The following is a 114,951-nucleotide window of genomic DNA, read 5'->3' on the forward strand; positions in this document are numbered from 1 at the left end:
TGTTTACGTTATTCTTAAACGTGCCTCATCTTCATAAACAAATTCCGGACCCACAACAGCGGCAAGTTTGCGAGGTGATATAGCTCCGGCTAGCGGGCGGACAGACAGACAGACAGACAGAAAGTCGCGCGCGCGAGGGGCGTAGGGGGGGGGGGAGAAGAGGTGGTCGGCGCGTGCGCGGTCTTAGTTTCTCCTTAAAAACGGGAAGAGAGGCCTCCGAATCGCTCCGCGGGAGAAAGTAACGGCTATAATTTAGGGTGCTCTAACGAAACTCGCGCGTTTTCTAAAAGCCCTCGTCAGAAAGGAAACTTATACGTTGTAGGTTCTTCCTTTCGGGAGTCTCAACCCTACAAGGACGAGTCCCCCCCTGATTAAACCCTTATCGATACAGCCCCTCGCGAAAGGAAGCGGATGGTGCGGCTAACGGCATTCGGGAGGTGACAGCGAAACGAGCCAGACCCGCGAATGCGATACGACGGAGAGCCGAATAACGGCGGCTCAAATCGTCAGTGGTACGGCGAGCCTGTGGAAGATCTCCCGGTACGTCGCTAAGCCTTTGACGACGGGATCTTTATAATTAAAAAGACGTCGCGAGAGGAGAGAGAGAGACACACACGCAGGGACGAGAGAGAGAGGAAAGAAAAGATGGGGAGGCTGAAAGCGTTCGAGATAGTTTTCGATACGAACAAAAGCGTCTTCTACCCCAGCCAGCAAGTGAGTGGCAAGTGTATCGTGGACCTTCGCGGGGACATCAAGATGAAAGCGTTGAGGATTTACATGCGCGGAGTGGCCAAAGTTCACTGGACAGAGTCGAGGAGTACCGGGAACAGACTCGGCGCTTATACGGAGCATTACAACGCCGAAATTGAGTATTTCTTCAAACGTCAAATCCTCTTCGGAATGGGTAAGTTGAGAGACGAAAATAAAAGAGCGTCGCGGTTCTATTCTTAACCCGACGCGCGCCGCCCAACGCCGCTTCTAAATAGGCCGCCGCATTTCACTCGCTATCGTCGACATCCGACAAAATTCAGGACGCCAAAGATAAATCCTCCGCCCCAACGAATGCACGCGCTGCCAACTGATTTCTACTTCGCCTTCTTGATATTATTGACCTCGGAAATGTCCGCTCACGCAACGGCTTGTTTTGTTTCGGTTTTAATACGCCTATCAACGAAATAAAAACGTTTGGGTGCGTATCAGTGGTCCCGTGGCAAAACCTAGTAAACGCCATTTTCTTAAAATTTTCGATATTTCATTATTTGATTAACACTATTTCTTATACTAGTAACATTACCATGATTCACCCAGGAATATTTTCGGTGGCCTTTTTAGTAGGTGTACAATTCACATATGTACTTAAATTTACAACTTACTTGAAATTTCCAAAATTGGCGTATACTAACAAGGAGACGACCCGAGGTGTAACGCACCGATTTTGTTCAAATTCGGGGGGTTTGGTAGACCTTCGAGTTACTTGAAAAACCCTATAAGGGAAATGTTTCCATAGGCCACCGTTTGGCCATGGCAACCAAAAATGTTTTTGACAACACGAAATGGAAATTTTCCCATTGAAAATAACATGGGAATCTGACCAATAAAATATAAATTTTGGAAAATGCTAAAAATAGAAAAAAAAATTAAAAAATAATGAAAAACGTTCGAAATTTATTAAAAGTTTTTCAGGGCCCTTAAAATTGGTTCCCATGTTTTATTCAATGAGAAAATTTCCATTTCGTGTTGTCAAAAACATTTTTGGTAGCCATGGCCAAACGGTTGCCTATGGAGACATTTCCCTTTAGGGTTTTTCAAGTTACATGAGGGTCTACCAAACCCCCAAGTTGAACAAAATCGGTGCGTTACACCTTGGGTCGCCTCCTCGTAAGTTTTGCCATAAGGCAGAAGATATATTTGACAAAAATGTATCGACTAAATGACGAAACCAAGTATCTAAAAAAAAATCATTAAAAACGTATTTAAAGTATTACACGATGCTTTTTAAAAATGGTAAAAAAAAACCGATAACTTTTAAGTTCTACTTTCCTTAATATTAGCGTAAAAGAATTTTGAAATTGTCTATCGAAAAACGCCAAAAACAATTCGGATAAGTCGAGTTACCTGGTTTTGGAACTAAGTTAGCGGATTTATTCAAGTACCAATAATAACTTCAACACGGTTTATTATTAAAATAAATTATTTGATTTGTAAATTAAATTAATATAAATAATAACTTACAAGGGGAGTACCCGAGATTTGTATTGCCGATTTTGTTCAAAGTCGGCCGTAATGTAGATCTATATGAGATTTTGAAATTTCCCTAAAGGAGACGTTGTACTACCCATTCGATTTGCCATGGCAACCGAAAATGTTTTTGATCACTTAAAACAAAAAATCTCCATTTTAAAAGCATGGGATTTTCTCGGTTTCACCTACGAAAATTTAAAAAAAAAAATTTAAATCACGAAATGGGTAATTTGGATCACATTTACGTAAATTTCATTAAGTTAGGGTAAATTGGAATTTTTTGGGTAAAATAAGGAAAAAATCTTATATTTATTTTAGGTGGTCAAAAACATTTTCGGTTGCCATGACAAATCGAATGGGTAGTGCAACGTCTCCTTTTGGGAAATTTCATATCTCATATAGATCTACATTACGGCCGACTTTGAACAAAATCGGCAATAAACACCTCGGGTACTCTCCTTGTTAGTCTTCCCAATAATCTTGAGCTTCAACAGAAATCATCCTATCGCGACGACTGGTTTCTTTAATAGCTGTTTAAAACAATTCAAGATGTTGGTCCCCATTAGTGCTCGGCATTCGATTAATTTTTATCCATGAATAAAATTAGCTCGGCGATATTTAAATAAATTTATTTAAATAACCAATAGTTGAATCAAAATTGTAAAACGTTTAAATAATCGAAAGTGAATATGCCTATTATTTAAATAAAACAAACAATTATTCAAATAAATACCACTTTTATTCAAATAAATACCACTTTTATTCAAATAAATACCACTTTTATTCAAATAAATACCACTTTTATTCAAATAAATACCACTTTTATTCAAATAAATACCACTTTTATTCAAATAAATACCACTTTTATTCAAATAAATGCTTGGTTGCGTAAAAAACATAATTAAATAAGTTAAAATGATATTCTTTTTACCAATGTTTTTTAAATAAATTCGGAAATTTGTGGATAATGAATAAACAATTCCGAGCACTAGTCCCGATCTATAAATATATTAAATATAGGCTTTCCACAAATATAACGGCCATATAAAAAGCGTAATAAACCAATTAAGCGCGTTACACAATCTCACGATAAAAGAGCGGTAAATACTGGCAAACATTCTATTATTAACGCGATAGAGGTTATTATTTATAGTCACTCGTGAAATTGGGACTATACGATAATAAAGCTCTCGGATTAACGGATGAATTTTTACCTGTACAGATTAAATGGTGTCACGAGTTCTTAGCAAGATCACGGCCTCGCACAGGTATTTTGCTTTATTTCCAAAGGAAATATTGTCAGTAATCAAAAAGTAATTATTCGTAAAATATCCCGGTTTTCGTTACTTTTAAGTATTGCCAAATCACGAATTTGTCATTAATATTTTCTGTAAACTTGACACTACAAAGACGTCAATGGAAAAATACCGCGAGACATCATCTCCCAGTGTTCCAAGGTGAAACATCCAGCTGGCAAATAGTACGGCAAACAGTTGTAATTTCCAGTCTCGGCTGTAATTAGTTTACTGGCAAATACTGGGTTGTTAGTATATTTGCAGATTCATTGAATTTTCCGAGTTTTCTTGGCATATATTTTCAAATTTAAATTCCCCGAATTTTCCCAGTTTTCTTGGCAAATACAGGGTTACCACTATATTTGCAGATTCCCTGGATTTTCCCAATTTTTCTTAGCAAATACAGGGTTTCCACCATATTTTTAGATTTAAATTCCCTGAATTTTCCCAGTTTTCTTTTCAAATATAGGGTTGCCACTATATTTGCAGATTCCCCAACGTTTCCCAGTTTTCTTGGAAAATTCAAGGTTGCCACCATATTTTCAGATTTAAATTCCCCGACTTTCCCCAGTTTTAGGAAGGGACGTTTAGACCTATTTCCAATTTCTCAGACTTTTCCCTGACCTATGGCAACTCCGAAGTATATTTTTTTACTGAAAAATGAGTAATAATTATTTATTGGAGATGCTATCACAAGATTGAATTCCAACATTTTTATATTGTTATTACTCTAATATTGTCCGCGATTGGTTATTGACCTAATCTTTTAATTTACAAAAATTACCTTTCGGTACTATTTGAACCTAGCCCTCCTAAGTTACGTATGCAAATTTTTTTCTCCAAAAACCGTTGCTATTTTAAATTAATTTAAAATTTTTTACTTTATTTATATTTGCAACTGTCTCCTTATTTTAACTAGATTTTCGATCAATAATCACTTTTCAACCACGGTTTTCCAACCGTCGATAATCAACATTTCAACAACAATTTTGGCTAAAGATTTTACCAGCCCTTCAGTTTGAAAAAGCGAGCAAAACACTTCTATTAAAGAATTGCAAAATGTTTTCGGTAGGTTCCCGCGACAATTAACAGATCATTTGTTAATGACGAATTTAGTTTAGTTTTTATTTAGGAGCTCCTCTAAACTGTTTTGGTGTAAAAACGAAATGTTGATTTTGGCGCGAAGTAAAGAAAGCTAATTCAAGTGGAAAACACAAAGTTTTTTTTTCAGGTTTACTGTCAAAGAAAAATGTATTTGCATTTTGGAAAAATTATTCTTTATAAACGCAAAAGGCGGTTTTAAAATTCGTCGACCTTGTATGTGCCTTTCCCCGAGGTTGTCGGGTTTTACTTTAACGGCAATTATCATTTCACGATACTCAATTATTGCTACGACTCGCTGGAGACAAGACTTTTTGCCACTAATTATTGAAAACGATGCGTTTAAACGGTACCTTCAACCCGGTTTAAATAAAATCATAAGTAACATATCACTGATAAGTAAACGCTTTTGACTTTTCCTAAAAAATCTGTGCACCAATTACAGGTGTATGAAATTGAGTACAAATCTTAAACATTTTTATAGGTAAAATAGGATTATATTTCTAAAATTAAAAATACAGGACGATTTTTTCAAATTATATCTTATTTACTAACTTTATGCATTTAAAAACAAAATCTATATTTCTGGAGATAAATCTTTCAATTTCAATTAAAAAATAGAAATTATTTAACCATTTTAATCCAAAAATATACTAGTAGCTAACCATGTTAACAATAAAAAAAGTATAAACTAGAGTGACTTTGTATAGGAATTTGTCTTATAGCTAAATCTAGGAATTTAACTGAGTGGCAGGATTCGAAATGGGCAAAATATCAAAATTATAGGTTTTTTATTTTTATAGGTTTTGGGGATTTTGCTAAAAATATAGGATTTTGTAGGACATTTTTGAGAATATAGGATTTTGTAGGAATTGTAGGACCTCTAGGGGCCCTGGTACACCTTTTGTCGTGCTAAATCTGTAAATTCAGGGTTTTGTTTTTTATTTTTTAAATAGAAAAAAACAATTTATTTGATTTAAATAGGATTTTAACGGATTTTATAGATTTTTAAAAGATGTTATGCCGGTTTTTATTGACAAATTCATTAATAATTTCAATAACAATAATTAAAAATTAAATTTTATTGAATTGACATTGCTAGAGAAAATAGGTTCGTACATTTTCATAAATACGTCGAAGTATTAAAGGTGATTTAAATCAATGATTTTAGTTAAAAAATAAGAAGCTGCACATTGTGCATTTTTGACTTTCGTCATTATAGTGTTCAGAGTTATCAAAATTTTCCCAGATATTTGGATTTTCCTTGACAGATATTTAAAGTATTCTTTTTGATAAAAAAATAATTTCCTGGTATTCGGTTTGTACGAACCGTGCAACAAATGGTATCCGTTATTGATATCGATTGGTCACCAAGCGATTGCGTTAAAAAAATGTGGTAATTCTGTTATCAAAATTACTAGGTAAATACGATCCAAAACGCAGTTAGATCTCGATTTGTAAGATAATCACCGTCATAATAACTTTTATTTAGCTAGTCAATAACTCACCATTATTTTGGTGAAAGGGTTATTTTAACTAAGAAAAAACGTTTGGCCTTTGCTGATATAAAAACAAATTTATCAAAGAAAATTTTATAGGAAAAATAGGAATATATTTCTAAAAATATAGGACTTTATGGGACTATTTTTACAAAATGATAGGATTTTTTTGCTATTTAATTTACTAACTTTATGCATTTAAAAACAAAATCTATATTTAGATAAATAAATCTTTGATTTTCACTTAAAAATAGATACTATTTAACCATTTTATCACAAAAATATACTAGTAGCTAACCATAACAAAAGTATAGACTAGAATGACTTTTTATAGGAATTTATCCTATAGCAAAATCTAGCAATTTAAATGAGTGGCCCTGAATTTGACATCGGGGGAATAGGACGTGTAATACCATAAGTCTATTATATTGTACCATAAGTTTGTCACTTTGGGGAATATTTTACTAACAAGGAGAGTACCCGAGGTGTTTATTGCCGATTTTGTTCAAAGTAGGGCGTAATGTAGACCTATATGAAATATGAAATTTCCCAAAAGGAGACGTTGCACTACCCATTCGATTTGCTATGGCAACCGAAAATGTGTTTGATCACTTAAAACAATAAAATCTCCATTTAAAAAAGCATGGGATTTTCTCGGTTTCACAGGGTCCTAGCTACGAAAATTTAGAAAAATTTTCAAAATCACGAAATGTGTAATTTGGACCACATTTAGGTAAATTTCATCCAGTTTGGGTAAATTGAAACATTTCTAGGGTAAATTTGTAACAAATTTTGGGTAAAATAAGGAAAAAATCTTATTTTGGTTGTAAGTGGTCAAAAACATTTTCGGTTGCCATGGCAAATCGAATGGGTAGTGCAACGTCTCCTTTTGGGAAATTTCATATCTCATATAGGTCTACATTACGGCCGACTTTGAACTAAATCGGCAATAAACACCTCGGGTACTCTCCTTGTAAGAGCTAGTAACGGAGTGACGTCATCACAAGAATAAAATATCCCCCTAGCGAGGCGCTGTCAAAGACTACGTGTGACGAAGCCCGTAATGCAGTCTGTCTTGCGAATAGCTCTCAGTAAAATTTTTGCTTGTGTAAAATAGGAAGTGTCACACTTATATAACAATATTACTTATGGTAATACTTATGTCTAAAATGTTACTTATGATATTTCAGCGTGGATTGGTCCGTTATTCAATTTCTTTGTCCTTATAACAATGGAAATAATATTATTCAGGGGCCCCTATAAGTGTTATCGTTAAATATGGCACCACAAAGTTCTACAGGCTAAATGAAACTTACTTAAGAGGTGACGAATTAGAAAAGTTGGGCAGAAAAATATGAGGCCCTCAGAAGAAAGACAACCTAAAAGGAAATATTAAATAATTATTTTCTTGTTATTACTGGATGACAGGTCACTTTTGCAATAGCCGCGCTACAACTTAGAACGTGAAAAGAAAGTTATTTCAATTGAGCGGCCTCATTGCGGAATGCAAACCGGAAATTACGTTATGAAATGCCATTAATTATATCAGGTTCTTTTACAATTAAATAGACGATTTTTCTTCAACATCCTGCATTAACGGCATTACTTAACGTTATGAAGTGTAAATACCAAAATCTTCAAAGTACATGGTAATAAAATAATTAAGTGTACATGAATCGTTAAATTAAAATTTTCATTGTAATAATATTTATTTTTGATTTACAAAGGTCCTACAAACGGATTTCTCATAACCTATCTGTGAATTTCACATATATCTGATTTCCACTGATTTCTCATAATCTATCTGTGAATTCCACTGATTTTTCATAATATATCTGTGATTTCCACCGATTTTACATAATATATCTGTGATTTCCAACGATTTTACATAATATATCTGTGAATTCCACTGATTTTACATAATATATCTGTGAATTCCACTGATTTTACATAATATATCTGTGAATTCCACTGATTTATCATAATATAATTGTGCTTTCCACTGATTAATCATAATATAATTGTGCTTTCCACTGATTTATCATAATATAATTGTGCTTTCCACTGATTTATCATATAATTGTGCTTTCCACTGATTAATCATAATATAATTGTGCTTTCCACTGATTTATCATAATATAATTGTGCTTTCCACTGATTTATCATAATATAATTGGGCTTTCCACTGATTTCTTATAATATATTTGTGAATTCCACTGATTTTACAAAATATATCTGTGAATTCCACTCATTTCTCATTATATGTGATTTCCACTGATTTATCGTAATATATCTGTGATTTCCAATAATTTATCGTAATATACCTGTGATTTCCACTAATTTATCGTAATATACCTGTGATTTCCACTAATTTATCGTAATATACCTGTGATTTCCACTAAATTATCGTAATATACCTGTGATTTCCACTAAATTATCGTAATATATCTGTGATTTCCATCAAATTATCGTAATATATCGGTGATTTCCATCAAATTATCGTAATATATCGGTGATTTCCAGTGACTTTCTTAAGTTATATCAAGTAATTACTTACAATTTGTACACCTGATTAGTAAAGTTAGAACACCCACGCTACAAACCGAAAGCTCTAGTAAACAGTCCATTTTACACTCGAGTTTCTTAAATAAAAATTTTAATTTGACAATCCACTTCTTTTAAAGTATTTAATTATAATTAACGTAATTATATTTTATCTGAAAAATTGAGCCTTATTTAAAAACGTGCTCTTCAAAAGATGGATCCAGGACCTGCTTCTCGAGCGCCTTCGCGGCGCGTTCGTACGAAAGACGAGCAACTAAGGCTTAAAAATGATCTCACCTCCAGCCTCTCTTACTACGCGGAGAAGAGTCATTTCCACTTCCGCGAGTCTCCCTTTCCAAGCTCAAACCCGAATCTACTCGAAGCCAGACGCGGAATTTGCCAGATATTTAATTTTCACTGTTTTATCCTAATTACGATTTCAATAATTTCGTAAGATTAGACTCTCCATTTCGGTTTCAGAGAGCGAAACTAAGTTTCCGAGAAAATGGGGCGCGTTCGTTCCTTCGACATTATCTTGGACGGCGACGTGTACCTCGTGGGTCAAAGGGTCAAAGGTCGTTGTTCGGTAGTCATAAAGGGTAACTTTCAAGCCGACGCCGTTCGCGTGTACATGTTCGGGAAGGCCACGGTCAGGCTGAAAAACGACTTTAGCGGAGAATACGATTCTGAAGATTACATACACTACGTTATCGCCAAGCAGGATCTCTTTTTGCCAACTGGTAAGCGAATCCCTTCCGTACCGATGTTATCGCTGTTATTAGAAATTTTACTTTTATTATATTAATCGAAGCTGGAAAATAATGTATTTTTTATTAAACCAAAACAACGGGTTTTTGTGAATTCTTCTTGAGCTTTATATACGTAACTAAAATTTAATTTGAGCTAATAATGACTATTTTCTGACTATACTTAAAGGGCTAAAGCCCCGTTTTCAATTACGATAAATTTCAGGCTTTTCGCTTTTGCTTTTTGGACGCGCTTTTATTTCAAAAGAAGCCTATATCAAATCAAATTAATTATCTGCTTCTCGTGACAACAAAGCAGATAGAGAAGGTTCTCCCGGTTGGTTTTGACGCAAAAGTGTGATTTTTGTTCGGAAAAATCGTGATTGAAAATGGGGCTTTACACCTTTTTTAAACTCTTTTAAAGACTTTAAACAAAAACTAAAGTTTAGATTGCTTCTAACAGAGCCCCCACTCAAATATTCAATTTTTTTTATAGGAAAAATAGGATTACTTTTCAAAATATATAGGACTTTATAGGACTATTTTTACAAAATTATAGGATTTTATAGGACTATACAGGGTGTTTCAAAAAGGGTGGTTTGAGCGATCACCTACGGGTTCTACAGATTATTTTAAGACGAAAATGTTCTATGACATTGTTTCGATTTGGACCGCCGTTTAGAAGTTACGAAATACTTGATGTATGGATGACCCCTAATTTTAACGCTAGTTTTAATAAAATTATCAATGTAAATAAATAGTTTCATTCGTGGCTCTCCGAACGCGCTCAAAAAATATTTCGCTGTGATTAGCGCGCAAACGTAAAGTTTGAAGATTAATGAAAAATTCAGGCGTGGGCTCGCGCTGTTCAAAACAGTTTCCGAAGCGCGTGAATTTTTCATTCGTCTTCAAAACTTTACGTTTGCGCGCTACTCACAGCGAAATATTATTTTGGGCTATGAATGAAACAATTTATTTACATTGATAATTTTATTAAAACTAGCGTTAAAATTAGGGGTCATCCATACATCAAGTGTTTCGTAACTTTTAAACGGCGGCCCAAATCCAAAAAATGTAATATAACATTTTCGTCTTAAAATAATCTGTAGAACCCGTATATGCTATTTAATTAACTAACTTTATGCATTTAAAAACAAACTCTATATTTAGAGAAATAAATCTTTGATTTTCACTTCAAAAATAGAAAATATTTAACCATTTTATCACAAAAATATACTATTAGCTAACCATGTTAACAATAACAAAAGTATAAATTAGAATGACTTGGTATAGGAATTTATCCTATAGCTAAATCTAGAAATTTAACTGAGTGGCGGGATTTGAAATGAGCAAAATATCAAAATTATAGGATTTTTTTAGGACTTTTGGGGGATTTTGCTAAAAATATAGGATGTTATCGGACATTTTTGAAAATATAGGATTTTATAGGAATTATAGCACCTCTGGGGGCCCTGTTCTCAGTGCCTTGTCGATTTCGAAGTTTTATTAAAAACCTGAACCCTACAATCTACCAGTGCCATTAAATAACAAAAGATAGTAATATAGCTGTAAACCTTTTAGCTGAACATTTAGTTCCAGTTTTGATACTGGATAAATATGGTTTTGATTATTACATTCGTCTTGTTTTGGCAAGAAAATGTACAAATTTATAATTGTAAATAATTTAGAGTAAATCGTAACAAAGTTAAAAAAACCAAAGTATTAATCCGGATATTAATTATTTAAATGAAACAATATGACTGTTAACGGTAGTGTATGCCTCTTTTGAAGCTACTGATTATTTTGGTAGATCAAAACAGACCAGGTCCCATAGAAAGGTTTTAAACCTTAGTGATGCAATATTTACAAACTAATTACAAAAAAAAACAATTTAGAAAACAGAATGAATGAATGAATGACTTTAATACCGTCCATAAATTACAATTAACAGGGAGGAGTCAATGACTCTACCGGTACAATATGATAAAATACACTGAAACAATAAAAATAAATCAAGAAAACAGTAAAATGTAAACAAAGATACAGAAACACTGACGTTGAAGGTGAAGCAAACCACCAGGGATAATTATAATACAATTTTTCTACATAGCATAACCTAATTGGCACTAAAAAATTGTATCTTCAAGCTGCAATTCTACGCCCCAAAAAATAGAAAATGTAACGTAATCTTAATTTATTTACTACATATATTTTGATCAATTGATTCTCTAAAATATTTATCTTAATATTATAAAATCCGAGATACTATAGTTTGGAAATCGGGTAAATTAATTGTATTGGAATAAAAATATACCTTTAAATCTAAAATGTAAAAACAATACAAAAGAAATCCTTAATTCTACGGCCAGTTATACGGTTGCTACGCCATTAAGACCCAAAAATCCGTTTTATTTGTTTAAACCAGTTTTTTTTGGTTTAAATCAGATTTTTTTAAACACTGCTTTATTTTACTTTTAATCTATTTTTCGCTTTTGTTCACCCGTGCATACATATTACCAATCAACTAAAAATTAATAAGAGTAATTAAAAATATGGCTAGACCAGAACAAAGTTTTAGTTTTAGTTTCGATTATTAAAAATCTCACCAGCACGAAGTTTTAGTTTCATTTTTGATTATGTATAAATGCAGGGGGACCAAGAAAATGCCTCGAAAATGTTATCGAACAAAATAGGAAATTTTCAAGCTAATTAAAGGAAAATATATAAGAAATCATAAGCAAAAAAAGGGATTCTTACCGAAAAACAGCAAATAAAATAAAGTTAAATATAGGATGAAGAAGCGTACACGACGACGGAATGTTTTCGGGTTACATACTACACGAGAAAACCTAAGGTATTGAAAATATAGGAAATGTGGTCACCTTGTAAATGATTTAGAAATATAATCATTTCGGTAAGAAAATGTACAAACATTTTCGAATAATTTTTATCCATGAATAAAATAAGCTCGGCGATATCTAAACAATATTTATTTAAATAACCAATAGTTGAATAAAAATTGTAAAATGTTTAAATAATCGAAAGTGAATAAGCCTATTATTTAAATAAAACAAACAATTATTTAAATAAATTCCACTTTTATTCAAATAAATGCTTGGTTGCGTAAAAAAAATAATTAAATAAGTTAAAATGATACTCTTTTTACCAACGTTTTTTAAATAAATCGGAAAATTTGTGGATAATGAATAAACAATTCCGAGCACTATTTCAGAGTAGGAATTAGCGATAGAAAATCCTGTACACGAAGCTTAGTAATGACGTCAATTGATAAGAGTGCGCTGCAAAAAAGAAGCTTGGGCGCGTGCTATAATCTGAGCTACCGATGTCTCGCTGGAAGAAGTCAGCTGCGGTGGGGGAAGCGAGGGGGGGAGGACGGCGACGATCGATGGGCCGTGTCGTGCAGGTATTGAGGGAAAAGGCACCGAAAATGACTGCTAGCAGCGAGTGGAATGTTACCTGGCGATCCTCAAGGCCCGATTCCGCGCCGAGGAAAATCGAGAACGGAACTTAGTGGCAAAAATTGAATAAAATCGTGTTATAAATGCGGATAGTAGTCGTTGCCGCGTCGCCGAAATTCCGAGCTGTCTTCGCGGCGCGCGGAGAACGCGTCCGAGGCTTAGCGACCGAGGCTAGTCCCACTACTACGCGGAGATTTGTAATATTCATCGGCGGCTATTTAAATCCAAGCAGAGCGGAAGCGGTTCTCGTAGCGCGTCGGGAGGAGCGGGTGGCGGACATGAGGCGGTGAGCGATGCTGGGACGGGTTCGCTCGCTGGACATAGTCCTGGATGGCGGCAAAAGCGTCTATTTCCTGGGACAGCGCGTCAAAGGAAAGTGCGCGCTGGATATCAAGGGGAGTGTGAAAGTACGGGCCGTCCGCGTCTACATGTTCGGGGTGGCCAAAGTGCACTGGACGGACACTGACCGACGGACCGGAAATCGATTCGGTGCCTACACTAAAAACTATCGAGCGGAAATTCAATATTTATTCAAGAGGCAGGTCCTCTTCCTGGGTGGTAAGCCCTCCTTTTTCATTCTCAACATTGTATCGAAATCCAATTTATCGATTTTACGGAATTAATAAAAGACCGAAATGGTAATTTCAGGAATCCATACCTCTACTTGGAATGCTTATCCCGCCGTATCGCGTATGGTAAGATCACTCTGATTGACCCCGCCTACGAAAGAGGAAATCCCCTTTGCGCCCGCTCCCCTCTCACGTTGTTGTTTGTTAAGTTAACATAGTGACGTCAAAAAAACCGTCAGCCACATCGAGACGAAAATCTGCCGCGATAAGCATTCCAAGTAGAGGTATGGATTCCTGGTGATTTGTAATTGTAATTTTTAATACGATAATTTTTCGCGGTATCGCGATTATTTACGCGTTCGTAGATCAAAAATAGATCAAAACGCCTGTAGAAGTATTCCAACCGCGAAACACCCGTGTCCAGGGTTAAGCGAGCTACCAGGGGCAATAAGCTAAGGTCCAAAATCGTATGATCGCGCTTTTATGATAATACGACATTTAATCTAGACGCAAGTATCGGTTAATTAAAGAATAGACCAAGAAAGAGCATTTTGTTTAAAGCAAATGGTGGATCCTAATAAAACACTAAGATGAGCTTCCCCGTATTCTTCAATCGAATCATCAGTCCCATTACACTCTAAGAAACGCACGCGTAAGAATCAACAGCACTCCTAGTGGCAAAACATGAAATTTGCTGATCTACTTCATACAGCGATAGATTTCTCAATTTGACCATCGAGGAAAATATAATTGTTTATAGGATGCTTAAAATTCTACCATCCATGTTGTTATACGTAATATTTTAATTTATTTTTGTTTAATCGAAAAGATATTTATTGCAATTAACGATTTAAAATCAAACTAACAATTGCCAGTGGGTATAGTTTCCAATATACCCCAATTTTTTAGTCCCTGTACATAGCCGTTGTAAATTCCAACCAATCGGATATAACGCGCTAGGTCTGATTTGTAAGTTACTGTCGACAACGACATCTATTGAGCAATCGACGTACTAACACTAGAACCGTCACTTGTGTCAAAAGGCAGTGGCGTAACTAGAAAAATTGGGCCCCAATGCAAAATGGGCCCCGCTATAATTACGCCAGTGACAGTAGACGGGCCCCGATGCATCGCATTGGGTGCATTGGCCTAGTTAAGCCACGGTTAAAAACTTGTTGAGGTTAACGGTAATAGTGAGTGTAGGGAGCTCTTGGCTCGCGTGGCGTGAAGGACTTGCCCCCACCCTCCTCTGCAATTTAGCCAAGCCCCTAGAATTAACGATTTGGGTACATTTGTTCGAATTTCATTCGTCCGAACGGTGGTACAAATGTCCGAATGATCATTTGTCCGAATGCTGGAAAACAGGATCGTATGTCCGAAAACGTATTTCATTTGCCCGAAAAATGTATCACAACTTTTGTTGGTGATTTAGTAGTTCAATTTATGTTAACTTAACTGGCGAATTTCATTTGTTCGAATAATCGCTTGTCCGTTTTTTCGAACATTAGGAATTGGTTGTTTTTTTTTTAAATATTGTTAATATATGAAAATAGTAACATTAACGTGAACCTAACCTAACCTAACCTAAAATATCCACAACATTCAACACAATAGATGCTTAAATAAAACCTGTTCAGTTATTTGCCTAGAAGTAGTAATACATACTGGCAAAAATCTTTATATTTTAAAGCGCGCGCTACTTAATATTTCAATACAGAAGGGCTCGTTCAATTTCGCACGCGCCTCTTGAAAGACAATGAGCGCGCGCGCCATCAACTTTAGCCTTAGAAATAAAACTAACATAAACACGTGACTATTTTATTCAGTGACTCGCGCATGCGCGTAGGAGAGGAAAAGAAAAAGAGAGCGGCATTTATCGAAGCGCCTATTCCCACTTACTATATCGGCCAAAAAAAAATCCGGACCAAAAAAAACAGCAATAAGAAATATTAATTTAGCGACCGAATTCGGACAAGTGATGCTACCGATTCGGACGAATGAAACAAACAAGTTGTCCAATTCGAACAATTGAAACATTTGTTATTTCGGCGGTTCGGACGAATGAAATTCGAACATTTGTTCCACCTTCGGACGATTGAAATTGGAACAAAAGTACCTACCCCGAATTAATGGCATTAAAAGTCTCTCGATGACTTGAACCTAAGGCTGATTATTATTAAATAGGCCAATCCGGTTGTAGAATTGCCCATCTATCGGTTCAAATACAACATTTCGCCACTTCCTGCAAGACGTATTTAAATCAGCGTTGTAAATTCGATAATGACACGAATGACACACGCGAAGGAGCATTGAGAAATCACCTTCCCAAAAGAATGAGCGCGAAATTGGTGCAGTCTTTGAGGCGGCTTTAAAAATAAAACTGACAACGCGAAGTACCGACAGAGATTAGAACAACGAGAAATCCCGACCCGTCCATTTGGCGTCAATGAAGCAATTTCGAGGGAAAACGAGAATCGCGGTGTTTGTCTTTTGACTAAGCAAACAGGAACTACATTTTACGTAACATTATGGATCCGTACATAAAATATTGGGCGGAAATATGAAACAAGAAAAGGCGTTACAAAAATAGTTTCACGCTTAAAGACTGTCTTATACCGTTCTTGTTTTTGGTCCGTCCAAATATCGTTAGTCAGTTTCTCGACTTATGTACAGCTAGGAGCAACAAACACGCAAGGAGAACGCAACCCGTCAAAAGTCGTGCATTCGGAAATTGTCTTAAAAATCGAAATAAATCTGTAAAATTAACACGCGGCAACGTTAGACCTCAAATCGGGTAATGGGTAAAATGAGGGTATTTTGAACATTTCATGGGAAATTTAAGGGTATTTAAAAATAATCTATCATGAAACATAATTTCCCTTTTTGACAAAGTGTAACTAAGTTGGCCGTAAGTGGAAAACTGTTTTTGCTTATGTCGAGACCTTTTTCGGTTCTTTCTCTGTTGTCAGCTTTGCCGATTGGAGCAGACAAAAACATTGTTTACGTCCCTAATATAGCGAATTGCATACCTACCATTAATATGATTGTCTTTTTCTTTGTAAAAATTAAAAAAAACTGTGATAATTTAACTACATTTTTTAAATCGTTGTTTTTTATGGTAATTTTCAGGGTATTTTTAAATTTAAAATGGGTAAAAGTGAGTATTTTATTGTTTGTTTCTTGTGGGAATTTTAAGGGTATTTTTGAAATTTGGAATGGGTAAAAGTGGGTATTTTATTGTTTGTTTCTTGTGGGAATTTTAAGGGTATTTTTGAAATTTGGAATGGGTAAAAGTGGGTATTTTATTGTTTGTTTCTTGTGGGAATTTTAAGGGTATTTTTGAAATTTGGAATGGGTAAAAGTGGGTATTTTATTGTTTGTTTCTTGTGGGAATTTTAAGGGTATTTTTGAAATTTGGAATGGGTAAAAGTGGGTATTTTATTGTTTGTTTCTTGTGGGAATTTTAAGGGTATTTTTGAAATTTGGAATGGGTAAAAGTGGGTATTTTATTGTTTGTTTCTTGTGGGAATTTTAAGGGTATTTTTGAAATTTGGAATGGGTAAAAGTGGGTATTTTTCAGCTTATGTCTGGGTAAAATGATCTTTTGAAAGTGGAAGTAATTATTTGCGAAACAAGTTGGTGTGGTGTTTTGCCTCGTGACCTGTGACGTAGAAAGCCTAAGAAACTTTTATGTACTATAAAAAATCGGCATGAATTGTTAAAATTGTTTTCGAGATTGGCTATCATGAACATAAAAAAATTGAGTTTAAAAGTGCAGTTTACACTTTGGGCCAGAAGATGTCTCTGACGTCAATTGATACATTTCACGAATACTCGTATTCGTATTAACATATTAATAAGTTAAGTTAGAAGAGACCACTGTGAGAAGGATGATAAAATACGCGAAAAAGTAGATTAGTCCATATTTAAAAGGGATAATATAGCTAAATCCTAAACAAATTTGAAGAAATTAAAAAACTTACTAATAACTCGTACCGATAGGTCTTCGAGCGAATCTCGGATCAAATAGATCTTCGAGTAATAAACTACATAAAAACTAAATAAAATAGCCAGAAATTCCAACGGTAGACCGGTTTCGTTCTATTTGGAACTCATCAGTACCGTGCGGGAAATCTGGCTGGCGACTGTTATATCGAAAAGAGAAACTAAGCCTAAACATTAAAAATTTCAAAGATGTATCGGTACGAGTTATTAGTAAGTTTTTTAATTTCTTCAAATTTGTTTAGGATTTAGATATATTATCCCTTTTAAATATGGACTAATCTACTTTTTCGCGTATTTTATCATCATTAACATATTAATGTTTACTAGTAGTACTCGTAAAACCAAACCAGATATGTAAATTAATGGGCGTTATTTATATGAAAGTCAAACCATCCCAAAACAGCGTAAAAATAAAATCAAACTTGAATTCCCGGCCATCTTTTTTATAAAAAGCCGGGACTAAAAATAGAATACATTTTTTCCCTCTTCATCCTGGTTAGTTGGCATTACGTACTAGGCGCAAATGGGAGGGTAAGGTTTACATCATCCGTACGTCCAACGTGAAGTCACCTTAGTCCCGGTTTAAACTATAGAGGATTTCCCCGAAGATAAGTTTCAAAAAGCGAATCTTGGAATGTGTTGAAAAGGAATTTTTCCTCCAATTTAAAAAAGTAACCTCGAGCCGCGCGCGCGTTTTTAAAAAGTTTAATAAAAGTATTAAAGAAAAATGTTTGTAAAAGGAAACCTACTATTTTGGGAGTAATTCGAAGCCCTTTTTAGATGGAAGATATCACCGCTATTTTTAAAATGCAACGCGCCTACCTCTTTCTCCAGCTACTTATGGCGTTACGAGCATTCGACGGAAATATTAAATAAATGCTTCTAAATAAGAAAATATTTCTCGAATCGGGGGCTTTCCCCTCTACCTACCTCGCCTTTGAACCATGGGCTTACATCTTTTCCAAATTCACTTATAAACATTAAATGGAAACAATAATATGAAATAGAAATGGACGAAATATATTTGAAACAGAATGACGGTTATAGCGATATTTGAAACGGTGTGGCGTTGTTAACGATATTTTAAACAGTGTGACGTTCTTAGTAATATTTGGAAACGGTGCACATGCCGTTGTTAGCGATATTAGAAATGGTGTGGCTGGTGTGGCGTTGTTAGCGATATTTGAAACGGTGTGGCGTTGTTAGCGATAGTTGAAACGGTGTGACTTTTTTCGATATTGAAACGGTGTGACGTTTTTAGCAACATTTGGAAATCGTTCACATGGCGTTGTTAGCGATATTAGTGTGGCGTTGTTAGCGATATTAGAAACGGTGTGGCGTTGTTAGCGATATTTAATTGAAACGGTGTGTTTCTTTTGTGATATTTGAAACGACGTGACGTTGATAGCAATATTTGAAACGGTGTGACTTTTTTGTGATATTTGAAACGGTGTGGCGTTGTTAGCGATATTTGAAACGGTGTGACGTTGTTAGCAATATTTGGAAACGGTGCACATGGCGTTGTTAGCGATATTAGAAATGGTGTGGCTGGTGTGGCGTTGTTAGCGATATTTGAAACGGTGTGGCGTTGTTAGCGATATTTGAAACGGTGTGGCGTTGTTAGCGATATTTGAAACAGTGTGGCGTTGTTAGCAATATTTCGAAACGGTGCACATGGCGTTGTTAGCGATATTAGAAATGGTGTGGCTGGTGTGACGTTGTTAGCAATATTTGGAAACGGTGCACATGGCGTTGTTAGCGATATTAGAAATGGTGTGGCGTTGTTAGCGATATTTGAAACGGTGTGGCGTTGTTAGCGATAGTTGAAACGGTGTGACTTTTTTGTGATATTTGAAACGGTGTAGCCTTGTTAGCGATATTGGAAACGGTGTGACGTTGTTAGCAATATTTGGAAACGGTGTAACGTTGTTAGCAATATTTGGAATCGGTGTGACGTTGTTAGCAATATTTGGAAACGGTGCACATGGCGTTGTTAGCGATATTAGAAATGGTGTGGATGGTGCGGCGTTGTTAGCGATATTTGAAACGGTGTAGCGTTGTTAGCGATATTGGAAACGGTGTAGCGTTGTTAGCGATATTGGAAACGGTGTGACGTTGTTAGCAATATTTGGAAACGGTGCACATGGCGTTGTTAGCGATATTAGAAATGGTGTGGATGGTGCGGCGTTGTTAGCGATATTTGAAACGGTGTGACTTTTTTGTGATATTTGAAACGGTGTGGCGTTGTTAGCGATATTAGAAATGGTGTGGCGTTGTTAGCGATATTAGAAACGGTGTGGCGTTGTTAGCGATATTTAATTGAAACGGTGTGTTTCTTTTGTGATATTTGAAACGACGTGACGTTGATAGCAATATTTGAAACGGTGTGACGTTGTTAGCAACATTTGGAAACCGTGCACATGGCGGTGTTAGAGATATTAGAAATGGTGTAGCGTTGTTAGCGATATTAGAAATGGTGTGGCGTTGTTAGCGATATTTGAAACGGTGCACATGGCGTTGTTAGCGATATTTGAAACGACGTAACGTATTTTGCGATATTTGAAACGGTGTGGCGTTGTTAGTGATATTTGAAACGACGTAACGTATTTTGCGATATTTGAAACGGTGTGGCGTTGTTAGCGATATTTAAAACGACACGACTTTTTAACAGTACGCCAGAATAATTGCCTCGGAAGGGCCCTTCATATCGGCTTTGGCCCAACCCCAATTTCAAATGGAGCGCCACTGTGTTTTAGTAAACTCCCAGAAAACGGGTCGTAATTAAAAGCGGTGAGAATGGAGGCACTCCGTTCACGAGAGCCATTTCAAGGTCCTGAACGCCAGCCCTCCCCCGCTGTTATCGCTTGTTTCAACCGTTAGAAATTTTAATGACGAGCCATCGCGATGCCTTCGAAACAGATTTTCCGCATTCACTTCCGACAATTACGGATCACTTTTTCCATCTCGCCTCTTTCCGCGAGGAACGTCGGGATCAAAACATTCGAGGATGCTTTTGGGGGATCATTATTTCCACCGAAGTCAGGTGGCCCTTAAAACTCGCGCATCCACTTAGGATCGGGGCGGGGCGCGCTTTGAATTGGGACCCAGTTTATTTAGCGCGTTGACGAGACAAGCGTGGCTTTCATTTGCGCGATTCCCCATTTATTTATATATATTTATCCCCTGTTGTATTTTCGCCATTTCACCCATTAGTCGGCGAGGCGGGTTGTTTCATAGGGTAGCTGAAGTTACAGGGGTGAGCGCGAATTCAGGAATTTTTGGGATACGGCCAGCGCGTACAGGGAGATGCCGCTCACGCCCTACAGTCCTTTATATTTTTCATTAAATCAAATCTACAATTATTATTAATTTTTTTTTGTATTTTTCAACGATTTTGATATTTGTATCCTAAATGAGGGTTTAATATAATGAATTATGATCCAAAATATTAAATTAAATTGAATTATGATCCAGAAGATTAAATTGAATTATGATCCAAAATATTAAATTAAATTGAATTACGATCCAAAATATTAAATTAAATTGAATTATGATCCAAAATAATATTAAATTAAATTGAATTATGTTCCAAAATATTAAATTAAATTGAATTATGATACAAAATATTAAATTAAATTGAATTATGATACAAAATATTAAATAAAATTGAATTATGATCCAAAATATTTAATTAAATTGAATTATGATCCAAAATAATTAAATTGAATTATCTTAAGTTATGATCCAAAATATTAAATTAAATTGAATTATCTTAAATTATGATCAAAAATATTTAATTAAATTATCTTAAATTATGATCAAAAATATTTAATTAAATTATCTTAAATTATAATCCCAAATATGAAATTAAATTATTTTAAATTATGATCCAAAATAATTAAATTGAATTATCTTAAGTTATGATCCAAAATATTAAATTAAATTGAATTATCTTAAATTATGATCAAAAATATTTAATTAAATTATCTTAAATTATGATCAAAAATATTTTATTAAATTATCTTAAATTATAATCCCAAATATGAAATTAAATTATTTTAAATTATGATCCAAAATATTAAATTCGATTAAATTGAATTATCTGAAATTATTATATTATCTAAAATATTAAATTCGATTAAATTGAATTATCTTAAATTATTATATTATCTAAAATATTAAATTCGATTAAATTGAATTATCTTAAATTATTCCCTAAAATTTTAAATTCGATTAAATTGAATTATCGGAAATTATTATATTATTATCTAAAATATTAAATTCGATTAAATTGAATTATCTGAAATTATCTAAAATACTAAATTCGATTAAATAATTTGAATGATCTTAAATTATTATCTAAAATACTAAATTCGATTAAATAATTAATTATCTTAAATTATTATCTAAAATTTAGAAAGCGTTAATTATAAATTTAAAATATCACTTTAATAAAGCAGTTTAAATATAATTGTCTTATGAATTTAAATGATCTTACTTGCCCAACGAATTAAAAAAAAAAAATTTGGAAATAAAAATAAAATTATGTGTAAATGACGTCAACGATGAAATACAAATCGTAGCTATTTCTACGGAGCATGAAGCTTTCGCCTTGCATACATTTTAATATCTGTAGTAATAATGGGTTGGCAAAAAATCGGAGTTTTTCGGAAAAAATAAAAAAATCCGATTTATACGATAATTATCGTTTTTTTTTATAATTATCCGATTATTTGATAATAATCCGATTATTTGGATAATTATCGGATTATTTGGATAAATATCGGATTTTTTTGATAATTATGAATATTTGTAATTTAAGTTGTAAAATTTAACGATGATTCCGATGAATTAACAACATTGCCTTTTCAAGTTTCAAAACAATTTCAAATTTTAAAGTTTAAAATTTGATAAAATTCATTTTGGATAGTTGTAAACATTACATAAATGCGAGCATAAATGTCATAAGTACTTAATACTGCTGGATATTGCTTTCAAAATTATTAAATTTAACATTAAAAACTGTTTTCATATATTTTAATTTAATTCGATAATTATCATGATTTTTTCATCGGATAAATATCGATAATTCTCGTGATAATTATCATTGATAATTATCCATCGATAATTATCGACCAGCCTGTAATTGGAGTAATTTTATCAAATGTTTCAGAGCATAACCGTAAATAGGCCTTGGTAAACGAGTTTACAAAATAGCTTTTAACGGTTTAAGGCAAAATTTACTAAATTTAGACCACTTTTTAAAGCATTATTTAGATCAAAGTTTAAAGCAAACCTTAGATAACGATTAAATCTATCATTATTTCGATCTAACTAACTGTAAGTAATGAAATAAAATTAATTTGGAAATTCTGGATTAAAATTGTTTTTTTTTATTAAAATCCCAAATTAGTATCAATAATGGGGATCCAAATTATGTACCTAAACGATTCTCGAAAATAAAAACACAAATTATGTGCCAATATTAAAAACACAAATTATGTGCCAATATTAAAAACACAAATTATTTCCATAAATTAAAAACACAAATTATGTGCCAAAATTAAAAACACAAATGTGCCAAAATTAAAAACACAAATGTGCCAAAATTAAAAACACAAATTATTTCCCTAAATTAAAAACACAAATTATTTCCCTAAATTAAAAACACAAATTATTTCCCTAAAGTAAAAACAAATTATTTCCCTATATTAAAAACACAAATTATTTCCCTAAATTAAAAAAACCAAATTATTTCCCTAAATTAAAAACACAAATTAGGTGCCAAAATTAAAAACACAAATTATGTGCCAAAATTAAAAACACAAATTATGTGCCAAAATTAAAAACACAAATTATGTGCCAAAATTAAAAACACAAATTATGTGCCAAAATTAAAAACACAAATTAATTAATACATTGTGGATCCAAATTTGGTAACTAAATTAAAAAACCCAAATTGATGTCGAAATTGTGATTGAAAACTTTTCGATTCAAATGACGGCGGCAACAACTTTTAATTTGGAAGCTCTTTCATCATGAGTAGGTCTTTTTCGGTTCCGTCTCTCGCTGGCACGTTGGAGACAAACTCCAAGCCACTAATTAGTTCGCCACCGAAAACAATCGCGCCGCTTTCTTCGCTGCCGCAGAGGTGCTACTTATCAGATGGGACACGACCAATGACGTAAATTGCCTATACCTGAGCAGCACCGTGTTTCATCTGAATCATTCCGATTATATTACTTTCTCGTCTCCAATTTAAAAAAAATTGGAGGGGATATTTAAAACGATATCTTAAAGGGGAACGGTCAAGCTTTAAACAGTTAGATAACCCTATAGCCCATTAAAAACTAAAATTTATGGCGAAAATCGCATCAAAAAATATCGAGTGGTTAATTTTTAATAAAATAAAGAAATTTCACGAAATGATAAATCGAAAAGCGCGCGTCCGCCACGACACCTGGTGAGAAGTCGGTGAGACAGAAAAACTACGTAAAAGCGCGCGCTGCTGAAGACGCAAAAAATTTGTTTCGAAGCGCGGCGCGTTCCAGTTATAAGAGACCTAAGCCTAAATTGCGCGATTTTAAAAGTTAGGATAGTTCGCATTATTCGCAAATCGCTCATACGGAGTTAGGGGCGCTGGCGGCAGCCCCTAAGATGGCGGCGAAAATTCAAACTCCCCTGGCGTTATTTTGCGTTTCAACTTTTTGGGCCAAAAGCTATTTTTTCAAGACAAAAAAGGTACGTGTTAGTATATTGAACGTCTTGTTAATCTTTTAATACGGAAATAACGCCATAATTGGAAAAGCTTGGCCGTTCCCCTTTAAGAAAGTATAATTTCAGCGAAATCTGATAAAAAATTAGGGGAAAATAAGACAAAATAAGTCAGGGTTTCCCACAATATTCACAGATTCAAATTCCCTGACCATTTTAAGTAATTTTCCCTTGACTTTTTAACTCGCTTTTTAAGGCCAAAATTAGACAGAAGTTAATGAATTTAATCCAGTTTTTTTCAACGTTAAAAAAACCTTTCAAGAATTGAAATAATAATTTGCCATAGATCTGGAGTAAAATTTCCTTAAAAAGTGTCAAGATAAAATTGAATTCCCTGACCTTTACCGACTTTTTAGGCCCATTTTTAAATTCCCTGACGTGTGGTAACCCTGGAAGTACCAAAAATGGACGATTGTTAAACAAAATGAAATCTTTATTTAAATCATGAAGGTATTTATTTAACCTTAGGGATAATGAAAATGTGGAGATGATTTTCAGAGTTGTTGTAATCGACGAGTATTATCCAATTACTTATTCGAGGGTCGAGTTCGAGTATTTAAAAAAGGTCGAGTACTCGCACAGCCCTAATCGTGGAAGTCTTTTTTTCTATCATATAATTTTACACTAATTCGGAGTTACATATTTTATACTTTTTAATTATTACAAACACTGGCTTGCGTACTAAGTAATAATTATTATGTATCGATACGTTTTAGTTTTGACCATTTTGAAAAACTGCCCTTTGAATAAAAGTCTAAAAATATTTTAAACGGGTATTGCTTTTCCACGGTTTTATGGAAAACAGGGCACTTTAGGTTAGATTTGGGACTTTTTGGTATTCTAGGGACCTGTTGGCAGCCCTGCCATTTATTCACGCGAAAACTTACAACCACTTTTAATTGCTTTTAAACTCCGAAGTAGTTACCTTGGCGTGGCCAGAATGACCTATATGCTTCGCGATAAATCAAATTGAGATTAAATTAAAATCGTACGTTGTCTAGCCTTCGATTTTAGTATCAATTAAGGTTATTTCTATCGAGGTATGTAGGTCTATTTCCATGGTGGGTTCATTAAAATTAAAAGCGTCAGTATCATTGTTATTTTTACCTCCCGACGCGCTCCATTTGTTCGAGATCTATTATTAGAGTGTAGTACTTTAAGACGCTTTTTTGATCAAATAGCATGAAAAGACAAAAACAAAAGTTTGTTTTTGTCCTTATTTTTTAATTAGCAGCTCCGATTGCCTCCCAATTCGAAATATTCCTTCCCTTATAGACCAATTTCATTATATAATGGAACGTGGTAATGAGCATTTGTCAGCGTTGGCTCTACAGCCAAATTTCGTAACATTTCGATTTTAATCTTCAAGAAATGATAAAATGAGTCTTATATCGCTATAGGCAGTAGGAAAAGTTATTTGAAAATACTACACGTGATTTAGGTATAAACAAATATGTATTTGGGTTAATAGATAAAATATGGACAGCACCATGTTAGTATCGTGATTCCCGGAATAAAAGCCACGCCCCTTTGCCTTTCCTGGTGTAATTATTCTCCCATTTTCTATCGGTAGGGGGGGAAGAGACTCGGGTACGATCGTCGGAAATATGGGTGTGGCGGAAATGATCTTTCGGAAATCATAAAAATAGAAGCTATACTTGCGGATACATGTTCTCTGTGAACATAAATACATTCTTGGTATTAAAGAATAAACACGTACATCAGCTGTCCAAAAATGTCCTTCTCGTGTCACCAACGTCGCTATAAAAATATTGTAACTTTCAAAAAATGTTATGTGCGGAGAAAACCAAGGTTACTTGGTAAAATTAAAAAAATTCTTCGATTGAAATACATTAACTTATTATAAAAATGGAAAAATTTATTCCTGTAGCAATTTAAATAGGCGGTTAAATAACCTCCTCTTTGACCAGGGTTGGCATTGAACCAGCCATACCGGTTTTGACCACCTGGTTAAAAATGGCTATAGCCACTTGAAAAAATCCTGATTTTTTGGCTTAGTTAAAAAAAATTACAATATTTTACTAAAATAATAGCTATTATTTAGTTAAGTTTTTGTTTCATATTTAAACAAATTGGGGTTAGTTCAAATTATCCTCTAATTGAGGAGGACAGCGATAGGTTTAAAGTTCAAAAGTTCACTGCCTGGCTTCGGTGACTCGATCGGCGCGTCCTGAACAAAAACAAAGGGAAATCAAAAGAATTTAAATATTTAATTTAGTTATTTTGCTTACTTTCTTTAGTTTCTAATTTACAACAATAACAACCGACCATTTCCTCCTTAGAAATGAGTGACACAAGTAAAAAAGGCTGTTTACACTTTAGCCTGCTCTAACCGAAAAAACAAAACCTGTTATATCCAATTAAAACCACTGCAGGGCCCCCACTCAAATCTTCAATTTTTTTATAGGAAAAATAGGAATATATTTCTAAAAATATAGGACTTTATGGGACTATTTTTACAAAATGATAGGATTTTATAGGACTATATATGCTATTTCATTTACTAACTTTATGCATTTAAAAAACCAAATCTATATTTAGTGAAATAAATCTTTGATTTTCACTTGAAAAATAGAAACTATTGAACCATTTCATCTCAAAAATATACTAGTAGCTAACCATGTTAACAATAACAAAAGTATAAACTAGAGTGACTTTATACAGGAATTTGTCCTATAGCTAATTCTAGGAATTTAACTGAGTGGCGGGATTTGAAATGGGCAAAATATCAAAATTATAGGATTTTATAGGACTTTTTAGGGGTTTTGCTAAAAATATAGGATGTTATAGGACATTTTTGAAAATATAGGATTTTATAGGAATTATAAGATTTCTGGCTTTTATCGAAAAATCCGGATCTTTCCAAACCTGTCTTTTACGGACTGTCTTGCCCCCCTGTTGAAAAATGCTGCCAGACCTATGCATGGAAATTTCACAGCTTCGGCAGCATAAAGAGAAACCATAGACAAACCAGTTATATGTCCAGTCGCAGCAGCACAAACTCGATAATCGGCTATGAATGATCCTTTATTTAAAGAACTATTCAATGAAAAACCAACCAAATAACAAGTAGTAATTTAATGAAATTAAATTATTTAAATTTCATTTCCATTGCCTATAAAAAAAATAACAAAAAACGCTGCCATGATCATATACTTCTTAGAATGGAAACACCTTCAAAATCTGTCTGTAGCGCCATCTGGAAATTGAAAAAGTGGATATTTCCCCTCCCTCTCTTGATAAAGATCCAAAAAAGTTAAGATCATTTTTTAATTTGAATTTGCTGACAGAAGTATTATAATTCATAATTATATTAATAAATAATACTATTATTAGTTTTATTTTTATTTAAATAATACCATAAGTGTATAATATTCTAACACTAGTGTGACACTTCCTATTCTTCACATGCAAGTTTTACTGAGAGCTATTCACAAGACAGACTGCATTACGGGCTTCGTCGCAGTTTTGCGTCCGCTTGCTAACGCGTCACACGTAGCCTTTTTGACAGCGCCTCGCTAGGGGGATATTTTCTTCTTGTGATGACGTCACTCCGTTACTAGCTCTCAGTAAAATATTCCCCATATAATGACAAACTTATAGTATAATATTTTAGACTTATGATAATACTAATAACAATTAATAATAAATTATGACATCATTTAACTTCATGATCCTAGCATTTAAAGGGCCATACAATCGTTTGAAAATTCGGATCTAATTTCAGGTAGCTCCTTCCCTCCAGCCACGTGACTCGGCCAAACTTTCCCACTTCTCGGAAAATTCAAACGATTCTTTAGACTTTTATTTTCATAATTCGTAGTTACTTTTACGGCGATCTTAATATCAATCAATTAGCAAGATAATTCATTACTTTTCTAAAAATAAATAAATAAAATTTATTTAAATAAAAAATTGATTTGAATAAAACTAAAATGTTTACTTAAAAAGTGACAATTTTGAGTGGCGTCATCTGCGTTCTAAGCGGCTGAGATGATTTAGAGTTCGGGTTGGCAAACAAATCGTAAAGACGAGAGCGTGACGAATCACGTCTATTACTAAGCAATTAAACTAAAGTAGACAGATAGGTATATGCTACACGGTAGAATAGACATTCGAAATTTTAGTCCAAAAACCGAAAATTAACGACTTTCGGAAAGGAAAACCATCTAAAAATTCCGTAGTTTTAATCATAAATAAAAATATCAGTTACGGTGCGCGAGGATTTTCGTTAATACGAAATTTACGAAGTGGAAAAATTCGCGTTGGAATTATAATTGAGTTTTTCGAACATTGCCAAACGCGTGGTGAAGCCAAAAAAACCAGCTTTATAAAAAGAATTTTTCTCTTCTTTTGAAAATTAATATTTTCTATGCCAGGTGAAATCCATTGGCGTTGAGGGGGGAATAAAAAAAGAGTTTAAAAGACTGAAAGGGGTTGAAGTTTCCTATACCAGGCGACAAATGTTCTAGCTGAAATCAGTTGGCACACTACATTTCGACTTTTTCTTGCTGTAAAGGAGAGGGTGGCGTTCGGGTTGCGTCACGGCTGATGCTTAAAAATCAGCGGGATAAAAAAATTGAGTTTAAGGGTGGGGACTAAGTTGAAAGTACCTTTAAAGCGAGCGAATTAGGTATTAGTCTGCCTTTAATAAGGTTGATAATTAGACCTTGGTTGAAGCAGTTAGAGGAGGATCGGAAGCCTGATCATCTCTTACTATAAATATCGGCAAATTGGAAGAGGCAAAAATCGGCTACCGTACGGAAATAAAAAAACTTAACGTCTCTTGTTGGAAAAGATAATAGAGAAGTTAAATCTCTAATTATTATTTTCTAAACAGAATTAAAGATTATTAATAGGCAATTTTTTAAATGAGAATGGTTACGTAAAAAAATTAAAAGGATTACCAAACAAATGAGAAGGATTACCAAAAAAATTAGAAGGATTACCCAAAAAATGAGTAGGACTACAAAAAAATGAGAAGGATTACCAAACAAATGAGAAGGATTACCAAAAAAATGAGAAGGATTACCAAAAAATAAGTAGGATTACCAAAAAAATGAGGATTACAAAAAAAATAAGTAGTATTACAAAAAAATAGTAGGCGTGTTCCCAAAAATTATTCATTTCACTTTTCGATGATTTGATTATCCATTAAAAAACCTGTTTACTCCCTTTTTTAAACAATCAGTTTTGAAATGAAAATTCATTCGCATTTTTATAGGTAACTTTCACGTAAGGTTATTATCTCTGTAGTGAAAGTCTATTGTCGCCCTGCCTTTCAACCGTAGCTGGGCTAAGCTGGCATCTTATCTCGTAACCTTCTTGTACCGCACTTACCCAGTACATTATTACGGATAGCGAGGGAGTATTTTTAGTAATTTTAATTCGATCAACTTCTTTTGGCTGGGATCGAAGATTTGGAAATAGAAAAATCATCCAGCCAAGACTAAAACAAAAAAGTTGAAGAGGGTGGGGGATATTGAGAGGGGATGAATGGGAAGAGGATTCTAGAGGAGGATGGAGACGTTTCCCCATCTCCCCTGAGCAGAGGGAGTTTGGAAAATCTAAATCAACCGTGCTAGACTAATTGGCATTCCCCCTACCGGGATATAGAGGAAACAACAGCGAGCTTTCCTCCTCAACATGTTTTATCTTAGCTTTTTTTCCTTCAACCAGTAAAAAAAACATGTAAGGGGAAGATATTAGTAGATATTAGATGCGCTTGCCAAATCTTTTGTGGGATGACGAATGATCTAATTCAACGTTTAAACCTAGCAGTTCCGAATCTTGGAATAAGACGCGGAATATATCATAATACAAATACACACCTAAGACTTTTTGCTATTGCACCATTTATTTTTTAGTATGTGCCAAATTAACTGTTTTCCACATTTCTTATTTCAAAAAGTGCTCTCAATGTTAATAAGTAGTTCATTTATTCCAAATACAAAATGGTAGCTTCTCTAGTAAGCAAAAACAACTCCCTTTTTGGGGCTAAAATCACGTTTAGAGAATGGATAACTAAGGATAAAATTAATTCCCAAGGTGTATTCTACGGAATTCAAAAACGCTTAATTTGTTTTATTATCTCTTCACAACAGTCTTATGCATAATTCTTAACTTAATTTGTATCTATTTCAATTTCAGAGAGTGGGGATGGCCGTGACGTCCTTTCAGATGGACACCATGAATTTCCTTTTTCGTTTCAACTTCCAACGGGGTAAGATAATTAAAAATTAATTAACAGGCATTTTTAATATGTTCTCCGTAAATTGCAGTGGCATTTCAACGTCTTTCGAAGGCAAATACGGTAGCATTCGTTACTGGCTCAAAGCCGAAATGGAAAAACCATGGACGTTTAACCACAAGACGAAGAAAGCATTTACTGTGATAAGTCCCATCGACATTAACAGGACCGAGTATTTGGTAAATTAAAACCTAAGTAAACTCAAAATAATCGGGTTTATAATTGTCTTCTAACTAATTCTACAATGTTTTTGGGTATAAAACTATAAATAAAGGCTCCCATGAAATTTAAAGAAATCTTAAGCTTTAAAATTATCAGAATTACATAAAAATATTGAAAAAAAATCTAAAACTAAATTATCTCCCTCCCATAGGCTTTATATGAATCCCATTCACCAAAGAGAAAAATGTACGATACTTGGTAAAAAATCGATAAATACTTAAAAATCAAATAGCTTACAAGTAATTGCAACATATATTAGAAAGTATTAATTAAAATTAAAATTTATGCTTGATATACACGTAATAATTATCCATCACTACGCATATTAAAAAAATATGTAACACACTTGATAAACACAAGCACTTGTTAAAAACCTTGAAGATTTGGTGTTTGGAAATTTTAAGAATTTCCTTTACTACTACACCAGTCATTCCAGAGATGTAAATATTTGAAAGTTTCTCCAAAGCTGGAGAGAGCCGCGGATAAAGTTTTTTCTTCTTAGCTAAAAAATGTACACAGGGTGCGTTATTTATCTTAGCTTTTTGTGGAAGAAGTCTCAGGGGAAAAGTGGTCGTTGCTCGCGTGATTTGGGTAAACCGCCAACCAAGGAAGGTTTCATAAAGATCCCTAGATACACAAGCTCTTAAAACTACGAAGGAGTGGAGAAAGGGAGAGCCTCTCTTAATATTTACGTTAAACCCAGTTTTATACGCCCTCAATGTAAAGTATATAGATATATGTACAATATTTACCCTAAAAGCAAACCCGGGTCTTAATTTAGGTCAAAGCTAAACCATCTGCAAACACTTGGAAACTTTTGTGATTTATTTATCACAATGGTGAGGATAAATTCTTCCGAATGTTGAACAGAAAAAGCAGTCGTAAATTAAAGGATATCTATACATGTCCTATATACTTCTATGGATTAGGATAAAATTAACATTATTTTAGTTTACAAATGTTATTTTTTTGTAGATTCCTGTGGAAAATAGCATTGAGAAGACATTATGTTGCTGGTGTTGTACTTCGGGACCCATCTCCCTTTACGCAAGAACAGACCGTAAAGGGTACTGCCCTGGTATGTATCATTTAAGTATAAATTCTTCCCATGATAGATTGAGGAGTTGTGTAATATAATTTTACAGCTTCTTAGATCCGTGAAGTAGCATTAGCTAAGAATTTTTACTACATAATTAATAATTCATTTTTGTTTTTCAGGCGAATCAATCGCTATAACGGCAGATTTTGAAAATCTCTCTAATCGCACCATCATTCCAAATGCAACTTTGCACCAAACCCAAACTTTTTTAGCTGGTGGAAAATCACGTACGCGCCACTGCAAATTCACCATCGTAACAGGGTTGGCCATTCAATCGGGTCGAACGGCAAATTGGGATGCCCAATTACTAAAAATCCCAGCAGTTTCACCCTCTATCATTAATTGCTGTCTCATCAGAGTGGACTACGCAGTCAGAGTTAGTTATTTTAAACCCCTACACATGATTGTATAGCTGAGATAAAGATTTTGCTCAAACATTTCAGATAACTCTTCAAATACCCGGAGCTTATAATTTATCAGTGGACTTACCCGTTGTAATTGGAACGGTGCCTCTAAGATCTCGACCTCCTCACTATCACCACGTTGGTGCTCCAACCTTCGAAGATTTATCGTCTCCCAGCGAAAGCAGAGTTGTATTTTATCCTCCAGCACCGCCTTACAGCGAGATTGACTCAAACATTGATATTGCATCTCCAGTTCCGCCTGTAGAACGTAAGAATTTTATTAATTTAGGGGAAGTTGTAAAAATTTATTATTATTACGAAATCAACTAAAGATAATACCAAACCAATCTATAAAATTGCAACATTTCTTACACAAATTGGGTTGTAACTATGAAAGGTGATTAACTACATTCATGTTCAAATCTATGCTTTCATTGGTTTCTACTACTGAAATTATATCATACTTACTTTTCTTCATAAACAATCCCTTAATTTAGTCGCTCATTTTAGAACTAATTATTTAAATGAAACACTGAATGAACTGAAATGAACTCTAAATTAACTGTAATGTAGAAGAAAATATACCAGTAAACAGTGCTTATGGTAATAAGAAATAACTGAATTTAATCAAATGCAAATTGGGTGCAAAAAAGAAAATTTCCATAAACCAGACTTTCAAGAATATAAGCAAAAATAACCACCTGTATTTTTCATTACGTTCTAGCTCCACCAACGTATGCGGAGTGCGTGGATGGTTCAGTGGATATCACAGAGGAAGATGATGGAGATATCATGGGCGATACTAGATTTACACCAATGTATGCGTATGTGCATGATTATCAGTACCAACCTCCACCAGCTTACTCAGAGGTAAACATTGAAAAAATTTCACTTTGTTAAAATGATTTTTTAGTTGTTTAATCATTTCAAATTTAATTTCAGGTTGATCCCAATCCAAGAACACGATCTGAGGGTGCTTCTTCAAGCAACGACAATAGGTGACATGTCTGAAAAACGAGATTAACGGTGATTTTTTTGCCACACATGAATCCTTTCTTTTGAAGGATTATTGTGCGTACATTAAAAAAAATGCTTAAGTTTTGCATTATTTTTTTCTTCCAATAAACGGAAATGGCCCCGGGTTTTAGCTGAGAATAATTGTACGTAAAAAAATCTTTTACTTTCTCCAGGCTAGATGACAGGGGATCACGGAATTAAAATTTCATTAAAAAAGATCAAAGTTTACAAGATAATTATTTTTAGTTTTTGTTTTGTAAAATTATCCTCCCTCTCCTAATGTGCCTTTTATTGAAGGTTCAAAACAAAATAAAAATATTTTTAGATTTATAGGTATTACACATTGATTTTTATTATCAGTAGAAATAATTTTGCAGCAAAATTTTGTTTAGGCTTTTAAGTTCTAAAGAATAAGTTTTAAGTGGGCGTTTAAAGTACCGGTAATGGGAAAAACCCGTATTAGTACTGCGCATTTCAACCATACGAGTTGATTTTAGCAGTTTTCGGGGACCTTATATGTTGCATGCGTTGTTAAACCATACATTTAGAACTTATTTTGTACAGGCAGACCTATTTGTGACTACTTAAAAATTTATTTATATTATACATATTATTGTTTGCAATATTTTTACGGTGCCATGTTCTTATTTTTTCATAAACCTCAAAAACTACAAAAAAAGTACAATAACACACAATCCTGTGAGACTTTTTAAAAAATGGGTTTCAAATATTTCAGTATTCGAAATTGTCAGTTTTTTAACCCCTCAAATCATTATAATTTGTGGTAAATACACACTATTAAGTCACGGTAAATTAACTAGTGCAATATCTATGACCATCGGTATATTTCCACATGGTTTACAGTCCTTCATAAAATCAGTTGAGTAAAGGTTATTTCCTATTTAGTTGTAATGTATATTTCCCAAAAAGCGTAGTGGAGATTTAATCTCAGATTTTAAAATAATAAATAATTTGAATATTGTAATCTCGAATGACTAAGATCTCTGAAGAGTATTATAGACTGGTGTCAGTGGGTGTACGGTGTATTGAAAAAGTTCTGTTAAAGAGACTATTGATGTAGGCTTAGTATACATTTAGTTGTGCCATTTAAAAACAATGTTATATGCTTTTTAATCTATTAACAAAAGAATGTTGGATCTAGACGAGTTTTATATATAAACAGTATACAAGTATATTGTAAAAGGTTTTTATATTGTGAAATGTTCATTAAAAGTAACATATTTCCTTAAATTATTATGAGAGTTCTTGAATAACACTTTTATTTTAATATTTAAATAACAATCAAACAAACATTAAATACATAGCATTAAAAAATCTGTTTCTTTTTGGTTTCAGTAAAAAAAAACGACAAAGGCCCGTATTTCTAAACTAGGAGGAAGGTTTATTAAATTTAACTAATGCCATTACTTTAACTTAGTAATCTAGACCTAATTTCTTTAACTAAATCTTCACGAGGTACTTCCACTTCCTCTCTGCTATTGACATTTCTCAATTTGACGACTCCTTTTAGTAGCTCGGATTCACCAATCACAATGGCCCATGGTATTGAACGCTCTTCGCAATATTGCAACTGCGCTAGCAACTTAGGATTCATCTTCGGTAAATGCTCAGCTTTGATACCGGCATTCCATAACTCGGCACAGAGCTTCATCCTCTCAATAGCCAAATTTTTTTGCGCAGATGCTACTAGGACTTCTGTTTCAGTGGTTCTGATTTTCTCGTTGTTAGCTTGTTGACGAGCTTCGATGATAGCTAGAATCCTTTCAATTCCAATGCTAAGGCCGACGCAAGGTACATTTTTTCCCTTAGAATCAAACATGCCTACTAAATTGTCATATCTTCCTCCACCAGCGACGCTTCCTACTCCGCTATCTTCCTCCAGAGACGCTGATTCGTGACCTTTGATGACAGCCTCGTATATAACTCCAGTATAATAATCCAAACCACGAGCCAGACTCATATCGAAAAGGACATTCTGGTTGACTCCATAAATATCGCAATAATTTAGTAGTAGTTTCATAGCTTCTAATCCCTTCATAGCAGTCTTGTTTTCACCTAGTTGATCAGCTTTTTCCAATTCTTGAATCAATTCCAATCCACCACTTTTTTGGACAAAAGTGCCTATTTTGTCAGCGGCTTCGGGGCTCAAATTCTTTTCATTTATCATTTCATTGCGGACTTCTTCCCAAGGTGTTTTGTCTAGTTTATCTACTGATGAACAGATAGTACGAAACATATCCGATGGAACTCCACAAACATCAAACAGGCCATCCAAAATTTGACGGTGATTTACTTTAATGGTGAAGTCCCCAACCTTTACTTCATTGAGTATTTCATACATGATGCGTACACATTCAGAATCAGGTAGCATATGATCGAAAGTTCCAGCAATGTCAAAATCACATTGATAAAATTCTCTGAACCTTCCTCTGGTTATCGAAGGGTTATCCCTCCGATAAACTTTAGCAATGGTGTACCTCTTAAAGGTGGCTATTTTATTCATAGCTAAATATCTAGCAAATGGTACAGTTAAATCATAGCGTAAAGACAATATTTCACCACCCTGATCTTTCAAATCATATATAAGCTTACTATCTTCACCATATTTTCCAGTTAGAGTTTCTTTGAGTTCAAAAACCGGAGTATCGATGGTTTCAGCCCCGTGACGTTTGAAGCACTGGATAATTTTATTGAATACTTGCTCCCGAATGGTCATTTGCACAGGACCATGATCTCTGGTACCCTTTGGGGTTTTAAGGATAAACTTTTGGGGTGTATTATCAACACCATTAACCCCCGATACTTGGGCTTTGAGTTTTAGGAGCTTGGCCACTTCTTCATCAACTTTGGCCTTGTCGGCCTTCTGGGATTTAAGTTGTCTCACCAAGTCTCCTTGTTGTTTAATAGCATTTTGTAAATCGACCACACTATCCATAATGGTCCTAAGTATTCGCGATCCTATATTTATCTTTAAAATTTTGACTTTTGGCTAAAAACCACAAGGAATAAGTTTCTAGGCCTAGGCTAAAGAAGCGTTTGCTTTGCTTACCGAAAGCGTACACGTTGAAAAGGCTGACGCAACCTCTTGTGGTTTATCGGGATAATCCAAAAATCACTCATGCAAGGTTAATTATCATTTTCGTTCGCTTGGTACTGCTTCAAACGTGGCACGAATGAAAACGTAAAAACAGGCACGCCTATAATGATTTCTCCCAATGTAACGTAAACTGCGTAAACTGGAATCTTTTACTAGTTCGGGCGGGAACAAATGAGAAAAAAAATGGATTGAAGACGCAAAAATCTTGAGTAGTGATCGCCATCTAGTGGCTAACCTTTGCTTCCGGTAGTCTAAATTTTCAACCTCAATACCTAGATGACGCACATTTCGCAATAAATAAAACTTGTTGAAATAAAAACTTGTCCGGAGGGAAATTTAAAATAGTTTTTGAAAAAATATTTCATACTTTTCTAAAGTCTATTCGTTCCGAACACAATTTGTTTATCAGGCCGCATCAAGTAAAAAAGTACAGCTCATTTCCTACGTAAAAAAATATGGATGCTCCAGTGAATTCGCGAGATCAGTCGGAAGCGTCAAGACAAAGAGGTTTTAACTACATTAAATCACAAGAGGAAATAATGAGAATTAAGTCACTCTCATCTGGATTAGACCAAGAAATAAAAAAACACCAACATTTACGCGAAACACTTGAAGTAATCCCAAAAAAATATCAAATAACACCAAACTATTATGGAATTTAACTATGATTCACTTTTTAACAGACCCAAATCAATAATGGTAAGATAATTAAACTTTTGCAATTATATCAAAAACGTACGTTTTTACAATTCGTTTAATAACCAAAAATCTCGTAACACTAAATAAAGAAGCCGTGATCGAAGGGGCTTTGGAAAAGGAATTAGCGTTACTGAAACGCCAAAGACTAGCTGTTGAAAAGCAATCATCTTGTTTGAACAAGGAAAACGATCAACTGGAATTGGGTCAGGTTTTCCGCTTTAAAGGTCTACAGAATCGTTCTAAAAATTTGACCCGGATATCACGTGACTATTTAGCTCAACCTAGGCTCAACCCTCAACATTCAAACGATTCTGTGGCCCTTTAAATTTAATTAACTATCTCACGTAAATAATATTTACATACACGAAACAAACTAGATGTCCTCACTTTGGAAAGAAAAATACAATTGATAGAACGATATGAAGCTTCTAAACAAGAGAGTATTAGGAAAGAGGAAAAGTATAATCAATTTTTCGTGTTAATTAAAGGGCCTCACCAGCGTTTGAAAAATCTGGCTCAAAAACGACAAAACGTTGCAACGTTTCCCAATTACTTCTCAGGTTCGTGATTGCTTGAAAGAAGTTCTTCGCGTCGAGAGAGAATTTTCGAAAAAAATGAAACATGGGAGCCGTTGCTGGGTTAAGTGACTTAAGTCGCGAGTGTGAAAATGCCGTAGGTGAAAACTATTCGCCAGCCCTGAACCGCTGTCCTTGCGCAGTCTATTACAGTATTCCTCAACTATTCGGGCGCAGACTATTGGCTACCGAGAACCGTTTCTCGGATCGTTCGGGACTGTCCGAACAGTACTTACTGAGCTTCATCTGAAATAGTATTTTAGACTAGTTAATACGTGCTTTTACGATGATATTTCATAGCGTTTTCCATTTGATTGCTCGAGATTCACTCCCCCAATCGACTAGAGTAAAACCGCAAATCGTTACCTGAGATCCAAAACCAGATACCTAAAAAAGTTCAATTTTAGAAAAACGACTTTTTGTAGTTTTCAAACTTGCTCCTCAATATTTTTCAAATATATTAGGTTATTTTACACATTTTATAGTTGTTTTTAATGGTGGATTTATTTTCTTTTTATTTCTTAAGTTGAGTAAAAAAAATGATTTATTTGTTTTTGGCACTGAAATTTTTAGTTCCAAAACCACATAAATCTGTTTATTTGGTTTTGAGATATGGTAACACTATCGTTCTTTCATTTCCAAAGTGTAATATATTGATTTAAACCTTATTTTCTAATATATTTATGTTAAACTAACTATTTTTAAAGTCAGAACACAAAAGTATTTTAATAGAATATAAAATACATTCGTTTTATAAAGACTATAATTGAACATGGAATATATATTAAGTATTTAAAAAAGAGTAAACATTATGGCATTTTTGACAAAAACTTTAATGTTGTTTAACTTAAAGGGTCCCACCGGCGTTTGAAATTCGTCAGTTTCCCGCGCGAATCGCGGACATAGGGAAGGCTGTGGCCATAGCGGATTGACTATTGACAATCACTCTTAGCTATTGATACACTTTTTGTGTCAGTAGTCACTTGACAACTACGACATTGTGTGTCATTAGGGAAGAAACTATTGACACACGGTACTTTAAGTAATGGTTAATTCGTATTTTCGTAGTAAAAAACTAATGGATTTATGCATTAAAGGGCAACGCAAGTGAGCTGACAGAGCTTGCCCTTTAATTATGCGTCTAAGATTTCAATTAGACGCCAGCTCCAGACCTGATGAGAGGCTAGTCGTTGTATTTTAATTAAATATTTAATACATACTATTTTAATTATTTATCTTAGTAACATTTCTTATTGGCACACCAATCGGTTTGTGTATTTCTTATTGACACACAAATTGGTTTGTGTATTTCTTACTGACACCCAAATTGGTTCGTGTATTTCTTATTGACATACAAATTGGTTCGTGTATTTCTTATTGGCACACAAATTGGTTCGTGTATTTCTTATTGGCACACAAATTGGTTCCTGTATTTCTTTTGAACGTTCCTTTAAATCCATTCCATAAAAATTTCCAGTTTCCCATCGCGACCGTTGAACAAAGTTGAGTCTTAATATTTTCAGTGCCGGATTAGCCATATAGCAGAAGTAGCAAATGCTACGGGCCCCGCGTTTCTGGAGGCCCCGCGCCTAGAGCCATTACCGTAACTAGCCAGGTGCCACCGGTAAGGCCGCACAGGACCCGGAAATGAGGTTGGAAAATGTAATGTTCGGATTTTGGGCCCACCAACAACTAGACTCCATGGACCTTTTTTTGGAATTTACCGTTTAGAAAAGTATGGTCATAATTTTGAATGGGCCCTCCTAAGCCCGTTGGCCCGCCTGCATTGCGGGCTCTGCTCCCCCGTAGCTACGCCACTGGTTCACAATGGCATTCATTAAACCTTTAGCATACGAATTGTCACACATTTGGTAATTATGTCACTTTTGGTTTAAGCTTTTTGAACCCAAAACGGCGCCCCTTGCCCTCACGCGCCCTTAGCGAGGGCCAACCCCGCCAATGTCTATTTACGGTACTGGGCAAACTGATTACTATTTCTCATATCAGATATATTTCCGATAAACAACCTGATTTCTCTGATTCCCTGTACGCTTTTTTTATCTGACGTACGGCTATCTGGTTTCGGTAACCGACGAGGCCAGCGATATTTAAAAAATTACTTAATTTGTACTCCCTTGTAATTTTTAACATTTACGTTTTGGGTTCCAGTACGGACGTAATTAGTGTTTTCCCTTCGCTCAAGATTCGTTATTGTCTCTCGCAACCTACGTTGCATATTTTAATTTAGAGGTCCTTAAATTATGCTAATCATTCCTTCTACGTAGCTTCGCGTCTACTCCTTAGTATTCTCACTATACCAAACTTTTCACAAATTTCTGCAATACAGGTTGCTGATCCCTTTAAGATTTTCTCGGAATTTGCGCGGGATCTAGTAAAATTTCAATGCCAAAGTGGTTCTTTAAATACAAAACACAACAAGAATAAAAGATGTTTTAAGAACCGATATTTCATGTGGGGTGGCAGAGTGGTTAGCACTTTCGCCTCGCAGCAAGAGGAGCCGGGTTCGATCCCAGCTTGTGGCACTGGGTGAAAACTCGGAACAACTCCTTCTGCGTTGAGTTTGCAAGTTCTCTCCCCACTGGTTTAAGGGGTTTTCCCTCGAGTTCTTCGGTTTCCCCTTCCATAAAAACTTGTTGAGGTTAACGGTAATAGTTAGTGTAGGGAGCTGTTGGCTCGATCGCGTGGCATGCAGGGCTTGCCACCACCCTCCTACGCATTGTAACCCGGCCACCTGAATTAAAAGGCTTCAAAAGTCGCTTGACGACTTAGGCCTAAGGTGGTGCCTTGGGTATTAGCCTAGCTGATTATTATTTATTTATCTCCCGCCAAATTATTCAACACTTTTACCAAAAGTGTGTCAAAATAATTTGGCGGGAGATGAAATATCAGTTCTTAAAACATCTTTTATTCTTGTTGTGTTTTGTATTTAAAGGGTCACTTTGGCATTGAATTTTACTAGATCCCGCGCAAATTCCGAGAAAATCTTAAAGGGATCAGCAACCTGTATTGCAGAAATTTATTACAATCGGCTAGCGGACAGTCAAGCATAAATTTGTCAGCAGCAGCCTACGGCGCGACTACCAGAGACCAATAAAATCTAAGAAGCCGCAGCGCTGCATGGTGCAAAAAGGCATAAGTCTGATTACCCGGGTTTGGAACTCAAATATTTTTTTTTCATATTATTTATGCGGTTTTGGAAAAGTTGGATAACGTTTTATTTTTCCAATAACTTTTTTTAAAATTAACCCCTGGTATAAAGGTTGGATAGTGCTTTCGAAAAATCGAATAAAAAAAATAACACACAAATCGACTTATGCGGGTTTGGAATTCAGGTAGCGAAATGGAACATTACATTATCATATTCCCGCGCTTTGTTGTTTTTCGTCTGCTAGTAATTTTAATTTTCGCGTCTTGGTCTGCCATTTTGCCCAAAAATCTAAAAGGAACACGCAAAATTTTGCTCCGATCTCGATCTCGATCCGTTGATCTGTCGAAATCGGCAGATCGGTTTTGGGCGATCTCGGAGCACCCGAGAGCGGGAAATGGAACACGCGAAACTTGATCGGAGCAGATCCGAGCACGAAAATGGAACATAAAATTGGATCAGAGCGATCTCGAGCGCTCGAGAGTAGTCAAATATAAAACGCTATCAGACTATTCGTACAACAAGCTCTGAACTGTCCGGGACGTTTTGGTGACGTCTTAGCTTGGTCTGAATCAGTTCTTTGAACGATTGTGATCTTACGAATAGTTTTCACCTGTTAACTCCTCCCCATCCGTACCTTGGGATTTTTTCCTACCTTTGGAAATTAGTGAAATTCAAACTCCATCTTGAATTTTGATGGTAAAACCCAAGGTTTGTAGAGAAAATACGCTGGGTAGAACCAAAAGCGACATAAGACCCAAAAGTGTGTCAACTCTACCTTTGCGTCCGTTAAAATATCTACTGAGAGCTAGTCTCACAATAGACTACATAACCTACTAGTTGGAATAGTACAAGCAACGGTTTATTTAGTCTATGGTCTGCTGCGATTTTATCTCTTCCATTTATTCTCCCGTAGACATACGTTCTAAAACGCCTCACTTGGCGGCGCTAAAGTGGAGGGAATTTCAAATTTTGATGACGTATTTCAACCCCCTCTCCCACTCCCTCGTTTTACTTCGCGACAAGCTCTCATAGATCTTTTTCGTTTGAAACGCGCCATCTACTGGGGATTCGCTAGGTATTATGGGTATCAACTTTTTCGCGATTTCCGTCTGCTTAGCTAGGACCGTATAAATCGTCTGCTACGTAAGTTATCGGAAAGGCTTAATCAGTTTAGGTGTAAAATATGATTTTCAAACGAGATGAAGAGACAAAACAGGTAATTAATAATAAATATTTTCGCTTATTTTATTGAATTATACCGTACTGACACACTTTTGGGTCTTATGTCGCTTTTGGTAGAACCTAGGAGTCACAAACACAAGGAGAACGCATATAGCATTTTAAATACGTTAACCCAGACACCCAGTGTTGTGTAAAAATTTCACTGGACTAGCCTTTTCGCTGAACGGTTTACGGGCGGGGGAGAAGAAAATTTCCTATTTTTCCCCTTCCAACGGCAGCAAGCGCTAAAGCGTCTAACCAATGAAAAATGTACGCAATAAAATGCACGACCTTTGACGGGTTGGGTTCTTCTTGTGTGGGGTGCCGTGTTTGTTGCTCCTAGGTGGAACAACATATTAATGCGTTTTGAGAAATGAGAGTCAGGTGATGGTAGGGGAGGAGCTATCTTAAATTCGACCAGAGGGTTTCAAACGATTCTGTGGACCTTTAAATAGGGAAATATTATTTAACTTCATTTGATGGGTAGAAAACGGCAGGAAGTGATCAAGAAACTAAACGACACCACTGTGGACTGGGATCGAAAATTAGACGAAATTAAAGAAATGGTTTTGGAGAAACGCGCTATCAGTAAGGTTTGGAAAAAATACAATGAATCTAATTTTAACTAAAACATTCGTTTTTAGAGTCGCAATTGGAAAACTTACTGAAAGAAGAGAATGTAGACCTGGCGGCGGTCCAAACGGAAATTGAGGATGAAATAAACCTGTTGAAATCTCAGGTGATTTACTATAATTTTTATTTGAAAAACATACTTTAAGCTGGCGATAATTTGCATATTACGTTTCTTTTAAAATTCCAGCTTGAAGTGAAACGAACTGAAGTTGCAAAGGTGGAGAAAGAAAACTACGTTTTGTGTGTAAGTTAAGTCTCATTATTTAAAGAGAGGAGAACGTTTAACATATCGAAACCTTAAACGCAGAAACGAAACAACGCTCAACTGTTGAGACTCAAACGTCAAATTCAGGATATTGAACTTCAAAACTCAAAAAATTAGTAAAAACTACGTTTTTATATAATTTAGAAATCCTTATTATATATTTCACTGTATTTACCTTAAATAAAACTCTTAAAAATTTCTTTGAAACTGGTTTAAAAAGCAACACTGCCCGAGTTGGACAACTTTCTATGATTTTGACTCCTTCCTCGTTAATACTCTTAAAGACTTCCATCTGGTGGGTAATAAAGTGGCAATTGGGTGTCCCAATATTCTTGAGTAAATGATTGAAAAATAATCTAAATTAAATCAGTTAAAATATAAATTAAGATAAAATAATAAATAATCTAAACCAAGATTAAATAATTTAAATCTGGATTAAATCATTTAAATTAACTTTGAGTTATAAATTAGGATATAATTGAAATAAGGATAAAATAACTAATTAGGATATAATTGAAATTAGGATAAAATAACCAATTATGATATAATTGAAATTAGGATAAAATAACTAATTAGGATATAATTGAAATTAGGATAAAATAACTAATAAGGATATAATTGAAATTAGGATAAAATAACTAATTAGGATATAATTGAAATTAGGATTAAATAACTTAAATTGGGATAAAATAACTTAAATTGGGATAAAATAACTTAAATTAGGATAAAATAACTTAAATTATAATAGAATAACTGAAATTATGATCCTTGTTAAATGTGGTTTAAAAAGTAAGTATTTAAATTAGGCAAATAATGATATTATCCTAAATATTTATTCACGATATCAATAATATCTTATACAATATATAGGCAGAAAAAACGCGTACGAATTTTAATTTTTTGTCGGTTTTCAAAACGATACATTTCTTGTAGTTTTTTGTTAAATTTTCGCAGAAAAAATATTTCGCATCTTTTTAAATATTTAATATATATTTTTTTGTTTCACCTGAAGCCACGGAAATATAAAGGAATGTTTTGTTTTTTTTTAATTTATTTTTGTCCTGTTTTTTGTTGTTGATACTTTATATAACAAACACTGCTTTACGAGCGGACACGGACAAAAATTGGTTAAGAAATAGGCAGTTTGACAACGAACGACAATTTTCGGAATAGAGCTCCGAAAAGGCTTAATAATTTCCAAGCTCTCGTAGAATGACGTAACACCAGCCAAAGAAAGGTAGCCAGTGACAGTATCTTTAGCAATACTGACTTGATGTAAAGACTAAACCAAAAGAAATGGGGAAAAATATTAATGGATTAAATCAATTAATTTATGTATTCGGATATATTGACTTCGTTTCGCGCCAAAAACATTGGCGGTTTTTGGCGCCGCCATTACCCCTCATTCTCGCTCACTAGAAAGAAGAAACCATGGAGGAAGCACGTGACTGAACGCAGTATCAGTCATGTGCTTCCTCCATGGTAGAAACCATAGAAATCTCATTGGTAACTAGAATGCTGCCGTGTAACTGGAAAATGGACCAAACGCCGTGGCAGACGATTGCCAGATCTCAGCCTATCAGAGCTCAAAGAGTGGTTCTGCCAAGAATTTAATGTCACCAGAGAGAATGACGTCACCTAGCTCCCGCGATAGTAGCGGAAGCAAGGAGGATTATTATCCTCCTTGGCGGAACCACTCTACGGCCTCTCATTGGCTGAAGGTTCAAAACGAACTGGCGACAAGCTCGGCCGTAGGCGGCAGCTTTCTAGTTACCTATGAGATTTCTATGGTTGAAACCTTCGGTAGAAACCCAGTGGGCTAGTGATGCCAGGTCGCGGAATTGGAATTTTCCTTTCCGACCCTTTTTGGACTAAATTTTCCCTAGTTTTCCAAAACACTAAAAACAATGATATTTGCGTAAAACAATTACAGGGCATGTTGTAAAACAAAAATAAGAAATCTCTTGAACAAAATAATACTTTTATTTTCATCTCGCAATGAATAAAAACTAGGAACAATTTTACCAGTATACAGTTTGTGCAAGGGATAGAGCGGAAAAAGTCGTTCGGACTTGTTATAGCCATTGAGTTGGGAATATTAATCTAGAGGTCCAATCAAAACGTCGGATTTCAGTATTTCGCGAAACAAGTTTTTAAAAAATTAGAATACTGCCGTCTGCTCCCAAATGACGATAAAACTTTATCATTCTACCCGTGGCGCCGTCTATCTCTCAATGGTTCGTTCAATAAGACGTGTTTTCCGGCAAAAAGATTTTTTTTTCAAAAATAATGGATGGCGCCACGGGTCATATGATAATGTTTTCTCGTCATTTTAGAGGAGACGGCACATCCGTAATTTTCAAAAACTTGTTTCGCGGGGAGCAGATTTGATTGGATCCCAACTCAATGGGCTACACCAGGCCACGGCCAACTTTGATGTCTCGCGCATCTCTCGCGCTACAGCGGCCATCTCATTCGTTGACGTTTCTGCGTTAACCTATGAGCAAAAGATGTGTATGACGTCAGCGCCCCTAGCGGATTATTAGTTTTAGTATAGTTTTTACATTGAAGACAATATAACAACCGAGCGTGGCGCTGACCTCCTACACATTATAGTACAGTTTATAGGGGAAAATCCTTGCTCGCGGAATTTCGACGAATGTGTTGGCCGCTGTAGCGCGAATAGCGCGTGATCAAAGTTGACCGTGACCAGGCTATACTATAGAAGTTTCTTGGTTTAAACCAAATGGCGGCGCCCACATTTTGGCGCGAACAAAAGTCTATAGAGAGTGAAATTTTACCTTCTTAGTCTTTTCCTCGCTAAAGTAAGCTTCGATTCATCTTCCTTCATCAGAAATTGCTTTAAAAAAATAATTATTAAAACTTAGTATCCTGAATATTGAAAAAGTTGGAAACATTTAAAGTAAAGTTATAGTTTACAAAATCATTTAACAAAATATAACATTGTAACATTTAGCGTAAGGGTTCGAGCGGGTTCGAGGACCGTGCAAAACAAAAATCGAGCCCTACAAATTAAAACCAGGACATTTTTCAATTGCGTTAGTGAAAAAATAGCCAATTATCTTAAAAAAGGTAAATGAAAGCCCGATTCAAGGCTTTTTGCCTATCTAGTCAAGTCAGTAACGCCACTCGGCTCAAATCACTCGGGGTCTCAAGTGGTCTAATCTCTAATCGAGCCTCTGCCTGTATGTGAGAAATTGACGATGCCAAAATGGTGAACAGTCTATATTAGCAAGTAAGAAGGGGTTGTATAAGTTTTGTATCCATTTTTGAGAATGGATAAAAAGATTTTGTTCAATTAAACCAGTAATGAACTAATTCTTTCCGAATCCGTGTTACCGTGATTGTAAAACCAGAAACAAGGATCTGGCGCTAAAAATTTAAAGGGGTGCCATAGATTAAAAGGTGTAAAAAAAAGAACACTTTTGGTAGCATTAAAACTAAGGTTCTTCTTACTGTCCTATTGCATCAAGGTCACTTAGTAAAAAAATTAAGTAGGCCGTGCAGAAACATTTCGGGCACTGTGGAAAAATATGACATCGCGGGCCCTTCTAACTCAAATTTTCAAAGGAGGATGCTCGTGAAGGGCATGCCTATGGCCCCTAAATTACATACTTATGGGCCGTTTTTCCTGGGCCCCCTATATTACATACTTCAGGGCCCCTAAACTACATATATACTTCTGGGTGCTTTTTCTCCGAGCCCCTAAATTACATACTTATGGGCCCTTTTTCCTGGGCCCCCTATATTACATACTTCAGGGCCCCTAAACTACATATATACTTCTGGGTGCTTTTTCTCCGAGCCCCTAAATTACATACTTATGGGCCCTTTTTCCTGGGCCCCCTATATTACATACTTCAGGGCCCCTAAACTACATATATACTTCTGGGTGCTTTTTCTCAGAGCCCCTAAATTACATACTTCTGGGCCCCTAAGCTACATATATACTTCTGGGCGCTTTTTCTCAGGGCTATGGAGTTTTTGCCCCCTCTGCACGGCCCTGGATATACAACGTGGAGTCACCAGTGAATAAAAGCAAGAACGTTTGAATATCAATAATCAGCTAGGCTGATACCCAGGGCACCGCCTTAGGCCTAAGTCAGCTAGACTAAATAGAGTAGTAGCACTCCGTAGCTTTGGCCATGGCCGCCATTTTGGTCGCAAATTTTTATCTATAGGAAAGAGCATGGGTGACGTACTAGGACGTCACAGTGCCATTACTCTATAGATTACATAGAATCAGCTTATATCCACAGATAGCTGTTGAGTACGTTAAACAACAGTAAAATGATTCCTACCTGCATTCCAATGATATGATTTTGTATATACACCGGCCAATCCAAGGGCTGAATATTAAAATTGAAACACTGAGGGAGAGATAAAATATTGGGTTCATTAGCAGTAAAATTAATAACGTCTGATCAAAAGTAACGTAATAACTATAAGTGTGACACGTTACATTCTCCCAATCAAATTTTATCGTATTGGTCATTTTCAATAACGACCTCATAAATCAAAAACGTTTGCTAAGAACTGATAAGTTGTAGCTAGGTTGAAAATTCCGGGAAAAATCAGTGTTATGGAACCCCTCCCCTCTGTTTCTGAAGGAAAGCTTTTTGGCTCGACATCAAACTAATTTGATCCGAAATTTTCTGCCAAAAAAGTGAGATAAAAATCTCTTTTGTCAGTAAGTAGACAAACGACTTTGTTGTTACGAAATTACTGATTACGCAATTGTTCTATAACCGAAATCGCTTTGTGTCCCACTTACGGGTATTACGTTACTTATGGTCAAATATAATTCACCATTTGGTCCTTTGGCGCCATCTGTTGATATAAAGAGAGAACGTTCTCGCAACCGAATTTCCAACTGTGAAGGGCGAAGTATTCGAGCCCCCCCACAACGCTGTGAACTTTGTTGTACAGTTGGATCATCCTACGGAACCAAAATAAATACATAGAAGCGGAACAAATGAAATTAGAAAGTAAAGGTTCTTTTAAATGAGTAAAGGTAGAAAATAATGTCGAAAACGATATTGTAGGAGTGGATACTGTGCACCGGTATACGAAGAATCATAAGCTCATAAGATGTCTCTTACGAGAGAAGTTTAGGGATATTTAGTGATTTGTAAACCATATTTAATATAATCCAGGGTTGCCACATTTTTTCCATATTCAAATTCCCTGACTTTTATACCCATATTCAAATTCCCTGACTTTTATACCCATATTCAAATTCCCTGACTTTTATACCCATATTCAAATTCCCTGACTTTTATACCCATATTCAAATTCCCTGACTTTTATACCCATATTCAAATTCCCTGACTTTTATACCCATATTCAAATTCCCTGACTTTTATACCCATATTCAAATTCGCTGACCTTTATACCCATATTCAAATTACCTGACTTTTATACCCATATTCAAATTCCCTGACCTTTATACCCATATTCAAATTCCCTGACTTTTATACCCATATTCAAATTCCCTGACTTTTATACCCATATTCAAATTCCCTGACTTTTATATCCATATTCAAATTCCCTGACTTTTATACCCATATTCAAATTCCCTTACCTTTATACCCATATTCAAATTCCCTGACTTTTATACCCATATTCAAATTCCCTGACCTTTATACCCATATTCAAATTCCCTGACTTTTATACCCATATTCAAATTCCCTGACCTTTATACCCATATTCAAATTACCTGACTTTTATACCCATATTCAAATTCCCTGACCTTTATACCCATATTCAAATTCCCTGACTTTTATACCCATATTCAAATTCCCTGACCTTTCCCGGAATTCCAGGTTTTCCAGGTACCGTGGCAACCCTGTAATCGCTATATAAAGTCTGTATTTTATGTAATAAATGTAATAGGCCTTTCTATAAAGTAAAATTAGCTTTCTTGTTTTATTGTTGCTGCTGCAGGGTTGCCACAATATTTTCAGATTCAAATTCCTTGACCATTTAAAGTTATTTTCCCCGACTTTTTAAGGCCAAACTTAGACTTTTACATTTATCAGAAGTTAATAAATTTAATCAACTTATATTTCAATACAAACGTTATTTCAACGTTAAAAAAACCTTTCAAGAATCTAAATAATAATAACAGAATCTGCCATAGATCTAAATTAAAATTACCTTTGAAAAAGTGTCAAGATAAAACTGAATGTCCTGACTTTTTACAAATTCTTAAAATTCCCTGACCTTTTAGGCCCATTTATAAATTCCCTGACTTTTCCCTGGCGTGTGGCAACCCTGTGCTGCGTCACGGGTGACGTATCGATGACGTTTTAGTACGAAAAGCCCTGGACATAAGAGTTAAATTCAACGCGGAGCCCTGTTTTTAAGCATAAACTGAACTGAACTTCTACGTATTTCGTGACGTAAGAGCTACATAAAAATAAGTTCAGTAAGCGTAGCTTATTTTATAGAAAGGCCTATTCCCCCAGCACTATTTCATTTTGCGAAGGTACACATTTCAAGTATATAACATCAGTGGCGTAGCAAAAATCTCTATGAGGCCCCCCCTTTTTAATTTTTTTGTGGTTAGCGGGGCCCCCCTCCGAAGCTCGAGGCCCCACCGCACCGCGGCCCTGCGGACCATCAGCTACGCCACTGTATAACATTAGCAGTATACAGGGAAGATGAAAATTTCTCTCGCGAGGGATATTTTATAGACTTTTGGAAGAACTGAGAATCGAAATGCGACACCTGCTGATATATTAACCTCTTCGTCACGATCATGAATAAGCAAATTTTAACTTTTCTTACGGAATAATAGACCATGAAAAGGGAAAAAATAAAGGTAAAACTTTCTCTCCAACTACGCCGTCTCAAGCACCGATACTCTCCGAGTTGCTTAGATAACAGTCCTTTTTGGGAATTTTGACAGCGTCTCAGATTGCGGAATAAGTAACGAAATATCATGAGTATAATGACATACGTAAGTTTCACCAGAAGTTTATTATATATTCCATCGAGAAAAGTATACTTCTACGCCGAAAAAATAAATTTTCCAGCTAAATTTCGGAGACACCCTGCATCACGGCTCGAAATTTACCTCGTGTATTATTTAGAGATCGGCGGAACAAATAAATTAACCGGCAAAATTTCGATTAATCATAAAAATTTTGGTTAACTGTTTATTTATGAACATTTTATACGAATAAATAACAATTTAACATGCAAAAATTCGGATATTTTTTGGATAATAGTTGATTTTATAAAATAAAAAGTGGTCTTGCCGAACTTGTTAAAATGTTGCTCTTACGTCACAAGACCCAGCTTTATTAGTATATTCTTCGCACGAGTGATTTGCACGCGCGCTAGAAAAATCTATTCTCCTCGTGACTGTAGCGCGCGCTCGTAGGCTTGTGAAAGTAAAAGACTGTGACGTAAGAGCAACATTTCAACAAGAAGGCCACGTTAGTTTATAAAAAGAACTATTGTCGGTTATGAATAAAAATAAATATTTGGATAATTTCTTATACAAACGCCGATCTCTAGTAGTATCGCGCCACCCAATGTAAAATGTAACAAGATGTCACGGGCATTTAAGTGCACACAGTCCTCCCGATGTATTAACTTTATTTTAAATATTAAATTTAAATTTGAACAAATTTCCAATCATCTTGTACATTAACTTGATAAACCTCAAGAGGAATTTTATCGGAAAAGTATTTTTCGAGATAATTTAAATTTTTAGACAAACCGAATTTTTCGAGTTACCTGGTTTTGGGAATAAGGTAGCGAAACGCGAACGAGTTAGATGGCGCCGGTATCAATTGGCACGAAATTTAAATATGACCATAGTGCAAACGCGGGTCATTAAAATTAAAATGTCTTCTTAATGCAAACGCAGGGCCCCCACTCAAATCTTCAATTTTTTTATAGGAAAAATACGATTTTATTTCTATAAAAATATAGGAGTTTATAGGACTATTTTTTAAAATTATAGGATTTTATAGGACTAAATATGCTATTTCATTTACTAACTTTATGCATTTTAAAAACCAAATATATATTTAGTGAAATAAATCTTTGATTTTCACTTGAAAAATAGAAACTATTGAACCATTTCATCAAAAAAATATACTAGTAGCTAACCATGTTAACAATAACAAAAGTATAAACTAGAGTGACTTTGTATAGGAATTTATCCTATAGCTAAATCTAGCAATTTAACAGAGTGGCGGGATTTGAAATCGGCAAAATATCAAAATTATAGGATTTTATAGGACGTTTTAGGGGTTTTGCTAAAAATATAGGATGTTATGGGATATTTTTGAAAATATAGGATTTTATAGGAATTATAGGACCTAACCGAAAACGTAGCTCAGAAATGATCAGTACTAACTAAAAATATAATATTCAACCAAAATAACTAAAATGGGCCCGATCTCACAAATGGTAACAATGCCGGCGAGGACATGATCTTTCCAATCGATTGACGTACTCTAACGTACCGAGAGAAATCATGCGAAAACAGGCGGCGGCGACGGACACAATACGTGAAACTAATACACACAAATCCCCTAGGGATTGTGCCTAAAAACTGCACAGCCCAAGGATATTTTGAGGTATATTTTTTATCAAACGTATTTCGGGCCGACTGTATTTCGCCTTGCACTTTTTTTTGCTCCTGGCCCATGTTAGGCAATCAACGATAAAAAAAACTCAACCCAACCCCAACCTAACTATTACTATATTAATAAGAGCTGGATTCCCAATGAATCGAAACCCGCCAATAGTTGATTTTATAAAATGTCTTTACGCTTGCCCAACTTGTTGAAATGTTGCCCTGGAATAGTTCAGCCAATGCCTAAGAATGAGTTCATAAACTCTTTAGTGGGAGAGAAAACGGATCCACAGCTGAAGCGGGGAGGCAACATTTCAACAATATGGCCAAGGTTATTTTATAAAAAGAACTATATATTGGGCTAAATACAAAAATATTCCCAAAATCAGTGGATGCCGGTTTCAAGCAGTTTCATTACCAGAATAGGGAGATGGATACTTATCTAAAAAATATGTCTTATATACTTCTGGTCAATGCAAATTTTTAATGACAGTCTGTTTCGCTAATGATGACATAAATCAGAACTTGGCTAAGGACTTGGAATTTGAAACGACTCCAAAAGTAAAAATAAACGCTTATTGATTTATTAAATTACTGTCAACCAAGAGTGTCATACTAATTTTATTACGTTACTTATGATAATAGACTTAATTATGACTCAAATTGATGTAAGTTAATGGTAAACGAAAATAACCACCTTCAGTCACGAAAGGGATGTTCATAGTAGTCAAATGTTTCAATTGTTCGAATTGGACACCTTGTTTGTTTCATGCGTCCGAATCGGTAGCATCACTTGCCCGAATTCTGTCGCTAAATTAGTATTTCTTATTGCCGTTTTTTTATAATGTCTAATCATTTTATCCTATTAGGTCCATTTTTCCTTTGGCCGATACAGTAAGTGGGAATTGCGTTGAATGTTGTGGATATTTTAGGTTAGGTTAGGTTCACGTTAATGTTACTATTTTCTTATATTCACAATATTAAAAAAAAAAACAACCAATTCCTAATGTCAGCCACATCGAAACGAAAATCTGCCGCCATAAGCATTCCAAGTATACTGTGTATAATTCATTTATAGGAAAAATAGGAAAATTGTAATAGTAACGGTAATAGTAAGTGTAGGGAGCTGTTGGCTCCCGTGACTTGAAGGGCTTAGCAATTTAAACCGGATACTGGTAATTGGCTCACAAGTCACTATATATAGTTGACTTAGGCCCGTGTGGTACCTTGGGTATTAGCTTAGTTGATTATTTTTATTATTATTAATTATTGGATTTTATAAGAAATTTTTTGGATAATAAAGGGTAACTTCTATTGAAATTACCGAAAAAAATATACCTTTCAACTACTTATGAACTTTATCTTACTTATATCTTTATCTATATTGTTCGAATTTCAATCGTCCGAACGGTGGAACAAATGTTCGAATTTCATTCGTCCGAACCGCCGAAATAACAAATGTTTCAATTGTTCGAATTGGACAACTTGTTTGTTTCATTCGTCCGAATCGGTAGCATCACTTGTCCGAATTCTGTCCCTAAATTAATATTTCTTATTGCTGTTTTTTTTTGGCCGGATTTTTTTTTGGCCGATATAGTAAGTGGTAATTGCGTTGAATGTTGTGGATATTTTAGGTTAGGTTAGGTTAGGTTCACGTTAATGTTACTATTTTCTTATATTAACAATATTTAAAAAAAAACAACGAATTCCTAATGTTCGAAAAAACGGACAAAAGATTATTCGAACAAATGAAATTCGCCAGTAAAGTTAACATAAATTGAACGACTAAATCACCAACAAAAGTTGTGATACATTTTTCGGGCAAATGAAATACGTTTTCGGACATACGATCCTGTTTTCCGGCATTCGGACAAATGATCATTCGGACATTTGTACCACCGTTCGGACGAATGAAATTCGAACAAATGTACCCAAATCAGTCACATTTATGTGGATTTTAAATAATTTATCCTTAATTCGACAAAGTAGGCGTTATGTAATTATTATTATTTTGAAGAAAGTTACAAAGTCTAATTACAACACACGGAGTTTTCGTTCCTCATTACTTAACCACGTTTTGATTTATATTGTCATTGGTAAAACAGGTTATTATTAGTAGAAATTTACGTCGTTAGTATTAGATCTGTTATTCTAATTATTTTCTATTACACTACTTATTATTGTAGTAAAAAAATATCAAATAAAAAGCTAAGATAATAGACAGGTTAAATCAAAACAAGATGGCCCATCTCTTTTCCCAGGTAAACCATTTTTAAATATACAAGTTAAATGTGGTGGGGCTTTTAACAGATCTTTTTATAATTGATAGAAATTCAAAATCGTTAAGACTGAAACAAAATCTTTAATCAAATTAGATATTTATTTTTGTGAAATTGCCGTGTATGACACCAGACACTTGGTTTTCAAAACATATATAAATTTACAAAGCCATATCTCAAAGGAAAAGCAATTACTGCGTATAGTTTTCGGAGCGTAAAGCTTGTTTTCCACTAGCGCGCGTCATAATGTTATTTTCTTTACGCGCGTAAAAACGTTTGAACGTTTCAAAGCTGAGAAACGCGTCGTTGCGCGCGCCAGTGGAAAACAAGCTTAATACGTCGCTTTATCATTTGAGGGGTAAAACTCCCCTTCGGTTATTCAAAACGACACGGCACTGAGTCACTGACATGGTTAGATAGAGCGATCTAATAACCAGTGCCGTACATAAAATTGCCTTAATTTTTTTTTTAATTCTTATAATCCCAGACTTTTTTACTAGGTCTTAAATTCCCCGACTTTTTTACTAGTTCATAAAATTTCCCGACTTTTTTACTAGTCCTTACAACTTCCTGACCATTTTACTAGTCCTTAAAATTTCCTGAATTTTTTACTAGTCCTTACAACTTCCTGACCATTTTACTAGTCTTTAAATCTTCCTGACTTTTTTACTAGTCCTTACAACTTCCTGACCATTTTACTAGTCCTTAAAATTTCCTGACTTTTTTACTAGTCCTTACAACTTCCTGACCATTTTACTAGTCCTTAAAACTTCCTGACTTTTTTACTAGTCCTTACAACTTCCTGACCATTTTACTAGTCCTTAAAACTTCCTGACTTTTTTACTAGTCCTTACAACTTCCTGACCATTTTACTAGTCCTTAAAACTTCCTGACTTTTTTACTAGTCCTTACAACTTCCTGACCATTTTACTAGTCCTTAAAATTTCCTGAATTTTTTACTAGTCCTTACAACTTCCTGACCATTTTACTAGTCCTTAAAACTTCCTTACTTTTTTACTAGTCCTTACAACTTCCTGACCATTTTACTAGTCCTTAAAACTTCCTGACTTTTTTACTAGTCCTTACAACTTCCTGACCATTTTACTAGTCCTTAAAACTTCCTGACTTTTTTACTAGTCCTTACAACTTCCTGACCATTTTACTAGTCCTTAAAACTTCCTGACTTTTTTACTAGTCCTTACAACTTCCTGACCATTTTACTAGTCCTTAAAATTTCCTGACTTTTTTACTAGTCCTTACAACTTCCTGACCATTTTACTAGTCCTTAAAACTTCCTGACTTTTTTACTAGTCCTTACAACTTCCTGACCATTTTACTAGTCCTTAAAACTTCCTGACTTTTTTACTAGTCCTTACAACTTCCTGACCATTTTACTAGTCCTTAAAATTTCCTGAATTTTTTACTAGTCCTTACAACTTCCTGACCATTTTACTAGTCCTTAAAACTTCCTTACTTTTTTACTAGTCCTTACAACTTCCTGACCATTTTACTAGTCCTTAAAATTTCCTGACTTTTTTACTAGTCCTTACAACTTCCTGACCATTTTACTAGTCCTTAAAACTTCCTGAGTTTTTTACTAGTACATAAAATTCCCTGATTTTTTATTAATTCTTAAATTCCCAGACTTTTTTAATAGGTGTTAAATTTCCTGGCTTTTTTTACTAGTTCATAATATTTCCTGACTTTTTTACTAGTCCTTATATCTTCCTGACTTTTTTACTAGTACATAAAATTCCCTGACTTTTTTTTTTATAAATTCTTTAATTTCCCGAATTTTTTTCTTCGATCTTAAATTTCCCAGCCTTTGTACTACATGTAGGTCTTAAATTCCCTGCCTTTTTTACACGGTCTTAAATTTCCTGACTTTTCTACTAGTTCTTAAATTTCCTGACGTTTTTACTAGGTTTAAATTTCGTAATTTTTTTAATAGCACCAAATTTCCTGACTTTCTTTATTAGATCTTAATTTTCCCTGACTTTCTTTATTAGATCTTAATTTTCCCTGACTTTCTTTATTAGATCTTAATTTTCCCTGACTTTCTTTATTAGATCTTAATTTTCCCTGACTTTCTTTATTAGATCCTAATTTTCCCTGACTTTCTTTATTAGATCTTAATTTTCCCTGACTTTTTCCTAGGTCTAAAAAAACCTTGACTATTTTTACTAGTTCTTAAAATTCAATGACATTTCTCTGACTTTAGTCGCATTTTCAAATTTCCCGACTTGTCTATGTTTTCCAGGTACCGTGGCCACCCTGTTCTAAAAACAAGGTTTCCGAAAAAGTAGCAGAATTCCTCATTTTATCAACTCGATTTCACGCACGCGAAACCAGCCCTCATGACCCTTAAGGGACGCGGAAAATCGTAGAATCGTTTCTAAGCAACGCGGAGGAGGGTTTAGCGAGAGACTCGGAGGATCGTCACCATAGCAACGCGGTAAGAAAGGAGATGTAATCCTCACCTAGGTTTCTTTCCCTGCAGGACGCGCGTTGCGTCGAAGAAGAAAGCGGGAATGTAGTGGTTGATCATACATCCCAAGAAGTGAATGAACCGGCTGGTGGTCGTCTGCAGTTTGGGCACCCGGAACATCCGAACGCTGGGGTTCTTCATGATGAAAGGCACGCTGATGTCCTTGACCAATTTCCACTTCAAGTTGTTTATGCTGCCCGACGTGCAGTTGTAGACCGGCACGGAAGACGACCTAGCGTAAAGCAAACGAACAAAATGCGGCGGACGTTTCAATAACACTTCGTCAAATAAATCAATATTTACTACAACTTCAGACTGAACTTACTCCATTCGTTTTGAAACACGCACCTTCGCGGGTTCACGCCGCCTTCTCAAAATACGTTTCGGTAGAATTAATAGGGCTAAATACATCCAATAGTAGCAGCTAGGAGCAACAAACACCAGGAGAACTCAACCCGTCAAAAGTCGTGCATTTTCTCGCGTACAATTTTCATTGGCTAGACGCTTTAGGGCCTGCTGCCGTCGGAAGGGGAAAATTCCGTAAAAGTTTCAGCGAAAAGGCTTATCCAATGAAATTTGTACACAACACTGCGTTAGCGTGTTTAAAGGCTAGCTGCGTTCTCCTTGTGTTTGTTGCTCCTAGGTAACAGTGACTATACAGGGTGTTAACTGAAAAAACGATACAAGGCCAATAACTCAAAATGTGTTTTAGCTTGGAATTTTAAATTTTCAGGACACATAGAACGTGCAGGGGGTCACTTGATAACGGAAATTTTCATGACCTTGAATCATGTCTTCAAGGTCATTCATAATTTATCTTGAGAACCATTAGAGATACAAAATTGGTTTCAATTAGAAACGTGTTCCCCGTCACATTTTCGGACTAAATAGCTTTGAGTCCACCTAATTTGACCAATGACAGGTCGAGGGATTTTAGACAAAAACAGGTAGGTGATGAAAATTATGTACCAGAGACCAGGTTGAAGGGCTAATAACTCGAAAAGTACTCGTGCTAGAGTATACAAATTTGCTTAAGAATTTTCAAACTCGGATGAACTTTAACTTATGGTTCAATGTCATTCAAAGTTTATCTCGAAAACAAATGTATTTAGAGAAATTGTTCCAATTTGAAAAGTGTGTGAATTGAAATTTCAAGTCGAAATCGTCGCCGTTAAAACAAAACCACGTAACTTGAGATACGTGGTTTTGTCAAAATTGACATTTTTAGATTCTACACCCCAATTTACGTATATAACATTAAAAATATTATTAGGTTGCAATTGGATTTATTTTTTTAAATCTAGAAAACATTTAAACGTATCTTTGATATTCACAACTTATTTCGCGCAAAACACGTATCTCGCTTATTTTCAGCTCCTATCTCACTTCATGACTCAAAACCACGTATCTCTAAAAATTCCCCTTTAGCAAAATATTTTTAAATTAAAATTATCATAAAGAGTCAATATTGAAACGAAATTATTTAACTATAAAATTAACTCACATGTAAAAACCTAACACGCGGTTTCGCAAATGCATGCAAAATTAAAAAATCCATTTTTTCTCAAAAAGGCCACCAAAAAGATACGTGGTTTTGTTTTAACGGCGACGAAAAGTCTTTAACCCGATGCAAAACACCATGATGAAAATCTTTCAAATTGGAACCATTTCTCTAAATCCATTGGTTTTCGAGAAAACTTTGAATGACCTTGATACCACGAGTTAAAGGTCATCCGAATTTGAAAATTCTAAAGACTTCCTACGAGATGAGTATATCTAGCAAATTTTGATACTCTAGCATGAGTACTTTTCGAGTTAATAGCCCTTCAACCTTTTCTCTGGTGCATTAAAAGTCGCATGATGACTTAGGCCTAAGATGGTGCCTTGGTTGATTAGCCTAGCTGATTATTTTCATCACGACCTACTTGTTTTTTCAGGGTTGCCCCAAAATTTTCAGATTAAAATTCCCTGTTTTCCATGACCATTTTAACAGATTTTCCCTGACTTATTAAGGCCAAAGTTTTTCTTTTATATTTTACTTTTATCAGAAGTTAATAAATTAAGATGAACTTATATTTCAGTAAAAAGGTTATTGCAATGTTGAAAAAATTAGCCAAACATTCAAGGAAATAAATGATAATCGTGGAATTTGTCATAGATCTAGAGTTGAATTACCTTCAAAAAGTGCCAAGATAAAATTGAATTCCCTGACTTTTCCCTGATTTTTTACCAATTCTTAAAATTCCCTGACATTTCCCTAACTTTTAAGGCCCATTTTTAAATTCCCAGACTTTTCCCTGACGTGTGGCAACCCTGTTTTTGTCTAATCTCCCCCGACTTGTTCTTGCTCAAATTAGGTGGGCTCAAAAGCTATTTAGTTATAAAATGTGACGGGGAACAATTATCTCTAATGGTTCTTGAGATAATTTTTGAATGACCTTGAAGACATGGGTCAAGGTCATGGAAATTTCCCCATGCACGTTCTATATGTGTCCTGAAAATTTAACATGCCTAGCTAAAGTACACTCTGTTTAAAAAGTCTTCGACAGGTGGAATTTTTCCCCTCTTTTTAATTCTGCTAGAAAACTATAATAGATAGTTCGATGAAACCAATTGCAACTTTTATTTATTTTCCAATATCTTTCGTTATTTATCGGTTTCGTCCGCCAAAAAATAATAGTTTGGCGGGAACCGTCAAAACTCATTTTTGACAACTTTTTAAATATTGGTTCTACGGCACTGACTCGCGCGTTTTTGAATTCACAATGGTCGATTCATATTTAGAAAGTGGAAAAAATTTCCCTCTACAACCAACGGTTGAGAAGTTACAAACTTTCGTCGAAATTGGGAAACACCTAAAAAATGCTAAAATGCATCAAGCGATTATTAATAACGCAACTTCGACAGCGATCCAACAACATATTTAATTAAAGGCTGGTTTAAAATTGTGGTAACCATTATTATAAACAATTTCTAACGCAAAAGCTTTAGCGTATAAAAAGGATATTCCTAAAACCACTTGCCAAGTTGTTCTTGGGATTTGTTTTTTTTAAACCGGCCTTTAATTAAATATATTTTCAATGTTATTGAATAGCTGTCGAAGTTGCGTTATTAATAATCGCTTGATGCATTTTAGGTGTTTCCCAATTTCACCTGTCGAAGACTTTTTAAACAGAGTGTACATTCGGAGTTATTGGCCCTGTATCGGTTTTTAGTTAACAACCTGTATTTCTACTTAGGTAAATTGATTATGTACGGTCACGAGAAGGGGGAGGCAAAAACGTCACCGACGTGTGCTTCAAACGCGTCCGAAGACCAATGAGCGTGCTGGGGATTGGGTGCAACGCTAAATATCGTCTCAACCAAAAGTGACATAATTACCAAAAGTGTGTCAATCGGACCAATTTCGTAATGAATGTTACGAGCGAAATACAAGTTGGGAGGAAAGAAAGGAAATTATGCCTTGGCGAGGGAAGGAAGTTAAAACCAACAAATAACGCCTCGTAGTGAGGAACGGAGGAACTAAGTAGCACTGTTCAAAGTTAGTGTATTTTTTGATTTTTCTGTGGAGATACTATCGCCATCTACCTACGATATAATACCATAGACTAAAAAATATCCAGAAAGGCGAAAATAAATAGTGTTTTATGTGGTGGATCTCGAGTCGAGCATACGAAAGTACAGGGATTGTCACACTTTTGGTAATTATGTCACTTTTGGTCTCAACAAATAGAGCTTGCGAAGGCGCACGTTTCAATTTTCCTAGTGTTGGAAGTCGGTAAATTTTCCGCGGAAAATAAAAAACTTTTCATTCTATGATTAGTCTAATATTGTTTGCAAATTTAAATAAAGCGGCATTTTCGCCTCATTTTTTAAATCTAAAAGTAAAACTAAACCTCTAGACTAGTTTAAACTGATGCAACACTATTAATGTTTTATAGTATGTTTACTGTTATTAGACATTTTATATCGATAAAAAGTTTAAAAAAATTAAAAACCCTAAAAAGTCATTAATGTTTAAATTTTTTATTTTCCCGATTTGCGAAAAATTTTCTGGAAATTTTCTCCGCATTTTATTTTTCCGGAAAATTAACAACACTAAATTTTACTAATTGGACACTTCTCCAAGCGAGATATATTTATATACTTCTGATAAAAAAAAAGCAAACACGTCTAGATTTGTCAACAGTCTTTCAATCAGGACGCTTTGAACCGTTTTAGTAAACGATTGAAAAATAATGTTGTTCGTAGAACGAAGATTGACGACACCTTTTAAATTGGGACATTTTACACTTCAGAATCGGAGCAGACGCGGCTAGACACTTGAAAAATATTTTGATTCTTGCTATTTTAAAAAGGGCCCTGTTCTAAGCCCGCCCTGTCACGTTTGAGACTATAAATTCGAGCCTGAATTTAGTTCAATAAAAAAATAAGCAGATGACAATCAGACTGAGTACTTGAGAGGGTCTATCGAGAGATATCACGTTTTGATAAGGAAAATCGTTCTGTAACTTACGTACTGAAAGACGTGTACCACGCCACTGAAATCATCAGGTTGGTCACGATGTCCACTGGGATGAAATCGGCGTCCACGCTCTTGTCCATTTTGGCCGTCCTTAGAAGACCGGTACTGACCTACGATAGAATCATCCAAAAGAGAGGTTACGAACAAAAATAACAAATTATTTACCAAATACGTTACTTACCGCGAAATAAACACCGGTAATTCCACCCATGGAGTCCACCCAACCCTAACGAAACAACAACATTATTATTATTATAAAGTAATATCAAAAGACAAAAGTACATAACATATTATCAGAAGTAAATGAACCGATGTTATCAGACTGTTATACTCCCCATGTTGTAGGCGTTTTCCTTATTAAGTTACATTTTTACCTCGAATTTGAAATTTTGCGCGCTCCTAGGCCGAAAAAAAAACATTTTGGTTTTTATGAAACCATTTTTTATACATATAAATAGCTATACCAACAATTTCCAAGTGAGATTTATCACGTCAAAAGACGGGGTTGGAAATTAGCTTTTATTTGACTCGATTTTCTCATCATTTTCATAAGGAAAACGCCAGGGCTCCGATTCTGAGCGCTATTTCAATAACTTCGGTTCATTTACTTCTGATATTATGCTATATAACTATCCTACTGTCTATAGAGTCTATAGGACGACACCCATTATTTTTCCTATAGATATAAAATTTGCGTCCAAAACGGCGGCCATAGTCTAAGGACTGCTACTACTGTATTCCAGGAATACATGCCTCTACTAGGAATGCTTATCCTGCCGTATCGCGTATGGTAAGATCACTCTGACGGCTTTGGTGCCGCCCACGAAAGAAAAAATACTCTCTGCGCGCGCTCCCCTCTCACGTTGTTGTTGGTTAAGTTAACCTAGTTAAGTCAAAAAAACCGTCAGCCACATCGAGACGAAAATCTGCCGCCATAAGCATTCCAAGTATATTGTGTATAATTCATTTATAGGAAAAATAGGAAAATTATAATAGTAACGGTAATAGTAAGTGTAGGGAGCTGTTGGCTCCCGTGACTTGAAGGGCTTAGCAATTTAAACCGGATACTGGTAATTGGCTCACAAGTCACTATATATAGTTGACTTAGGCCCGTGTGGTATACTTGATTGATTAGTTGATTATTTTTATTATTATTAATTATTGGATTTTATAAGAAATTTTTTGGATAATAAAGGGTAACTTCTATTGAAATTACCGAAAAATTATAGGTTTCAACTACTTATGAACTTTATCTTACTTATATCTTTATCAAAACAAGTAAATACCCCCCAAATAGGAAGGGGTAGGTACATTTGTTCGAATTTCAACCGTCCGAACCAGGGAGTACAGAACGGTGGAACAAATGTTCGAATTTCATTCGTCCGAACCGCCGAAATAACAAATGTTTCAATTGTTCGAATTGGACAACTTGTTTGTTTCATTCGTCCGAATCGGTAGCATCACTTGTCCGAATTCTGTCCCTAAATTAATATTTCTTATTGCTGTTTTTTTTTGGCCGGATTTTTTTTTGGCCGATATAGTAAGTGGTAATTGCGTTGAATGTTGTGGATATTTTAGGTTAGGTTAGGTTAGGTTCACGTTAATGTTACTATTTTCTTATATTAACAATATTTAAAAAAAAAACACCAATTCCTAATGTTCGAAAAAACGGACAAAAGATTATTCGAACAAATGAAATTCGCCAGTAAAGTTAACATAAATTGAACGACTAAATCACCAACAAAAGTTGTGATAAATTTTTCGGGCAAATGAAATACGTTTTCGGACATACGATCCTGTTTTCCGGCATTCGGACAAATGATCATTCGGACATTTGTACCACCGTTCGGACGAATGAAATTCGAACAAATGTACCCAAATCAATAGGAAAATATAGGAAAAAATTAAGAAATATAGTTATTGTGGTCATCCCGTTATTATGCTATTAGTTTGAAACATGCAGGTTCGCATTGATTATTCAAATTGAAGCAAAAATAGTGCGAAATACATAATAATAGTGAATTTCTAAAAATATTACTTCTAGGAGAGTATTTTTTTATAAATAAGAAATTATCCTTAGCAGTATAAATTTTCGTCGACTGTTGTATGATCTAAATTATGGATTTTCAAAACTATTGAATTGTTAATCGCGCCCGACCTGAGAAAAAAAGGAAAATGCCTATCCAAGGACGATCTATTTTCTGGATGTTTTAGGGCTGTAGTCAAGGAAAAGGTGTAGTTAGATACTTCCCCTCGATATAAACTTCTAATAAAACGTTACATTTATTTTAGTTTGAAAGTCACTTTTTAGTTTAGAAATCGATAAAAGCTCTTGTCACAAATATGAAAGTTAATAGATCGCTATCCTCAAGGGAAAATATCGTCCCCCTATCTTGTGAAGACTCATTTCCCCTACGTCATAATGTCGTATTCTTCGCCACCCTACTAAGCTTAAAGAGTTCCAGAATCATTTGAAAATATGGGCCCGAGTAGTTCTTTTTATAAAATAACCTTGGCCGTCTTGCTGAAAATAATAATGTTGCCTCCCCGCTTCAGCTGTGGATCCGTTTTCTCTCCCACTAAAGATTTTATGAACTCATTCTTAGCCATTGGCTGAACTATTCCAGGGCAACATTTCAACAAGTTGCGCACAGTAGCGGAGCTAATGTTTTTTCACAGGTGGGCTAATTATTTTGTGGCCTTTACAACTTTAGTGACCCCTTATAAATTTTCTAGGAAGCCAGAAGAGTAAGGTTTTTTTTATTTTTGCGGCTCTCGTCGCGTTTACTGACCTTGTATCCGACCTAGAGGGGACACGTGCATTCCCGGTGTATTTCCCTAAATTCCCTTTCTTTTCTTTCTATTGTCCATTCAACTTTCTCACAAATTTCCGCTCCCTTCCTCCCGAATCTATCTGTTAATGGTCTACTATCTTCTTGAGTAAACGAATTGATTTTCAAAGATTTTTTTTTCCAGAAAAACTTTTCTTGGCAATAAAACAAATTTCTAGAGATAAAGAAAATTCATAAATTAAAATATGTGGCCTCTTAATTATAAATATGTGGCCCTTTTAATATGAATATGTGGCCCCTCTCAGAAATGCAGGGGGGCTAAAGCCCACTTCAGCCCACCCTTAGCGCCGCTACTGGTTGGGCAAGCCTAAAGACAGTTTATAAAATGAACAATTTCATAGGAGATCTGACCAATCAAATTCTGTAAACTAGCGTTGGAAATTACCCAAATTCAACCGATACAGTGTCCCTTTAAGCGGAACTTGTCTTCGCAAAACAGGAGGAACGACATTTCCCGCCACAAACAATCAGAATCGATCTAATATTATATTTTGAAGTGAAGCATTTTTGAAACAATCATTTTCTTATTTGTGTTCGATATTACGAGTAATGGAGTGCTGTTAAAAAGCAATACGAAGGATCGTTTGAAGAAAAAGCAATTACCGTTAATGGTTCTTTCCAGGAAGCCGTCACGATGGAAGGGCGCACGATGGCGACGGGGAGATCGCCAGCGTTCTCCGCCAGATACGTCTCGGCCAGTGCTTTGGTCAAGGTGTAGGTGTTGGGACGTCCCCGAATCAATTTCGGCGTCATAGCGTCCATAAACTGAGAATCCATTAACCTAAAACATCCCGCAAAAAACACACACACTTTTTTATATAGCATACTTTTACGATAGATGATTCTTAGACCTATTCCGAAGACCAGAAGTATATAAAATACCCCCTAAACAAGATAAGTATCCCTTTAGGCTATACGGGATTGATGCGGATTTGAATGAGCGAGAATACAGGGTTGCCACAATATTATCAATTTAAATTCCCTGACTTTTTAAGGCCAAAATTGCACAATTTTCAACACTTTACTGAAGTAAAAAAAATTAAAACAACCTATATTGTAGTATAAAGACTATGTTTTACGAAAACAATAGACCCATAACAAAAGAGGGGCCGCAGACGAGGCTTAAGTGAGACCTTTGGACGGAGCATCCTGTTTGTGACGTTTTGAACCACGTGACCGCCATTGAAATATACAGGCGGAAGTAAGGAAACGGATGTTCCGTCCAAATGCCGAGCTGCCAGGTAAAAATGTTAATTTTCGACCCCCCAACTTTCAACATGGGTCTATTAGCAAAACTTTCAAAGAACTAAATAAAAATCACAGAATTGGTCAGAGAACTTGAGTAAAATTACCTTCAAAAAGTGTCAAGATAAAATTGAATTCCCTGACTTTTTACAATTTCTTAAAATTCCCTTAAAGTTATTTACACCTAAAATATGAAGGTGAACACTTTTCTAGTTGAAACCAACTCTACATCTCTAATGGTTCTCGAGATAAATTTGAAATTTTTTTGAAGACATGGTTCAAGGTCATGGAAATTTCCGTTGGCAAGTGACCCCCTGCACGTTCTATGTGTCCTTAAAATTTCAAATTCCTAGCTAAAGTACATTTGGAGTTATTGGCCTTGTATCGTTTTTTGAACTCTCAGGTAACATTAGTATTTAGTTAAACGTTGCAAACTCTACAGGTACTCTCCAGTCTTCGCAATCAATAACTGTATACTGTCTATGTATTTAATATATTAATTCTATTGTTCGTGGTATTTTATAGACTCCGTGCCTTAGCCTTTAACGATTTATTTGAAAAAAAAAAACGCATAGCCACAAGCGTGTTTTTAAAGTAATGGGACAAGGCATCGCGTGATCTTGACGTTTTATCGGAAGATAATCATCCAACGATTCCATTAGAAATTGAACCGACGCTCCCCTGACGTCTAACGCCAACGCCTAGACCCGAGTGAAACCATTCCCTCGTGGTCTAAACGAACGTCTCTCTAAGCTTCGAATTGGAAAACCCGCGAAAAGGTAGTTCTGGGGCCAATGCCAAGTGATAGTAATAAATTAGAACTACTGGAAGGAATCCGTACAAGCACGTGCATTTGTAACTTAAGATTTATAAATATATATTTTTTGAAACGAGAAAAATGTTCGTTAAGCCTTTGCAAGGTTTCTTCTCAACCTATAAAGAAGTTTCCAACCTAAGGTTCGATTTTTATCTCGTTTTATGTATGGGCGATAAATCGGAGTTTTATTGTTTTCGAAACTGCGATACTCTCGGCCATGCCCGAGGGGTTACCATGGTAACTATTTCCTCTACGGAGAGAGGAAGATCCGCATCTTCTTTTTCCGGAGTTTAGTTCCGGCTAGTGACACAGATGGCGCGATTGGTTCAGCTAAACACGCCTGATAGTGATAGAACGGAAGTAAACGCCGTGATGTCTACAAGTATGGTACGACCGTTTTCCAATTTATAGGACAAATATTTGGGACAATTGAGCTGAATATACACGATTTTGACCTTTGGTAAAATTGGATCAGGATTTTTTATGGAGTGCTCAACTTGCTCGGAAAAATTTCACTGTGCTGTTTTGCGCTATCTATAATGGTACCCCAAACTACATGTATTGTATTTCTAAATATTTATAAATATTATTTTCTAAATATTTATAAATATTATTTTCTAACACATATAAGAAATTATATAAAATATTGTACCAAGTATAATTTTTTTGTCTTCATAATTATGTCTAATAATATCCTAATATTTAAACAGAAATTGGATAATGTAATTAATTTTAAGAATCAATAGATTCGTTAAAAATCACGTTAGTTCCCCTAGTGGTGGTTAGATGGCGCGACAAAACACAGAAGGTGGTTTCTTTTCGCCCGTTTCGGGATTTCCGAGTAGGGTAAGAAGAGTAAGGCTATGACGTCATTTAACTCCGATTCTGTGGTGGCGAATAGTTTGAGTCGGAGTAAAAACGTTTTTCCAAAATGACTGCCTGGTGCATTTTTAGCAGATAAATTCTGGCTAACAGACGACAAAATCCGATTTACTCCTTTACTCCTCCTTTTCAGAAGGAGTAAAAAGAGTAGCACTAATACTCCGGAACAAGCGAATAGTTTATGGAGTGGATTAATTCTCATCCCCGGAACAGATGAATTATAGTTTTAGGGTAAAAAGAGTACACTTTTAGTCCGAGAACAGGCGAAAAGAAACCACCTAGTGATATTTTCCCCCTCTATGCATTAATTCCCCATACTACGACGAACGGGTTGAGATTCGTTGTACCTTGGACGAAAAATTACTGGACTCGAAACCTAAGCAAAATTTGCATCGCCCGTCAGCGCTCCTACCGAGAGAATCGCGAAATAATTATATCCAAATACAAGACACGTGCGTAAAAATGTCAGATGACCCGCATTCCGTCGTCTGCTCCGCTGTTTTTAGTAGAAGTTAGGCTTTTGGAATTTTAATAGGCTTTAGATTATTCAGTAATAATTATATTGGAATAAAAATGAAAGTGTAATTATTTAATTAATTTAAATATGAAGTTCGCTTTAATGTTTTTGCATATATAGTTTGTGTGAAGGTTTAAATAGATTATAAATTTAAAAATGCCTAGTCAAAATGGAAATAAAGGTGTAAGCTTTGACGACAGTGACGAGCTAAGAACGCTAGGACTAACGTCGTCCGCTAATATTGGACACGTGTTTAGTATTTGGATAGAAATCCTTCCAATACTTGACACTACGGCGCTGCCGTAAAAGCACCAAGAGTGCCATTTGGTTTCGGGTCCAATAATTATTCGTCCTAATTGGACCATTTTTTAAAGTCGGTTTGAAAAAGAAAATGCACTAACTGGAAGGTGTCAAGAATGTACTGAGGCGCAATGGGAGGCGGATAGACGACTTCCTGAATTTCCTCTCGGTCGCAGTTGCAGTAGGCGGTGGACACGTGTACGAAGGCTTTGAGGTTCCTCATCCGCCTGGCCAGGTCGAAAATGTGCTTTGTCCCCAAAAGGTTCATACTAACCGCCGTCCTGTAATTGAGAAGAGCACATGATGACACCTAGGAGCAACAAACACGGCACTCCACACAAGGAGAACGCAACCCGTCAAAAGTCGCGTATTTTCTCGCGTACATTTTTCATTGGTTAGACGCTTTAGCGCCCGCTGCCGTCGGAAGGGGAAAATTTAGAAATTGTCTTCCCCCTTTCCGTAAAACGTTCAGCGTAAAGGCACGTCCAATGAAATTTGTATACAACACTGCGTTAGCGTGTTTAAAGGCTAGCTGCGTTCTGCTTGTGCTTGTGTTTGTTGCTCTTAGATGACACTAGATGACGTTACCTGAGGGGTTCGTCGAACTTGATGGTGGCGGCCGAATGGAAGACGACTGAAACGTTCTCAACGACTGATTCCACGTCCGAATTCGTCAAGCCCACATCGGCCAGCGAGATGTCCCCCTCGATGGCCACTATTTTCGACAAAAATGTCGGTCGTTCCTCTCTGATCAAGTCGAAAGCCTTTAGTCGAGAATAGAAACGCGTTCGTTAAATTCGATCAAATTACTAAACGTGCCGACGACACACGTTTTAAAACTTTTGATGTCTATTAATTTTAATGTCTGTTTAGCAAAACTTAATGTACCAAACCTGTGAATATTCAACAGTTTTACAGTAGGTCGCCTCTTCAAACGAAATAGGCGGAGTATATTAGGAACCCCAAAACTATATAACAATAATCAGCTAGGCACCCAAGGCACCCCCTTAGGCCTAAGTCATCGAGCGACTTATAATGCCTTAAAACAGGTGGTCCGGTTAGAACGCGTAGGAGGGTGGTGGCAAGCCCTGCATGCCACGCGAGCCAACAGCTCCCTATACTAACTAGTAACTAGTACCGTTAACCTCTTATGTTTTTATGGAAGGGGAAACCGAAGAGCTTCGTAAGTTGCTCCAAGCATAGCCTATGCTTCAAGGTGTGGCCTATTTTCGTTGGCATGGTAACGGGTTTATGTTAACCATGACATTAAGACAATCATGGTGGTCACGTGATTTTTTAACACCAACGTGGTCACGTGATAATTTAAAGCCCAAGGTGGCCACGTGATTTTTTAGCACCAAGGTGGTCACGTGATAATTTAATGCCCAAGGTGGCCCCGTGATTTTTTAACACCAAGGTGGTCACGTTATAATTTAATGCCCAAGGTGGCCATGTGATTATTCAACACCAAAGTGATCACGTGATTTTTTAACACCAAGGTGGTCACGTGATTATTTGACGCCCAAGGTGGTCGCGTGATAATTTAATGCCCAAGGTGGCCACGTGATTTTTTAACACCAAGGTGGTCACGTGATTATTTGACGCCCAAGGTGGTCGCGTGATAATTTAACGCCCAAGGGGGCCACGTGATTTTTTAACACCAAGGTGGTCACGTGATGAGTTAATGCCCAAGGTGGCCATGTGATTATTCAACACCAAAGTGATCACGTGATTTTTTAACACCAAGGTGGTCCCGTGATTATTTGACGCCCAAGGTGGTCGCGTGATAATTTAACGCCCAAGGGGGCCACGTGATTTTTTAACACCAAGGTGGTCACGTGATAATTTAATGCCCAAGGTGGTCACGTGATAATTTAATGCCCAAGGTGGCCACGTGATTTTTTAACACCAAGGTGGTCACGTGATAATTTAATGCCCAAGGTGGCCATGTGATTATTCAACACCAAAGTGATCACGTGATTTTTTAACACCAAGGTGGTCACGTGATTATTTGACGCCCAAGGTGGTCACGTGATTATTTGACGCCCAAGGTGGTCGCGTGATAATTTAATGCCCAAGGTGGCCACGTGATTTTTTAACACCAAGGTGGTCACGTGATAATTTAATGCCCAAGGTGGCCCCGTGATTTTTTAACACCAAGGTGGTCACGTGATAATTTAATGCCCAAGGTGGCCATGTGATTATTCAACACCAAAGTGATCACGTGATTTTTTAACACCAAGGTGGTCACGTGATTATTTGACGCCCAAGGTGGTCGCGTGATAATTTAATGACCAAAGTGGCCACGTGATTTTTTAACACCAAGGTGGTCACGTAAGAATTTAATGCCCAGTGTGGCCATGTGATTATTCAACACCAAGGTGGTAGCGTGATTTTTTACTGATTTTTTTAAGGATCAAGGTCGAAGGATTATTAGTTGAATATGATCGTGTGGTATTTTGCCTCGTGACGTAGAATAATATTATTATTACGAACAAGCACCGAATAACATTGAATCTTCATCTTTTGATTGATAGTTAAAAATGCTCCGGCGCCGTCAAAAAATTGATGGACTCGGCGAAAAGCACACGGTGTGCACACCTTGAAAATGTATTTAAGAAACCCCGATCGGTTTTCTCACTGAAGTTGATAGATAATTTAAAATTGGGTGGACAAATTTTACCTAGGAGCGACAAACACAGCACCCTACGCAAGGAGAACGCAACCCGTCAAAAGTCGTGTATTTTCCTGTGTACAGTTTTCATTGGTTAGACGCTTTAGCGCCTGCTGCCGTCGGAAGGGGAAATTCGAAAATTGTCTTCCCCCCGCCCGAAAAACGTTCAGCGTAAACGCTCGTCGAATGAAATTTGTACACAACCCGGCGTTAGCGTGTTAAAGGATAGCTGCGTTCTGCTTGTGTTTGTTGCTACTAGAATTTTAGGAGCTGTCATCTCAAAAAATAACTTGAGACAAGGCTTAACGCTATTAGTGTGGCGTCGGCCACAACCGTCTGCTCCCGTAAGCTGGCCGACCTTATGTTTACAGGCTGAAAAAACCCTTTCAATCATTTGGTAGGAAATTAGGCTCCGCCTTTCGCTTTTAAAAGGGGCCATAGTTCAATGATAATATCACCGATTAGATGGCGCCACTAACAAGGAGAGTACCCGAGGTGTTTATTGCCGATTTTGTTGGTCGGGCGTAATGTAGACCTAGATGAGATGTGAAATTTCCCAAAGGAGACTACCCATTCGATTTGCCATGGCAACCGAAAATGTTTTTATCTCATATAGGTCTACATTACGCCCGACTGAGAACAAAATCGGCAATAAACACCTCGGGTACTTTCCTTGTAAGTATTAAGGAAGTTAAAGGCCTAGGTTTTCTTCTGCCTGTCCCCCTTTAAATTAGGCCAACATGTTCAGCGGTTGGCCTACCACCAGGGTATTTGTACTCCACTAAGTTAATTTAAAGGGTGACAGGCAGAAGAAAACCTAGGCCTTTAAGCTATTTTCAGCAATGGGAAAGTGGGTTAAAGGTCACTCTTTTTCAGTGCAATAGCCTTTCACCCGATTTCCCATTGGTGGAAATAGCTTAACTCCCCCAGTACTTAGTGGCGCCATCTAATCGGTAAAACTTTCTCTCATAATTATTAGGGCTTGAGAAAACAGTAAATTTAAAATTATAAAAAATGACAGTTTCATATGGAGCTAACATTTTTTGGAAATCTTCCCATTGTAAATTGTTTTACTAAACTATATTTAAAATGACTGTACATTTTTGGTGGACTTAAGACTAAGCCGTTAAGCTAAATTTCCGCTCTTTGTTTCGTCCTTTAGAAGAGACTAAACGTAACAACGGTTCGCAATTCAATTGGCTGCAGATTACGTCATCCTCTGGAGTCTATGAAATTCGCGAAAACTGATGGCTAAGACTAGTTTTTCATCCTGTTTTAATTAAGTTAGGTTAGGTTAATGTAGGGTTACTATTTGAAATATTTAATATATGAAAAATTAATTTGGGTTGCTAGAAGCCTTGTGATCAATGAAAATTGGGAACCATTGTTACGTTTCGTCACACGCGCGCACAGACCGGTGTCAAGGCCAGGGCTGGACATAAGGCACTAGTCACGGCATTGGACTACTAAAATTAATCGAAATCTGGGGCTCACTAGTCATTTTGACTAATGAAAAATTTACCTAAATATTCATAAATAATGGCGAATATGGCGAATCATAAATTCATCAATCCCATTTTATTTTAAAAAAATACATCATTTAACTTAAGTGATAATTAACTCCTATTTTAATTCTGACGGGACTATTAAAATAAATTAAGGCAGGAGGCTCACTAAATTAAATCAGGCTGACTACTAAAAACAATATCCTTATGTCCAACCCTGGTCAAGGCCTAATATCGGAGTCTGCTTATTGGTTTTTGAAATTTGCGTATTTTTCTCGCTAGATGCACTTATATTTTTGGTTATTACGTCAATAGGCAAAACTATAAAGTAAATTTGGTCTTAACCAGCTTAATAATCTAAATTGAAGAAACCACTATTGTACGGTTAAAAAGGTGTTTTTATTTTGAAACGCCCCTACAGCCGTTTCGACACTCTAACCAGCGTCGACGTCAGGTGGGTACGAGAATGAACAAAAATAGGAGAATTATGTGCGCGAGTAACAATTTTTATTTTAATTTTTTTATTATTTTTTTATTGATTTTAATAAATTAGTATATGGGGTGATGTTGTCGTGGGTGGGGCCATCGATATTGTTAATTAGGCGATTGGAGTTTTTTAATTTAATCAGGGTTGCCACAACATTTTCAGATTCAAATTCCGTTTTTCCTGACCATTTTAAGAGATTTTCCCTGACTTATTAAGGGCAAACTTTTTCTTTTATACTTTACTTTTAGCAGAAGTTAATAAATTTGGATGGACTTATATTTCAGTAAAAAGGTTATTGCAATGTTGAAAAAATTAGCCTAACATTCAAGGAAATAATTGATAATCGTGGAATTTGTCATACATCTAGAGTTAAATTACCATCAAAAAGTGCCCAGATAAAATTAAATTCCCTGACGTTTCCCTGAATCTTTACAAATTCTTAAAATTCCCTGACATTTCCCTGACTTTTTAGGCTCATTTTTAAATTCCCTGACTTTTTCCTGATTTCCCTTTTATGTACAGGTCGGTCTGTCGACAATTAGACTTAACCAGCTTGTTAAAATGGGAAAACAAAATCACGTGACTGTCATATCACAGATAACTTCAATTCGGTAACTCGTGTTCATAGTTGACCGTGCGACGGTAAAGAAAAAAAACTATTCCTTCCAGATACTGCAGACAGCTAATTAACACCTTTCTATTACCAGATGTTTTAAATAATAAAAACAATTAGATAATTTAGATGAATCGTACAAAATTTAAACCACCATTAGCAAAAGTAAATGAATAATAATTCGTATTTCTTCGGATAGGTGGCGCTGCAGTTCTCCACAAAGTCACGTGACAACCATCTTTTCAGCCCCCAGGACTTTATAGTTTCGCCTATTGTAGTTGCGTTATCAGTAATAGGCCTTTCCATAAAATAATCTACGATTGCTGAACTTGTTTTTATGTTGCTCATTCGTCACGAAATACGTAGAAGTTCAGTTCAATTTATACTTAAAAACAGAGTGCCTCATCAAATTTACCCTTATGTCCTGGGCTTTTCGTAATAAAACGTCATCGATACGTCACACGTGACGCAGCAGCAACATCGAAATAGGAAAGTCAATTTTACTTTATAGAAATGCCTATTATTTTGACTGACTTTTGAAACTTATAAAACCATAAAACTATCAAAGTCCCCCCCTAAGCTTGAAACGAATGGGATTTTAACGTTAGACAAATGACTGGTGGTGAAAAACTGAAACTTATGTACAAATCCCCCAATGCATGCTACCGGATGGCAAGAGGTAGTGTAGGTGGTAGGGGTGAGGGGGGTTGGGAGTAATTGCTATTTTTCTCCATCAGGTAGCTTAGATTCTATTTTCTCTCTCCCGCGCCTGTCTAGTGCTGAATACACGCGCCTTTACGCCCAATTCAAACTTAGAGGGCCTTGATAGTCTTATGATAAAACCAATAGTAATGGCTTATCGTGGCGTATCACTATTTGAGTGACAGCGATAACGAAAATATCAATTAGATTGAGGAACTTTTGTGAAGGGTTTATATAACAGACGACATATTATGAAGGAAATGATTAGGGAGAAATTTTAGAGTTTAAACTAGGAGAAAAAGTTTTTTACCTCCGAATTGAGAATATCGTGCAAACGCTGTTCTACATCTTTCCCTTTTTTGCTTCTCAGTAAAATGTAAATCTTGACGATTCCAGTACATGATCGCAGCAATTTTTCGAGTAAAACCTACAGAGCAAAAACGAATTGAAACGATAAAGCATTCGTAAAATACAACGCGCACATATCACGTGAGCCTACCATGCTCCTATCATTCTGTACAAAGACTTCATTGTATTTTATGCTGAATTTACATATCACTTACAGTGATAACTTTTAGCTTACAACTCATTTCGGCTTATTTTAAAATGAATCGAGAGCCAAAGATGCTTCGAAACAAAAGCCCTGTTGTCGGCTTAACATATAGATCAATCTTGATGTTACTAATAAAAGTGTGTCAATCCGCGAATTGTTTCCGGTATCCAGGGCCGTCTTTACGTGATTGGGGGCCCCTGGGCAAAGTGATACGCGGGGCCCCTAATAATTTCAGACAATTTCTTAAAGGCCTAGTTTTTTTTCTGCCTGTCCCCCTTTAAATTAACTTATTGGAGCACAAATACCCCGGTGGTAGGCCAAACGCTGAACATGTTGGCCTAATTTAAAGGGGGGCAGGCAGAAGAAAAACTAGGTTTTTAACCTCCAATGCAAAGTCCATCGTCGCCCTAATCTTCAAATATTGGTTCAAATAAAAAAATGCGACGGTCAACACCGTCTATATCACGAAAAGACATATTTTAGATAGTTTAAAAATTTGTAAAATGTAAATAGACAATACTACAATTTAAAAAATGTGAAAAACAATATTTGTAAGATTCATCTTTTTCACCTTACAAAAGTTGAAAATGGGGCCCTCCAGAATCTTGGGGCCCTAGGGCAGTGCCCTATTTGCCCAATGGGAAAGACGGCACTGCCGGTATCATAAATGTTTTTGAGTGAAAGCCAAGGCCAAAATATATATAAAAATAATTTTAGAAAACCAGCAATTGTCCAAATATTACAAAACAAACAACGAAAGAGTAACGAATTTTTTTTTGTACGAACTGAAATTGTTCATACGAGACGACCAAAACCTGTCTTATATATAGGAGATCGTAAGCCCTATAGGATTTTCCGGTCTGGTGGAAGCCACATCCGGTTTTCTAGGCCTACTTTCTCCCGACGACGCTACGCGCGCTATATATAGAAATTCTTGGCTTTCGCGTCCCAAGAGGGTGTCTGCTTATATCGTAAAGTATAAAAACGGAATCTCGATTTGAAGTGGGCGACTTTGGTGGGCGTCTTTATTTGTATGGGGCGAATAACAATTGGCAATGCGCGCCACATACGTGATTGTTAGAGTTCTTACCTTGCCAATGAAACCGGTGGCTCCCGTAATGAGTACGCTGGTCCCTTCGTAGAAGGCGTTCACCGGGGATGCCAACGATTCTTCGTTGCGTCTCTGCTGATCAGAACCGGCGAAGCTGTCGTCGGCCCTCACATCGCCTTCCATTTTTCTCTCCAAAATATAACCGCTCCTTCTCTCTCTTATACTCCACTCGTGTGCCAAAATATCGAGGAGGCTCGATTAAGGTTTTAACAGCCTCCGTTCTCTCCAAGTTTTCACTTTTTTTACTTGCCGTAACGCGTTATAAGCTGCATGAAGAGATGACTCGTCTCAACACCGGCCGTTTCTCGTCTGTCAGTGAAAAAAGAATATACTTCTCCGATAGGCGCGACGCGAACCCCGACTAAATTTAGCCGAACAAACGGGCTGCTGCTATCGCGTTATTCCCCCCTCAAGGTTTTCGTTACCGTATCCAAAATATCGGCCGTGATAAAAATTATAGTGTCAAAATATAGAGGAGCTTGGTGACGAGTATTAAAACCGCTCAAGATTTTAAAAGTTATCTTTAATTTTCGCACCTGTCGTAGATTTTACAAAAATTTTAAAATTAATTTGATTCAATATACGAATTCAGTTTTACTCGACTAAGTTTCAAAATATTCAAATATACGCGTTTACCTTTATGACAATGGATATTTCCCCAAGCCGGGAATTACCGGGACAAATCGAAACCGAAGATTGAAAATGGCGCGCTTGAAATATCACGTGTCAGTGATGTTAATTTTAATCCCTTTATCGATAATAATAGATAACGAGTTGCGCGCGATTCTACCGTATAATAGCTCCCTCCACTTTAGATCTTTGGTCTAGGCTTCTGTTCGGGATTAAAATCGGAGGGCGGTAAAACGGGAAGTTGATCGTTACCATAGTGATGATGTCTGGGTTGCTATCTTCTCCTCCCTGGCCGGCTGCAGCTTCTGAGTTGAGCTGCTGATGTTTGTAGGAGGGCGGGGTCTTTTCACGAACATCACGAACACAAAAACCATCGACGGATCACCTTTGGTATTCAACGATTAGTCGTGTATAGTTTGTCGTAAGGGTGATTTTGTCGTAAGGGTGAAACCCCTCTTTTCGATCAGATCAAACGGGACTAAACGGGATCGACAAATAGAGCCCTGCTGCCGTGGCTCGTATCCAGAGAAGAGTAAGTCTTCTCGGTGACCCAATCTTCCTAGACTCAAAATCAATCGATGAACCTATTCGGGCTGTCTGAAAAACCCCTGGTGGCGTAATCTAAAGATCTGTTGGGCTTCGCAACAGACGAAACTATTGGGAGACGGAATTTTTATTTATTTTATGATTTTATTTTACAATGAGACAATGAGTAATAGCGCTGTTAAAACGCAAATACATGGCGCCTGGAAATCTTCACTATTTTAAACATTATTACTTGTTTATGGGAGTAATGATACGTATTAAATTATTTCAAATTTAATATTGCATATTTAATGGCTGAATTAATTTGTTTTGGTTTTCGAGACAAATTTGCCTAGGTTTTGCTTTTTGGAGAATTCTATCTCCATTATTCCGTCACAATATTTTGCAACTGACAAAAACTAAAAAAGTTAAATATTGAACCATTTCATGCCGATAACAACTTCCACCTGTTTTCTGTAATAGTTTTGAAATAGGTAACATTTTATGTTTTAGTTATTATTAGTAGCCACAGGTGGCGACAGGTTTGGTACCAGAAATTCCTTTGAACAATAGACAAACTACCTCAAGAAGGACTTGTTACTTATAGCGTTTTCCATTTGATTGCTCAAGATTCGCTCCGAATCTGTCTCTGACGTCATAGATCTCGCCCCAATCGACTAGAGTAAAACCGCAAATGGAACATTCCATGAACATATATCCGCGCTTTATGGTTCTTCTTCTGCTTGTAATTTGAACTTTCGCGTCCTGGTCGGCCATTTTGCCAAAAAATCTAAAAGGAACACGCAAAAATTTGCTCCGATCTCGATCTCGATCCGTTGATCTGTCGAAATCGGCAGATCGGTTTTGAGCGATCTAGGAGCACCCGAGAGCTAGAAATGGAACATGCGAAACTTGATTGGAGCAGATTGGGGCACGCAAATGGAACATAAAATGTTGATCAGATAGATCTAGATCACTCGAGAGCAGTCAAATGGAAAACGCTATAAGTTATTTTTATTGTGTCAAAATAATATGGTCGGTGCATAAATTTTACGGTTGCCATCTAGTGCGTCTCAAACGAATTTGTAACCAAGTTCCAAAATTTTGTCAATAAAAATAGACGACTTAGTTTTTAAAACTCTAAAACTTACCAAACTGTTTTCTTCATGATTCAAGCAATTTCTATTTGACTGCTCTCGAGTGCTCTAGATCGCTCTGATCAACATTTTATGTTCCATTTGCGTGCTCGGATCTGCTCCGATCAAGTTTCGCGTGTTCCATTTCCAGCTCTCGTGTGCTCCGAGATCGCCCAAAACCGATCTGCCGATTTCAACGGATCGAGATCGAGATCGGAGCTATTTTTGCGTGTTCCTTTTAAAATTTTTGCAAAATGGAGTTTGAATTTTACTAGCTCCGGAAAAAAGGTAGGAAAAAATCCCATAGTATTCAAGGTACGGATGGGGAGGAGTTAACAGGTGAAAACTATTCGTTAGTTCGCAACCGTTCAAAGAACTGATTCGGACCAAGCTATGACGTCACCAAAACGTCCCGGACAGTTCAGAGCTTGTTGTACGAATAGTCTGGTAGCGTTTTCCATTTGACTGCTCTCGAGCGCTCTGATAAAATTTTATGTTCCATTTGCGTGCTCGGATCTACTCCGATCAAGTTTCGCGTGTTCCATTTCCGGTTCTCGGGTGCTCCGAGATCACCCAAAACCGATCTGCCAATTTCGACAGATCAACGGATCGAGATCGAGATCGGAGCAAAATTTTGCGTGTTCCTTTTAGATTTTTGGCCAAAATGGCAGACCAAGACGCGAAAATTAAAATTACTAGCAGACGAAAAACAACAAAGCGCGGGAATATGATAATGCAATGTTCCATTTGCGGTTTTACTCTAGTCGATTGGGGCTAGATCTATGACGTCAGAGACCGATTCGGAGCGAATATTGAGCAATCAAATGGAAAACGCCATTAGATATATGAAATAGTATAGATCCACAATTCTACGGGGAACTGATACGGAAGTGACAGCTAGCAGACAACGGTAGTTTCTGGATGCACTAAGTTATAGCGCCATCTTTCCACCAAAATAAAAAAAATGACACGTGACTTTATCTCCACGTTACTCTTGGGCTAATCTACCACGTTTTTTTTTCAAATACTAATTTTGAACACCGATATATGGCACTATTACGTAGCGCATCCAGAAAATATTTACCAAATACTAATTTTGGTCACCGATAGAAGGCACTATTACGTAGCGTATCCAGAAAATATGGGTCTATCATGGCTAGCTGTCTATTATCCTCCTTGGCGGAACCACTCTACGGCCTCTCATTGGCTGAAGGTTCAAAAGAAACTGGCGACAAACTCGGCCATAGGCGGCAGCATTCTAGTTACCTATGAGATTTCTATGCGTTGATCTGTCGAAATCCACAGATCGATTTTGGGCGATCTCGGAGCACTCGTGTGCGGGAAATGGAACATGCAAACTTGATCGGAGCAGATCTGAGCACGCAAATGGAACATAAAATGTTGATCAGAACGATCTAGAGCGCTCGAAAGCAGTCAAATGGAAAACGCTTTAAGAAAATGTTAGGGCAACTCATTTCCGGTAATGTTATAACCCAAGCCAAGCCTCTTCTATTGAAGCATACCAGAAGCCAGGGCCGTGCAGAGGGGGGGCAGGGGGGACAAAATCCCCGGGGCCCGGGTGAAAAGGGCCCACGAGGGGGCCCGTAGCTGTAGGGCCCATCGAAGAAGCTCAAGGGGGGGTGCAAATCAAGATAACTTGGGAGAAGTTTTCAGGGCTCAAGGGGGGGGGGGTGCAAATCGAAGGGGCCCGCGAGTAAGTTTGCCCCGAGCCTCAGGATACCTCTGCACGGCCCTGCCAGAAGCTTATCACGCAAAAACAATTCCATGTTTCAAAGTTTAACGTCAAGATAGTTTTAACAGCTATTAGAAGCTTCAGTTGCTATTCCTCTTCTATATTTTCTTTGAGTTGCCAAGGGCTTCTTTGGAACAATTTTGATCATGCTCTGCTCTGCTTAGAACAAGGATCCTAAATTCTAGGAATATGAATCCTCCTAGCTAAATTGCTTAAAACGACTGTTTTTGGCACTTTTTGCAGAGGGTGTCTGCATGAATAACTTAACCCTTGGTCTGTCAAAATGTTTGAGCAGGTTTCCGTGCTTTATATTTGCACGTGGGTTTGTGTAAATTGAAAATGAAGTTCGGCTTATTTTTATTGGTTTTATTCTGCGTTTCTTTATTTTTTATTCCGGCTTTCAAATATTTTTTTAAATGGTATGATGCTTTTAATAATTTTCTTTATCCCATATTTCTTAATAATATTAACTCATTACTATTAAGGATAAACCAAGACAGAGGAAAGCATCTCAGTATTTTATGGAATTTGCGAACAACTTTGAATTTGCTATCAACAGACATAAGTCCCGCCAACGAAATAACAGTTATGGGCTGGTGGATGGATCATTTCCAGTGGAAAGATGATATTGACTGTAATTTACAAAAGTGGTCATTGTGCTCAAAGGTCTTTTATTTTGGACTGGATTTCAGTAATAAAGCAACCCATAAAGTAATAGTTACCAAACCTTGCAGTCATTGAGTGCCACTTGTGTGCCAGAAAAGATGAGAGGTATTTTTCAGTATGTGCCAATTAAAAACATTAATGTAAAAGGCCTAGATCTTAGTCTCTCTGCAACGTCTGATATCAGTGAACATGTATGTTAATATCGGTTTGTCATTCACTTAGAAATAATTTTAACATTAACGTTTTGTTTAGAATAATAGAGCTTTACTTGGAGCTGTAGCTTTAGTCAAACTAAACAATAGTGCTTTTGATACATTTCGGTATGTAAAATGTACTTTTTACATTCATTGATAATCCAGTACACTTACATTATCTTATTTAGAGTTATGTTTTTGCCCCCCTTTGAATCTCGACTGGAGCGAAAAACATCTTATGAAGCACCAGCCCAAACGTCTATTTTAAGTGTAACTGTCATGTTGCTATGTCATGGCTATACTGGGAGTGTAATGTTTTCCAATGTTATTTTACTACCTCGATTACGTATGTGTACTTGGTAAACTAACTTTAAATTAGCTGATTTTGGAATAATAATTTTTTTTCTAGACAATAAGGTAACAAAGAATGTAACGAAACATGATGTGATAGAAACCTGCAGTAGGCACAAGAATGTTCCACGTAAAATATCAAGATCTTTCATGAAAGAAATGCTACCTCTAAAAATGAGAGAAAAGTGTGCACTTGTTTTTCTGAAAAAGTTAATTTCAGTTAAAAATTTCCAATTTTTTAGTACTCAAGTTTCAGCTAATGAAATCACATTAACAATTCATCTTTCAATGGACCGACTATCCATGCTAGAACGAACTCTCAGTGTTTGGAAGGGTCCTGTTTCCTTCGTTATCTTTGTTCCAAGAAAAGGTGATGAAGATCTGGAGGACGATACCGAATGGCAACGCATTTATATTCAAAAGAAAATAAAAAGTCAAAGTTTTTGGCCAAGAAGTCACGCCATTATTGTGTTCAGTAATCCGGGAGATCATGATTATCCTATTAATTACTTGAGGAATTTGGCATTGAAGTAAATTTTACTTATGACAATTTTCATTATGGAAGTATAGTTTCATAATCAAAATGGTTTTAAAATAGGAACTGTCCAACGAGATTTTGCTTCATTTTGGATGTTGATTTTCAGCCATCCCCGGATTTCCAAATGAAGTTCAATTCCATGCTCAAAATATCAAAAAATATCTCCAAGACTGCATTTGTAATCCCCGCATTTCAATACACAGAATTACCACTGGTAAAGTAGGAAGTATTTCTAGTTATGTTTTAAACGCTTAGTAATAAAATTTATCTCATTTAGAAAAGAGATAATATTCCTCAAACAAAAGAAGAATTAATGCAACTTCTTCATCGAAAAGACCCTTTCATTCAACCATTTCGTATCCTTTCCTGACTTATCCCTTGCTAAAGTATAAATAGTTTTATCCTTGATGTATATACATGACAATTTGATTCCCCCGAATCCCATCGTCTAACGGACTATTACAAATGGTACAGGGCTGACAAACCTTATCCAGTTCACGCTTACTCTGATAAATACGAACCTTACATTATTGTGCAGTTAAGTATTATCATAAGTGTATAATATTCTTACATAAGTGTAACACTTCCCACTTTTCACATGTAAAAGTTTTACTGAGAGCTATTCACAAGACCGTAGTGCTGTACGAGTACTTGATCAGCATCAAGTACCTGACGATATTTGAGGTCAGATACTCGAACTTGAATGAAAAAATTTTAAATACTTGTCGATTTTATCGAGTATCAGAAATTTGCCTTAATCAGGTACTCGAATAAGCCACCTGTAAAACTCAACAAATTGTTTTTCCAAATATATTCGGGTAATGGACCACTCGTCGGGTACGCAACAATAATCTGTTTGTCATAGCCAGTCCCCCGGGTAGAAATACAAGGAAAACAAATCTGAACGAACATCCCTTCATAAGTTTTTTTGTTTTGGTTTTGAGAGAGCTCGGAATTATCTCTGCCGTTAGTGCCTGAGTTATGTTCTTTATTTTAGCATTTTGTTAATTATTTTATCTTTTTTAACTTGTTAGTTGTTATCTAACATCCATTTATGTAGTAACTAGCAGGCTATTTTAAATTTATCTTAATTACTCGACTACCCGAATAGAACTCTTCAATTAAGTACCCAAACTGCTCGAGTACCCGAACAGGTCTTTCTGACTACTTGACTACTCCAACAAGGAAAATTTTGAAATAATCAAACACTTGACAACCTGACTCGATCAAAATATTACTGGACTCGACTACCCGATGAAAAATTTATTAATACTCGAAACATGACTCATTTGCATAACACCACTATTCGAACAGCCCTACAAGACAGACTGCATTATGGGCTTCGTCGCCGTTTTGCATCCGCTTGCTAACATGTCACTCGTAGCCTTTGACATCGCCTCGCTAGGGGGATATTTTCTTTTTGTGATGATGTCACTTTGTTACTAGCACTCAGTAAAATATTCCCCAAAGTGACAAACTTATGGGGGGATATTATTGACTTATGGTATTATTTATCAGTAACCAAACGTTTTTAAGACTAATTTTGTATAATAGGAGAACTTCATTTCTGCCAAAATTTGACGAAAGGTTTTCTGGTTATGGGATGAACAAAATCACATTTATAACAGAATTATACGCTATGAAGTAATTTTTATTTTTAAGAGTTCAATATTAAAGGGCAACGCAAGTGAGCTGGCATTGTGTGACTATGTATGCAAAGTGCAAAATTTACGGTAAACTCTGCGTGGTCTCGCCAGTACTGAGTGGGGTGTAGGGGGTTAAAAAGCACGGTGCTTTTTCTTTTGCCCCAGAGCTTGCGTTGCCCTTTAAACATTTAAAATTAAATTTTTTCAGATATCAGTTTATGGTACTGCCTGATCTATGGATTATCCACTTGCCACACAAAGACACTTCGTATAAAATGGATTTTGGCCAGGTATATTACTATATTCCTTCTGTACATTTTGGAACCTTTCCAATTCACTTTTCTCTACATTAATATTACAGAATCCATATCAGCGACTAAAAAATCGTTTTGATAGATTTGAATTTGTTTCAGACATTATAAAACGTCATAAACTCTCCTATTGCACATTGTAGTAATTTTATAAAAGAAGTTTTTATTCTATTCTATTATTTACATCAGCAAAAGCTCTTTACAACTTAAACAAATTATTTGACATTTTAACAAAAAATTGCAAAGAAATTACACTAAGCCATCCATTCTGATTTTTGAGAAGAAGATAACATTTTAATAATTTTACGTAAAATTTATCATAAGGCTGGGATTTTGGGAAGTCCAAATTCATCGACCAATATTCCTTCCTTTATAAAAATAACATTAAATAAATCTTAGGTAACTCTTATATTTACGTATTAATTACCTGATTAGTTGCGAGACTTTCAGCCCCTGGTTCTCTAGTCGGAGCGTTTGGAGCTTTAGCGGCTTCATCCAAATATGAAGTGTCTTCATCGAGAGCAATTTCATCACCTAGGGCGTCTAATTCAGCTTCAAGTTCATCATCATCAACTTCAGGCATTCCATAGCTACGTCCAAGAGTTTCTTGAACTTCATTGGCTTGTTCCAGCATGTCTTCCAGATCATCTTGAAGATTCTACAATAAAAACAATCTTATATCAAAAAGAATTTCAGGTATGTGAGTGTGTTATTTAAAATGTTTCTACTAACTTCGATGTCATCAATGTTGACTTTCTTATATTCTTTACGCATTTCTTTAACCCCCATTTTCATTGCATCAACCTGTGAAGTGTAAAGACATTTGTTGTTAGATATTTTAAAGGCAAGATGGGGTTATTAAAATGTACCGTAGTTTTTGTGTCCTTCAGTTGTTGGGTTGCAAAATTAGTTTGTTCCATGTTAAAAGACTGTTGCATTAGATTATCTCTTTGTTGTTCATACCTTTAATTGAAATTTAATAAGCTTTAGTCAGATATTTTTAATATCTAACAACCATTAGCCTTACATTTTCTTTTGCTTTAAAATTCTCATTGCTTTCTGTTTGACCATATTCTGAAATTTACCAAAAACGTTATTTATAATTTAATATCTTTGACATAGTATAATTAAAATACTTTAGCTGGTCCTTCTCTCATTTTTTTCATTTGGTCTTTGTATTTAACCAACTCCACATCCAGTTTACTAATTTTTTTTTCTATGGATTCTCCCCTGCTGTCAACCTGTTGTACAAATTAAAGATTTTTAAAAAGTTGTGTAGTGGTTATTGTATGTGAATTAATACTTACATTTGCAATACAATCTGTCAGATTCGGTGGCGGTGCTTTAGGTTGGCCCCTCCCGAAAAGTCGATTCATTTTGTTAATCAAAAGGTAATAAGGTATATGATAAAAACACCTAAAAGCAAAGGCTTCCATTAAAATTTAAAATTTTTAAGTTATCATAATATCGTAATGTTATATTTTTTACCTTTTATAATATAGTGGTAGTCTTAGTTGGAAACTAAACTTTTAGTACGTATTTAATATTTTTATTGCTGATATTAGTTTTAAAACACTTCCCAAAATTCGTTTACTCACAAATCCACTCAAGAATCCACCATTCCACCCGTACTAGTGACGCAACGATCGAGTTTCACTGAAATCGAGTGAGTAATCGTTTGCACGATTTAATAAGTTGGGCAAGATCATCAGGTCCGTGCTTTTTAACAGGACGGCGGAAACTTACTAAGCGAATATTTTTGATCCAACTCTCGCTTCACTTTCACTGGGACGTAACCTTAAACTTTGGCAGTGATGTTACTTACGTCGTTAGTACAGTCTGTTACAAAAGTCTTCGACAAAGGGAGTTTTTGCATTTATCTTAAATTTTCTCGAAATGTGTAAACGATAGAAAAATGACACCATAAACAATTTTTAATATTTTTTTGTTTCCTTTCACGTGGAGTTGTCGGTTTTTTCAGAGCGACAATATGTCGTTTTTGACAATTTTTTTAATAATGCAGTTACGCCCCTGAAACCGGCATTTTCGGATTCAGGGTGGTCGATTCATACTTAGAAAGTGTCACTGTCATTGCTCTACCAGACTACCACCAACGGTTGAGGAGCTATAGCCGGTTGCAATTTTCGATTCCATTTGGGAAAAACTAAAAGACGTCAAATATCACTTGTGGCATTCCCCCGATAACAACCTGTATTATGAAAAGGCCAGTGTTATTAGAGATGGCCGTTAATCTATACGAATCTTCGAAAAAAATTATTTTCGTGGAGAGCGATGGAGCCATCTATTAATGGGAACGGAATCTAAAATTCAAAATAGCGAAACAATAACGTCGTCAGAGAGTATTATATTTAGACCACTTTTACTCTACTTACAAGGACGACCCGAGGTGTAACACACCGATTTGGTTCAAACTCGGGGGTTTGGTAGACCCTCGTGTAACTTGATAAACCCCAAAGGGAAATGTCTCCATAGACAACCGTTTTTCCATGGCAACCAAAAATGTTTTTGACAACACAAATGGAAATTTTCTCGTAGAAAATAACACGGGAATCTGACCCTGTAAAAATTTTAATTTTGAAAATGCTAAAAATAGAAATTATAAATAAGAAAATAATGAAAAAGTACAAAATTGATTAAATTTGGTCACATTCCCATGTTATATTCAATGGGAAAATTTCCATTTTGTGTTGTCAAAAACATTTTTGGTTGCCATGGCAAAACGGTTGCCTATGGAGACCGAGACATTTCCCTTAGGGTGTTTCAAGTTACATGAAGGTCTAGCAAACACCCCAGTTTGAACCAAATCGGTGCGTTACACCTCGGGTCATCTCCTTGTTAGTGAACTTTAAATTAAATTATATATCCCATATTAAATATATTGTAAGCAATTACTATAATTGAAGTTATTGACAAATTAACAAACGAGTCAATCAACGCGAAGCATACTTGTATGTCCCGCCTTTGGGGTCAAAATAGGTGGGTTTTTTTCGCCTGTTCTGGGTTTTTTGAGCAGGTTAAAAAGTGTTGCCATTTTACTTCAATAGGCGCTTAAATAAAACATCTTCCCAGAAATTGCCAAGAAGTAATATTTCCGACAGCCAGGACTCATAAGTTACTATTTATATAGTGCTTGTTGAAATATTAGAAAGCTGGAATCTTTTCTCGAACATAACATCGGTTTTTTGCTAAGCCTTAACATGCCAAAAAAGGTTACCTGGTTAAAAGGAAACACTTGTTGCATACCGTACTGCAAAAGTAATACGTTTAGTTCTAAAGGAATTAGTTTTCATCTTTTTCCGAAAGATAAGTTTATACGAAATGAATTAACTCTGCCTCCATGAGAACCCTTAAAATTGCCGGTAATATAAAAATATTCGTATAATTTTAATTATTTATACCATAAGAGGATGATAATAATAATAATATTATCTTCTTATACTTAGATTTAGTAACATTATATATTTTACCTTAAAATATGATCGAAAATTAACATTAGTATGTTCCTTATTCACATGAGCCGACGCGTTTCTTATCTGACGCAAAAACGCGGCTCCAGTTGGCTTAAATATGACTTTTTGGCTAGCCATTCTAACCGTTTAACCAACCGACCGGAAATAGTTCCTTCCCAGATGAATTTCGAGAAGGGAGTAAAAACCGAGTATCTTTTATTGAAGCGTCCATTCTGTCTTGACGAAAAAAAACCGATTTGGAGTAAGAAGGGAGTAGTTAAAGGTTAAAGGTTATTTATAAAAAACACACCCGTCATGTTTTCGTGCAACGAAATTTAAGCAGACGACAAAACTAGATTACTCCCTCTACACCTCCTTTCGAGGAGGAGTAAAAAGTGTAACCCTAATACTCCGGAACAAGCGAACAAAATTCGGGACAGGGTAAATCTTAACCCGAGAACAGGCGAATAAAACGTCTTTTGAGGGTAAAAAGTTTACACTTTTTGTCCCCGGACAAGCGAAAAAAACCCACCTAGTGTAGCTTCAGCATCTTGTTTTGATTTCGACGCTAGCGACATCTGTTGAAAAAAGAGCTACTTCACCTAGAGCCGACACTTGCTTTAAGAATTTATATATTTATATTCAGTTTATTATTAAATTCTGCTAACAGTAATTATTTAAACTAACTGACACTTTATGAAATATAATTATAGTCAATATTGATTTCAAACTACGTAAATTTATTTCTTGACAAAAATTGCTGACATCGTTTGACACGATTTTGTTAGTTTCCATTTTAGAAAATATGGTGGATAAAGCTAAAATGAAGTCGTTATAACGATAAAGTAGCTGTCGAAATCGTTAGTTTAAGTCGATAAATAAGAAAATCGCGAAAACGTCCGATGGTCTCCATTTGGTCGCGAGTACCCGTGTTGATAAAGTTAATATTTTTGTATATTTTAACATTTTTAATGCAAGCTTTTTACTGAAGTACCATAATATATTAATAAAATTATGAATTTTAAAGATAACCTTAAATTTAAAACGCAACTAAAATTAAAACATGGGGAATAGTATGGCTTCTGTTAGTGAAGAGTATGCAAATGATATAGAACTCGCGGAGGAAGTTTATGGTATGATAAGGATAGGCAATTAATTTTTGTCAGCATTAGAACATTTGGCTTAAGAATATTTAAAATCATTTAGATATAATCAAAGATATTAAAGACCCAGAAAAACCGCAAACCCTGGAAGATCTAGAGGTGGTTTACGAGCATGGAATTAAAGTCCAAAATGATAATGATGTTTGCCACGTTCAAATTGAATTTACCCCAACAGTTCCTCATTGTTCGTTAGCCACTTTGATTGGTAATTAAATAGTTTTGTTTCCAAATTCACTTGTGAAAATTAATTTTATTTCTATTGCAAGGCTTGTGCTTAAGAATTAAGTTAGAGAAATACTGGAATAAACCTTTTAAACTCGATATCCACCTTAAAGAAGGTACCCATGATACTGAAACTGAAAGTAAGCCAAACTAACACAATTACCGATTAATTATTGTAATTTTAACATTTATCTTTCTTAGTTAACAAGCAAATTAATGATAAAGAAAGAATTGCTGCGGCAATGGAAAATCCAAATTTGCAAGAAATGGTTTTCAAATGTATAGCCGAGGATTCATAAGCTTGAAAAAACAGCTCTTTAGAAGATTTTTTCCCCCCATTAGTTTAAATTTTTACAAAAGTTAAATAAAACATTTACAACAAAACTTTTATTTACAACTTGTTTTACAGCACGTACAGGTTTTTTTTTCTCTATAAGACCAAAGTCTGTAACGTACAAAGGAGTAAAATATATACAACGAAACAAATACAAAAAAGGGGGCTTTTAAGCAATGATATTCTACAAAGATATTTAACTATTAAGTAATACCGGTGCATAAAGTAAATCTCAAAAATGTTGAAAAGCTAACCTTGTACCAATGTGGAAAAAACTTAAGAATCTAGTACCAAAGTGGAAAGAAAATTTAAACTACCTTAAAATTCTTAAAACTTCATTAAAGCTACATTTTAAACAAATTTAAACTAATAGGTATTTAATCTTCAAGCACTGATGGTATATTGATATTTTTAACCATTTTGCGAGTTCATTATATTTAGTGGGTATAAACTCGACGGAAGAATTTTTAAAGATTTTTTTTTGATTCAAGATAATCCTGTAGCTAGTTTACTTTGAACGAGAGAAGTCTTTCTATTTAAAACAGCATCGGGAGTTGGTATCTCATCCCCAGTTGTTGCAGACTGAGTTGTGGCAATTGGCGGCGCGACTGGTGGTCTAATCTTCTGATCCTTGGCTTTGGCCATGTTATAATCACCCGAATCAAAATATTTTTGCTACAAATATTTTAAATGCTTAAGCGAAAATGCAAAAGTTACATTGAAGCTGGAAGGGATAGCTTACTCCGCGATGAAGTCTTTTTTGCAAGAATAGGGAGCCGCCTGGCCTCATGACTTGGGGATATTTGGCTTTCAATTTTGCTTCTTCTTGCTTCTCAGCTTCCCTCATAGTAGCCTGCATTAACAAACGTAATTAATTAGGAAATATGTTTAATTTTAACATAATTGTTAAATAACCTCGTCCTGTTTTGGGGTACTTTCGACGTTCTCAATTTTCTCCGTTTCTGACATGCTGTTTTTCTTTGAAAAATTAGTCAACTCCTTGTCTAGTTAGGCCTTAGCCCAACAGAAGGTAATGGCACTCTTGCGTTACTTAGAAAGAAAATGTTCAAAAACCACGGTTATTCGAGAGTTATTAAGCATCAATAAGGGTAAAATATAGCGAAACATAAATATGTGTACGTAATTAAATAGCAAATGTTTTACCTAAATCTTACGACAACAGCCCGCTTCTTGATATTCGATTAATGACTCGAAGTGAGTGAAAACTTGAAAAGGCGATTAATCGACGTTACACCGCCGACTTTTTTTTAAAACGTTAGGCGTCGTATCTGGCAATCCTGCCCCCTCTTTTTTCCAGGCAACACTGTTAAGGGGTCGCAAAATTCAAATTTCGAAACAGTAGTACACAAAGCAATGAATAACAACAATAAAAATCTAGTTTAATCTAATTAAAAAATTAGTGTAAAAAATTTCCAATTATAAGAATAATATATTTTTACTTGATTTGATTACATGAAAAATTGGTGGATAAGCTATGAAAGTCAACCAAAAACTCAAAAATATGGCCTGAAAGTGGCCATAGAAAATAATATAAATTTACACAATACTATAGCCTTTTACATAAATCTGAGCCTTTCTCTTTTCCATCTGCATTTGCTATTCTTGAACCAAATTGAATAGCCCTTTTTGGTAAGATAGAAGGTTGCTTAAGATTCAAATTAAATGCAACCATTCTTAAAAGCATTTTTTCACCTAACCCACGGGGTAGTTCAAGGTTTAATTTAAAATGAACAGGCACACTATTTAAAAATCCAACAACATTTTCATCTAAATATGGACAACGAGCTTCTCTCCCGTGATCTGATATAATTCTGTCATCTCTCCCCAGATTTCTTACTGATATTCTGTTTATTTCCATGTTCATTTCGCTAATCAATTCTTTCCAGCCTCCAGATGAATACTTTTGTCGGTGACGAGAGTAACCACCGAGTTGTTCATCAGCACCCATACCCAGTAAAACAACTCTAGAAGGGCTAGTGTACGATATATTTTCACCATTTTCATTTGAGAGAGTACCCTGACCTTTCGCAGCAAACCACGTGGCACATCCTATACTGTCATCTAAAACAGTCTCTAACGGATGAATTAAATATCTAATTTTACTTTCTCTTGCTTTTTGCAATTCTTCAGATATCACGTCAATTTGTACAAAATTCCACCTTCTGTTTGGACATATTCTTCTCAATTCTTCATGGCCTTTGATTCCAGTGATGCGATCAGGAGAATTAAAGGTGTTCATTAAGGTAGTCATTTTCCTCTGTTTCTTCTCATTGTTCGCAACTTTATGTTGGAAGGACACATTAAGCAGATCGATGGGTGAGTTTGATTTTAAACATTGATCTGCAAGTGCTGCGAGTACTATTGAATCTAATCCCCCAGAAAATAAAATTCCCAATGAGGCGTGATTACATGATAGAATTTTGGGATTATTAAAGCAATTTTTACATAGATGGGGTTGATTGTTTACCCTAACAGCTACTGCATTTTTCAATAAATCCATAAAACTTTCCGCATAAATTTTAAAAGCTTCGGAGTCAATTAAACTGCTTAAAGTTTCAATGCTATCATTTGGTGTGAAATTTTTGCAACAATTTAAGTTTGAAAAAATCTCAGAATTTTTTAAGTTATACAGTTTTAAAAAATATTCCAAAATGGTTAGATCTCCCTTTGATTCCGGGCAAAAAGTATTAAAATTTTTCTCTATAGAGCTCTGAACTTTAAACAAATTTTTACTAATTGTTAAGGATCCAAATTGATTTAAAATACAAGTAGAATGATCTATTATTGAACCACTGGGAGTTTTATCCCAGTTGTAACAAATTAAATTTAAATCAGCATTGGTTGTAATTTTTGAGCAAAAAATTCCGTGTGTAGGTACTTCTAGCCAGTCAGTAGAATTATCGGTTACGGATGAAATTTGTAAAACACTGCAATTCTCATTTAACACATGCTTCCAAATTAGGCTTCTTCTCCCCAAGATATCTCGTCCAAACCACAATTTTTGAGTTTTGCTACACCAATAAGCAAATGCCCATGGTCCTTTGATTTTGGCTATTGAATTTACAATATCTAAATCACTATTACAGTTAGATAGAATATTAAAAAGTACAGATGTATCACTAGATTCCTTGGGTATATTTATGCCATCGAATATCTCGCCATTAAATGCTAAAACAGAGTTGTCAATTACTAAGGGTTGCGTAGATAAATTACATTTAGAACCTCTTTGATGCAAAACAGCTACACTGCTTAAAATGGTAGTTTTATTCTTTTTGGTAATATGGGTATTGATTGAATTGGGCCCACGGTTTTGAAGCATATGAAACACATGTTTGGGTACACTATCAGTTTGACAAAGACAGGGTTGCTTATCATTGGAATGATGAACGGAAATATATATGCCACACATGATTAGTTATTGTTACTCGGTGTGGATTCATGAATACATCCCAGGGCTAGATCATTCCATTTCATTTCTTGCTCTTTCAAAGTTTCTTGAGGATTTCCATTATCGGGTTCCGGATCTGGTAGTTCCATGATAGGTACTGAAATATCCTCGTACGGTAGAATGTCTTCCCTCCATTTGACATCCACGGTGTCTAATAAACGACCATCTCTTTGAACGTCGGAATCCATTTTTTTTTTCAGATTAATTGTTTATCTTTACTAATCGCATTATCATAAAACCGAACAGTAGGGCTTTAACCAATGTGGTGAGGGCTAGGTGAGGGGCAATGGTGATAAGTTGTAACTTTTCTAGTCAGTGGCGTTCCTGAACTTCCGGGCAGCGTTGCCAGACTTGAAAAATGATATTATTGTATTCTTGCTTAAAAATTATTGATTCTTGGGATAAATTATTGCAATTCTCACACGGCCAATTTAAGCGTTAGCCGCAAAAATTAACTAGTGTAAATAAGGCTAAAGTATAAGTATTGCAAAATTTATTGCACATATTTAAAAAATTACAAATATAAATTTTTAAAATAGGAATGCGAGTCTTAGAATGAAATATCTCTACATCTTATGTCAGTTCTAGAAGGTACATTTTGTTATCACTTTTGTATTATTCAAAAATAGGACAAGGTTTTTTAAAAACACTTCTATTATCACAGTTATTTGAAAAATATAATGTATATCTGAAAGAACTCCAAACACAATGATAAACAAACGACGATAGGATTTGGCGCACTGAACAAGGGAACTGAGACCAGGGTGGGAAATAAGGATTCTTTGGAAAGTGAACATGTGACCATAGTCAATGGGCGAGGCCCGGGCCACGGCCCACTGCGCATGCGCTCGCGTTCTCTCGCCCCATAGCGGCCCGCTCAAAGAATTTCAAATCCATGTATTGGCGCGAATCAAAAGTTTAGCGATTAGTGTCTTCGTCGTCCGCCGGGAGCGCTTCATCCCAACCCTAAAAACGCGTCTTTTTACAACCGATTTAACATCATACTCTATGGTGGGAAACTCAACAACTGATGAGTACGTGCTGCTAAAAAGTACCTAAATATTCTTAAAGCTAATTTTTTTCATTTTTATTTTGTAATTGAAAGTTATATTTCCATTTATAACTTAAAAAATTAGGTTATAATTCAGTTTTTTTCAAATTGTTTAGCAAGAAAGTTAACCCTAGTTAGTTTTATTTACAACTTTTACCTTGTCTTGTAGCCATTTTTCCATACATATAACCAGAAATACATGAATTTCTGATATAACTATATAATTTTCATTATCTTCTATAGAAAATAAAATGTTTATTTAGGTGTAATTTGTTCATTTTTATTATAAACATGTTCTAAGATTTACATTGTTTGAAACCCTTTTAAGAATAAGTTCCAACATATTTATATGGTTTCGAATTTCATTTATCAATAAGTCAATGGATTCACTAGATTATACAAACTATTGAAACGTAATAATACGGTTTACAGGTAATTAGAAATTAAATAATTTTTATTCAACAATTTAGTTACCCTTACTTAACTAGATTAAAATGCTTTTGCGTTCCTTATTGAAAATCTAAAAAAGTGATGAAATTCTGTGAGAAAGATGGCTGAAAATCATATCACATCACGTGATAATTACAAAATAAATGACACATCAGCATCAAGTGTAGTTTGCAGTTTACACTTTAGTGACACAGATAAAGGTACAGAATTCATCTTTAACAGACAATTGTGGGGCTTGACATTTTCAAAGAACCTGTAAACAATTTGGTTATAAATGCACTGGCGTCTCTAGACCCTTGGGGGTGGGATATACTGACCTGACATTAAAAATTAGTAGTCCCTCAAAAATGTAAATAATGTTTAGTCATTTTCTTGCCTCTTAAAATCATTAGATTTATTGATTAAACGAATCAAATTTTCGAATTGGGATTTACTACTCTCCGCTCCTTGATTTAATTTAACTATCAGACAGAGGTGGTTTAAAATATCCAAAGCAGAAGTTTGTTTGATTATCTCAATTGTTTTGACCTTCATAGAGGGAGCGATTCCATATTTACGAGAAACTCCTGGAATTTGTAACAATTTGCCGAAGCTTTCTAAATGTCCTCTTTTACAGTGTGATTGCAATGACACTCTGCTTCAACTTCTGCAAATTTATCTGTGACAAAATAATTCCACCTTTAGTTGATAATATAACACGGTTAAATTTCAGCTTGTTATGAGAAACTTAAAGAACTTAGTTTTAAGCCTCAAACGATAAAGTTTCTCCAAATGTGAAACGTCCAATACAACATTTACGGCAGTCATTCCTGGAAACAGATAAATAATAACTTTGTTTAAACTTCTCCATATTATGGATTGTAAATATTTAAATAATAACTTACTTTCCATTTCCCAGTTATTAAAATATTGGCTTAGCTACAAGCGTTAATTGTGATTATCCAAGCAGTCTTTTTCATCGACGTGTTGTCACCTGTAACAGCCGACTCAGTAGCGAGAGCATCTGACATCTGGTGATTTTAAAATATTATTTTCGGCGGGAAAAACAAACGTAAAAATTTTGAAAAATGATTAAAACGTATAAAAAGAGTTGATTTACCTTTCATTTCCTTGAAAATGCCTATTAATTCTTAATCTTTTTCATAATAAATCAAAAAACAACCTATCTCCGTAGGATTCAATGTTAAAGAGGGGTCAGATTATAGCGCTCCAGCCTACGTAGCGGCCACAAATGGCATTCTCTATTTTGGGCTGATTGAGCGGGCCGCTATGGGGCGAGAGAACGCGAGCGCATGCGCAGTGGGCCGTGCCCGGGCTTACGGTCAAAGCCGAAGTTCTCCGATCAGCCATAACCAAATAAAAAACTGACGAGACTGGAAAAAACATCTTAAGCTTAAATTATTGAAATGATGGTACACAACTTTAAAATTATTGTAAATACGCGTACAATATTGTACAAGCCTAAAATTATGGTACGACCAAAATTTTGAGCTAAAATTATTGTTTTGTACAATAATTATGGTACGTCTGGCAACGCTGCTTCCAGGTGATTTCTGGAACGTATTTTCCCCAATCACGAAACGTACTTTTCGAAGATTTGATGGAACTTTTCTCGCGCCATCTATGGTGAAACTTTCATTATTATTTAAAAAAGGCGCGAAATTTGAATTAAAAAAAAAACCAGAACAAGCTTTTGAATTTCAGGAAGGTGCCAAATTTAAGTTTAAAAAACGGTGAGAACTAAGTTTAATTTATGAATGTAGAAACTGGGACAATTAGTCTCAAATTACGTTAACCAAAAGACATTTTTGGGCAGCAAACAATTCACAAAACGTGTAAATTTTCAAATAGCAAGTAGTTAATATTTCTGAATGTCAGCGACGCCCTGCAGAAAAAAACCTCCTCAAGAACAACGAATAAGTGCAATCAGAAGTAAATAATTTACTCAACCTAGGCCATTAAAATGAAAAATGTACCTACAAATATTCGAGGCAGTTTCAATTGGCGTGATGCGTACACGCAAATTTACCACGTGTATTACACCGCGTAATAATGTAAAATGTAAAAATTCCAATCAAAATTTTGGGATGAACGTTCATATTCCGAAAGAACATCATTATATCTAAGAGATATGTTATATGCTTTTGGTGCAATTTTTCATAAGAATAGGCTTACTCCATAAGCCGGCATTTTGAGGGAAATTATTTCTCTATAGAAAAAAATCATATGAGGAAACTGATACTTCTGATTGTGATAAAACATAGGTATACTATGGGCAAAACCAAAAACAGAAATATCTGAATTTTAAGCCGTTGGGAATTTTGGAGTTTTTTAAAATCCTAGATTGTTTTTAAAGTATTTTCCATGTAAAGTCTGGGACTTTGGGTTTTTACACAATTTTGTATGCTATTTTAGCAAATGTCCAACCGTTTACTGTATATGCTTGTGCATAAGTAACATAATCATCTTAAGTATGGCAATTAGCAAAAATGATTCAAGAAATGAACTGATTTTCTAAGTGGTTTCGAAATACAGATTTAGTTTTCATCACAGAGCCCCCTAATGTCTAAATGCGCCCGGGACGAAACATGCTTCTACCAAGTACGATTAGCATTGGAATAATTCGTTTTTGTTATTTTACTTATGATATAAGTATAAAAAGACAGCGGACATTTTGGGTTTAAAAATCCACTTTTTTATTTATTTATTTTTTTGTTTGTTCATATCCACCATCTTTAATCGAAGCAGAGTTATTTTGAATTTAACACTATAACTAAAAGTACATGTAAAATAACCCGAGGGGGTACCCGCTTGGAAAAAATTGTACACCGCAGATTTCTGATGTCCAAATATTTCCGGTATTTCTCAAATATTTCCGATATTTCTCAAATATTTCCAGTATTTCTCAATTATTTCCGGTATTTCTCAAACATTTCCAGTATTTCTCAATTATCTCCGGTATTTCTAAAATATTTCCAGTATTTCTCAATTATTTCCGGTATTTCTCAAATATTTCCAGTATTTCTCAAATATTTCCGATATTTCTCAAATATTTCCAGTATTTCTCAAATATTTCCGATATTACTCAAATATTTCCAGTATTTCTCAATTATTTCCGGTATTTCTCAAACATTTCCGATATTTCCGGTATTTCTCAAATATTTCCGATGTTTCCGATAATTTTAATATTTCCGATATTTCTCAAATATTTCCAGTATTTCTCAAATATTTCCGATATTTCTCAAATAATAAATTTTATTTTATTTTTTGACCTCCATGTAGGCCTAGTAGCAGTACTTTTATTAAATTTTACAATAAGATTTCCGATATTTCTCAAATATTTCCAGTATTTCTCAATTATTTCCGGTATTTCTCAAATATTTCCGATATTTATCAAATATTTCCGATATTTATCAAATATTTCCGGTATTTCTCAATTATTTCCGGTATTTCTCAGATATTTCCGATATTTATCAAATATTTCCGATATTTATCAAATATTTCCGATATTTATCAAATATTTCCAGTATTTCTCAATTATTTCCGGTATTTCTCAAATATTTCCGATATTTCTCAAATATTTCCAGTATTTCTGAATTATTTCCGGTATTTCTCAAATATTTCCGATATTTATCAAATATTTCCGGTATTTCTCAAATATTTCCGATATTTCTTTGGATTTCTAGATTTCCGGAAATAATTATTGGGTTTTCTCGCTATTTGTACACCATATTTCTTTAATTTTCTCGAAATAACCTTATTCGTTGTTGTTATTTTACTTATGATATAAGTATAAAAAGACAGCGGACATTTTGGGTTTAAAAATCCACTTCTTTATTTATTTATTTTTTTGTTTGTTCATATCCACCATCTTTAATCGAAGCAGAGTTATTTTGAATTTAACACTATAACTAAAAGTACATGTAAAATAACCCGAGGGGATACCCGCTTGGAAAAAATTGTACACCGCAGATTTCTGATGTCCAAATATTTCCGGTATTTCTCAAAAATATCCGATATTTATCAAATATTTCCGATATTTATCAAATATTTCCGGTATTTCTCAATTATTTCCGGTATTTCTCAAATATTTCCGATATTTATCAAATATTTCCGATATTTATCAAATATTTCCGATATTTATCAAATATTTCCGATATTTATCAAATATTTCCGGTATTTATCAAATATTTCCGATATTTATCAAATATTTCCGATATTTATCAAATATTTCCGATATTTATCAAATATTTCCGGTATTTCTCAATTATTTCCGGTATTTCTCAAATATTTCCGATATTTATCAAATATTTCCGATATTTATCAAATATTTCCGATATTTATCAAATATTTCCGATATTTATCAAATATTTCCGGTATTTCTCAATTATTTCCGGTATTTCTCAAATATTTCCGATATTTATCAAGTATTTCCGATATTTATCAAATATTTCCGATATTTATCAAATATTTCCGGTATTTCTCAATTATTTCCGGTATTTCTCAAATATTTCCGATATTTCTTTGGATTTCTAGATTTCCGGAAATAATTATTGGGTTTTCTCGCTATTTGTACACCATATTTCTTTAATTTTCTCGAAATAACCTTATTCGTTGTTGTTATTTTACTTATGATATAAGTATAAAAAGACAGCGGACATTTTGGGTTTAAAAATCCACTTCTTTATTTATTTATTTTTTTGTTTGTTCATATCCACCATCTTTAATCGAAGCAGAGTTATTTTGAATTTAACACTATAACTAAAAGTACATGTAAAATAACCCGAGGGGATACCCGCTTGGAAAAAATTGTACACCGCAGATTTCTGATGTCCAAATATTTCCGGTATTTCTCAAATATATCCGATATTTATCAAATATTTCCGATATTTATCAAATATTTCCGGTATTTCTCAATTATTTCCGGTATTTCTCAAATATTTCCGATATTTATCAAATATTTCCGATATTTATCAAATATTTCCGATATTTATCAAATATTTCCGGTATTTATCAAATATTTCCGATATTTATCAAATATTTCCGATATTTATCAAATATTTCCAATATTTATCAAATATTTCCGGTATTTCTCAATTATTTCCGGTATTTCTCAAATATTTCCGATATTTATCAAATATTTCCGATATTTATCAAATATTTCCGATATTTATCAAATATTTCCGATATTTATCAAATATTTCCGATATTTATCAAATATTTCCGGTATTTCTCAATTATTTCCGGTATTTCTCAAATATTTCCGATATTTATCAAGTATTTCCGATATTTATCAAATATTTCCGATATTTATCAAATATTTCCGGTATTTCCCAATTATTTCCGGTATTTCTCAATTATTTCCGATATTTATCAAATATTTCCGATATTTCTCAATTATTTCCGGTATTTATCAAATATTTCCGGTATTTATCAAATATTTCCGGTATTTCTGAATTATTTCCGGTATTTCTCAAATATTTCCGATATTTATCAAATATTTCCGATATTTATCAAATATTTCCGATATTTATCAAATATTTCCGATATTTATCAAATATTTCCGATATTTATCAAATATTTCCGATATTTATCAAATATTTCCGATATTTATCAAATATTTCCGATATTTATCAAATATTTCCAGTATTTCTCAATTATTTCCGGTATTTCTCAAATATTTCCGATATTTATCAAATATTTCCGATATTTCTCAAATATTTCCAGTATTTCTGAATTATTTCCGGTATTTCTCAAATATTTCCGATATTTCTCAAATATTTCCGGTATTTCTCAAATATTTCCGATGTTTCCGATAATTTTAATATTTCCGATATTTCTCAAATATTTCCAGTATTTCTCAAATATTTCCGATATTTCTCAAATAATAAATTTTATTTTATTTTTTGACCTCCATGTAGGCCTAGTAGCAGAACTTTTATTAAATTTTACATTAAGATTTCCGATATTTCTCAAATATTTCCAGTATTTCTCAATTATTTCCGGTATTTCTCAAATATTTCCGATATTTATCAAATATTTCCGGTATTTCTCAAATATTTCCGATATTTCTTTGGATTTCTAGATTTCCGGAAATAATTATTGGGTTTTCTCGCTATTTGTACACCATATTTCTTTAATTTTCTCGAAATAAAATTATTCGTTGTTGTTATTTTACTTATGATATAAGTATAAAAAGACAGCGGACATTTTGGGTTTAAAAATCCACTTTTTTATTTATTTATTTATTTTTTTGTTTGTTCATATCCACCATCTTTAATCGAAGCAGAGTTATTTTGAATTTAACACTATAACTAAAAGTAAATGTAAAATAACCCGAGGGGATACCCGCTTGGAAAAAATTGTACACCGCAGATTTCTGATGTCCAAATATTTCCGGTATTTCTCAAATATTTCCGATATTTATCAAATATTTCCGATATTTATCAAATATTTCCGGTATTTCTCAATTATTTCCGGTATTTCTCAAATATTTCCGATATTTATCAAATATTTCCGATATTTATCAAATATTTCCGATATTTATCAAATATTTCCGGTATTTATCAAATATTTCCGATATTTATCAAATATTTCCGATATTTATCAAATATTTCCGATATTTATCAAACATTTCCGGTATTTCTCAATTATTTTCGGTATTTCTCAAATATTTCCGATATTTATCAAATATTTCCGATATTTATCAAATATTTCCGGTATTTCTCAATTATTTCCGGTATTTCTCAAATATTTCCGATATTTATCAAATATTTCCGATTATTATCAAATATTTCCGGTATTCTCAATTATTTCCGGTATTTCTCAAATATTTCCGATATTTCTCAATTATTTCCGGTATTTCTCAAATATTTCCAGTATTTCTCAAATATTTCCGGTATTTCTCAAATATTTCCGATATTTATCAAATATTTCCGATATTTATCAAATATTTCCAGTATTTCTCAATTATTTCCGGTATTTCTCAAATATTTCCGATATTTATCAAATATTTCCGATATTTATCAAATATTTCCGATATTTCTCAAATATTTCCAGTATTTCTCAATTATTTCCGGTATTTCTAAAATATTTTCGATATTTCTCAAATATTTCCGATATTTATCAAATATTTCCAGTATTTCTCAATTATTTCCGGTATTTCTCAAATATTTCCGATATTTATCAAATATTTCCGATATTTCTCAAATATTTCCAGTATTTCTCAATTATTTCTGGTATTTCTCAAATATTTCCGATATTTATCAAATATTTCCGATATTTATCAAATATTTCCGATATTTATCAAATATTTCCGGTATTTCTCAAATATTTCCGATATTTCTTTGGATTTCTAGATTTCCGGAAATAATTATTGGGTTTTCTCGCTATTTGTACACCATATTTCTTTAATTTTCTCGAAATAACCTACCTACAATATCTGAATTGGGGGTTTAATTGTGAGATACTCTCATAAACCAAGAGATTAAATGCTTCAGATTCCTCCCCCTACTCATGCCGGGGGTAAATTCGAACATGATCGTTTCATCATAGTCATTCAAGTATAAACATAAGTAACATAATAATTATAATTATGGTACTTATGGTATAAAAATATACATCCTTTCCTATGTGTAAAAATTTGCTATTTATGATTGATCAGAAAAATTGATATCATTTAAAATTTCACAGATAGATGGTGATCATGAATTTCTAAATCTATTCCATCGATATATAATCACCAAGAACGTATTTAGGCTACGGAGAACGTACTCCTCATCTCCTCGAAAGCTCCTCTCTCAAATATCACCATCTCGTATCGTTCAGAAGAACGTTTACTTTTATAATTCTCTATATTTAGAGAAAAGTTTAACTTAATGTCTTAACTGGAAACTAACTATTCGTCAGTGTAACTGTAGTGCTACTTTGGTTTCTCCCTGCTCGGAACGCGTATTGGTGGATCTTCTAATTCATTTTGCACGTGAAAATACGCCGCCATGTTAGGGTACATAAGGAGGTAAATAAGCCTGCTATACCTCATGATGTAAAGGTACTATCACGCTCAAAAACGTAATTTTGAAATTGGTCAGTTACACTTGGGTGCAAAAAAAGTGCGTTTTACTTTTCATACCAGTCCACCTTTAGCAAGAAATTAGATCAAACAAAAATGAAGCCTCACTCTAAATTTAGTCAATCCAACTTTAGCAAGAAATTAGATCAAACAAAAATGAAGCCTCACTCTAAATTTAGTAATAAAATATATCTTGGGGCCCAGAGCTACTAGCTGGGCCCTTTTCCCGCTTGGGCTCTGGGTTTCCGCCCCTCTCTATATTTCTTGATTAGCACTGGGAGCGCGCCTGCTCTTGGCAGCCGTGAAAATGGCACCAAGATTGCGAATAGTTAAGCATGGTCGCTTGAAATGATACGCTATACCTAATTAATTCATAGTTATTAAGAATGGTTCTGTTGAGACCACTTATAGCGTCGCTCCAAATACCACTCACTAACAGAAGGCCCCAACCACTGATGAAATCAATTGATTTATCACTGATTTTGTTTAAGAGAAAAACATATCAGGCTTGTTGCTTTATTACACGGTTAAAAATTATATCATTATTCTCGTGACATAAGCTCAGGTTCGGGACATGCGAGTTTTGGGTTTTTATGCTTGTAAATGTAATCAGCTAGGTTAATACCCAAGGCATCACCTTAGGCCTAAGTCATCAAGCAACTTTTAAAGACATTAACTTAGGTGGCCGGGTTACAATGCGTAGGAGGGTGGTGACATAGGTCCCCACCAACTTACGAGGAGACTACCCGAGGTGATAATCACCGATTTTGTTGAAACTGGGTGGGTACGTAGACCTTATGGTAACAAAAAATGTCACCAAGGGAAAAGTTGCCATGGGCATTAGTTTTGCCATGGCAACCGAAAATGTTTTTGACAACACAGTATTTATATTTTCCCATTGAAAATGACATGGGAATCTGAGCACTTCTAAAAAATAATAATAATAATTCTAATTAAAATTATTAATTTTGATCAAATTCAAACAACTAAATTATATTTTATTAATTTTGATAAAATTCATTTATTACCGTCGATTTGGCGATTAGTTGGTAAATACAACTTTATTTTTATATTTCGCTTTTCTCCATTTTTACCGATTCTGATCAATTTTGATCAAATTGACCAAAATTCATCAAAATATCATAAAATTAATTTCATTTGTAAATTTTGATCTATTTTTTTGGTTTTGAAAATTTTCACTGGGCCGTTAGAAGCGTTCAGATTCCCATGTTATTTTCAATGGGAAAATATACTTACTGTGTTGTCAAAAACATTTTCGGTTGCCATGGCAAAACTAATGCCCATTGCAACTTTTCCCTTGGTGAAATTTCATGTTACCATAAGGTCTGCATACCCACCTAGTTTCAACAAAATCGGTGATTATCACCTCGGGTAGTCTCGTCGTTAGTGCCTAGCTCATTGGTTCCCTAACACTTAAGTGTTCCACCGCGATTTCAAATTTTGCGTTCGGGAACGAAATTTTGAATCTCGAAGTGATTTCAGAAATCAGAAACTGATTTTGAGATTGTAGAGCACGATTTTCGTGTTAATTTCTAGTTTTTTTTAGGAAAGTTTCGGCTTTTTAACAAAAACTAAAGTTTTTCGTGCCCACACGCCTTCTTTTGCAACGACTTGACCATGGCCGGTCATTCCGGCACCTTTATAACTTTATTTTTGATTTTTGTCGAACACCACCGCAGCCACGCGTGTCAACTGGAACTAAACGTGAAGGTACTATTAAGTTGGTTCCCTTAAAACTGATGCCCACCGTCCAATGAATAATTAATCACGAAGGTAGAGCTTCGCGTTGGCTTTAGCGCGAAATTACTTTATCCTTTGAACCCTCGGCTAGTTTCTCTAAACTCTCTTCTTGGTTTTTGGGCGTATGCCCGCTTTTTAACCCCATTGCTACGAAGGGTCACGTTTTGGTGTTTCTAGCCTCCTTCCACCCCCGAAGGTCCTCCTAACCGCGATCGATTATAATCTAGAATCTAAATTATTATACTTGGCTCACGCGCTAGGTCAATTTCCATCTGACTTGAAATTAGCTTCCTACCGAAACTCTCAAAAGGACCAAACTTGAAACTTGATTGACTAAAATCGGAAAAGTTGTTTTACTTTTAAAATATAGACGTGTTTAAGCCAGCTGATAAAAATGTGGTCAATCGTAAAATCGCGTTATGTTTCAGTTCATTTAGCGCAAACTTGGTGGCACCTACGAGCAACAAACACAAGGACAACGCATCTAGCCTTAAGACACACTAATAATATTAATAATAATAATAATAATAATCAGCTAGGCTAATACCCAAGGTACCATCTTAGGCCTAACAAGGAGACATTCCGAAGTGTAACCCACCGATTTTGTTCAAACTCGGGGGATTGGTAGACCTTCATGTATCATGAAAAATCCTAAAGGGAATTCATTCAATGGGCAACCGTTTTGCCATGGCAACGAAAAATGTTTTTGATAATACAAAATATTAAATTTTCCCATTGAAAATAACATGGGATTTTGACCTCAAATTGATCAAAAGTTGATCAATTTTGATGTTTTTTTTCTCAATTTTTATCTATTTTTTCTATTTTTGGCATTTTCGAAATTTTGAAATTTGTTCAAATTTTTCACAGGGGGGTTCCCAGGAATCGGTCAGAATCCCATGTTATTTTCAATGGGAAAATTTCCATTTGTTGTTGTCAAAAACATTTTTCGTTGACATGGCAAAACGGTTGCCCATTGAATAAAATCCCTTTAGGATTTTTCAAGTTACACGAAGGTCTACCAATCCCCCGAGTTTGAACAAAATCGGTGGGTTACACTTCGGGATGTCTCCTTGTAAGTTATAGAGCGACTTTTGAAGCCTTTAATTCAGGTGGCCGGGTTACAATGCGTAGGAGGGTGGTGGAAAGCCCTGCATGCCACGCGAGCTAACAGCTCCCTACACTAACTATTACCGCAGTGTTGTGTACAAATTTCATTGGACGAGCCTATACGCGGAACGTTTTACGGGCGGGGGTAAGAAAATTTCAGAATTTTCCCCTTCCGACGGCAGCAAGCGTTAAAGCGTCTAACCAATGAAAACTGTACACAAGAAAATACACGACTTTTGACGAATTGCGTTCTCCTTGTGTGGGGTACTGTGTTTGCTGCTCCTAGGTGGCACTATGATCGATTTTTTACCACCCCGACCCGCCATAGTTTACACATAGACCCCAATGGTCGAACAGAAGTTTCTATGGGATTTCAAAGCATCGTTGAAACAAAGCCGAACTAGGTGAAAACTCGGAGCTACTCTTTTCCACTGTTTAGAAGGGTTTTCCCCGAGTTCTTCGGTTTCCCCTTCCATAAAAACAAACATTTTAACGTTAACGGTAATAGTTAATGTAGGGAGCTGTTGGCTCACTTAGCACGAAGGGCTTGCCACCACCCTCCTACGCGTTGTAACACGGCCACCTGAATTAATGGCTTTAAAAGTCGCTCTATAACTTAGGCCTAAGATGGTGCCTTGGGTATTAGCCTAGCTGAATATTATAATATTCAGTTCCTCAGGGATATATACTGTCGCCGTTTTAACGGAATAGATCAATCCCACCCTACAATGTCCCTTTTTTGTCGTCTGCTAATACGTAGTTCGGAAATGAAGCTAATGGTGGCGCTGACGTCGCTACAAAACTATTTTGAAAAAGCTTTTTGGGATTTAGATGGAAATTAGTGGTTCACCAACGAAACGAGAGATGGCGGTAGTCAAGAAAGTTTATCTGCTATGGCAGAAATTAACAGTAGGTTAAATATCTAGTATATTTTAAACTGACTTAAGCCAGGTTCACACTCAAGGTTCATAAAAGAAAAGCACTCTGTTCACACTTACCCCTAAAATCGCTTCGTTTTAGATAACTAGTTTTCAAAACCAGGGTGAGAAATCGCTTCGTGAAGTTCGTGTTGGTTCGGGAACAACTCGTTCAAGTCGGTTCGCTTAGAATCGCCATGGACGAATTAACAACAGGGACGGTCAATTTCTATAACATATTACCTAAACTTCGCGAAAAAAAATTGTAACTTTTTTTCAGCGTTGCCAGGTAAATATTTTTCACAGGGTGAATCAGCCGACATCAACAGGAAATGCTATTATCGAAATGTCGCCATCTATCTCAAAATATTTTCACTTTTAAAGTGTCTTGATTCTAAATGATTTTCCGTTGGAAGATTCTTTGTAATATCTAAATGTTTTCCTTATTACCTTAAAATAAGTATAATTGTAGATGTAATGTGAAACACATTTGTTAAAGATTTTAAGGCTTTTTGAGTTGATTTATTTTGTGGAGAATGTATGGGAGCAAGTGTGTTGTTTTCGAGAGGGTTTTCAACATCTGATTCTACGCCTTCTAGAGAATCTAGACCGTCTATATACAAAGATGAATTAGTTAAGCCTTGGTACAAACTTATTTTACGATTTTATAAGATAATACTTACCATAACAAACTTGGGTAACTTTGTTAAATGATTCACCGAAAAGTAATTGATAAGCGTGATTTGAAAAACTGGTCATAATTCAACTATTATTTTATAAATTAATTAAGAAATAAAGAAAGCATGGTAGATAGACTGTAAAGGTGGGGGTTCAAGAACTTTTTCCCCCCTTTTGAATGGTATGTTCCCATTTAACCCAATTTTACCTTCTCCCAAAGTTATCAGTTCTCCCAAAAACATGGTGTCCCATTTGTCCCAATTCCATTTCTCCGAACCGGAGTTCATTTAACCCAAAAATATTTATTCCCATTTTTCCCAACGATCAAGTTTCCCAAAAAAATTGATTCCCATTTCTCCCAACGATCAATATTCCCAAAAATATGGATTCCCCTTTCTCCCAATCATTATTTGGAATCGGTAAACAAAGTAAGTTTACCGTTTTGTGAATATGTGAATTGACTTGGCGTTAGGTTAGGTTAGATTAGGTTAGGATCCAAAACCCCAGAAGAATTCCTCCAAGCGATAAAATGGGGATTCGATGTAAAATGAAATGGGCAAAATTTGATGTACTTGCATATTAAAATAAAACTTAGATTCATGTTTATACCAAGTGTAATTTTTGGACAAATGGGATTTGGGATAACTATTTTGGGACAAATGGGATTTGGGATAACTATTTCGGGACAAATGGGATTTCGGATAACTATTTTGGGACAAATGGGATTGGGACAAATAGGATTGGGAGAAATGGGAATTGGGAGAAATTGGAATTGGGAGAACTATTTTGGGCGAAATGGGGGTAAACCTTTTGAATCAGTAGCAATTTCCTGTTACGCCAGAGGGCGTCGATATTAGTTCTTTTGAAATTTTTTAAGAATCAGAGTACCAGACCGTCCCTGTTGTTAATTAGTCCATGGAATCGCTTTCAAAACAACAAGGCGAGGAAGTAAAATTGCTCGCATTTTAAAAAATAATGGGAATAAAATTCTAAATAATGTCAAATAATATTACTATATGTATAGTAAACATGATTAACTAATTGTTTTGGGATACATTTTAGTATTTTCCAAATTCTGGTCATAATTTGAAATGACGTTAAGCCTTGGCTATAAGCGAACCGGGCTGAAGCGATTTCGCAAGTGTGAAGTTGCTATCGTTAATTCTAACAGAGTATCGAAGACCATCTCGTCTTAAAACAGAATTTACTAAACTACAGTTTATATGTCATATTTATTTCAGTATTTAAAGTTGACTTTAGTAAAAGGTCTTTAAGTTCGGTTTTATAAGCCTCATCTGAAGAGTTTATTTAAATCTCGCCTACCGTGTCCAGAAAGCGGAAGTCACGATTGCCTTTTGGTCCATTAAAACTTATAACGTGCAAATTTTACCTCCACCCTTCCCGGGATAAACCGTTCCAGTGAATAAATTAATTAATTCATGGGATCTAAAAATGTATGGGAACCTCGTGTACGGGGACCCAATATGGGCGTGTCTCAAAAAATCATTTTCCTAAAAGAATAGTTCCTTTTTTTAATTAATATATACCCCAGTAGGAGAGATTCACTAATTACTGGTGGCCCGTCAGACACCCGTCTATTAAGACCTAAAAATAGTTATTCCCAGCTTCTTCGTCCCGGCAATATGGATTACGCGGTGTACCTGACATTCTATCCGAGAGCAAATTGTAGTAACTTGGATAATTGGTATTTGGACGGACATTGATTTTTAGATTCAATTAAATACGATTTTCGAATAACTTTATGTTATTTCCACTTATTTATCGCAATTTTGACGTGATTTCCAGGGATATGTCATAATATTTATGTGATTTCCAGGGATATGTCATAATATTTATGTGATTTCCAGGGATATGTCATAATATTTATGTGATTTCCAGGGATATGTCATAATATTTATGTGATTTCCAGGGATATTTCGAATTTTTCCGTGATTTCCATGGACATCTCACAATTTTGACGGGATTTCCAGGCATATGTCACAACTTTGCAGTGATTTCCAGGGACATCTCACAATTTTGACGGGATTTCCAGGCATATGTCACAATTTGGCCGTGATTTCCAGGGATATGTCACAATTTGGCCGTGATTTCCAGGGATATGTCCCAATTTTGACGTAATTTCCAGGGACACATCACAATTTTGACGTGATTTCCAGGGATATGTCATAATATTTATGTGATTTCCAGGGATATGCCATAATATTTATGTAATTTCTAGGGATATGTCATAATATTTATGTAATTTCCAGGGATATGTTATAATATTTATGTAATTTCCAGGGATATGTCATAATATTTATGTAATTTCCAGGGGTATGTCATAATATTTATGTAATTTCCAGGGATATGTCATAATATTTATGTAATTTCCAGGGATATGTCATAATATTTATGTAATTTCCAGGGGTATGTCATAATATTTATGTAATTTCCAGGGATATGTCATAATATTTATGTAATTTCCAGGGATATGTCATAATATTTATGTGATTTCCAGGGATATGTCATAATATTTATGTAATTTCCAGGGATATGTCATAATATTTATGTAATTTCCAGGGATATGTCATAATATTTATGTAATTTCCAGGGATATGTCATAATATTTATGTAAATTCCAGGGATATTTCAGAATTTTGACTTGATCTCCCGGATATCTCAACATATTTCTGTGATTTACAGAGATATCTACAATATTTCTGCTATTTCAACTGTTTTTCTTTCGTAGATACTACGGGATTATCTATTATTTCTGATTAGTTAAGTGACTACCCAGGCGCCGGATTCCAGACGCATAGTTTTAATGTGCACAAACTGTTTCCTATAAACGTTTTCTAGCTTTGACTTAGCCAGTCTGTTTCATAAACTCACTATATAGACCGTTTCGCAAATTGTTTACAGAGAAACAAACGCTTAGAGTGAATCCATTAGAGGTTCGATTTCAGTATTTTATTCATACTAGATGGAGCCAATTGAAATACATTTTCTGACGTAAAGGGAATATGTTCCTATTATATTATATAGAATTTCGAACGTCATTTTAATCGATGTTTTATGTATAAAGTACAAACGAACGATCAGCTCTGGGAAAATCCCGCGCCAAAAAAAATATAAAGGAATTTAATAGTTTCCACAATTTTTAAGCGTCTTAACATTTATACCTTTCAGACTACCAGCGCCATCTAGAAAGACTTCGGGTATTAAAAAATCGTCCTGCTAATGGAATTACCCCTTGTTATATGGGTATACATCTAAAATTATGGTTTAAAATGACAAAATACCAGACCTTGATTTCCTTTGGAAGCAATATCAAGCTATTTTATTTCAAAAAGATAATTTTGAGAGTTACCTTATTTTAGTATTGAGCTGTCGGTGTGTATAGCTATTATTTTAACGGCACGCAAAGGGTAGCGTGTTCCTCTACTTTGGCGCAATTTCGAGACATAACGCACTGCGTATAAGTTACCTTTACTGCACCGTATCGGCCTCGCTGTAGCAGCCTATAGGAACGACCCTAGCTACACAGTTTACACTGTTTTAATTCGACATAGATCTAGCGGCTATGTCGCTTAAAACTACAAAACTCCATTTATGTATTGCTTGTATTTGTTATTGTTGTTTTTTACGTCTCATATTTGTTGTGTACGGTAATACGTGATCGCAATTAATTCCCATTTAGCCAGTTTCAATTTTCCCAAACAAATCTCGGTTACTGTATTTTAGTCCTAGGCTTGGTATTTTTTTTAATTTTAAAATATTTAATTTAAACTGTCTTTGATTTTTAAACGAATATTTTATCAATTTTTTGTCTAACAATTTTCTTCACTAAATTAAAATAATCTTATAAATTTAACAAATTTTAATTTAATTTAATTTTAATAATAATAATTATAATTTGAATACGGGGAATTTTGTCGTAATTTAGATAACTGAGTTTAAATCATTATTGTGATAACTTGATTTAAGTAAAATTTTTTATCATGATAACTTGATTTAAGTAAAATTTTTTATCATGATAACTTGATTTAAGTAAAAAAAATTATCATGATTTAAATAATAATTTTGATAACGATTTAAATAATAATTTTGATAATAATTTAAATAATAATTTTGATAATAATTTAAATAATAATTTTGATAAAGATTTAAATAAAAATTTTGATAATGATTTAAATAATAATTTTGATCATGATTTAAATAATTTTGACCACGATTTAAATAATAATTTTCATCACGATTTAAATAATTTGAATACGGGGAATTTTATCGTAATTTAGATAACTGAGTTTAAATCATTATTGAGATAACTTGATTTAAGTAATAATTTTGATCACGATTTAAATGATAATTTTGATAACTATTTACATAATAATTTTGGTAACGATTTAAATAACAATTTTGATCACGATTTAAATAACAATTTTGATCACGATTTAAATAACAATTTTGATCACGATTTAAATAACAATTTTGATCACAATTTAAATAACAATTTTGATCACGATTTAAATAATAATTTTGATCACGATTTACATAATAATTTTGGTAACGATTTAAATAATAATTTTGATCACGATTTAAATAATTTTGGCCATGATTTAAATAATAATTTTCATCACTCGATTTGCATCATAATTTTAGATCACTCGATTTTAATCATAATTTAGATCACTCGATTTTAATCATAATTTAGATAACTCGATTGAAATCATAATTTAGATCACTCAATTTTAATCATAATCTAGATCACTCGATTTTAATCATAATTTAGATCACTCGATTTTAATCATAACTTAGATCACACAATTTTTATAATAATTTAGATCTCAAAATTTTAATAATAATTTAGATCACACAATTTTCATCATAATTTAGATCTCACAATTGTAATCATAATTTAGATCTCAAAATTTAAATCATAATTTAGATCTCACAATTGTAATCATAATTTAGATCTCATAAGTGTAATCATAATTTAGATCTCAAAATTTAAATCATAATTTAGATCTCACAATTGTAATCATAATTTAGATCTCACAAGTGTAATCATAATTTAGATCTCAAAATTTTAATAATAATTTAGATCTCAAAATTATAATCATAATTTAGATCACTCAATTTTCATCATAATTTAGATCACTAAATTTCCATCATACTTTAGATCACTCAATTTTCATCATAATTTAGATCACTCAATTTTCATCATACTTTAAATCAATCAATTTTCATCATAATTTAGATAACTCAATTTTCATCATAATTTAGATCACTCAATTTTCATCATACTTTAGATCAATCAATTTTCATCATAATTTAGATCACTCAATTTTCATCATAATATAGATAACTCGATTTAAATTACAGTGAAATTCAGCCAACCCTGGAATATCCGGGTAAGCGAGTCATTGAAAGTAAAAGTGTTAATAGCGGGATCAAATTCGAAGCTCCCAAAAAAACGTCTGTTACAATTTCGGACGGAGAGATATTTAAGTAATAAATCTTCATTATGAACGGTGACAATTTTAGAAGAATAAAATTTTCTCTCTGTCCCTATCATTGAAGTTTCGTGGTGCTGGTATTTCTCGTGGTTTCTCCGTTGCCGTGTATGTAGTAAAATCAATGGTCTTCCCCCATTCCAGAGGTAAACGTACTCTGAGGAGCATCGATCTTTGTCTAGAAAACGAAGTAGACTTTGTCCCCCCCCCGTCTCGCTGTTAACCCTTTGAGCGTGTAATATTCAAGCCACCGGGTAGAGACACTGCTATTACCATTATACCTTCGCGATACCATAACTGCTTATCTTAAATCAGTATCTACATTATGGCAGCTAGGAGCAACAAACACGAGGAGAACGCAGCTAGCCTTTAAACACGCTAACGCAGAGTTGTGTACAAATTTCATTGGACGAACCTTTACGCTGAATTTTACTGGCGGGGGGAAGACAATTTCCGAATTTTCCCCTTCCGACGGCAGCAGGCGCTAAAGCCTATAAGGAGGGAAATACTGGAGGGGAAATATGGGATTCATAGGCCTGGCAATGTGGGGAATTCGGACATAAGATACTAGAGACACCTAGCGGACACCGTAGTCAAAATTTCGTCCGCGTGTTCGTTGGGACTTGGTTAGAAATGCGTGCCGGTTTTAAAATCGTGTTAAAGATTTTTATTTTGTCTTCAAATTAAATAAACATCTCCGAAATTAGTTTCGTAGAATCCAGGTAGAATATTCGTGTTTCAACTTGTACAAAAAATCCTTGTGAATAGAATGAAAAGTAGGCAAAATTTATAGAGACAAAAAATTCCGCCTTTTTTTACGATGGCGCTACGCTCGTATGTCCGAAATTGTATAGCTCTCGCGTTGCCGAAGCTAAAACAGCGAGTCCGTGATGGGGGAATACACATTTCTGATCCAGGTACGCAGTATTATATTCCTAGCTAAAGCGTCTAACCAATGAAAATTGTACGCAAGAAAATTCACGACTTTTGACGGGTTGCGTTCTCCTTGTGTGGGGTGCTGTGTTTGTTGCTCCTAGGTGGTACTTTACATTTAATTTTTGTTCGTTATCGATTTTTAGCGTTTCGTTTACCACGAGCGGGGTGCGCTTAGAAGCTGTAAGAGCCAAGTATAAAAAAACAAATCTCCATGTTCGATAGAAACATTCTCAGATTTCCTCCTAAACTGATAGAGAGAACCTCCTACGCTATACTTAGCGAAAAACTACTAGAATGGGATAGTTCTCGCCAGAGTCGAGGTGCCCTTACAAAAACCGTATTCAGGGTCATTCGAAAATTCAAAAGTTGTAATCAATGACAGAATGAAACATTAACACCTTTTTCGCAAACAGGTTTTGTACGGTGGTTAAAATTTTACTACCTCCTATGGAATTTTAGCTTGCAACTACCGAAACCTCCTATGAGAGTTGTAGTGTATGCGAGTTAATTCAAAAGACGGTCGATTAAATCAAAACCACACATTTAATATTTACAAATATGTTTACAACGTTCGACTTCCAGTCACGAGTTTTCATGTTCTATCCTAAAAATCCAAAAGAGAAACGACCGTCAGCTCCATTCTGGAAACAGGGTATGATATAGAAGGATATATTATTACACACACAGCGTAGAGAAATAAGGGACAGAACATCATAACATTACAAGAGTCTACCTTCAGTTATTCCTCCAACGTTCCTAACTTTATCCTAGAAATAGGAGGAAATATCCTAACTTGTCTTTCAAACTCAGTTGCTTCGTGTGATACAGTGTCCATGATAGAACACTGTGTAAAAAGTTTTAAAAAATTAAACAATTTTTTGACCTCCCTTCTCAACGTTTTGTTTTATATAGCTGGAGAGCCCAAAAAGGGCTCTTGTCTCCAGCGGCCAAATTCGTCCCAACTTGGAATGTGGCCTAAAAATTCTATTTTGGTGTCTACTTTGAGGATCCGATGAGTCCGCAGCGATGCGGGGTGAACAACATAGTTTTTGGGGGGCAAGGGGGGCAAGAGGGGGCAGTTGCCCCCGAAATTTGTGTTCAACGAATTGGAACGTATTTGGTGATGTTCCCGATGGTAAATATCACGCTGAGTCGAATGTGACCAACCACATGTCCATAGGATGAACCATTGTCGAGGTATGACGGAATTTATACTGAATAACGTGTTTTTCCTCTAATATGCAAAAAAAAAAACATATTTAAAAGGCTTACGATCGGTTTGTTCGTGTATTCTCTATTAAATATTCAATAATTCATGATGTTGATTGTAAAATTGATTGTTAAAGTTGACAACGAATGTTTAGTATTTTTTACTATTAACGGAATTTTGCTATTAGCGCATTAAAATCCAATTAGGTGAAGGGCGATCAAGGAGTTGTCAGAATCTAATATATTTTGGCAGGTTTGTTACTATGGACATTTGTCAATATTCCAATACTAGCTCATAGAAATTTTAAAATCATTGTTTTCACTCCACCTACTGTTGGCCCAGTTGCAAGAACGCCTTGTTTTCAGCTCCAATTATTTATATTTAATGATTTTCGTACAGTTCCTTTTGATAACACGAAGCTAAAGTAAACTCTATAATAATACTATCAATAATGTTTTTCTTTATTCTATGATCTAGCGTCTGCTACAGACAAATTAAAAAGTCATAAGAACGTTTTTTTGTTAAATAAACTTATCTAAATATAAGCCAATGATGCAAAAATTATACTTCAATATTAGTGTCATTATTTATACAATTAAATTTACGAATAATGATGTGGAAAAACTAAAACCGTCTGCTTAAGCCACTACCTATCTAGGTTTCAATAGAGTAGTATCACCTCGTAGCTTTGGCCATGGCCGCCATTTTGGGCGCGTTTTTTTCTCTATAGGAAAAAGCATGGGTGACGTTGCGTGATGTAGCACTGACACTACTCTATGGCTAACCAAAGGGGGTGTAGCGATAGTTTTCGATAGCGAATAAGTAAGCCGTTTTCCCCTATAAAAAATTAGTCCAGTTTCTCAACGCCAGCCTTTTTGACGGACTTGCCAAGGCCTATTGAAAATTGAAATGCTTTCAAAATTGTAAATAACGTTTACTTTTAGAAAATAATGATGAATTATTGAATCGGAAGATAAAAATAACTATTATAAACACTGACTCTACTTAAACGCGCGTACGCTTGTATTTCTCGCCATCAAACTAACCAACTATTTTGCCAACGGAAAGAGTAGGAAGGGACGAGTTTCCTGTTCAGAAACTTCCTATTTCGCAATCACTCCACGACAGAATATCATTCACCGAATTCGTTCTGTGTCATACTTATGTTACTTATGATAAAATTAATAATAATAAATACATTTAAATAAGTAAATTAATATATTTGTAGTATAAGAGGTATTTCCTTTACGAATTACGAATAATTTACTTAGCCGCTTAACCCGCGAAAACTGTGTTCATCGTTGAATAAAAATGTGGGACTTTGATTTGGAGACCAGGTCCTATTCATTCCGAGTAGCCACCGGAAAACACGGCAAAAACATTATTTTAATATTAAGGCTCCTGTTATTAGCGATGGCCATGAATTTATCCGACTCTTCGAAAAAAGCGACTTTAGTGGAGAGTGTAGTGCCATCTATTAATGGCAATTAAAGCTAAACATCAAAATAGACAAATGATAACGACGTTAGAGAGGCATTGTAGAGTATTATCTACTAGCTCGTCGCGTCATTCTGGGCCGTCTTAAGGCATGGGCTAAGTGGGCTACAGCCCAGGGCCTCCAGCCAGTTTGGGGGCCCCGGAAAGGCCATCCATACCGCCTCTACTCTAGGGATAAGGGATTAGTTAATTAAATATTATTGATACTCATTTAAAATTATGTATCTTTT

General features: G+C 35.1%; 10 protein-coding genes and 1 long non-coding RNA gene across 18 annotated transcripts; 4 read left to right on the plus strand and 7 right to left on the minus strand.

Moving 5' to 3' along the window:
* Positions 1 to 207: 207 nt before the first annotated feature.
* On the plus strand, positions 208 to 34,427 carry LOC149922144 (arrestin domain-containing protein 3-like). 3 transcript variants are annotated; one of them, XM_090164221.1, is made up of 8 exons: positions 208 to 904; positions 30,425 to 30,497; positions 30,556 to 30,703; positions 31,722 to 31,824; positions 31,965 to 32,221; positions 32,289 to 32,517; positions 32,974 to 33,119; positions 33,192 to 34,427. In XM_090164221.1, exons 1-8 carry the CDS (start codon positions 646 to 648, stop codon positions 33,249 to 33,251), a joined length of 1,275 nt encoding a protein of 424 aa, XP_090020347.1. In that variant the 5' UTR covers positions 208 to 645; the 3' UTR covers positions 33,252 to 34,427. The 3 variants fall into 3 exon arrangements, with proteins under 3 accessions (XP_090020347.1, XP_090020346.1, XP_090020348.1); XM_090164220.1 differs by lacking the exon at positions 208 to 904 and adding an exon at positions 12,798 to 13,463; XM_090164222.1 differs by lacking the exon at positions 208 to 904 and adding an exon at positions 29,216 to 29,234.
* Positions 27,353 to 36,621, minus strand: HisRS (histidine--tRNA ligase). 2 transcript variants are annotated; one of them, XR_016477467.1, is made up of 3 exons: positions 36,337 to 36,621; positions 32,335 to 32,508; positions 27,353 to 27,473 (listed from the first exon to the last, which is right to left on the minus strand). XR_016477467.1 is itself a non-coding variant. In XM_090164219.1 (2 exons), exon 2 carries the CDS (start codon positions 36,220 to 36,222, stop codon positions 34,696 to 34,698), a length of 1,527 nt encoding a protein of 508 aa, XP_090020345.1. In that variant the 5' UTR covers positions 36,223 to 36,276; positions 36,337 to 36,569; the 3' UTR covers positions 34,464 to 34,695. The 2 variants fall into 2 exon arrangements, 1 of the variants encoding a protein (XP_090020345.1); XM_090164219.1 differs by lacking the exons at positions 27,353 to 27,473; positions 32,335 to 32,508 and adding an exon at positions 34,464 to 36,276 and having other exon boundaries at positions 36,337 to 36,569.
* Positions 36,622 to 36,839: 218 nt separating this feature from the next.
* Positions 36,840 to 43,109, plus strand: LOC149922146 (uncharacterized). Its single transcript, XM_090162252.1, has 8 exons — positions 36,840 to 36,998; positions 37,068 to 37,083; positions 37,173 to 37,286; positions 37,461 to 37,542; positions 42,536 to 42,636; positions 42,693 to 42,787; positions 42,869 to 42,925; positions 42,989 to 43,109. Exons 1-8 carry the CDS (start codon positions 36,840 to 36,842, stop codon positions 43,061 to 43,063), a joined length of 699 nt encoding a protein of 232 aa, XP_090018378.1. The 3' UTR covers positions 43,064 to 43,109.
* A 715-nt stretch (positions 43,110 to 43,824) lies between these two features.
* LOC149922147 (putative fatty acyl-CoA reductase CG5065) lies at positions 43,825 to 76,266 on the minus strand. 3 transcript variants are annotated; one of them, XM_090164323.1, is made up of 13 exons: positions 75,999 to 76,266; positions 75,096 to 75,425; positions 73,763 to 73,879; positions 68,060 to 68,235; positions 67,573 to 67,752; positions 64,314 to 64,491; positions 61,040 to 61,084; positions 60,850 to 60,968; positions 56,326 to 56,565; positions 47,777 to 47,906; positions 47,269 to 47,337; positions 45,748 to 45,806; positions 43,825 to 44,228 (listed from the first exon to the last, which is right to left on the minus strand). In XM_090164323.1, exons 2-13 carry the CDS (start codon positions 75,237 to 75,239, stop codon positions 44,075 to 44,077), a joined length of 1,611 nt encoding a protein of 536 aa, XP_090020449.1. In that variant the 5' UTR covers positions 75,240 to 75,425; positions 75,999 to 76,266; the 3' UTR covers positions 43,825 to 44,074. The 3 variants fall into 3 exon arrangements, with proteins under 3 accessions (XP_090020449.1, XP_090020450.1, XP_090020448.1); XM_090164324.1 differs by lacking the exon at positions 75,999 to 76,266 and adding an exon at positions 75,542 to 75,560; XM_090164322.1 differs by lacking the exon at positions 75,999 to 76,266 and having other exon boundaries at positions 75,096 to 75,528.
* A 3,077-nt stretch (positions 76,267 to 79,343) lies between these two features.
* Positions 79,344 to 83,044, plus strand: LOC149922148 (xylosyl- and glucuronyltransferase LARGE1-like). The gene is made up of 13 exons (XM_090162921.1): positions 79,344 to 79,579; positions 79,646 to 79,826; positions 79,895 to 80,017; positions 80,079 to 80,146; positions 80,209 to 80,366; positions 80,430 to 80,556; positions 80,614 to 80,901; positions 80,970 to 81,123; positions 81,187 to 81,265; positions 81,329 to 81,446; positions 82,464 to 82,553; positions 82,764 to 82,845; positions 82,917 to 83,044. Exons 1-13 carry the CDS (start codon positions 79,500 to 79,502, stop codon positions 83,007 to 83,009), a joined length of 1,641 nt encoding a protein of 546 aa, XP_090019047.1. The 5' UTR covers positions 79,344 to 79,499; the 3' UTR covers positions 83,010 to 83,044.
* Vps60 (vacuolar protein sorting 60) lies at positions 83,025 to 84,563 on the minus strand. 2 transcript variants are annotated; one of them, XM_090162922.1, is made up of 8 exons: positions 84,355 to 84,563; positions 84,174 to 84,282; positions 84,003 to 84,107; positions 83,894 to 83,940; positions 83,736 to 83,829; positions 83,599 to 83,670; positions 83,294 to 83,524; positions 83,025 to 83,234 (listed from the first exon to the last, which is right to left on the minus strand). In XM_090162922.1, the coding sequence occupies exons 2-8, from the start codon at positions 84,240 to 84,242 to the stop codon at positions 83,184 to 83,186; spliced, it is 669 nt and encodes a 222-aa protein (XP_090019048.1). In that variant the 5' UTR covers positions 84,243 to 84,282; positions 84,355 to 84,563; the 3' UTR covers positions 83,025 to 83,183. The 2 variants fall into 2 exon arrangements, with proteins under 2 accessions (XP_090019048.1, XP_090019049.1); XM_090162923.1 differs by having other exon boundaries at positions 84,473 to 84,491.
* A 2,564-nt stretch (positions 84,564 to 87,127) lies between these two features.
* On the plus strand, positions 87,128 to 88,124 carry galla-1 (cytosolic iron-sulfur assembly component galla-1). Of its 2 annotated transcripts, XM_090163376.1 has the most exons (5): positions 87,128 to 87,276; positions 87,364 to 87,469; positions 87,543 to 87,704; positions 87,766 to 87,861; positions 87,923 to 88,124. In XM_090163376.1, exons 2-5 carry the CDS (start codon positions 87,400 to 87,402, stop codon positions 88,018 to 88,020), a joined length of 426 nt encoding a protein of 141 aa, XP_090019502.1. In that variant the 5' UTR covers positions 87,128 to 87,276; positions 87,364 to 87,399; the 3' UTR covers positions 88,021 to 88,124. The 2 variants fall into 2 exon arrangements, with proteins under 2 accessions (XP_090019502.1, XP_090019501.1); XM_090163375.1 differs by having other exon boundaries at positions 87,128 to 87,469.
* On the minus strand, positions 88,082 to 89,322 carry endos (endosulfine alpha). Its single transcript, XM_090163377.1, has 4 exons — positions 89,220 to 89,322; positions 88,971 to 89,105; positions 88,798 to 88,908; positions 88,082 to 88,730 (listed from the first exon to the last, which is right to left on the minus strand). The coding sequence occupies exons 2-4, from the start codon at positions 89,022 to 89,024 to the stop codon at positions 88,542 to 88,544; spliced, it is 354 nt and encodes a 117-aa protein (XP_090019503.1). The 5' UTR covers positions 89,025 to 89,105; positions 89,220 to 89,322; the 3' UTR covers positions 88,082 to 88,541.
* A 170-nt stretch (positions 89,323 to 89,492) lies between these two features.
* On the minus strand, positions 89,493 to 91,485 carry LOC149922152 (asparagine synthetase domain-containing protein 1). The gene has a single exon (XM_090163386.1). The coding sequence runs from the start codon at positions 91,483 to 91,485 to the stop codon at positions 89,623 to 89,625; it is 1,863 nt and encodes a 620-aa protein (XP_090019512.1). The 3' UTR covers positions 89,493 to 89,622.
* A 2-nt stretch (positions 91,486 to 91,487) lies between these two features.
* Positions 91,488 to 91,833, minus strand: LOC149922153 (anaphase-promoting complex subunit 13). Its single transcript, XM_090163387.1, has one exon. It carries the CDS (start codon positions 91,710 to 91,712, stop codon positions 91,488 to 91,490), a length of 225 nt encoding a protein of 74 aa, XP_090019513.1. The 5' UTR covers positions 91,713 to 91,833.
* Positions 91,834 to 93,006: 1,173 nt separating this feature from the next.
* Positions 93,007 to 93,990, minus strand: LOC149922154 (uncharacterized). Its single transcript, XR_016477392.1, has 3 exons — positions 93,910 to 93,990; positions 93,162 to 93,834; positions 93,007 to 93,095 (listed from the first exon to the last, which is right to left on the minus strand). It is a non-coding gene; the product is annotated as an uncharacterized LOC149922154 (long non-coding RNA).
* Positions 93,991 to 114,951: the final 20,961 nt, after the last annotated feature.

The sequence above is a fragment of the Leiobunum rupestre genome, chromosome 11 (genome assembly GCF_980474605.1).
Source record: "Leiobunum rupestre chromosome 11, qqLeiRupe1.1.hap1, whole genome shotgun sequence".
Lineage (NCBI taxonomy): Eukaryota > Metazoa > Arthropoda > Arachnida > Opiliones > Sclerosomatidae > Leiobunum > Leiobunum rupestre.

Bases quoted from the DNA above. Each gene is read 5' to 3' on its own strand.
- LOC149922147 (XM_090164323.1), bottom strand. From the start codon at position 75,239: ATGGAAGGCGATGTGAGGGCCGACGACAGCTTCGCCGGTTCTGATCAG. The intron at 61,085-64,313 runs GTAATTGCTTTT...TTGTTTCGTTAG, and splicing joins CCTGGAAAGAACCATTAACG to GGTTGGGTGGACTCCATGGG. The intron at 47,338-47,776 runs GTGAATTATATT...TCTCTCCCTCAG, and splicing joins TGGCGCCAAAGGACCAAATG to TGTTTCAATTTTAATATTCA.
- LOC149922144 (XM_090164220.1), top strand. From the start codon at position 13,199: ATGCTGGGACGGGTTCGCTCGCTGGACATAGTCCTGGATGGCGGCAAA. The intron at 30,704-31,721 runs GTAAATTAAAAC...ATTTTTTTGTAG, and splicing joins TTAACAGGACCGAGTATTTG to ATTCCTGTGGAAAATAGCAT. The intron at 31,825-31,964 runs GTATGTATCATT...TTTGTTTTTCAG, and splicing joins CCGTAAAGGGTACTGCCCTG to GCGAATCAATCGCTATAACG.
- Vps60 (XM_090162922.1), bottom strand. From the start codon at position 84,242: ATGAATCGACTTTTCGGGAGGGGCCAACCTAAAGCACCGCCACCGAAT. The intron at 83,941-84,002 runs GTATTTTAATTA...GGTAAATTTCAG, and splicing joins TGAGAGAAGGACCAGCTAAA to AATATGGTCAAACAGAAAGC. The intron at 83,525-83,598 runs GTTAGTAGAAAC...TTTTTATTGTAG, and splicing joins TCAACATTGATGACATCGAA to AATCTTCAAGATGATCTGGA.
- LOC149922148 (XM_090162921.1), top strand. From the start codon at position 79,500: ATGAAGTTCGGCTTATTTTTATTGGTTTTATTCTGCGTTTCTTTATTT. The intron at 81,124-81,186 runs GTAAAGTAGGAA...TATCTCATTTAG, and splicing joins AATACACAGAATTACCACTG to AAAAGAGATAATATTCCTCA. The intron at 82,846-82,916 runs GTATATTACTAT...TTAATATTACAG, and splicing joins ATAAAATGGATTTTGGCCAG to AATCCATATCAGCGACTAAA.
- LOC149922152 (XM_090163386.1), bottom strand. From the start codon at position 91,485: ATGTGTGGCATATATATTTCCGTTCATCATTCCAATGATAAGCAACCC.
- endos (XM_090163377.1), bottom strand. From the start codon at position 89,024: ATGTCAGAAACGGAGAAAATTGAGAACGTCGAAAGTACCCCAAAACAG. The intron at 88,909-88,970 runs GTTATTTAACAA...TTGTTAATGCAG, and splicing joins GTACCCCAAAACAGGACGAG to GCTACTATGAGGGAAGCTGA. The intron at 88,731-88,797 runs GTAAGCTATCCC...AAATATTTGTAG, and splicing joins AAAAAAGACTTCATCGCGGA to CAAAAATATTTTGATTCGGG.
- LOC149922153 (XM_090163387.1), bottom strand. From the start codon at position 91,712: ATGGATTCCGACGTTCAAAGAGATGGTCGTTTATTAGACACCGTGGAT.
- galla-1 (XM_090163375.1), top strand. From the start codon at position 87,400: ATGGGGAATAGTATGGCTTCTGTTAGTGAAGAGTATGCAAATGATATA. The intron at 87,470-87,542 runs GTATGATAAGGA...AAAATCATTTAG, and splicing joins ACTCGCGGAGGAAGTTTATG to ATATAATCAAAGATATTAAA. The intron at 87,705-87,765 runs GTAATTAAATAG...TTCTATTGCAAG, and splicing joins TTCGTTAGCCACTTTGATTG to GCTTGTGCTTAAGAATTAAG.
- LOC149922146 (XM_090162252.1), top strand. From the start codon at position 36,840: ATGGATGCTCCAGTGAATTCGCGAGATCAGTCGGAAGCGTCAAGACAA. The intron at 37,543-42,535 runs GTATAATCAATT...TTTGATGGGTAG, and splicing joins AGTATTAGGAAAGAGGAAAA to AAAACGGCAGGAAGTGATCA. The intron at 42,788-42,868 runs GTGATTTACTAT...TTAAAATTCCAG, and splicing joins TAAACCTGTTGAAATCTCAG to CTTGAAGTGAAACGAACTGA.
- HisRS (XM_090164219.1), bottom strand. From the start codon at position 36,222: ATGGATAGTGTGGTCGATTTACAAAATGCTATTAAACAACAAGGAGAC.